General features: G+C 41.6%; 12 protein-coding genes and 1 long non-coding RNA gene across 19 annotated transcripts in view; 3 read left to right on the top strand and 10 right to left on the bottom strand.

The window, feature by feature from the left end:
* itga8 (integrin, alpha 8) overlaps positions 1–3,855 on the top strand; it is a 36,198-nt gene extending 32,343 nt beyond the window's left edge. Inside the window, exons 26-30 of the mRNA XM_068735996.1 lie at positions 1,431–1,547; positions 1,655–1,768; positions 2,076–2,177; positions 2,260–2,382; positions 2,463–3,855. Of these exons, the coding sequence (XP_068592097.1) occupies positions 1,431–1,547; positions 1,655–1,768; positions 2,076–2,177; positions 2,260–2,382; positions 2,463–2,552 (546 nt within the window). The 3' untranslated portion in view covers positions 2,553–3,855. The remainder of the gene's footprint in view (positions 1–1,430; positions 1,548–1,654; positions 1,769–2,075; positions 2,178–2,259; positions 2,383–2,462) is intronic.
* A 3,066-nt stretch (positions 3,856–6,921) lies between these two features.
* Positions 6,922–10,955, bottom strand: LOC137891215 (INO80 complex subunit C-like). The gene is made up of 5 exons (XM_068735718.1): positions 10,681–10,955; positions 8,529–8,645; positions 8,323–8,434; positions 8,070–8,137; positions 6,922–7,968 (listed from the first exon to the last, which is right to left on the bottom strand). Exons 1-5 carry the CDS (start codon positions 10,858–10,860, stop codon positions 7,837–7,839), a joined length of 609 nt encoding a protein of 202 aa, XP_068591819.1. The 5' UTR covers positions 10,861–10,955; the 3' UTR covers positions 6,922–7,836.
* A 4,006-nt stretch (positions 10,956–14,961) lies between these two features.
* On the bottom strand, positions 14,962–29,613 carry atxn1b (ataxin 1b). 3 transcript variants are annotated; one of them, XM_068735788.1, is made up of 4 exons: positions 26,448–26,877; positions 24,358–24,477; positions 20,721–22,774; positions 14,962–19,292 (listed from the first exon to the last, which is right to left on the bottom strand). In XM_068735788.1, exons 3-4 carry the CDS (start codon positions 22,512–22,514, stop codon positions 18,597–18,599), a joined length of 2,490 nt encoding a protein of 829 aa, XP_068591889.1. In that variant the 5' UTR covers positions 22,515–22,774; positions 24,358–24,477; positions 26,448–26,877; the 3' UTR covers positions 14,962–18,596. The 3 variants fall into 3 exon arrangements, with proteins under 3 accessions (XP_068591889.1, XP_068591890.1, XP_068591888.1); XM_068735789.1 differs by lacking the exons at positions 24,358–24,477; positions 26,448–26,877 and adding an exon at positions 29,542–29,613; XM_068735787.1 differs by lacking the exon at positions 24,358–24,477.
* A 6,771-nt stretch (positions 29,614–36,384) lies between these two features.
* On the bottom strand, positions 36,385–39,376 carry LOC137891657 (protein FAM8A1-like). Its single transcript, XM_068736384.1, has 5 exons — positions 38,890–39,376; positions 38,288–38,408; positions 38,066–38,189; positions 37,771–37,910; positions 36,385–37,674 (listed from the first exon to the last, which is right to left on the bottom strand). The coding sequence occupies exons 1-5, from the start codon at positions 39,335–39,337 to the stop codon at positions 37,530–37,532; spliced, it is 978 nt and encodes a 325-aa protein (XP_068592485.1). The 5' UTR covers positions 39,338–39,376; the 3' UTR covers positions 36,385–37,529.
* A 1,599-nt stretch (positions 39,377–40,975) lies between these two features.
* fabp4b (fatty acid binding protein 4b) lies at positions 40,976–42,040 on the bottom strand. The gene is made up of 4 exons (XM_068735355.1): positions 41,860–42,040; positions 41,491–41,666; positions 41,269–41,370; positions 40,976–41,121 (listed from the first exon to the last, which is right to left on the bottom strand). The coding sequence occupies exons 1-4, from the start codon at positions 41,930–41,932 to the stop codon at positions 41,068–41,070; spliced, it is 405 nt and encodes a 134-aa protein (XP_068591456.1). The 5' UTR covers positions 41,933–42,040; the 3' UTR covers positions 40,976–41,067.
* Positions 42,041–51,792: 9,752 nt separating this feature from the next.
* LOC137891235 (hairy/enhancer-of-split related with YRPW motif protein 1-like) lies at positions 51,793–53,889 on the top strand. Its single transcript, XM_068735754.1, has 5 exons — positions 51,793–51,975; positions 52,161–52,233; positions 52,352–52,435; positions 52,555–52,636; positions 52,760–53,889. Exons 1-5 carry the CDS (start codon positions 51,890–51,892, stop codon positions 53,365–53,367), a joined length of 933 nt encoding a protein of 310 aa, XP_068591855.1. The 5' UTR covers positions 51,793–51,889; the 3' UTR covers positions 53,368–53,889.
* A 1,238-nt stretch (positions 53,890–55,127) lies between these two features.
* On the bottom strand, positions 55,128–59,279 carry stmn2a (stathmin 2a). The gene is made up of 5 exons (XM_068735755.1): positions 59,127–59,279; positions 57,243–57,338; positions 56,893–57,065; positions 56,587–56,778; positions 55,128–56,408 (listed from the first exon to the last, which is right to left on the bottom strand). Exons 1-5 carry the CDS (start codon positions 59,143–59,145, stop codon positions 56,349–56,351), a joined length of 540 nt encoding a protein of 179 aa, XP_068591856.1. The 5' UTR covers positions 59,146–59,279; the 3' UTR covers positions 55,128–56,348.
* Positions 59,280–60,236: 957 nt separating this feature from the next.
* upp1 (uridine phosphorylase 1) lies at positions 60,237–64,479 on the bottom strand. Its single transcript, XM_068736224.1, has 8 exons — positions 64,383–64,479; positions 64,056–64,113; positions 63,418–63,529; positions 63,114–63,272; positions 62,882–62,996; positions 61,754–61,963; positions 61,505–61,651; positions 60,237–61,394 (listed from the first exon to the last, which is right to left on the bottom strand). Exons 2-8 carry the CDS (start codon positions 64,094–64,096, stop codon positions 61,246–61,248), a joined length of 933 nt encoding a protein of 310 aa, XP_068592325.1. The 5' UTR covers positions 64,097–64,113; positions 64,383–64,479; the 3' UTR covers positions 60,237–61,245.
* A 1,350-nt stretch (positions 64,480–65,829) lies between these two features.
* On the bottom strand, positions 65,830–67,401 carry LOC137891354 (uncharacterized). The gene is made up of 4 exons (XR_011105338.1): positions 67,371–67,401; positions 67,054–67,111; positions 66,137–66,208; positions 65,830–65,842 (listed from the first exon to the last, which is right to left on the bottom strand). It is a non-coding gene; the product is annotated as an uncharacterized lncRNA (long non-coding RNA).
* Positions 67,402–69,554: 2,153 nt separating this feature from the next.
* Positions 69,555–75,111, bottom strand: rbm12bb (RNA binding motif protein 12Bb). Its single transcript, XM_068735913.1, has 2 exons — positions 74,976–75,111; positions 69,555–71,853 (listed from the first exon to the last, which is right to left on the bottom strand). Exon 2 carries the CDS (start codon positions 71,829–71,831, stop codon positions 69,957–69,959), a length of 1,875 nt encoding a protein of 624 aa, XP_068592014.1. The 5' UTR covers positions 71,832–71,853; positions 74,976–75,111; the 3' UTR covers positions 69,555–69,956.
* Positions 75,112–75,777: 666 nt separating this feature from the next.
* On the top strand, positions 75,778–94,292 carry setd2 (SET domain containing 2, histone lysine methyltransferase). 2 transcript variants are annotated; one of them, XM_068735215.1, is made up of 23 exons: positions 75,778–75,846; positions 76,155–76,213; positions 77,577–77,698; positions 80,054–80,075; positions 80,164–84,203; positions 84,337–84,468; positions 84,859–84,987; positions 85,108–85,231; positions 85,333–85,410; positions 85,496–85,593; positions 85,686–85,818; positions 85,989–86,123; positions 86,214–86,342; positions 86,494–87,570; positions 87,690–87,738; positions 87,816–88,152; positions 88,274–89,072; positions 89,488–89,613; positions 90,173–90,309; positions 90,396–90,507; positions 91,585–91,659; positions 91,796–91,897; positions 92,542–94,292. In XM_068735215.1, the coding sequence occupies exons 3-23, from the start codon at positions 77,670–77,672 to the stop codon at positions 92,701–92,703; spliced, it is 8,025 nt and encodes a 2,674-aa protein (XP_068591316.1). In that variant the 5' UTR covers positions 75,778–75,846; positions 76,155–76,213; positions 77,577–77,669; the 3' UTR covers positions 92,704–94,292. The 2 variants fall into 2 exon arrangements, with proteins under 2 accessions (XP_068591316.1, XP_068591315.1); XM_068735214.1 differs by having other exon boundaries at positions 75,812–76,213.
* A 1,663-nt stretch (positions 94,293–95,955) lies between these two features.
* On the bottom strand, positions 95,956–105,121 carry nradd (neurotrophin receptor associated death domain). The gene is made up of 6 exons (XM_068736279.1): positions 104,755–105,121; positions 100,635–100,767; positions 100,099–100,452; positions 98,817–99,024; positions 98,545–98,687; positions 95,956–97,749 (listed from the first exon to the last, which is right to left on the bottom strand). Exons 1-6 carry the CDS (start codon positions 104,791–104,793, stop codon positions 97,436–97,438), a joined length of 1,191 nt encoding a protein of 396 aa, XP_068592380.1. The 5' UTR covers positions 104,794–105,121; the 3' UTR covers positions 95,956–97,435.
* A 3,787-nt stretch (positions 105,122–108,908) lies between these two features.
* nbeal2 (neurobeachin-like 2) lies at positions 108,909–140,602 on the bottom strand. Of its 4 annotated transcripts, none has more exons than XM_068735247.1 (55): positions 139,937–140,602; positions 132,960–133,048; positions 132,625–132,789; positions 132,133–132,214; positions 131,686–131,798; positions 131,348–131,430; positions 130,570–130,655; positions 130,168–130,471; positions 129,926–130,032; positions 129,553–129,639; positions 128,586–128,669; positions 128,283–128,381; positions 127,477–128,111; positions 127,248–127,380; positions 126,772–126,891; positions 126,329–126,659; positions 126,048–126,130; positions 125,836–125,928; positions 125,522–125,693; positions 124,983–125,116; positions 123,741–123,900; positions 123,319–123,421; positions 123,006–123,156; positions 122,592–122,747; positions 122,289–122,448; positions 121,810–121,898; positions 120,981–121,688; positions 120,681–120,865; positions 120,338–120,494; positions 119,025–119,168; positions 117,839–118,162; positions 116,634–116,783; positions 116,365–116,522; positions 116,094–116,218; positions 115,892–116,006; positions 115,592–115,749; positions 115,364–115,497; positions 115,170–115,277; positions 114,984–115,079; positions 114,726–114,850; positions 114,435–114,575; positions 114,222–114,352; positions 114,012–114,121; positions 113,807–113,924; positions 113,518–113,615; positions 113,308–113,421; positions 113,129–113,215; positions 112,899–113,008; positions 112,182–112,354; positions 111,992–112,086; positions 111,778–111,894; positions 110,834–110,995; positions 110,603–110,751; positions 110,375–110,510; positions 108,909–110,161 (listed from the first exon to the last, which is right to left on the bottom strand). In XM_068735247.1, exons 1-55 carry the CDS (start codon positions 140,009–140,011, stop codon positions 110,054–110,056), a joined length of 8,430 nt encoding a protein of 2,809 aa, XP_068591348.1. In that variant the 5' UTR covers positions 140,012–140,602; the 3' UTR covers positions 108,909–110,053. The 4 variants fall into 4 exon arrangements, with proteins under 4 accessions (XP_068591348.1, XP_068591349.1, XP_068591350.1 ...); XM_068735248.1 differs by having other exon boundaries at positions 120,681–120,862; XM_068735249.1 differs by lacking the exon at positions 139,937–140,602 and adding an exon at positions 134,039–134,352.
* Positions 140,603–140,810: the final 208 nt, after the last annotated feature.

Raw genomic sequence — 140,810 nt, 5'->3', positions numbered from 1 at the left:
AAAGCGCTACAAGCTTTAATCATATATGAAAACAAAATGAGCGTGTTCACAGAGTGTGGTTAAAGGTCAGATTGTTTTTTTTTCTTCTCCTGTTTTCTTCCTGATTTGGTCCTTTTCAATTTCCCATCATCTTCCAATCACCGTCTATCCCCGTGAAGACTAGACTGACTGATTCACATTGACAGTGAGGAGTGTTATTTCAAAAGTGTACATGCATGGCGCTTCATCCTATCTTCTCCAGACTCCTTCCACTGAACAGATGCCTCTTCAAAAGTGTTGATCAATCCATTGATTAATCAGTTTGAACTTTTTTGATAATTGCTGAAAAATGTGATAAAAGTTATATTATACTATGTCATTAAAAAGTCAAAGTATAGTATGTCAAAAAAAGTATAGTTTGTTGTGTCATTTCAAGTGATAATATGGTGTGTTATATAGTAAATCATAAAAAGGTTCTAGTACAGTAAATCATAAAAAGTCATAGTATGTCAAAAAAGTCATGAAAAGTCATAGAATATAGTGAGTCAAACAATACATAGTATAGTAAGTCATAAAAACATAGTATGGTAATTTATAAAGTCATAGGAGAGTATGTCACAGTCAAATAAGTCATAAAAAAGTCCTATTATAGTATGTCATAAAAAGGTTGTAGTATACTTTATCATAAAAAAAAATCATAGTATGGTATATTTCATTTTTTAAATATTACACATATTGTCAATACCAGTATATCGCGAGACCCACTACTTCTCTTCCAAAATGAGTAGAGGAATAACCAAGTTACAGTCTATTGTTATGTGCTACACATCGTGTTGGACCTTTGAATTATTTTTTGCTTTCACAGGCTGCTGTCCAAAGCCTGTGGAGAAACAATTCAAATATCTAGCTAATATCTGTGAGCTGTGACTCATGTCCCTTTGTCTCGTTGGTTGTTTGCTGTCTGTCTTCTGTTGCTGTCAGCTTCACTGTATGAGCTGCAATCAGGAAAAACATCTCTACAGTCCTTCTTTTAACAAAACACCTTTTGATCAGATCGCTAAATGTTACACAGGTTTCCACAGCTGGTGATTTTGTGGTTATTACCTCTCTTAAAACATCTTTCAAATCTTATTTTACACGCATTTTTTGTCTTCAGGTCAGCTGTCGAGCCTGCATCAGAGCCCATGTGCAACACAGACCACACTAAACCACCAATATGTGATAATCTGTGTATTCTAACTAATAAATGTCCTGTAAAAGGCCCAAACACATGCTGTAGAAGGTTTGCTAAAAAAGATAATACCGAGAATTGGGATCAGGGAAGCAATTAAGCATTTATTTTCCTTTGTTTTTTGCTTCATCATGTCCCATTTGCAAGAACGATCACTGAATTGCTGAAATGCAAAAAATAAAATAGTCAATGTTGACAACTCTTTCGTTTTCTTTCTCAGATTTCCTCTCTCCAGGACACACCTGAATTATTGGGATTCTTGAGGAACACCAGTGCTCCTCCTCATCGCCACAAACGATCCACCTCTGCTGCTGAAAGTAATAGCGGTAAAACCTTGGTGAGCCTCACATACGTGTACATTCTCTCAAGAAACTAAAGAAAATGTTCATTCGTAATTCACAAGGTGTGTCTGTCCTTCTCTGCTCTCCGTTTTGTTCTCCGCAGAATTGCACCAATATCTCTTGTCTGGACATCATATGTATCGTTGGCCGGTTGGATCGTGGTCAGAGCGCGGTGGTGAAGATCCGCTCGAGACTCTGGGCGCACACTTTCCTGCAGGTCAGTGTCTTCACCTGTCACCTTGAACATTTGTGTTGATTATTTGTTTGGTGTTTTACCTTTTAAAACAGCAGTTGAGGAGGCAATTTCACACTGAGGTCCATTTACTTGCAGTTCTGGAGCATTTGATTACATCACATGATCTTCATCAGCAGGCGGAGTCATGGAATTGTAGATGTTCAAATGATCATTGTATTGAGTACTTAAGGGACATCTCGTCCATGTTACATTAAAAGCAACATCATATTTCAAACATGTCATCACTCAAATTGCACCCTCAAATAATAATGTTATATTTGTCTTACAGCGGCGTAACGACCCCTACATCCTCAACTCTACTGTGTCCTTCATAGTCACAGCCCTGCCTTACCGCATCCGACCCTCCACCCTGCCTCAGCACACCACCTCGGTAAGATGCAGGCACAGAAAAGAAGAAAAAAGGACACGTATCAGCACTTACAAACACCTAACTATCTATCTGTGTCCTGTAGATGGGGACCCTGGTGTTATGGGGCACTCCTGATGTGTCGTTTGCTGTTCCACTCTGGGTCATCATCCTGGCCATACTGCTGGGGCTGCTGGTGCTGGCCATGTTAACATTAGTTATGTGGAAGGTACGGGCACATCATCCAGCATTCCTTGAGGTAATTTGTTTATCCAATATTACACTAATGGGCTAATGTTATTCCCTCAGTGTGGTTTCTTTGACCGGGCGCGGCCACCAGCTGACGATGACGTCTCCGACCAGGAGCAGCTGACGTCTGATCAAACAGGGGATGCCTAAGATGATAGCGACAGCTCCAGATTGGAGGACGGTGGTTTGAGAGGGACGTGCCCCTTCTGAGTAACTTAAATCAGATCTGAGATCTGTATTAGTCGGACCCTACATCTGGAGGTCTTCTACCACTATGGTAATGAAACTGACAGACTGAAGACTTCAGCGCCGCACAGACTGGGACTAAAGAACGAGGTTCAAACCAGCCGAAGTGGGACTGAAACACACTTAACAGGCTCAATCACACACACATGTTGTTTGTCCATTGTGATGAAGCCCCAAAATTGAAGACAGAATGGACTTTGTTTTCAAGACAATGCTTCAAATGTCTTGGAACATTTATGTGTGTCTGTGTAAGTGGGCACAAAGATACTTGAGATCTATGCACAAGTGCTTTTGTGAGTGAGTGAGTGAGTGAGTGAGTGAGTGAGTGAGTGTGTGTGTGTGTGTGTGTGTGTGTGTGTGTGTGTGTGTGTGTGTGTGTGTGTGTGAGTGTAGGTACTGTTCATGTGTGCGTCTATTAGGTGCCTCTCGTTTTATCCTTTCATTCAGTTATAAAATTATTTCCCACCTGATTTAATTTAACCTACAGTAGGTTTCTACGAACTGGGCTGCGTACAGATGTATTACACACACACACACACACACACGCACACACACACACACACAGATGCATAAACACAAAGGCACAAAGTTGATGTCTATATTTATGAATGTATGTGCAATATTTCAGCGTTGCGTGATACTGAAGCTTGTTTACACTGGCATTATTTTATTAGAGCTTAATGTTTTCATTGCTTATGAATTAATTGGTATTTCAGATATTAGTATTGCTTAACAACAAAAACGATTATTAAAAGCAATTAGGACTGGTTTACAGAAAAGCCCCACCACACTAGTTTTGAAAAATGAATGGACAAATAACTAACTTATTATTATCTCAATAGAATTACTTCAGAATTGTATTTTGGAGATAACAAACCATTTGTCTAAGTCCTGCCCTGCTACTTCAAGGTTTGTTTGTTTCTGTTATTTGGGATTTTTTCTAACATGACAGTTGACACGACTTCAAAAACTAGCTGGAAAGATAAACAGTCCATATAAAAAATGCACTGTAGACAGTCTGAGACTGCATGTGTTTAATGTTGTCATTTGCCTATCTATTATTGATGTATCGTGCACGGGCAGGCATTACAAAGCAGTCAGGGCATCAACTGCACCCTGAATTAACTTTAATGTGTCATTTTTTAGTCATATTTGTTTTTTATATCAAGACGGACGTTTTATCAAAATAAAGTGCTGTTTGATTATTCATTCTGATCCTTTGCTGTATATTAAGAAACTGGACTGTATGATATCTTCCTGTCCACTATGAAGTTAGAAAGTGAAATCATCAATGCATTTTTTTGTAATATGAAAAACAACTGTGTTAACAAATTATTTATGTTTTTATTAAGTTTAATATGCTCTATCAAACTGAAAATGATGTAATCAAAGTACATATAGATAGACATGTAGTTGTAATAGTATCAGAAGCCACCACTCTCCAAAATCTTGTGTAAATCTTGTGTAGATGTAAAACTCAGTTTCAAGGCTGATGCCTCCACCTTAGAGGAAGCACTCGTGCTCCCCCAACTGGTGCAGTGTAGAAATAAACCTGCATGAGTGTTTTGTGGATGAGCGGCACAGTAAAATGTTAGGCTGATGTGTGAGGCAGAACATGGACCTCTTGGGGCAATGACTTGAACAGGCGATCCCCTCTCTTTCCTCCCTTTCCTGACATTCCTACATGCAATCAAACAAAAATAAAGGGTCCCTTTGCTCACCTTGCTCAGACCATACCACCATGGAAGTTATGGAAGTTCATTTTGATGTCAACCACACACCTTTAAAGTTACTAATACTATACTTTTTTAAGATGTATTTTTCGACATACTGCTCTATGAATGTCATTTTTTGACACATTATTATATGACATACTCATCTGATTTTATGACATACAGTACTATGACTTTATTTAATGACATACTAAAATATAACTTTTCTAATTACATTTTTCGACATACATCAACATGACATTTCTCAGGATTTTTTTTGAGAAATGATACTATTACTTTTCTTTTACATTTTATGACATCAACTACTATGATTTTCCAAGACCTTTTTTGACACACTAAAATATGACTTATTTCATGACTGTTTTAGACATACTATATTATGACCTTTTTCAGGATTTTTTAAAACATACAATGTACTGTGACTTTTAAATGACATATATAATGTAATTTTTTCTTCAAAATATACAACAACTTTTTATGACAATTTTCGAAAAACCTCTATGACTCAAATGGCTTACAATACCTATACTTTTTATGACAACTTTCGACACACTATACTATGACATTTGTCATGACGTTTTTTGACATACTATACTATGACCTTTTTCCTGATATTTTTTGACTCACTCTATTTGACTTTTAAATGAAATACAATACGAGGACTTCATATTGTGACACTTCTTTTACGTACTATACTATGATATTTTCCTGACATTTTCCAAAATACTACTATCACAATTATTAAATGACATTTTTTTTACCTTCTTCAAACTACTATTCTATGATTTTTAAAAACAAAATTATGACTTTTTATGACAATTTTCGACATACTATACTATGATGTTGGTCATGAGATTTTTGACATAACATACTATGAATTTTTTGGGGACATTTTTTTGGACATTTTTTGACATATTTCATTATATGTTGTAAAAATATTTGAATCAATATACTATGACTTTTTAATTACTTTTCATGACATAATATAATGTAAAATTTTCATGACATTTTTTGATGTTATTATAACATTAGTGACATAATACAAGCTAACTTTTACATTACATTTTTCATCATAATATACGATGACATTTTATGACTTTCTTCATGATGTTTTACAACATTCTAAACTACATTTGTCATGATATTTTTTGACAATCTATACTATCATATTTTCAGAAATATTTATCTTTATATAATATATATCTTATATGTATGCTATGACTTTTAAATGACTAAATTGACTGTGGATTCATGTTGTGACATTTAAAATGTTCAACATACTACACTATGACTTTTTGTGATTTTTTTCGACATAGTAAACCACAAATGTATATGCCTTTTTAGACACAATATACTGTGACATTTTTGACATACTACACTATGAATTTTTGTGATTTCTTTTTAATATACTATATTATGGATTTTTTTCGACACACTACACTATGACTTTTTATTTACATACAATACTATGACTTTTTGAAAAAAAAACATACTACTTGTTTTCGACATAGTATTAAGTATACAACTTACTATACATTTTTAGTGACATTACTATACTATGACTTTTTTTCCACATACACTCAGCTAGGTTGAATGTCAGACCAAGCAGAGCTCTGGCGCGCCCTGGTGGTGACAAAGTATTCCTAAAAAGACAAGTGTACCTTCAGGATTTGGTGGCTGCGTAATGAGGGAAAAACAGCTCTCATACTGCATGTTAATCTGTATTTCCAGTTATTTTGGAGTTGATAGACTCAGTTAAGCAGATGTAAATATTCATAGACACACATACAGATTTATATCGCCACACTCTTGAGGACTTTTAATATTAACATTCATTCCATAAATCATAACCTGATCCTGACTTACTGATAATACCACTTTTTACTTTCTTGAATGGACAAACAGAAAAGATGCCCCAAAATGTAAAAGCGCACACACACACACACACACACACACACACACACACACACACACACACACACACACACACACACACACACATGCTTGGAGACACACACACACTAGCAGGTTGTGTGCTTGGGTAGCAGAAAGCACTGGCACTGTTCATTAATCACTATGTTGAGGTTTTGATGTCACAGCAGGAATGGACATGCTGGTCTCACTCTCATAGATATACTTTACTGCCTTCATCAGCTTCAACAAAGTCCAGAGCTGAGAAGTTTCAGGCATGAGTAAAGACTGGAATCAGGAGAAATATGAATATGTTTGTATATCTACAACATGGCATCCAGTGCAGCATTTATGTGTTTTTAATACTTTTTGGTCGACAATGGGATCTTATGGAACCATATTAATGTTTATTGGTAACACAGACAGCTGATTTATAGCAAACAAATACTGGGTGATTTGTATGCACAGGGTCAGTGTAAATAAAGCATCAAGAATTGCAAAAGCTGAAGAGAAATAATTTAGTTCAGCAAGTGTATCTCCCCACCTCAACAGGTAAGGACTCATACTCAGTGGCTACAGACAGTGCAGGTTTTTTTGTTTTTGTAATTTTCAAAAGATGATGATCTCAATGACTGTGCTGGTGCTTTTATTTTTAGTAAGGATCATTCACATGAGAAATACATTGGTTCTCATTCATCACGTTTGTGAAAAATAGCGTCAAATATACCATGGAAATGATCTTGGATGCCTGTTATGTGTGATTAATGACACACCCTCACTCTACCAGTCAGAGAACAAATCATACATCAAATGCAGCTGTGGAATTAGACCATGTGGAACCAATTCTACATTTACATTCAACGCATGTGAAATTAGGCCTGTTGGTGACTCTTGGCTTGTTAATAGGCAAGACTTGGTCCTGCTACATTTGCATACATGCAGGCTACTGAATTTAACAGAAGAGCCAAGAAACAGTGAAGCACAGCAGCAGCTGTGAATGTTTCTGTTGAGGCACAGAGGAGTGTTTTACATCAATGTTTAACAAATGTGATTAAAGGTTGTCATATAAAAACAATTGAGATGAAACTAATTTCAGCCACCTATTGTGTCTCTGTTTTCACCTGAGAAAATGTGTATTTATGCAAAGACACATATAGGAAAGCACAGATGAAAAAGAGAGACATTAAAAAGCTTTAATGAGCTCCTTGTAAAAAGTATCAATCTGAAATGTACAAACACCTTCAAACAGCTATGCAAATTTTTGTTGTCTACAACTTGTCTTTAACTCAACTGGACTGAATGTTCACCACTGGAGACAGATATTGTACCACAAGGGGGTGTACTGCATCCTTGCTCGTAATGATTGAGTAATTGAGAAACAACTGGACATGTATTTTGTCACACAGTGACGACTATGACTCCTTGTCCACACGTACACATGCAGCCTGTGCTCTCAGTCTGCTGGATGGACCAACAGCTTCCTACACTGACAGGAGTTCAGTTCTGGTTTGAACCTGTTTCAGGTTTCAAGTCTCGCTCGGCTGTCAGGGTACGATGCAGGTTTCCTTTCGAAGTGCAAGGTAGCCAGTAACAACATCTGTGGGGAGGAGGCGGATGTAGGAGAACTCCTCAGAGGATGTGAAGCGTAGCTTTGTCTGAGGGTCTGTGTAGTTTGCCTGAGGAAAGACAAGAGAGTGTTCAGTGGAAGCTTTGTCCAAGACTTAAAAGTCATTTTGTTTATTGTACAATAAGGGATTTCAGCAAAGTGATAACTCACAGGGAGTCCAGAGATGTCGGAGTATTTCTTAGATGGCTTCAAGGAGGGAGGGGCGTCAATGCTGTAGTCTGTGAACACAGCAAGGTCTTAAAATGAACCACTGATTAGACATTCACAAAATAAAGTCACTGAGATAGTAAAATGTACTTTTGCTTTAAAATAGTAAAACGTGTAATTGGGCTTTGGGTTTATTTATTTGAGATAAAAGGCGTAGAACATGTATTAGGTAGAAATAGTACAAATACAAACTCACAGTTGGGATCATTGAGCTTCCAGGGTAAAGTCCGCTCCAAAGCCAGGATCTGTTTGAGATTCTTCCAGGTCCTGTTCTTCTTACCAGCTGCTGCTCCACCGATCCCAGAATGCTGCAGAGATACAGAGAGGAAGAAACGGGGGAACAAATTGAGGGAGAAGCCACAGAAGCAGATAAAGCTAAAACCCAACTGGAAGCAGACTCACCATAAACGCGGGGTCTTTGAACGGTGGAGGCTTTGCTGTGGACTCTGTGATGGCAGCAGGACCACCGTCAACTGTTCCCACTGGCTTCACCTCAGGCACCAACTCCACTGCTGTAATCTGATGAAACACAAAGACAACATGAGACAAACAGGAATCACATTAGATCTTAAGCTCCTTGTTTTACACACGTCGTGAATGTTAAAGTCTATAGGTGGCTTAACACAGTGTAACATGAACCAGAGAGATACTACTTAATGGAAGTGTCCACATATGCAGCTGTTATGAGACTCATACAGTGCCCTCCAGAATCATTGGCACCCTTAGTAGATATGAGCAAAACAGGCTGTGAGAAAATGTCTTTGCTGTTTATCCTCTTGGTCTTTCACTCAAAATATTCACAAAAATCTTACCTTTTCATTGAAGTAAAATTATTGAAAGAAAAAAAATTTTTTGACATTAAATAAATATTTTTCTCCAAAACATGTGTGCCACAATTATTGGCACCCCTAGAAAATATCATGATTAAAATCTAACTGAAGTATAATTCCAGTCATATTTTACATTTGTAAGTTCACCTGTTTGATTAGGAAATCTTAAGTGGTCAACCATGACTTTCAGTTTCACTGGGGTATAAATATGAGATGATACAGACCAAATTCCCTTGGTCATTCATCACAATGGGAAAAACCCGAGAACACAGTGATGATGTGCGACGTTGTTGAGCTGCACAAATCAGAAAATGGATATAAGAAAATCTCTAAACAGTTGAAAATACCCATTTCCACTATCAGGGCAATAATTAAGAAGTTTAAAGCGACAGGAGATGTTAAAAATCAGCCTGGAAGAGGACGTATGTGTACATCGACCCCACAAACCGTGAGGAGGATGGTTCGACTGGCAAAAGAATCTCCAAGGATCACACCTGGAGAAGTGCAGAGGTTAGCTGAGTCTTGGGGTCAGAAAGTTTCCAAAACTACCATCAGACGCCACCTACATCACCACGAGTTGTTTGGGAGGGTTGCCAGAAAAAAGCCTCTGCTGTCAATCAACAACAAGCTAAAGCACCTACAGTTTGCCAAACGTTACTGGAACTTTCAATGGGACCAGGTTATATGGTCAGATGAGACCAAAATAGAGCTTTTTGGCAACAAACATCAAAGGTGGGTTTGGCGTAGACAGAAAGATAGCCATACAGAGAAGCGCCTCATACCCACTGTGAAGTATGGTGGTGGATCGTTGATGTTGTGGGGCTGTTTTTCTTCCAAAGGCCCTGGACATCTTGTTAGGATACATGGTATCATGGACTCCATCAAATACCAGCAGATATTAAATGAAAACCTAACAGCCTCTGCCAGGAAGCAAAAAAATGAGCCATGGTTGGACCTTGCAGCAGAATAATGCTCCGAAGCACACCTCAAAATCTACTCAAAAATGGTTCACCGACCACAGAATAAAGGTTTTGCCATGGCCATCACAGTCCCCTGACCTAAACCCCAAAGAAAATCTGTGGGATGAGCCAAAGAGGAGAGTCCACAAGTGTCAACCTCGGAATTTGAAGGATCTGGAGAGATTCTGCATGGAGGAATGGTCTCAGATCCAGAGCCATGTGTTCACCAACCTCATCACACAATACAGGAGAATACTCAGAGCTGTTATCTTGGTAAAGGGAGGCTGCACAAAATATTAAATGAAGGGGTGCCAATAATTGTGGCACATATATTTTTGAGAAAAATATTTGTTTCATGATAAAAATGTAATGTTTCTTTCAATTATGTTACTTCAATTAAAGGTTAGATTTTTGTGAATATTTTGAATGAAAGATCATGAGGATAAACAATAAAGACATTTTTTTTTGCATCCCGTTTTGCTGATTTTTACTAAAGGGTGCCAATAATTCTGGAGGGCACTGTACTTGTACTACACAGCACATTTGTAAATAACAGATAATTTGACATACTGCAGCTTTGTACACGGTGTATTGGTGATAAAGTTTATTAGTGCTTTTTGGCTGCCTTTAGATCTGAATCACGGTGTACATTTTGACATCAATAACGTTATTCAGAGTAATATTCAGTAATTGGGCTACATTACAGTTTGATGAGCTTCACCGTGCCAACAGAAACAGAGTAACCAACACATCACTGTTCAGTACCTGAGCCTGTGTGGCTGGTGTAGCTGTCAGCTGGACTTTCTTCTTCTTGATGCTGCAGCTCCCGGTGACCTGCTGAGCGGCACAAACCGCCGGACTAACGGGACGTTTCTTCCCGCGGACAGCGGCAGAGCTGGCGGCTGCCGGCTGAGCCCTGACGGTTATGGGGATCTGAGAGGCCATTTGTGGTGAGCAACGTGGTTGTAATATACGAAGTGAATGCAGATTTCTCTCTCGATACTTAGCATTAGCCGCACGACGTCGTCATTGTAAACATCGCTTCAACCGGATATGGAATAATTCCACTTCCGGTAAATTTGTAACGAACCAAATAAAATAACCATATAGTGATTATCTATAAATATGACTATTTATTAATTTAAAATGTTTCCCTCAAACAAGTACAAATAATTGTGTATTTATTTATTTAAATGTGAATGCAGCAAAACAAAACAGTTAATTTAAATTTAAATATTTGTATTGTTTTGTTTTTCAGATACTACATTTGTTTATCATATTATGAAACCATATATTCTGAAAATATAATACAAGCAAAATAAAGGCTATTAAAAGGGAAGCCTCAGCAAAAACAAGGCCACAAAAAAATGTCAATTCAATCAGTACATTACAGCCTAAGAGTTATGACCCAGTTAAATATAGGCTTTCCACCTGTGCATGAACTTAATAAAAAACTAACCTAACAAGCTGATAATATTGTTTTGGGACTGGATTGTTTGCACAACTAGAAACTAAAACTAAATGGAAATCATTTCCATGACTGGATTACATTTTCTTGAAAGGTGTTTCTCACATTTTGTCAAACACCATTAACATACAATGGACAATATTAATAGGAATTAATTAATTCATTAATTTCACCGAGAGCAAAATATGAAAAACAACCAGTAGTCAATGTGCAAGCTGCCAATTGAATGGTGATTTATGGGTTCATATATTTGTAAACCTGAGCGTTTCTAGGATTCAAAGAAAGGGGGGGCTTAGCCCCAAGGGGAGGGGCATGTTTGTGCGCACAGCGCGCGGCAATGTTTTTGGGGGCTGCGGATATCCATTGTTTCAGACAGTTCATAGATTGGTTCAATCAGAAAGAGTGTGATTTTGCTCTGTAGTTTTGCTTGCATTCAGTGTATGATAACACAAGAGACAAAATTTCAGGGTCATAGTGAAATTTGACAACGCAAATATGAACTTTTCTCTAAGAGAGAAATCATTTTCCTGCTTGTAAAGGAAAGACGGATAAACTAGCTTTCAAATCCGCGTCACTCACAAATCCTAATTGTTAAAGGGACCGCACACAATGGATGGAGAATGGACCTGACAGTGTCAACTTTTGAGTTGTTTACTTGTTTTATTATGAGCAGAAGGGAATACGATTTTGATCAACATTTACATCTATTTTGTTGTCCGTGTAGTTTTTACATACCAGTGATATTTTATGCTCATTTGGACACTATCACTGAGATAAAGATGAACTAGTTCAGTGTCAAATATGCCATTAACTGATTATAAACATTATAAACAACAACATTCTATAAGGACTGATATTATATATATATATATATATATATATATATATATATATATAGGCCCCTATATAGCCCCTAAAATAGGCCTAACGACGCCCCTGGTGCAGATACTGTACATGAATACCCGCATGACGGGATGCGGCGTCATTAACGAACAATGCATATAGTCAAAATCAATTCAGCTAAAACACACATTCCACCACACACTCAAGAGCATGAGCCATTCAACTATTATTCATATCAGAGGGAACAATATTACCCATATCATGAAAACTACACGATAGATAAATTGTATTGTATCGTGTATTTCCTGCAGGAAATACACAACACCTTAGTTGTTGTTACTGACGGATTTATTTGTCTGTCAACACCAAGAGGGAAAATGAGTCCACTTGAAAACACATGAATCTTTGAAGTAGATCACTTAAAAACTTAAACTTAACTTCAACAGTTTAACTTTAACACTTTGAGCGGAGTCTTCTTGTTGCTGTGCACCGGCTAAATGTGTCCCCAGCGCAACATAGGACGTAACAGTAGTTCCTATCATATATAAAACCAAACGAAAATCCATATTCATAAAAACAAGTTGTACAAATAATAATATATAAACAAGCATATTAAATAATGACATAAATAATATTTATGGCAGTTAAAGCTACTGCAGTTCACTTACCAAAGCTGCTGTTCACTATTTAAAGACAAAGTCCATCCTGCTTTCTTTGTTAATAAAGAGTTTAATCCCACGGTTGTCCAGTACATCCGTGCGTTTTAGTTCCAGTAAGAAGTCCTTCTCGATTCATGGACGCCAGTGATGACAGTCGGGCCTCCCTAGTTGTATTTCCTGAATACGTTTTAATGCATTTGAGGGCTGAAAATGTCTGCTCGACAGAGGCAGTAGATACTGGGATTGTCACTGCCCCACATGTCACAATAGCCCACTGACCAATCACGTATGGCTAGGCCAGCTAGAATGCTCTGGCATGTCAAAGAATACACCCAACATGTCAAACAAAAAATCTGATTGGTTGAAGACTATGACAATCAACATTATCGTCCCCATTTACTTAAACTGCAAAGGGATTCACTTGTAAGTCTGAAGGCCTCCAGGCAGATTTTTTTTACTTAAGAGACAACATAGAGGTGCAATCTGATTGGATAAGAGCTCTGCTTAAAACAAGCTGCACTGGAAACAGAGCTGCAGGCTGGAAGCAGAGCAACTGAGGAAGACAGTAGCTGTGCAATGAGAAAATAAGCTAATGGGAAAAATAATTAGAATACATGTAGTGTATCTTGAAACTTTTTTCATGAGGTGATGTAGATAAATAGAGATGAGACGCCTCTGCTTTTCAGGGTCATATTGACCCGCTCACTCAAAATCAAGCCAAATGAGTCATAAGGATTTTTATTGAAAGTAAACTTGATTTATGTTTATTTATAGTGTTAAGAAACAGACATTTACAAAAATGAACAAGAGATGAGCACAATGACCGAGGTGTGTGTGTGTGTGTGTGTGTGTGTGTGTGTGTGTGTGTGTGTGTGTGTGTGTGTGTGTGTGTTTGTCTGTGTATCTGTGTCAGCACACGAGTGACGTGTCGTCACGGTGTGCTTTGTTCAAATACATTTTGGCACTGTCTTTATAATATTTTCGGATCGACCTACATATGTGAGCAAACATTCTCTGTGATGGCGTTTAATTAATCCAGATCCAGATCCTCTGTCACTGACGATCAGCTGTCAGCTGTCCTTCACAGCTCATCTCACACATTCAGCCTGACTTCAGTTCATCGTTCACTGAACTGACAAACAGAAAATGAGGTCATTGGACTACAAACAACAGTAATAAAAGTACTAAGCTATCAGAAACATGATCCCTGTCAGTGTTTTACTATTATATATGGATATTACAAATGTATATTTGTTTGGATCATTATTCCTGCTGCAGATGTTTCAGGTGTAGCTTATTTTATATCTCTTTTATACTCTGTTCAGTTTGGGTAGTTAGGAAAGGTTTGAACAATTATAATGTGCAAAGTAACTAGTAACTAAAGCTGCCAGACAAATGTAGTGGAGTAAAAAGTACAAAGTTGAATAAAAGAGAAATACTCAAGTAAAGTACCTTGAATTTGTACATAAGTACAGTACTTTAGCAAATATACTTAGTTACATTCCACCACTGATCATAATTTTCACTCTTACCACTTGCAACTTATCAAAACCAGTGGCGGACGTGCATTTTATACCTGGGCCTTCACTCGTAAAAATGAAGCTCAACACCTACAAATACACTAACTGCAGAGTGTGCAGTCAGTGCCTCGCCAGCCGCGAACCTCACCGCACGTCACTAACTGTCTCTCCCACTACCAAATAAACCTGTTGTAGAATACAATACCTAAAGTTTGTGTCATTTGATGTGTCTAACTGTACATGCTAAAAATGCAAGTTGCATTCTATTAGCATTTTACTTAAAAAGGAAAATAAATATTTGTTAAACTCAAATTTAATTTGAGTTTATTAAGTGGCTACGTCCATATAAGGTGCAATATATATAATGTTTGATTTTAAAGTAATCCAAAAGATATTTTTTGTCATCAAAAACATTTATAATTTAATAACATTATAATAAGATTTCAAAGTAATATCACAAGCACACAGCTGACAAACCACATATTCACATACAAAGTGCTTCCAAAACACACCTTCTCTGTCTTAACCATTTTCACAAAAAAGAGACATAATGCAGTTATTCTTTAGACTTTTATTTCTTTGAATATATTTGATCAAATGTAAAATCAAACATTTGAAGTAAAGATTAAACAGTTTCTGACTAGCAAACCTCAACACCATCAAAATAAGGGAACATTATTGATACTTACGACATACTGTACGTAGGACATACTGCATCTTGGCTGAGATTTATCCAACAAACAGACCGATTTACAAAATCCTTTTTTAAAAAGTCTTTTACTCCCATAATTTCCTGTTTTTTGAGCTGGTGCGAAAGAAAATATCTTAGGTGACGCTATATCCTGTATTTCTTTCAAATAAATGATGTATTTTTTTTAATTAAACTTCACTTCAAAGGTCTGTACATCAGGATCAGTGTTTTTCCTCTCCACTGTCAGCAAGGTCATACCAACATTATAATGGAAGACTTTGGCTATTTACAAATCACTGAGATGCTGTACTGAGTACAGTTTCTCTCAGACATGCTGTACATTACTTCTGTGTATTAGTTAGACTAAACCCCACCCCCACCCCATATAACAAAGTGCAATTCCATAGATCACCACAAGGCGGTGCTTATACACCATATTCAACATAATTTAGAAAGGCTCTTACAAATTTTAAGTGGCCCAGTTTAAGCATATTTATGAGCAAACCATTTTGTGGGTGTGCAGGGCCTTTTAGGAACATATCAGTAATGCACTTATTTGCTTTCTTGCTGAAGAGTCACCGCACACTCAGCAAGAATACAAAGTGATTTTCGCAAAATGTGAAATTATTCCTTTAAGCATCGATTCTAAATGTCAAAGATTTGTCTGTGTCATGGTGTCATTTCAGGTCTGTAATTGAAAAATAAAAATGTCTTTTGAAAAAATTTACAAACACAGGCCAGGCTCACAAGAGAGGAAATGACTACATAGACAAACTGATGAAACAGTACCTCTACTTTGTAACAGTGAAGAATATAAGACCACATCATTTTGGTGAAGAACAGTCACTGGGCAGTGTTAAGCCTGAGCAGTCAAACACAAACAGAAGAGAACAGTCTGGTTACTGGGTTTACAATTAACACCTTTCTGGAGTTATAAAAGGTCAATGGCTATTATTATGAATCGCAGTTCACATACATGTTACAGTGTGCAAGTCAAATTCTATTCTGAGGAGGCCAAATGTATGTAGATGTTTCCAAAGAACTGTAGCACATTCATGAACATTAGATCAATACCTGAACTGACCGAAACGATAGCAGGACCACTTGATATTGGTGAGATAATGGAATGATTGAAGAAGGAGGCGCTGTGGCACATACAGTACATAGGCTACATAAGGGTTAGAATATCTATACACACACACACGCGCACACACACACACACACACACACACACACACACACACTGTACACTCTCTAGGATACAATTTACTGTACATGATCAACTCTCACTGGCTCTCTTTCTTTCTCTGTATAGTAGCTCTATCAGTCATCAAAAATAAAGTTGAGATAGTTTGCCCGATGTGTGTTTACATTCCCTGCCCTGGTATATAATGTTTTCTCTTAATGCTAAACCTGTGGGACGGATGAAAAACAGTCAGTTGATTATTTTCTTTCTATCTAACAGCTGAGGAACAGGGACACCACCACACTCCTGCTGGATGCTTGATCAAAGTGCTGCTGCTCAGGACACGCACACATACATACTGTGACTGACTGTGGACAAACACGTACTGTCTCAGACCAACACACACAAGCTCGCAACTCACGCTTACAGGTACACACTGTTCCTGAGTATGAACTGTAGGATATTAAGAAAGGCATGCCATCATTGAGGAAAATAGGTTTCAATGGTAAAATCCTAAACATGTGGTGCTGCGAACTAGGTATATACACATATATATAGGCCATAGTTTCTTTAAAGAAAGCAATTGGATAGGACAATAGAAATGTCATGCCATATTTATTTTTGTTTTATGGTGCGTTTGCATTTAAAATTGCTTTCATCAATATGTTTCTATTAACAGTTGGTATGATGGTGAAGTGTAACGTAAAGGGAGACTATTGTTACCAGACTCTGTCATTCCTCTCAGCTCTTCAAAGTTATTTAGCCTCCTTCAGCTCAATGTTTTGGTTTTTACGGCCTGCAACATTCGCTCACCAGAGTGGATTTGAGGCGCAGGAGGTAGTTGTTTTCAGTGAAAAGCTCTGATAAATCCATTCTACATTTCCTGCACAGCACCAAACGGCAAACAAACAAAGTTAGAAACTTGCTGGTGACCAGGATGGAGAATTTAGCAACTCAAGGGCCAGAGATTTCCTTCAGGAGCAGGTTGAGACCAAAACAGAGCAACAAGTAGGGTGAACTGGACTAATATTTATCAGACCGCCTGAACGATGACTCCAAACGAATGATGATCTGTGTTGCTGGATGTATAATTGGTCAATCGTTTTCTAAGTTTGCCATATCAAATCTAGAAGGTAATATATGTCAGTGTTGTGTTTAGTTTGCTGCGTTGCCCTCAAGTGGTCAAAAAAATGTATGTATGCAGTCAGGCAAGTTGGCCAACTAGAGTTTATATTGCAGTACAAGTCCATACTTAAATTGGCTACAATCTCATTTGTAGTATTACATAGAAATACTATGTTTACTCCCTATTTGTACAGATTTGAAATGCTGCACATAGCAGGGTTAAAAATGGACATTAACAAGGAACACATGCTGTCTTTGAAAGGAAGTATGAGACTTCTAAACTATTAAGATAAATTTGACTGAGGAACTTCATCAGAGAAATGCACCCATGTGCAACTGCTGTCACCCACACATTGTAAAGCAATGGTATCAAATAATATATTGATAGAGGACGTATTCAGTGACTTACATTCAGGCCTTTTCAGTCTTGATATTTGCAGGTTGTATTGACAACTGAGCTCACAGCTATGGCCACTTAAACACGCCTTCATTCTGTGCTCCATCTGACAGTCTCACAGAAAAACACAAACAGACCAACATACACACACCCTCACACACACACACTTGGAGAAAAGTTGCTCAAAGCCACCTGTGGCAGCACACAAGTCTGCAATGGTATGAAAATGAAAAAACAAATTAAATAAAACCTCAGAAACACAAGGCAGCAAAGACCACAGCCATGATGATCAAGCATTGTCATTAAAACACGGTCTCTCTTTGACTTCAACCACTTACAAACATCACTACAAACCAAATAAACAGAGAAACAAACAGGTTGATAATTAAAACATGGTTACCCACTTTGTACACGCTGACATCGGGGTCTGTGCTTGTTCATGTGATAAGAGGAATGGTCGACTGGTCTGCCACGTGACAAAGGAGAATCAGCTTATGATGTGTGACACGCAAGTCAAAAGTCTCTCAGGTGTCTGACTTCCATTCATGCTCAACATTCACGCTGCATTCATTTTTGCTTTAAGCAATGATTGCACTGATCTCGGGTTCGATACCACTTATGAAGGTGCTCTACTGTACTTCATTGTAGATATCAGACTTGTGTGAAGGAAAAGAAAACATGTAAATACTGTGTATGTAAATACATACTACTCAGCCTATATTACAGTAGTCTGGAAAGAGAGGGAATAAACACAAAGCAAACCACGGGTAATCAAAATTCCTTGAAGTTCTCTCAACAGTCTATTCTTTTATTCAAGCATCTTTCACTCCCAATACTGGAGTGGCCCTCTATGCTGATTTTAACCTCCTGAGGGATGAAGGAAGGTTTGGGCAGAGTCAGAGGAGGCTCCTCCTCAGCTCGTTCAGTCTGGTCACGTTCTGGAGCTGACCAGCGTCTCTTGCGGACAGTGGGTCTCTCTGGATCACTGCATTGTATTTTGGTAAGAGCGGGCATGTCTGTTTTCACTGATTCCCGTCTCACTTCTACAGTCCCAGAGACTGCCAGCATTGGTCCAGCACCATAGATCTCCTCCCCTGGTCCTGGAACTAGTCCCAATCCTGGTGGTAGCTCTAGTCCTTGTCCTGGTCCAGTAACCTGCTCCCTCTCCAGCCTGTCTGCACTGGAAGCCTTCATGAGGAGGCCACTATTTCTCCCTGCAGCATTTGGAGTGGCACTAGTTTTTACGGGGGCATCCATGTTGTGAAAAGAATCAGAGAAGTGAGCCGTCTTCAGCTTGGTCCCCAAAGCCTGGCTGTCTGTTACTGAAGTGGTCCTCAAGCCGCGGAGGGTCAGCGACACGCATACATCACCCACACACAGCTTAGCACAGGACAGCTCAAACAGCTGGGTGGTCCTGTCTGGGCAGCAGGATGACCAGCCCTGGCCAAATACAAAGAAGGGATACTCCACCAGCACCTCCACACACACCTGGAGATGAGCAAATGCACAACAGACACTGTTAGCTTTTAGCTGGATACAGACTGAAATATTTGTGGAGGATGTATAAAAGAAACACATCTGTTGAATGCCCCTATGTGCAAATTTCGGTGGCACATGAGACCAAAAATGCGACTAAACATTTTCATGTTTAGCCGGTTTTACGGAAACTATTTAATTTCTTTTGCTGTACAGAAATGCCAAACACATGTTTATAACATTTTAAATGAGGTCTCCATTTGTCTACAAGACTGGAATTGTCTTTAATAAAAGTCTTAAATAACCAAATGAAACAGATCCTTATCAAAAATGTTTGTTTGGATTATGTATTCATGTTAAAACATGTTTTTTACATTTAACTCTAAAATATCAATATTGATATCAGCCTTAAGAATCCAGTATCAGTCGAGCTCTGCAGTCTTTACTCTTTACAGATTTGCACTGCTACAGATATCGGATATTAGGCCGATACTGGCTCAAATAGCTAGATTATATACTGGAATTGTATATGAATACTGTCTTGTTTTTGACCAATTTGTTGCTGCAGTTAAAGAGGTTTACATTTGTGCTGGAATTCCTGTTGTATTGGGCACGCTGGTGCAGTGGTAAGCAATGTTGCCTCACTATGAATAGGGGCTTAAAACCTATGCCAAATCAAATATGCGGGTCATAAAATCTGACCCTGAAAGAAGAAGAAGAATTCACTAAATGTAAATCGATGCATCTGTTTTTTATATTTTGTTTCACAAAGTTATGAAACAATGTTTAAGTCAGGCCTGATGGTGCCTTACACATACAATAACGACCCCGGTCACCCAGTGAGGCATACAGTTTATTAATTAAACTGATATGGGATCAGTACTTGGTATCAGCCGATACCCAAAGCCCAGGTATCACATCTATATTGGGACTGAAAAAGTCGGTGCAACCATTTACAGAAATGGGGGATTTAACATTTCTGTCTGTTAAAGTAATGGCTTTTTGCCTTTCAAAAGCCTAGGTCTGCACAATTAAATGCTATACTTTGGCATCTGGTACACAAGAGGGAGCAGTGTTGGTACTGCTGGGGAACAACCGGTAGGTTGCAACATAATGATGTGAAAATAATTATGAGGAAGAGGATTGTTCTCAATTCTCTCAGTTCTGCAGAGATGAATTACATGGATTTTTAGTTTGCAGCTGAGGGCTTAATTGATGACCATAGTGAGCACAAGGGGAGCTCAATTGTGCTCATCACTAGTGGATCCCTTTTTACATTTTCTCATCGCAACCATTACATTTAGATAGAATACAGAACTCAGGTGACTATTTATCTATGTGTGTATTGCTATCTCCCACAATGGCTTTTTTATAGACTTTTTTTTATAAGACTGCTCCAAAGCTGTAGCACAGAAGGATGATGAATGTGGAGTAACTTACCTGGGCTTTGAGCTCTCCCACAGAAAACTGTATGACCACAGCATTAGGACTCTGTCCACTGTCAATACGCTCAACAGTGCTGGAATCAATCTTCAGCTCACTGCTAATCTCAGCACTCTGAATGAAGTCCTCCGTCTTCAGGTCCTCCACGCGCTTCAGCTCCCCATCGGCCAGCTGGATGATGGACCCTCGCATGAAGAACGGAGGAAGCGCCACAGGGGAAGAGGGAGAGGAGATGGAGTGGGAGGCTTGGATGGAAACAGGGGCGGGACAGGGGACAGGAGCAGGAGTTGGGGAGGGAGCCGCCACCACTGCAGGAGACGGGTTTGGGGGCAGGACTGGCATCGCTGGTGCCTGAGCGACAGCAGGGGGTGGTTGATTTCCATCTGGCCCAAGCGCCTCACACTTGGATAGGGCTGTCGCCAGATAGGCGTGCGGCATGGCGGTGGATATTTGAGGGGTAGTCGTAGCAGTCAGGGCGCTACAGACAGTGCGACTAACCTCGATTTCTGTGCCGTTATTGGTGCCACTGACTGGAATGAGGAGGGACTGGCCACTGGGGATGACCAGGTGCTGAGGCAGTGCCGCATGGTAGCTGACGGCATGCTGATTTGAACTAGTGATATAGCCAATTATGGGTGGCTGTGTGGAGGAATAGAGACTGGCTGGCAGCTCCTCGTGGGGTAGAGTGGTCTGGATGACTGTATGAGGAGCAGACTTAACCATATCTGAGGAAGAGAGGGAGGTGAAGGAGGATGATCTCGACACTGGTTTCCCCAAACAGATACCTCCTTTCTCAGTCTGGACAAAAGAGATCTTATTTGAGCCAGTTTCACGTTCGGCTCCATGGTTGGGCTGGGCCAACAGCACCAAGGAGGTCTGGAGTCCTGAAGGGTTTTGGCCGTAGTCTGCAGGCAGGAGGATATGTCTGGCCTCATAGCTCTGGACCTGCTGATGGTTCATTTGATGACACAGATTTTTAGACTGTTTGACCAACTCTAATTCCCCGTTCAGCACACCCTTAGCATGCCCCTCTGGTTTCTTCCCAAATGAACCATCTGCATACTGTACCAAAAGCTGTGAGGGAGCAAGGGTGAGCGTTTGAGGGAGGACGGCTGTGTGAGGGTGGAGCTGGAGGTGGGCCGTGGGTGAACTGAGGGCGTTTCCGAGAGGTGTTCTGCTGTCCAGATGAATGTACTGGCTGGTGACTTGGGGGGAGCTAGGAAGCGACACAGGAGTCAGTTCTGTGGGAGAGAGGCCTATGTGAAACTGCTGCTCCCCTTTGGTGTTAGGGGAGATGAGGGCAGTGGTGTAACCGTCCAGCTGGGGGCGCTGTGCTATGGTAGAGCTGTTATGTGCAGAGCCGGCATTGGCGGAGATGATGTGAGAGGAGATGTAGCCAGCATAGGGCCCAGAGCTGATGAACTGAACGTTGGGTCCCAGCTGAGCAAACTGGATAGTCCCGGCCTGCTGGGGAAGGGCCGTGGGGTAAACTGCAGGCAGAGAGGCCAGGGGCACCGCAGACAGAGGAGTGGCCGAGGAAGGGATAGAAGTGGAGGGAGAAGAAGAGGAAGTGGAGGAGATGGGACATCTTGGGCTCTCTGCGTCCCTGGATTTGCAGCGTTCACTGGCTACACTTGCCAGCCATGCTAGGTTCTCTGTGTGTGGACTATCAGTAACCACTGCAGCTGGAGGTGTCGCTGTGGCTACCACCACTGGCCTGTGCTCCAGAGCCAGGATCTCACGCTTCTTAGGAGGCAGACAACCATTACTTCGCTCCTGGTTGGATTTCATTGTGCCAGTGTGGTTTTAAAACTCCCAGTTGTTAATTTGAAGTTGTTCTGGGTGTTTCTTTGTCTCCCTCCTCCACTCTGTGGTTGTGTGAAGCGGTCTGCCTCTCTGTGTGGCTCTGGCTCTCTTTGTGTTCACTGGTAGACGGCTCCAGGTCTCAGGCCAGAGAAGATGGAGTCACTCCAGCTCACAAAATGAGCTCCATAGACTTCATGAGGAATCATCTCTGACCGATCCACCTCTTCCACAATGTCGGCAGGAATCTGATGGCAGAGAAAAGCTCAAATCAGATAAGCAGGTAACAGAAAATTAAATTGAGTCCAAATCTTATGTTGTTTAGATTTTGAAGTCCTTTAGACCAGCTTCTGATTTTTTGGCTATTTAGATAAAACAACCATATTCACAAACTGTTCCTAAGAAATGCTTTACTCTTAGAAATGTCACCACTTTCATGTTTGTGGAGGTGTTGTTCTTTGTATTGCCACTAGGTGGTACCTTGTAAAATGACTGCATCTGATTTGTGTTAGTCTAATGCTCTTGAACACAACATGTAAGCCATTCCGTGTACATATTTCTCCACGATGAACCTCTGAAGATGCCCCTTTGAGAATCTACATGGACTAATCTGGGAAAAACTCAACCAGCATTTCCATGAGTAATGATATATGGCTTACAGGAAAGTACAGGACAATGTTGTGTGTCATCATTTACATAACATGGAAAAGACTCTTTCATGTTTCCATAACCTAGCAGGAGTTTCCTGAACTGCGCTGTTAGTGTGTCTGGGGTGTGTGTACACGCTCATGTGTATAAACGTTGCTGTTGGCTGTTATCATGCTCCAGGCTCTAGGGTAAGAAAGCAGAGCAGAGTGGATAACAGCACAGAGTAACAGCCTCAAAGGAGCTTATGTTTTTGTCTTTGTTTTAACACTCCCTTGTCTCGTGTTGAGTCAGTGGGGCTACTGTAAATATAACATCCACCTCCAGACAGGAACTCTGGGTCACTGGGCTCATCAGAAAAATGAAGTGAAAACAACATGGCTTGAAATTTGATAATGGAACATTCTGCAAGAAGCGTAAATGGGTACTTCAAAAAATATTCTAACAATGGCTTTTCCGCTTTAGCCTGTTTGAGTGGTGTTTCAAAGTTCAAGGGAATACAAAGTGGACAACAAACAATGAATGAGAAGGTCCTTGAGTTTAGTTTAGTGAGAGACAGACGGAAGGGTGAGTTAAATAAGTACTGACAAAGGCTCTTTATTCTGAGCAAGAAATGTGAAGACTAGTGGAACTCATGACAGACAGACAGTGGGTTAGTGAAAGGTAACTAACTGTGTCAACAAGCCACAGCAGCAGCTAGCCATTACCAAAATACGAGTCTTGTAGACTCGACTGTAGATTCATATGTAGCCATGCTCACGTAGCTTGAACATGCACACACAAGAAAACACAAACAATGTGCAGTGCATACATTAATTCAACAACGGTTACATGCAGCATTTTGTTTGTCATGAGCTCATGCTTTTAAGGTTTTTTTCTTTAGCTGGACTGTTCTTTCCTGCAAGCTTATCTGTGGGTCAATGCACACGACTCTGAGTTGTTCATTAGCCAGAGGCCCCACAGAGATACAGTGTTTGACACAAACTCACACGTCCATCCATTCATTCATTTTTCTACCCCTGCATTGAGAGGTGCTAGACTATTTGACAGTGCTAAATTGTATTTTTATATATTACAGAGGAGGTTCACTACAGCAGGCAGCCACAGACATGTTACATAAAGACAGAGTGGGGAAAAAAACAACACAGAAGGCGACCTTGGTCAGTTTCTAGTTAGATGCAGTTACCTCTAATGCTGGCTTTGACAAGGTCACTGCATCCAAAAGCAGCAAAAACCTCTGTGTAATTCATCTAACCACACAGCCTGGTGGATCCACCAGATGTAACAAAGGGGGAGAGTGGCAGAGCTGGAGAGAAACAGAAACGGAAAGAGGAGAGTGAGGGGGAGGAGAGGGAGGAAGGCAACGTGAGATGACAGAACTGTGTAGATGGAAGGAAAGGGAGTAAGAGGGGGGGGTGGGAGAAGAAAGAAGATTAGGAACGATAAAGAGGGAGAGAGGATGGGGAATGGGGAGAAGACAGAGTGCTGCTTCTCCTGACCCACATTGAGCAGCGCCTGCAGCATCAGAGCGCCATAGCCCCCGCCACGCGGAGAGATTCCCGATCAGCAACACAGCCGCTGCTACAGCCTCAGCTACACTGTGCAGCATCGCTCAGTGGCAACAACCCCACCTCAGCAACACCGTGTCAACACTGTAATGACATCACATCTGAAGCACAAGTACCTCCTGTGATCAGAGCAGCATTTGGAAGACAAAGCCAGCATTATCTGATTTCCAAACGCCACAAAAAATTGCTGTCAACAAACCCAGATACAACAGGATGCTCTTAAAGACGGTGTCTTTCCTTTCCTCATATGACCTGCACACAGCACGCTCTGCACATAGTGACACACACACACACACAGCGCAGCAGCCAAAAGCCTCACTAGATTTTCCAGCAGCAGCCTATTATTAGAATATTGACACCAACTAACATACGGCCTATGTGATACTATGGAGAACAAAGGTGAGCTCGGCGTGTCGGTCCCCTGGCCCAGGACTGTCCCCTCTATGGAGGGATGGCAACAGAGACTGAGAGGGGACAGGACGCTCGCCGTTACGCTCATCACACTGACTCCCAGCTCAGACAGAGTGATTGAGCCAGCCTTGCATGTGATCCTCTTTCATACTCCCACATAAAAAAAGCTGCACAAACCAGAGAAATAGGTTTGTGCAGCGGCGTTTGTCTGCTGTCACTATGCAGGCCAGGAGAGCAGATGAGATGTTTTCAGTCAGCCTCCTCTGTGTTGTCTCCAGGTGAGAGCCCCCCCCCCCCCCCCTCCCCCCAGCAGCAGAGTTAAATCTCCCCTCTTACGCAGCAGTCGTCGGCTCCTCCGGTCCCCCCACCTTGACTCCTTCCGCCTGTGCAGCGAGTCTTCTTCTCTCACGCTCTCAGACCCACTATTTACTCATCGATTGATCCACACGGTTTCATAGCAATAACACTTCTCTGCAGCAGGATGATGCAGGGAGGCAATAGAAAGGCAAGAAAATAATTTAGTGGCAAAAGATGCTGAAGATTCATGCAAAAAGCTAATGCAATGACCCTGGTGTGATAAACCTGTTGTCAATACTGCTATAAATCATGTTTCACCTACTAGACCAGTCATAGAGACACAATGAATACCCCGTACAGCAAACGTCTATATATAGAAAACAAAAACATCATTATCAATCTGAGCTCTGGCTTGAAACAGAGGGGGAGGTACTGAGGAAGACAATATGAACGTGCATGTATGTGTGATTTGCTGCATATAAGTAGGACCTCCCCTCAACCCCCTTACAAACATAGCTGCTTTAACCACACAGCCGATGAATACAGTGTACGGCTTTTTCTAATACCCAAAAGAGCCATTTTACTGCCCTTCTTTGGACAACAGTGGTGCATGTGCCTTTAAGAGGCGGACCAACCGTGTGGCAGACTAAAGCAGACAGTAAGAACAGGCAGTGGTTCAGGCTGTTTGTCTTCACAATGACTCCAGAGTTCTGCATCACTGCCCGACACACACCAATCACACAGTATACGAGCAGAGCGGGCGTCCCTCTCAGCAAGCACAACTACAACCAAACAGGGTCAATGCTGTTGAATCCCAACATCTGTGACTCTGGACAAATGCTGTGACTGCAGCCTCTGGGGGCTTTACAATGACAGTTAGAGCGCATGAGTGTAGTAGTAGGGCAGAAAATACTACTATGCAACAAATCAAGAGGAAAAGACAACCCTCCCCCCCCATCCCTCCTCCCCTCCTCTGGTTAGAGTACTAAGAATAGCTCACCAGTTTCTCCACAGCCACTGCTTGCAGAGCATGTCCAATGATTCTTCCTGCCTCTCAGTGTGTGTGTGTGTGTGTGTGTGTGTGTGTGTGTGTGTGTGTGTGTGTGTGTGTCTGTCTGTGTGTGAGACGTGTTTCCTAGGAGTCCTCTTCCTGAATCTCTCCTTTGTGCCGCTCTCCCCTCCTGGAGCCTGTGCTGTAGCTGCTCCAGCTATGCCTTCCTCTCTCGACTCTCCGGTTTGGAGGCTGCGCTGCGCCTGCAATGAGCTGACGGTAAAGGAAGTTCCCCACTGCTGAAGCTAACACCAAGTCCTGCGTTCAAGGCTGCTCCAACGTGTGTTATGCAAGGCCACCAGACCGCCAGCTCCCTCTCTGCCTGGCTGCTTCTCTCTCTCTCTCTCTCTCTCTCTCTCTCTCTCTCTCTCTCTGTTTCTGCCTCTCTCCCTTTCCCTCTCTACCTCCCTCCCTCCCTCCTCTTTCTTTCTCTCTCTCAGTACTCCACTGATACAGCTCCTCCCCCAGCCAGCCTCATCAGCCGCATCAGGTATTCATTCAAAAAAACACACTCTACTTGGCTTAGTGCCCAGTCTACGCTCACACAGAGAAGGAAGGAGGGGGAGGGAGCAACAGACGGAGGGTGAGGGAGGGAGAGAGAGACAGAGAGAGAAAGAGAGAAAGAGAGAGAGAGAGAGAGAGAGAGAGAGAGAGAGAGAGAGATTCAGAAAGCGTTTCCTCAGACGGACATACTGCATGAATGTGAATAACTGGGGGATATTCACAATGGCATATAAATGCAGAAACATAACACATATGCACGCACACAAGCAGTCAAGAGGATTAAATTGTTCAGTGTGTCCAGACGTCAAAGCTGTTATAATGCACTGCTTCCTTCTTGTTCATTTTCATATGTATTTTCCCCGCAGAGACAAATCTCTTCCTAATCTGCCCTGTGAGCTGCTCTACAATTAAGAGTCTCAACCTCTGTTCAGCTGCAAAGTGACTCAAAGTAACCTACCATCCCCTCCCCAGGTCTCCCCAGCTCTCTGCCTTACCATCTCTTCCCTAGAGATATTTACCTCAGTGCAGGAAGGCAAGCGCTGATAAACACCCCCCCACAGCCTCTTGGCACTGGGGCCCTCGTCTCACGAAGGCCTCTTCTTTATCCTGTACAGCATACAGCAGAAAGAGCCAAGCTGCAGTGGCCTCACCCCCCAGGCCAGCCCGCTATCTGCTCTTCTGCAGGTGGGACAAGCAGGGTGTCCCCTCCACCTAGACTGCAGACTGGGGGAAACACAGAAAGAATGCAACAAGCCACACAATGCTGCTACTACAACAACAAGCCTAGTGAATAATATTACACCCACACAGGCTCTTGACTGGGGGGGTTCCTAAACTTTCTCATGGACGCATCCTACAATAACAGGTGTACTGTGCATAGCTGAAAGGAATTATGTGCAGTAGTGACTAAATTGCATGTCGAAATTACCCCTTGAATTATAAACAATCAAACCGCCTCATCAAAGTATAATTTGGAGAATTTCTTTATCCCGCAACCCACCTGGCCCAGTGCTGATTTTTCAACTACTGCGATGTCTCTCACACACACACACCGACACACACACACACCGACACACACACACACACACACACACACAAAAACACACAAACACACACACTGAATTACTTCAGTTTCCTCAGCTGTTGAAACTGAGAAAAAATAACCTGCTGCATGTCTTCCTCACCAAGGGGCTACCCTCATCTTACAACTGGGAAAAGAAAGCTGCCAGGTCAATGTAAACCTCAGGAGCAACACAATCCGAGAGGGCATCAACTAGAGAACTAGAGAACTCATTAACTTAAATTATCTTACTATACAATGAAGGTCAGAATTAGTGTCAGCCAAGTGAGCTGAAATAGGCTTTGAGGGAATTCACAAATTCAGCTGGAGTTGCATGAAGCAAAACTGTTCACTCACTGCATGACTGAATTTGAAAGTTACGAAATGACCCATAGCTCATTGTATCCTATTTTATTGTTGGTATTGTGCAGAGACTCTCAATACAGTTTTCAATGACTGTAGTGTTTGTGTCCTTTCACTGTCACACTGTGATCCTCTGATCATAACAGTAACACAGGGCATACAATCAATCATCTTCTACACCCGCCTTGGCTGTTAGATGGACACTCCCAATTTTCTGGTTGAGCTGTATTTACAGAGAAACCTCATCATTACTGTACTCCCAACAATGAACAGCAATGTCAATCCACATAAACCTGAACCACCTGTAGCCGCTTCAGTCCCTGTAAGTACAATGTTGTACCCCATGAGTAGGCCTACATTATAACAAAAGTAACCGTTTATAGGACCACAGAATGTTCCTGACAATACACTTAGTGGAAACTACCCCTTATTCCCTAACTTCACAATTTGTTCACTTGTACCTACATGCATGCATCAGTACGTACTGTACCGGTACACCGTCAGTCCAAAAACATTAAACTGTAAATTGGGGAGAGTTATCGTGAGCACTGTGGGCTGCAATCTTAAGCGTTACCGGAAAGTCTCCAACACAGATCAGGCTTTGTTGACAATTTTTCAGATACCACTGAACATTATTGGATGGTGATTATTGTGGTCCAACATAACAAGACTCTTACTCTGAGCCCACACAACTCAGTGTTACATTCTTCAGTATGGTGCACATATAATGAGAGGGAGTGCTCCAAACCATTAAGATCTATGTCATCTTACAAACATAAACTACTGAAAGCTGATGATCCCGAAGAGTCTAAATGGGGGTTGAGTATTTGCAGCAGCGGCACTACTCACGATCTCAGCAAATCAACATTCATTGTTATGCTTAAGCCTCCATTGCTTAATTTTTCAAACACATAGATGTCTCTAAGCACTGCTTCTCAGTGCTCTCTCTTACTCATAAACAGTAGCCTTCAGCGGAAAGCACTATGAAAAGTTGCTGCTTGTTACAACACTGCATGACCTTTACTGCGAAGCAACAGGCAAAGTTTTAATTTAAGTTCCGGGGTGAACTTTTTCAACCACAAGCTCCGCACAAATCTGAATAGATAGTCGCATTACCTTGAAACTGCTCAGTGTCCGGCAAACAATTATCCAAGCATCATTACCCACATTCTGCTCTGCGTATTCACCATAAACTCACTGGGGCCGAGTGAGCCTGCTCTAATGCAGCAGACATGTCCAGACATGCAACACTAATCCTCATGCGCTCAGCACAGGGAAGCATGTATGATGCACACAGTCACATTATGGGAAATGGAAGGCTGATCGTATGCCACTATTTGCATTAATGAACTTAATCAGCATGTTTCAAGAATATTTCCAGGAACATCTGTTTAAAGCAATCAGCAAAAATACTGCACATATATGGTTCAGACGCTAGCATGGTGATGGCTTTATACTTTAAAACAGTGGTGGAAGACGTACTCACTTCTTAAACTGACGGCAACGCTGCTAAATTCATCGGCGAGCTGACGTTAACGTTAAATACCAATAATAACTCATTGTGAAACACTGCTAGCAAGTTGTATTGACACGTTCTGATTGTTTTCTTTCTCACTCTCGCCTTTCTTCTCTATCTGAAAAAGCCTGATTGTATTCATGTTTTTAATTAACATAACGTTTATTGATTTGACGATGAACTACCGGTATATTTAAGTGGACTAAACCATGTGCACATTTTAGGGGGGGTCAAAACTAACTTTTTAACATCAGGCTAATTCAGGCATCAGGCATTCCCCATGTTGGGGCCACAGTTAATCCCACTATTCCAGTCACCCCAGGTATAGGTTTACCATAATTTACATTGATACCCACAAGAATAACATCGAAGCCTGCAGAAATATTATAAAGTTTGTCAGCAAAGTTCAGTATGTGATATTGCAGCCAGTGGGAAAATGCCATGCATTAGTAATAAAGAGAATGGAAAGTGAAGCGTGGGTGGTTGGATTAGGAGGGCATCTGGTATCAGAGCGGGAGGTAAATAAGCCTGGCTCGGTTCTGTCTGAGAGCAGACCTGCCTCTGCTGTGGCGCGCTCCAGTTTGGAGGGAGCAACGTGCACACTCCACGCGATGTGGGGAGAATGTGAAAGCACTTGCTGCCATGGCAACAAGGCAGCTCCACAGTCTCTCCAGTCCCCATTAAGAAAGATGGGTGGCGACGTGGCTGTAGCTCAATGGTGGTGTAGCATGACACGTTGAAAGAGCCTATTGAAAGCCAGTGAATTCAGCAGTTAATGAAAAGAGCAAAGGGGACAGCAAATCCAACAGGCCGGTGATACTGACCTCACCTCTCTGTTTGGGTGCACGCTAGATGTGAGACAGCTACTCAGCTTCATTGTTTTGATCAGTACACTTTAGGTGTGAAATTAAAAAAGAGATTGTCAGTGACAAAAGAGCAATTGTTGAGTGCTACCTGTGAGTCCAAATTACCTTGAAAAGAGTCCTTGATTAAATAACGTCTAAAGATGAAATGATTGAGGTAAGGGGCCGAAACTCTGAAAACAAGCAAATGCTGTCCTGGTTATTTAAATGAGAAGATAGTGTCCTATGTATGTTAAGGTTATTATAAGGTGCAGGAAATGGTTACCTACACACGCATATGAAAGATGGGCTGTGATGTAATCTGTTTCTAACTACTAACTAACCATCAGAAGTGCCAAGTTTGAAGATGAGTTTTTTTTTATTCAGGATCTTGTTTTCCTTTTTCAAAACAAGTGCAATGTGATTCATAGTTGAGGCAGCGCATAGTTTAGGAAGTGTTCAACCTGTATCACCAAAAATTATTACTATCAGGCTAATAATACCACTTTCTATACAGAAATCTCCCAAACATAAACATTTTTCTCTCATTAGAGTGATACATGTAGTATTGATGTTACTTAGGATAACATATTGATCCAGCAACACGAGACAGCAAATAGAACATCATGCTTCTCAGTAGATTGTGGTTTTACTGTAGGACATTATTAAACTGAGTTATTTAACTCTGTTGCACCATACTGTGCATGTGGTGAAAGCCAAATTCAGCAGAACAAAACAGATTTCTCTAAAAGAGTCCAAATGCCAAGACTCTTTTCATTCAGCTGAAAATAGCAAGCCGCTGCTTACGCACATCCCCAGAACATAGTTTAGGCAACTAAAGGATTGGGTGGGAGTGATTTGTGGAGGAGGAACTCGGCAGAGTTTGTTCAAACTATGAACCAAATCAATCAGAAAAACACCAAATGGTGTGACAAAAAAAACCAAACACTGAGCAAAACGTGCAGTCAGGGTGCAAAGTTTTAGCTGATTTTAAGTTTCCAAATATCTCCATTGTGTATTTGTTGGGTAGTTTAATGGAAAAAGAAATTAACCAAGACAACTCTGTTAATGATAATATCCAGTGCATTGTATAACATGTATGACAATATAAAGTACAAGTTAAAAATAATCAACTTGGGTCCATGCTGTTTCTTTCATAATTTAGATATTCATTTAGGAACCCAAGACCTCAGTGACCTCAGTGAAAGCCTCGTGCAGTGTGCAGGTTCAATACCAGGTTCACACAGCAGAGGGCAGTGTATGGTGTTCTTTACCTTCAGTTGAGACAATAAAATAAACGATATAGCCTACTCATTTATAACAATTGAGAAGAGAACATCAACATTAGTTCTCCTATAGCTTGGATTATGTGTTTTATTTCAATATTCAAACAAACATCGCCTTCGTATACAACACCATATACCTGTAAACGTCAGTATTTTATTTTGAAGATAGATAATATATCTCCAAATATCACATTTAAAGGAAAGTAAATATCGTGTTGCCTCAATTGTATTTCCTTTATATTCATATGTATGAAAAACAAGCACTGCCAGAGAGCCACATAATCATATCAGAGTGGCCAACAATACCTGCCAACAGTAGGCTTTGCATTACAAAGGCGGACAGCAACAAGAAACTGTGAAGTTGAGAAAAACAGGGTGTGGAGTTTAAAGCCAATTGTGTGACAAATGGGCTATATATGTTGGACAACCTTAATCTTATGCCATTTAGGTTGATTATTACTCATTGCCACAGACTTAAAATTAAAAAAAAAAAAAAAAAGATTTAGATACTGCACTCTCGATTGGACAATCTAAAGGGCACCAAAATAACACAGTATCTAAAGAAATACTACTCTGCTAAGCTAAGCTAGTCAAGTTAGCTTTTACCAGGACTAGTTTATCTGCTGATACTTTTTTACATTTAATTACTGCCTTATCTGTATAACAAACTCAGATACTATGATGTCATAGCAGTTTTATTAAATTACAGGTTACAGGGAAAAGCAGGTAAATTGGCTTTAGTTTGGATTATTTCACCAGCTAGCCTTATATAACTGGAGAACGGTCACTGTGCATTTTGTTTTTTATCTCTGTTTTCTAGCTCTTGCAAATTAGATTTTTTTTTCCCCCAAGAATTTTTATTCTATACCATAATACATTTTTGTATAACTAAAAGTCCAAAATATATTGGTTACTGTATTTTGACTTTGTGGGTAAGTACAGTCTGTATGACTAAAGCATTGATGATAAATATATATATATATATATATATATATATATATATATATATAATATATATATATATATATATATTGCTACATCAGGCATAATGTTGGGATCGCTTTTATTCCTTTGCTGCCTGTTTCTCATTTAAAGGTCTTGAGAGTGTCGTGTTGATTGTTTTGTAAATAATGCAGCTGGCAATTGCATTTAGCACCTCCTTGTGTAAATTGCATTTCTGAAGTGGAACTACGGCACAGTCTCTTCTGACATGAGGCAGACTGTCAAGAATTTGCCAAACAGCATTCAAGATGATACCAGGGGGAAAACGTCTTTTAGGGCAATTTCTACCCTTCAGTCTCTCTTCAAACATATCAATGCAGCAAATGCACATCAGATATACTGTGCTACCTTAAAAGCAAAAATGTTTGAGGAGGAGAGAAAAAGCTGAACGTCTCTGCAGTAACCAATGCAGCCTCCATGGTTGTCTTGACAACTCAAGCTTTTCTTCTCCTCTAATGCAGAAATCGACTGATCCAAAAAAACAAACACCCAAAAACCTAATGTTATGTCATAGAAAATGGTATGAATGCTATACCGCTCACACTCACAGTCACTCTTTTTACTTCTGCATCACTCATCTAGAATTTGTACTCACCTCATATTCACATCTATTTTTATACCAGGGAAAATGAACTCCAGCACAGGCAGCGTACTACTCTGGAAAAAAAGTGCATTTGTATTGCACTCAATTTTATTTATTCACTTTCCTAGAAATTAGTTCATTCATAATTTATCGGCAGTGTAAACGAGAGTACATCCCGAATAGTACAGTGCAGATGTGATGCCTACAAATTGGCTTGGGGACTTAGGGTCAATTAGGGTGAGGAGGGCAGCTGTACTTAATGATTTACTTTTTTTTAAAAGCGAGGCCCTCCCCAGCTTTGTTCAACTTTTCAGTGGACCCTCCCCTTGATTTAGATGAAAACAACACTCTCCTCCCTAATATCTAAAAATAACATAACAGTGTGACCCATCAATTAACTTATAATAGTGTCCTAATTTAACTTTAATATGTGAATGGGACAATACCTTTCACAATATTCATCACATTTCACATTAGAATAGTGCATCCCAACAGTTATTACCACGGTGGCAGCTCAAGTGAAGGCTAAAAGAAAATATAAATCTGGATTCCAAAAGAAATCTGACTATTTCCTCAGCAAAAATAAAAAACACACAACCCTCCCCCCTTTTTTTTACCCACTATCCCCCAAAATGCTTTTAGTATAGTCCCTTGTAAATAAAACAACTAACATTGTCAATGCATGTAAATGGCATTTAGTCCCAAAGGTCTGCATAAGCATAATAACAATTTAAAATGTGTACAAATGTGCGCATTTCTACATGCGTTTGTCCCCCATGAAATCTCTAGTGTTGAGCATGCGTTGGTATCCCTCCCCAGTCAACAGGTCTCCTCTTCATCAACATCCCTCTCCACTCAGGCAGAACCCAGACAGCCTGTAATTACTGACTCCACTTGAGAGGAATACCATCAGGCACAGACACACTGAAAGAAACAACAACGCTGTGCAGCTCACAGTTCACAGCACCTTTCCACGACTTCAATAAAAACCTGGAGCCTGCTGTGTGTGCGTGTGTCTGTGTGTCAGCTGCCATTTTAGTACTTATAATGATGAATAATGACTTTAAGGACGACAAATTGTATCATTCACAGAGAATATTTTGGTCCAGTTGAGTCCAGACTGTTTTCCTTACCCCTCTGCCCTACGTGGCCCTGTTCACACACAGACACATGGCTGTCAGAGAAAGCTGTGAGCCCTTCACGCTGCCTGTAGATGACTCCCTTGTTAAAAGAGCCAGAAAGGGTGGCAGCCAGGAACTCAGGCTGGACACCTCACCAACTCAATGCCGTATGGCACGCCATGTGGCAGCAAGGGACTGGAGCTGTCAGGCATGGCTTCAAACAACAGACAACAAAAATATGAGAATGGGGAATTAAAGAGAGTGTTTGAGTTGAATACACTCACCTCTTCTCACTCCTTTATGTCTGAGTTCACCTCCTTAGTCTAGGGTGTAAGCCATTTGATTAATAGACTGTACATTCATTATTACAGTCGATGGGAATAGAAGGAATCAATTGTCAGCACTGCCCTTATTAGAGCCACACAAGGATGATCTTACTGTGATTTAAATACATTATTATAGTGTTTTAATAATAACTGATTGCTATTTGTTAACTCACTACAAGGGTTGTGAGGTTTATTGCAACATTAGGTAGATTCACACAAAGGTCTGTCATAAATTGCTGTGATAATTGTTCCCTTGAGCTTTTCTAAAATCTTCCTCTTGCACATTCCCTTTGGACACGAGCCAGATCACATCGACACAAAAATAGATTATAAACATGCCTCAACTCCAAATAGTGCTACACTCACTCATCAGTTCACAGTGCAGTAATGGTGATGGGTAGTGTCTGCTCACACTTTTCTGTTCCTCGGTAAAGCCCTTTACAATACGAGTTATATTATTCCGTCGCCTGCAGTAATGGCATGGTGCATGACAGCAGCATGTGTGTGTGTGTGTGTGTGTGTGTGTGTGTGTGTGTGTGTGTGGGGGGGGGGGGGGGGGGGGGGGGGGGGTCACTCTGTAATCTGGGAGTACCATCTGTGGCTGTCAGCTGAAGCTGCCACTTAGTGGGCCTAACACAATCACCACGTCAACACATTGCCAACAGTCCTCTCCAAGTATAGGTGACATGCCAGAAAAGACAAATGTCTAAGTGTATTCAGGCTGTCCCTCAATGTAGTATAGAATGACTCGTTTTCATGGCACCTGGTTGACTGTAATTTACTTTGTGTGATGATAATTTAGGATCACAAAGACAGACTTTTTTTGTTTAAAATGTCGTATGCAGGCCACAGTGCTGTGGGTTTATTCGGCATGATGCATCAAACCAGAGTGGTGTCTGCATGACCATTAAACATACACTAGGTGGAGCCAAACTCCTGCAAGTAAGACGAAAGTGACGATTCAATTTCAGCTCGCAACAGAGCAAATAATCAATTAAAGATTGCTGTATTTATGGATTGCAATGATTATGTTACAAGGATATTTTTGATGATATATTTAACTAAAAAAAACATACATATCACACGATCTTTAAGAAATTGTAGTGGAATATATTCACAAGATTTTGCAGAAGAAGTAGAGTTTTGAACAAATTTACTGTGGAAAACATAGCGGGTGGTGAAGTAACTGAAGATCCATCATAGTCTCTTAAGCGGTTGCAGCCACAAGCTTCCATAGAAGCTTCAATACACCTTTGAATGAATTATACAATAACTCTGGTAAAGACTTTGAAAAAAATGTATTTGCTTCTTTGGTGTTTTGACAATGGTGGTGGAGCATTTTTCTCAAAAAGTCAGTCCAAAATCTCCCAAAGGTTTATGATTGAGATTTAGTGACATTCATCGAACTATTCAGCGACCCTTCACGCCCTGTAGGGAAGATTCTGCAGACACAGTATCAAGTTGCTTCATTTATCCACCCCTCTGTCTCTCTGACTAGCACACTTTTTATGGTATAAGAATTGTTTTCCTAATAAAGTGTTGACATACAAAGTAAAACCATAGTTCTAACATAAAGTGATGTATGCACCAATCACATGAGTCAATGCAGCCGAAGTTAAACATGAGGCCACTTAATCAAAACATTGAAAGAATTATCAAATAGCAGACAAATCGCTAAAAGACGGACACCTCAAACATGCAGCGAAATAGTGGTGGTTTCATTTAATCTTATTAAATGCAAAAAAAAAGTTAATCACATAAAATGTGTCATATATTAACTTTTACGTCACACACACATGCTGTCCGAGTAAAAGGAAGATCAATTGCGATCGGGTTAACATTTCCTTTTGATACATTTGCATTTCAGCATCTGAAAAAGCTGATCATGAGGCATGACTCCTGCAGTGATGACGGTCAACAACTCAAAATTCAAAAGTCTGAGTGTACAATACTTAAGACATTTTAATACAAAGAGATTCTGAAGGTATAATCTTATGAATACATGATCAGCAACTTCAATACGGAGTGATGCGGGACATTATCCTTAATCTGCAAGTTTAGTGTTTAAAAAGAGGCAAATGTTGTGTTAATGAAATGGTGGCATACACCATCATCATTCCTGTCTTCAAAGGAGGCATCAATTTGGCACAGAAACAGTTTCTGAAAGTAGCATGTAGGAATACATGCAGAAATACAGTATGTCGGAAACAAACCCAAACCAGGTTGTAGGAAACTGAAATTGTTCATACTGACGTGTATCAAACTGTCTGCAACCATCTCAACACTCCTCCGTGTTCTGACAATACCTCAAAAGGTTGATGTCTGAGTTCTGCAGGCATTCAAAAAAAAAAAAAAACACACACACACACACACACACAGTGCTTCCTTAGTATTGTTGTAGTAGTACTCTCATCTGGGTTCTTCTGCGTCATCTGATCCTGGAGCGCTTGACAACAATTGTACCAGCTACCATATCATACACAGTCCTGTTGTGCTGGAAGAACAGAAGGGTGATGAAGGCCGGGAAAAAGAAGGCGATTGAAAAGTTCTTGTTCAAGGCCCGGACAGTTGATCTACAAAAGGGAGAACAGAGACTGTGGTTACAATACATACAGGAGAGAGATACTGGGTCACGTTCTTTAAGACACTTCCGAAAATGAACTACTCACGCAGACAGAGAGACGTTAGTTGCTGGCACAACAAGCACCCTGTTAGGTTGAACCAGAACCGATGAGTCACATGTAACAACTCGGAGTCCAACGAGAAACTTCCCTGGAGTGGCTCCTCCTGCTCCCCAAATGCACACAATCTGAAGGGAGAATGGTGTAGGAGCTGTCACTTAACTGCAATGGGGGCCTTTCCAAAATTTACAAAGAAACAGTTGACAGTTAAGGTTGAGACCACTGTTTGTTGTCTCACCTTACCTGTATTAATATGTGGGAGAACCTCTATATGGATGCTCACCTCATAAATACACACTAATATCCGGTACACAAGTGCAACAAGCATCATTTTCTGTAGCTCCTCCATCGACGTGTCCTCATCTATTTCCTCCACTATGAAATGCATGGCAAACTTGGAAACATCCCTGAAAAGCAACGTAAAGTATTTTTTATAATATCAATCAAGAGAGTTTTTATTCAATTACAGTTACAGACCACCACTAAGAAAATGAAAGAAACTCACTTGATTCCACTCAGATGCATAATACTGATGATTATGGTTGCTTTGATGAAAAACAGTATGAAGAAATCCACCATCTCAGCCAGGAGTCTTTGGAGAGGTGAAGGGATGCTATACTCTCGGCCTGGAGAAGAGGAGGAAAGGAGCAAAAAAATGCAGCCAAGCAGGTACAACTATATTGCTAAACACCCCAATATTACACCTGTGTGTTATTGTTAAACATGCCATTGCAAACCCTTCCTATTCCTATATGTGCTGTCAGGTCAATAATGTGATCAAATCCAAAGCATCATTTTGTATGCTTATTCTCACGTTGATTGGTATGGTTTATGGTACAAGTATATGTAAATATGTAACTCATATGCATACACACCAGGGTGCACATTGTAACGTGTAGCCTACATAATAAATGCAGACCGGAAGTTGGAACCCACTGAGTCAACCTGTAGACGTGACGGCACAGACCTTCATCTACATTATAAAACTATACGTTAACAATAAGATGACTCTGGAGTCTTTGTAGCATTGTATCTTTGGTTGTCTGCAACATCACATTTGTGACAACCTGGAGAGCTATCGGTCAACGCACAGCCAGCAGCTTTTACCTGGTCTCTGTGCATTTCCATTCTCCTGCGGCTGCTGAGCGACCACTGCAGCCCCGCCTGCGGCTTCACCCGACCGGGAGGTGACCGCAGCTTGATAAGGCGACAACGGAAGCCCAAAGGGGCCGTTATACCAGTTCTGGGAGTGAATGTCGAGCGTTGTCGTCGACGTCCCACTGTCTGACTGTAAATAATACGGGTAGGACATGGCTGACGCCGCCATCCAGCTCTGCCAGTTGACATATCCAGTGTAGTACTGCCACATCCACCCCTGCAGCTTCTCGCAGTATTCCGTCGTGGAGCGGCTCTCACCGGCGTCTTTTTTGCCTTCGACATTATTCTGGTGGCCTATTCTTTGGGTAACCCCGTCAACGAGGGGCTTTACTGTGTTTGCAAAAGGTTTATTCTTTTCCTTATTCTTTTCCATGTTTGTGTTTTCTTCGTCAGCCATGTTTGATGATGGCGTCGCGTCATGTACGACGTCATTTCGGTCATTTCATCTGGACGAAGACAACTGGAAAGTTAACATTAAGATCAAGAAAATGTCATTAAGTATATTCATTAAAATCAAATTAAAAATAAATTTAATATTCCTAGACATTTAATTATTGTCCTATATTATCCATTTCACCGTTAAAAGGGGCTCTCCTCCCCCCAGTAAGAATATAATGGTACTGTCCATTCACTACCTGCTATTACAAGAAACAACCGCAGGGAGTCAGCCTGTCTGCGAGATGGACGCAGCCGTAAAATTAGGACGTTTGCGGTCTTCAAGCTCACATTATGTAATAATTCAAATGATTAAGTAATGCAGGAACGTTTCAGCCTTGTTCTTAAAACAATAGTACCTTAATGTAGACATTTGCTGGTTGCAGCTTCACATGCTGTTAGACTGAAGCAGTTTGAGACCACTTTGGTAAACTTCAGGCAATTTATTTTCATGTGTAAAATTGAATGACGAATTCTAACGGATTCAGTGTCATTGCCTTGATGCAGCCACTGGGCTATTTCAACAAAGCAGCCAAGTCAAACAAGAAAAAAAAAAGTAAATAAATCAGCTCACGCTGCGATTGTGTTTAAAGGGGTAAAACCATTTGAAAAGGTCTGCTTTTTAAAGCCTTCACCCACACACTACCCTGAGTAAACTTAATCCTAACAATAGGGTATTCAGAAATCTAAAGAGTAAGCCAGTTAGGGGGAACTGGACGTCCTCCACAAATTCTCTCAAGTATGTGAATTTCTACAAAACAAGTTTGATATATCGTGTTCCAAGACTTGTGCAAAATGCACTATAACAATGTGTGCGCGCATACAACAGCTTAGATCTTAAGCCGCTTTTCATTAGTTAGCACTCATTGTTGCCTGAGCACAACCCGGGGTCACAAGCGTTTACTAAAGCCTGGAAATCTTTTAGAGAATTTGGGCCTCAACCTACTGCCCCAAAGAAGCCTAATTAACACAAATTATGTGCACTTGCTTGAACTCCATGTCTGTGCATCCCAGACAAGAGGGGCCTGGCTCAAAGTAGAGGTCACTATACTTTAACCCCAAGCAGGGATTTGGCCTTCCCACCTCCCAGTCATCCACATCCTTGTCATGAGGACTGCCCTGATGTGACAGGTCGCTTTTCATTGTTTAAACAAAAAGCCTCTGTTAAGCACCCAGCCCATGTCTAAAAGCTTTAAAGATAAGACTGACTTAAGGGGGGGGGGGGTTCCTCCCTTTTGTTAGCTGGTCATTGTATCTGAATGTGGAACGACAACCCTAACATGCCTATTAAATACCAACATGCATTGGGGCTTAATTTATAAAAGAAAAAATGTGTACATGATTTGAAAATTAAAGTCAGTCTTATTTGAGACAAAAAGTTCTTGTAAATGTAAGACCTCAGATTAGTTAATGATTTAAAAAAAATATATAGTGTTAACAAAGCTATAGGGCAATTAGAGTAGTTCAGGAAAGCTTGACATTAGTTCCCCAGTAAATGTGTACGAGCAATTAATCTCATAAAGACCATGTGGTCCATTGAAGAGGACAAACTAAAAACACAACATTTTGCTCATCTAATCATGCACAACTCTTCCACAGATTGAAATGTCACAGTTCAGACTTTATTGTCAATAGCTTGGTGCATTTGGGGTCTGGCAATTAAACATTGGTCCAGTCTAAACAACTTGTTAATTAAGCGCCTTTCTCATAGGTCCTCACTGCAACCACGTCATCCATGACACATTTCTGTTGAGACAATGTGCCAATATTAGAAATCTTACATTATATTCCAAGGATAAGGTTCTTTTTTTTTTTAAATATGCAAACATCTTAACATTAGGAAAACACCATCCAAACTACATAAAAGCATTGTTGCTCCAATCAATTACTCACAGCTGTCATTTTTCCATCTTGAAGCTCTCGTTCTAGTGTCGTTGTCTTTCCATCCCATGTCTGTTGTTGCACAAGTTTGCCATTCTCAAGAGTGATGATTGTCTGGAAAGAAAAAAAAAAAAAAAAAAAAAAAAAAAAAAATTACGTGTGGCTGTCACATACATATATTTTATATTATAATTTAAGAGTGTATAAAATCAAATGAGGCCGACACGAACCCACCTTGGTCGTTCGGCCATCTGCGGTCGTCTCGTCGAATTCTTCGCTCAGCTTGAATTTGATCTCTGTGGTCTTGAACGTGGTTTCAGACTTCATTGAAATGAGCCCAGCATCGTCCACGCTGATCACCAGGTTAGGCTTCGCCATGTTGCCTATTTGCCGGGTGGCGAAGCCCACACCTTCAGCAAACGGAGGGTTAATAAGCAAGATACTGTTAGTTGTCTCGTGCTGTGCAAATTATGTTATGAATGAAAGTGATCTGCTTGGAAGATATCTAAACATGTTGCAGAGTCTCCCACCTTTGCCTTTAGACTTTAAACGCTTCACTAATCATCCTCAATTCACAATTAAAAGAGTGCACAGGCTACCTACCGATCGCCTTCATGTATTCATCAAAGTTCTCGCTGGCAGTTAGAGTCCAGGTCCCAACAAACTGATCAACCATGATGGCAAAGAAGAGTAATATCAGTCTGCTACAGAAACACGAGATGATTCGGGGCCTCTGGTTCCACCGGTAAAGCGCAGAGAGAGAGACTGGCGTCCAGGGCAAATTGCATATTTAATGCCTGGTTAAACACGTGCTTGATTCGGGGCAGACCAATCAAGCTCGGGCGCTGGGAAACGAGCGGATTAGGGGGCGTGTCTTTTAAATCAGATTTTCATGATGTGTTTGATAGGAGTGAAAAATGTGAGTTTAGCCTGAGTCTGCTGACTTCAGCATTAACTGAAGAGGCGTGCAAGTGGATTTGTTGTTGCGTGTCGCCCCTGCAGAAAGAAAGATGCAGACGAATTTATATGAACAGTGACAGCAAAAATGGAATCAAGTCAATGATGGGAAATTAAGATTGTATTAATTACTGAAATAAAAAAAGAATAAATAAATACATTAGAAAAATGCAAACATTCATTTATAATACGAAAACAATAGCTAACTTTTGGCATCTGAAATCTACCTATTAAGAGTAAGAGATTCACATTACAACACAAATTTAATGTGACATACATAAGTTGTTGTAGCATCTTCCCTCACAATTGTACGTTTTTATTCTAAAAAAATCGGTCTAAAATGTCACCTTGTGATTTCACTTTTTTTGATATGTTTGCACTGTATTTTGAGGGCAACAAAATGCTTGATTGTGTTCACATTTGACCATTAAAGCTGATCCTGATTATTACTGTGCCACCACACCGCAGTGTACAGCACCATTCCCTCTCCGTCTGAATGGTAATACTGGTTTTGACCAGTAGATGGCGCCTGTAAAAAGCAAATACAAATGGTTCTGTTCATAACTGATCTTTTCTAACACACTTTGTAAAATATGTTAGTGTTGGACTGGATCTCCAAAAAAGTGTATCTTTTGTCATTGTATCTATGTTCATTCCTCATGTGTATTTTCAGACTTTATTAGATTACAATGCATTTACAACTCAACTCAACGTAAGGTTACAACACTGTAGCAGAAAGCGATCCGATATCTGTGGATGTTTCTGAATGTCAAACCTTCATGTACTGCCTCCCAATGGTTTCAGTAATACCATTAGACCTTACATGTGGCCTTTTAAAAAATGCAACCCAATATACTTAACATACCAACAGGCAAGTGAGCTAAATTTGCATTTTAAAGAAACCAAAAACACAAAATCAAAAATGTATCAAGTTTATCTTCTCCTTCTGCTGTTTGAGTAGCTATTTAGCTTAAATCTTTTGTATATAGATGAACAAGATGTCAACAAATACAGACTCCTCTGTTGTATAATGTTTCATTTATTGATTATTTTATTAATTTAATCTAAATCATCTCTTAAAGCCAGTGCAATGCAAAATGCAGACTGCAAACACAAACAGTTTTCTTCATCAAACAAAGAAAAACAGCATGTAAATCCCTTTTTTCTTCATTTGTGTTGTCTGTTGAGTCCTGCTGACGTCTCAAAGAGATCAAAGTGAAAGAGTTTACAGATAGAAATGATTCAAGATGCTCAGAGCAAATCTGATTCAGATCAGATGAGTGCCCTGTGACACATCTCTTCAGTGGATTCAAATTAATTCAGCTGTTACATTCTGCTTTGATTTCCTTCCACCGTACAATACCTTCACATTTGGGTCTGTCAGACATTATTTTGGAGTAAAGAAGTTCTTTATAAAACCACTTGAAACTGATTTGTCACTGCTTGCAACTTGTGAAATGGTTGTTCAAGTTTTCCAGGAATTTGTTAGATGGTTTGCTGCTTTTGCATTGTCTGTTCATATAGAGATGTCGGCACACAGGACAGGAATCTTTTGCGAGCATGTAATTCTGCTCTGAGATTAAAAACTGTAAGCACTTTTTTTTATTCTATGATAAGCCGGTAATAGTTCAAAGAGAAATAGCAAAGCTCTTTCGGTTACATAATAAGTAAGCATAATAATAATGGAGCTGCTGACAGTGAGTGGGTGCAGTGAAATGTCCCCTGAGAGCCCTTTTTTGTTCTGTTCACTCTAAAAAGAAGAAGTTTTTTTGCACCCCTAAATGAGTTACTATGGCTCCAGGTTCAGCATGCCATCATAATTTAGTGCTATTGTTTCTAGCAGTTGATGAGATATGCTAATTCTTATTAATATTAATCAAACTGTCCAAGAGCATGGGTATAACATACATGACATCCCCTTTGAGGTGGATTCATCCTTTTATCATGGCAGATGCTTGATGTATAATGCAAAATGAGCCGTCAATATGAAACCAGAGAAACTGAAATCAATGCATGCCATATAGAAAGGCCGTAATGTGACTGTCACATGGCTGCAATATTTGATTTCATGGTCCAACTGCATTCATTATTCATTAACCTAATGACAGGCAGTAATGATGTGGCAGTCAAAAAGGGTGGGCTGTGATATATCATGGAATGTGGTTGATGCCGATTAGTTGTTGTTCTGTCACCAGGGGATTTTTCTGCATACATACAGGTGCCCTCCAGCAGGCGCAGGGCCCATCTAATGAACATGAACTCTTACTGGCAGCCACAGACAAGTCCTTCCCTCCATGGTTTTCATCAACACTTCAGCTCCTATTGATGGGAGAACAGTGGCCATGGACAAAAGCTGTATATACTGTACAAACACAGCTCTGAGCGGCAGCACACTGACTCATTCTTCAGTGTGTGTGAGAACGGAGGGGGACCCCTTTCAGCTCCTTTGTGTTGGTGTCTGTCAACAGTGTAGTTGGAGGCAGAGCCCATTGTGGCGGCCAGTGTTTCGTATTGACACAGGGCCTCGCTCAGCTTGTTCCCAGGGTCCAACCTGAGGACTCATGAATAATGGAGAGAGGATCCTCAGGGCCAAGGGGGAGTTCACAAGTCTGACCGGGCTCGTTATAAACCTAGTACAGCTTTATATGCCGGCAGGTAAAACTGCGGTCACAGCTGATCATGTTGATGGTGAACTTTGCTGCAGCTCTCTGCAGCCAATAATCTGACAGAGGAGTGATGCTTCAGAAAGTACAATAAATATAAAGAGCACAACATATTTAAACACCTATTTTCAGATTGTACAAGTCTTCCCTTCCAAGATAACCTTTCTATTCTGGGTAAGCCTTTGCCTAAGGTAGGGGATACATTTCCTCCATGTTGAGATCTATGAGAGCCTTTCAGCAGTGTCTTTCATGTAGGTCTGTAGTTGAGAAATCATCTATTTACTTTTTGAATCAAACCCCACCGATGATTTAATCATTTTTAGGAGATCTCCTGATGGCTTGTCCGGGAAGTCCCAAAAAGTGTTGCAATAACAAAAATGTGCATTCAAAATGCCAATAAAAAACAATGCAGTAGGCTAAATTACATTCACACTTGTACTTAAAAAAAGATATAAATGTAAAGTAAAAATGAATGATAGGAAGATCAAGTTTGATGAGTAAGAGGGATCAGTCACAATCGTGTGTGCGTCAGTTCAGGTCTGGTTCCCAGTAGGTCCCAACCATCTGCTGAGAGGCTCACACGACCTGAGCGACGTGCCCTCTCTTCTTTTCCTTTTTGCACGGCTGCTGGATGAGGGGGAACCAGAGGCCGATGTTCTGCATTGCCAGGATGAAGAGAAGAGTGTGTGTGTGGCGGAGGTCAGAGAGGTGCCTCTTGCTTGTGTGCTTTGAGCTGTTTCATGCTTCCTGCTTTGATCTTCTCTCTCATCCCTTCATCCCACACGCTCCCTGCGCCTCAGGCTTCTGGTTTGCAGCACACCGACGGTGGGGCTGCAAAGGCATGGGGGGGGGGGGGGGGACTGCCTCTTACAGAGACACTGCTTGTTCTGTTGATATGGGGAGACGGGCAGGGAAAGCAGCCCATGGGGAACAGCCACCGGGTGCGGAGGGCAGTGGGCGGAGGGTTCACCAGGAGCTATAGAGATGCATACTGTACAGTCCTCTGCTCCTCTTTTATGCTCTCTTAGATCCTCCATCAGTGGGCTGGAATTCTTGTGTGAAAAACAACTGCCACAGTGCTTAGAGGGCGGCCTCCTGACCTCTTACTACATGGGAAAGTGCACCCCTCAGCTGGTAGTTATATAAAGCCTTCCAGAGTCATGAGAATCCCTGATAAACCACTTGGCTTGAGACCTCTCATGTCTCTCTGCATCTCTCATGGAACAATTATTTTTTGTATGGGTCAATAAAATATGCTTTCCGCTAAAGCTTTAAATAGGCTGTGATCAAAGTGTTGTTGTGATCGTGGCAAGAAGTGATCGTCTTGGAACAGCATGACAGATGTGAATATGTGTCGGAAAACATAATTTTTATCCCTGTCCTGTTTCCACCCTGAGACCGATAATCCTCATATAACCCCGTACACACAAACACACACACACAGAGACCCCCCCCCCCCCCCATACCCCACCTGCTGAGCTGAGACTGGGAAACACAAAAGCAGAGGCACAGAGCAGCACCCCTAATTGAAGATTAATTGGAAGGGGGGAGCACTTACTTTTATTTAGACATGTGGTAAGTGTTAGGCTGTGACAATTAAGTCACCCATGCCAGCAGATGACTGCACTTAATATTTCATGACACACTTTGAGAGGGGGGGGGGGGGGGTTCAAGGGGGTTCTGCCATGCAGCTCTGCAGCCAAAAAAACAAGACTTTCATCCCTTTCAAAAGGATAGCAGATATCATAAATATCTGTGACATCTCCCTGGTAAACTGGCAAGTGCCCTCTAACCTTTCCTGTCAATTCAAATCATCTTTGAATCAAATGGACATATGACTTTGGACTAGAAAGCAGTAGATGTGTAACAAGTGCAATATGCCATTTGCAGGGACTTTATTAAGCTCAGTGATGCAGTTACATAGTTTATAAGCAATTTAACACATTTCAAAAGAAATATTTCCAGATGAATATAGAACATACTTTTATTGTTGTCAGCATTTAAAAGATTTTAATGTAAGTCTGTGACATAATCACCATGACATTATCAATTGATATGAACACATAATGAATTGAGAAAAAAAGGGTGAACATGGCTAAAAGATTGCACAAAGAATGTGGATTATATAAAAAAAAAAATGTATAGAGACAGATAGAAGCAGCGATGGAATTAACAGTAGTTGGTGGGTTACTGATGCATGTTTGTGTGAGTAGGAGAGAGAGAGAGAGAGAGAGAGAGAAAGAGTAAAGGGGCTGTGCTAACAGGCTTTCTGCAGATCACTGGCAGTTTGACTGCAGTGTAGAGTAATGGGGCTGGCAGGGCGGAATCAATTACTGGCCACAACAGATTTTCCCACAGGTCGGAGCTTGGGAAAGCAGTACTTTACTGCAGCGCAGACAGCTGGCACAGAGCATCCACTGGGAAAGGAGCCGATTAAAAAAAAAAAGACAGCTTTTTATTATTATTATAAACTTGTGACACACCATAAATTGACTCTTTTCTGTTTCTTGGTTCTGTCTAAAAATATCAGTTATTACAGTCACTGCTGCAGATTTTGATTCCAAATTGCATCAGGCAAATATGAAAACTGGACAAAAGCCCCCCAAAGAACCTCAGCCTGTACGAGGCAATATAAAGTACAAACTCATAACATGATAGTTGACCTTTTAGAGCCAGGCCTATTCTAAAACATAGTTGTGCCCTGGCAGTGACCAATCATGTCCTGTGCACTCACACACAAAGCAGAGGGAATTGTCTGCAGCTTGACTCAACTAATAATTCATATGGCCAGTGCCTGTTAGGTTCCCTTTGCGTGATGTAAACCTGGAGATACATTTCAATTAGAGCCCTAAACACCCCCCACCTTGCCTCACACACACACAAACACACACACACACACACACACACACACTCCATTGATATGCAAACAATGTTTTTCCTGTGGCAACACAATGTGTGGCCTTAAAAGTAGCTCGCTCCGTGACCCTCTTTTCTCTATGAGGACATCACGTGCTGTCTCCTGTTGCGCACATTTGGAAAGGCGGTCTTGTGATCTGCCTTCCTTCTATTGTGGACTTGCATAAGTTAACTGGTAATGGGCAGCATACTGGTAAACCATATGAACAATATAATTGTCAGGGGCCATTGTGAAGGAGTGTGCGCCATTGTGGTAAAAAACTAATGAAATAGATTTTTATTTATGACAGAGTGACTCAAGTCATTCACATTTATTTCAAGCCAGCACATAACGCGGCCCATATCAGAGTTCAAAGTTTTGTTTGAATCTTTTCGCTAAATACTGTTCATGCCCTGTAATTGACGCTAAGCCCTGTAATTGGCAGCCGTACTGAGATCCTGGTGTCAGTGTTATGACCTAAGGAGCTGTCCTCCTCAGAATAAAAAGCTCCTGCTAAACAAAGAAACAAGGAAGCCGACATATCCTCCCTGGCTTTACCTATCCAAAAGCACAGGGAGAATGGATGCCAACAAAGGCAGGAAAGTAAAGAATGAGAAGGCGGGTGTATTACAATCAAACAGTGGGAATGGGTCTCAGGCCTGGTCTGGTCCCTGCCCAATATAGCCGCCTGGGTGCTGACTGGAACCAGAGGGGACAGACAGGAAGCTGTGGCTCATAGGATAACATTGTTGTATGGAAGTTGTCTGGGAGACATTTCTCTCAGTCAGACAAGCTATTTAGGACCAGCATGGGTGGCATTTTCGCTGTCTTACATAAAATGTATGAATATGATATAATATAACATGTATATGCAGCACAGTTAATACCTTTTTACATGTAGGCCTATTTGAAAAAAGAAAGGAAAAGGCATGATCTCACACACACAGAAATATCCTCCAGATGCCCCCCTTAACACACACACACACACACACACACGCACACAAAGGCAAACTTCACTGCAGCAGTTGTTGAATGACAGGTATAAGATGTCAGGATGGTGTGCACACAGGATGCAGGCACGGCTGCGAGCGTCGCTGTTGCCAGCAGCCCCAACGGTTGACATAGTAAATCAATCCTGATGGGAGGGTTGGTAGGACGGAGGCGGAGGGGGGGTCCAAAGGGACTGAGCCGGCCTCTGTCAGACACACTCAGCCACTCAGCCAGCCAGAGAGAGACTGTCGACGGGTGGGAGAACACTCGCCGGGAAGCGCTCACACGGAGATTGAGTTACCACGGAATTAGATCAGGGCTGTGGGAAACAGCACCTCCTAAACACACTCGCACACTCTCGGTCACACACACATAAACACATGCAGACACACCAGCACACACTCTTGTGGCTGCACTCTTGCACACAAAGAGTCACCAAGGGAAACCTGAGGGAAGATTGAGGAAGGCAGCTGGGCACACGCCAGTTTCAAACAAATACTTGCTTATGCCTCTTGGCTTCCTGGCACTGGTTTGACAGTGGTTTCTTCAAATCGGTGCCGAGTTAGGCCCACGGTCAACATGCAGACTGGCATGTTCAAATTATTAGGTGTGGAATATTTATGGAAACATGGCATTCACAGACAAATGAGCTCAAACCAAACACACTTTTTCACATCATCGAAAGTCAAGAATAGTGGAGGCTGAGAAAATGTTGTGATTCCACAGTCGAAAAGTCAAGGAAAACTCATAATTGTGTTTAATGGATCACAGGAATGTCAGGGCTAATGTGAAGGACCTTGACAGTCAGGTGTGAGGAGAGTGGTTAGTGTCTGCTTAATGGAGACCACATGAATCGGCCTGTCCTGTAGAACTGGCCGCACTGTAGAGCCCTATTACCATAATAGCATCGTAAACAACACTGAAGTGATCCAAAAGCTGCCTATCAGCAGAGAGACATGGGAAGGCCATGGTTTAGTCTGGGGTAAAGGGCAAGGAGAGGGCTTGAACTTAAACTGGCTGAGGACTTGTATACAAATCTCTTCCATAACCACCACACTTTGTGAAGTGAAGAGCAAGATACAAGTCCATGAGAAACGTCGTCCAGTTAGGGACTGCGCAGGCCTCAGGAGTTTTTCACCACAGGATTATACACATTTTAAGGTCTATAAATCAACCAAATGGGAGTATGGGAGTGTAGAAATGCATGAAATGGGTGAAGGTAGGCATGATTATAGTGAAAGTGTCTGCTGACAGGGAGGGGAGGGCAGTGCTCGGGATAGTGTGAAGGCTCGTCCACTCTCAGAATGACTGAAGCTTGCACATTGTATCTGTCACCATTGAAACCCCTCTGACATTCTGGGAACAGCGTGTTGGCCTGCAGTTGCTCCCTGAAATCAAGCTCTCAGCCGCACTTGTCTAGCTCCCAACGCATCAAGTTAACAACTGACCTGATGGACAGAGCAGAGAAACAGCTGCTGCTCTACAAGGTACTGGAATGGAAGACAGCAGGGGGGGGTCACGCTCCCACTGATGGCCTTACCAGACACGTCAGACTCAGGATGCAGGAATTATACCAGCTTCTAGTGCATTCTTTTACCAGACCTGACATTTGGCTGATGTTTTTATATTTCATGGTATTTCATGTGTTTTATATGTCTACTCATATGATGGCATGTGTTATGTTAAAGTAGCAATACCATTCTATAAAAATTCCAAGTAAATGTCCTGCATTTATATTTTAACTTGAGGAAAAGTACATTATTCACAACAAAGTGAATGGGAATGAAATATCACTATGATATGGATCGTTATCATGCATCAAAATGTAAGCAGTACTTTGATTTAGTAAAATCGTACAAAAGTACAATACTTGAATAAATTTACAATTCTTACTTTCCACCACTGTATGATGGTTTTATTAGTATATACAACATAAAAATGAACTTAACAGTATTCATTAAAGCATGAGAAAAATGTGACTATGTGTTTTTTATTTTATTTTCACTTTAAACATTTGCCTTGTATTTATATATAAGTATATTTTTATTGAGGCATATGTATCTCTTTCTTCCTGATAAATACTAGACAAAAAGCCAGAGGGGATCATTTACACAGTGGAACATAAACATTAAAAGCTCCCATGTTTTATATAGTTTGCCCTCTGACCCGAGCGTATTAGAGGGGTCAACATTTTCACACCTTCTGCAGACAAACCCTGCTCCCCATCCAGAGTGAAGTACTTATGCTTTGCTGCTTATACCTTTGTATGTTTTTTTTAAATGTAGCTCACAAGCAAAACATTCATCTGAAGTTGCAGCTTGAGTTTATAAAAACATGTCTATTTCTCTTTCCCACTATACACAGCAGAGCGAGGTTCGCTGTTTTCACCCACAGCGGATGAATGATTCCCTGGGAAGGTCTGTCTGCGCCAGTCAGTTGACCTGTTTGCAGTGACTGGGGGAGGAGGTGGAGGCGGAGGGGGTTTCCTAGGAGAGCCTGGCAACGCTGACCGACTAATGTTGGGCCTCCCGGCTGATCAATGCTGTTGTGGAACCTCACAGCCGACAGCAGACAATGAACAACACACTCTGCTAATAGGCCGTGTGTCCTCCACAACACCAAAGAAGAAGAGAGCTCCCACTATAATGGGGCCTGTTGCTCATGAACCGGATTCTCAGCAGGGAGACTGTGGACCTGAGGCCAGGAGTCTACTGGTCAGCCTAAGCTGTCAGGCCTCAGACTCAATACTCTCTGTTAAAAGACATGCATTAAAAATCATGCTTTTAATACACTTTAAATATTGATTTAAATTATTCCAGAAATGAGTTTCAGTAGGCTACCTCTATTAGAGTTTTACTCTGAGACTTTCGGCATGTTCATTGATTATTTTTTTTCCTTTTGTGAAGCCTATGTAATATAAATGCCAGCTCGATTTTAACAGGCTCAAATATTTCCAAGTCCCGCCCACATCGCTCTGGGGATCCCGCCCCCCTCTCCGCGGTGTGAAAATGATCAGAGAGGAGGCAAGTCTGACGTTTAAACTGTTGCACAGACCCTCTGCTGTCAGAACACCAGCGGAGCTTTCTCTTGAAGGACTACTTTTGATCCTTGCATTCTTGGAAGCAAAATGAAGCGAAGCCAAAATTACAGCTCATCAGAAAGCGACCTGGACGACAATGTTGAGGTGGAGAAGGATAGTGGTGACGAAAATGGGTACGTTCAATATTTTAATAATCATTATTATATCATGTACTATGACAAATTTGGACGTTTCATCCCACTAACTGCAATATTTCAGCTAATATTGTAGCTAATTTACTATCTTGCAAATGTTGAAGAACTATATGTTGGGTTTTTTTCAATTAAAACAAATGTTTAATTGCTGTCTTACTTTGCAGTCAACTTGATTCTCACGGCTCGATGTCACCCTCCACAACCACCCAAGTTCAAGCCAGAAAGAGGCGCAGAGGGGTAAGTGAACTCATTATCTCCGGTTCCAAGTTGGGCACTGCTGTTTGATAGATACCACTGTTTTCCTCCCACCTATTATCTAAATTTGGCTAAGTTGTTTCTTTTACCATATTGCCAGATTATTGAGAAACGGAGACGTGACCGAATCAATAACAGCCTGTCAGAGTTGAGAAGATTGGTGCCAAGTGCTTTTGAGAAACAGGTAAAGGGCTTATGCTTTCATCCTTCCCGCATGGGCATGCCCATACATGCCTTCTCTACATGGACACCAGATAGGAAAAATCATTAAACGTGAAAATGTTCTTTTCAATTTCTTTGCAGGGATCTGCTAAATTGGAAAAAGCTGAAATTTTGCAAATGACAGTGGACCATTTGAAAATGCTTCATGCATCTGGTGGCAAAGGTAACATATCATTTATTTGGCTATTAATGATGAATACATAAATGGATGTTGTAATTCCCCACTCCAAAATGGTATGAATATACTGTGTCACGAGTCTAACCGCTCTGCTTTCGTTCCTGACAGGTTTCTTTGAGGCTCATGCTCTTGCTAAGGATTACCGCAGCCTGGGCTTCAGGGAGTGTCTGGCAGAGACAGCTCGCTACCTGAGCATCATAGAGGGTCGGGACGGTGCAGACCCCCTCCGTATACGTTTGGTGTCCCACCTCAGCAACTACGCCTCTCAGAGGGAGGTGCAGACGGGACTGGAACACTTAGCCTGGGGCTCTGCCTACGGGACTGGCCCTGCTCATCTCCCCCACCCCCTCCTCCTACAACACCCCCAGTGCAGGACACCTGCATCCAGAAGCAAAAGTAGCCCACCCTCCTCTTCCTCTTCTTCCTCCACATCTTCCTCCCCCTCCATTGAGGCATCTGGGACATCCAGACTCAGTGTCATGCCCCCCACAGAGACCCTCAGGGTGCCTCCCAACGGTTCGCTGGCCCTCAGTCTGTCTGTGCCAACATCCAAGCTTTCACCACCACTTCTGTCATCCCTCTCCTCGCTGTCGGCCTTCCCCCTCTCCTTCGGTGCTTTCCCTCTGGTGTCCCCGACGGCCCTCAGCACAGTGAGCCCCTCCTCCACCCTGTCAAAGCCTTACAGGCCGTGGGGCACAGAGATTGGGGCCTTCTGAATCTAACAACTAGACTGATGGCAACAGCTGAGCTGTGCCCAGCACCACAGACTAGGAAGGACAACTTGCCTCTTCTGTTTTTATAGCAATAAAACACAGAGGAACAAAGCAAACTGAGTATAAAGAATAGGTGGGAGAGGTCTTTTCTCAGTATGTCATTACTCTCAAGAAAAAAAATTCTGAATGATTTAATGTTATCCATTGACTAACTTAGTTAACATGCACTGTCTCCAGGCTGAAGACTGATATGGGTCATGAATAGATTTACTGTAAGCATAAGTATAGAGGTTATATTTTGTAGACCACATACTGAAACTTCTACATTTGTCAAGCATGGATGTCTGTATTTAACATAATGTAGAGTTCTTTAATTCGGTCTGTTTCTTTAGTGCTATCCCTAAAGGAACTCGTAAAGTGAATAAGCATTATTACATTTGCCATTTTTGGAAAAACTAACCACTTGAGAATAGGAAACTTGCATTCTTGTATCTATTTGTAATATTTTTGTACCAATAAATTGAGTTAAAAGTATAAAACATGGATTCAAACCAAAGTTTTTGTTTCTGTTGCATATGCTCCTTAACTCTCCAGATTTTTTTGCTTTTATAATAAATACTTTTTTTTTTTTTACCATGTTGCTACATAGTCCTTTGTATTAGCAGACTGACCTCCCTTCAAGTGATTAAGAACTTATCTTCCCAAATGACAAATATTCTGCAGGTGCATTCTTGTTACAATACTGTGGAAGTTAATCATGAGATAATAAGGTCCCGGTTATTGACTGAAAGGCAATGCCTTTGCTGTGTGCCAGGTAAGTAACCAAATCTGAGAGCATTGTTGCCCTTATGAATACCCAGGAAATCATTAAGAGCCAGAGGAAATCCTTTACAATGTTGCCCTGACCTCACCAGCTTGGGTTGGTCTGAAACGGAGACAATAGTGTGAACAGGATGGGGACTTTAGAGGAAGGTGGTTAAAAAGTAACAACAATACACAAGACAGCTGGACCAATAAATCACTGTTCAGCTCCTCTGTGTGGTTTCTGATACAATCTGAGTGACACAGAGTTTTAGGGGTTCACTGTTTTTTAATGACTGAGTTATATCCATCCATGCAGCACCTCAGGCTTGATAATATATTAAAACAAACCTTGCTCCCTCTAAATGAGGACACTATTTAAACTCCAAATCATGCTTCTAATGTGAAAAATTATGATTTTATGATCACAAATGATCTTTATTACTGTAGATTGTTTCTGTTTTTTTCAATATTTGCAATCAGCCCATTGAAGAAACATAAAAAACAAAACACTGAATCTACAATAATAAAATGAATTTATGTTTCTTCACTATTTGCATTCCGCATATTGTGAACTTTTCCCCTGCTTTTGAATCGGTATCATAGACTGGATTATTGATATTTGCTCCTGCATGGTTTCTTTGGCTTTAAGAAATCTGCCACTGCCACCTAGTGGAGGAACTTTATCTAGCAGGTGCCAGATGGAGGATCATGGATTCATTCTATTTGTTTATTATATGTTAGTCAAACTGTCAAGAAATAAGCCTGACCATATTTTGAATGATACCAAAAATTGTATACAATGTCGCTAAATAATTAACATTACACTGAAACATGAATGAAAAATCAACTAGGGGAAGATGGTGTATCATAGGAGGTGTAGATAACTGGTTCTTTTATTTGTCAGTTTACATTTTCCCTCCTCTTTTAGCACAGAAAAGTATTAGATGGTGCATGCCATGTTCACAGAACCTCAAACCTTTATTGAGCAAAGCTTTCACAGAGAAACACAAGCAGCAGAGGATGCAGGCAGATATCAGTGGTGCTGTATATTAAAAAGAGACTAGTTCAGTGGGCTGAATGTAAAGCGTCCTGCATCCATTCTCCATCTAATCCCCTAAAGGGAGCAGAGGCTAATGATGCCTTGTGGTAAATTTGCATTCACACACACCCACACAGTCATATGTTATGTTATGTTCACACTGTCAATATCAAGGTGGGACCAACAGCACATCCCACTGTCCAAAACAATATGCATGGTACCAGTACGGTGTCATAACATTCAAGAGCTTAATGCCAAAATACCGTGTATGAAACAGAGCTTTTGATTTCACTGAAGATGAATTCATTGAGAAATGCCATTGTAAGGGTAAATGGGAATCTGCAAGGGTATAAACAGTTTCTCCCATTGGGCAAAGACATTCTTAATAACAACGAAGCACCTATCAAGTTCATTATCAAGCTCATTTCAGAGGAGGTGGACACTTTATGGATCTGTGGAGTTTGGCATATTGTTAAATTCCAAGCGTGCGTGCGAGAATGAGTGGGTGTGCGTGAGAAAGATACAGATGGGATACGTTGATATCTCGAGGAGTCTGTGGTGTAGGTACACCGACTGTCATTCTTCACAAAGACACAGAAACATCATCATCATGACATCATCAGGAAACACTGCAAATGTCAGTCTACAGCCAACTCACAACACCGACAGCTTTCACAAGAAAATGGTTGGAGTCAAATTTCAAGAACTGAAACGTTAATCAATTACAAACAAAAAGTTGAAATTGTACAGTGCAGTACAATACAATCTTTGTATGTACTTCATCTACCATGATAGATAGATAGATAGATAGATAGATAGATAGATAGATAGATAGATAGACTTTAAGAAAAAAAATATTTACAAAGTAATAGCCATATTCTCACATTTGCTCTAAAAACAACAAATTAATTCAACTCTCAAGATGAGTGTTAATGATGTTTGTATCCACTGATTATACTGATAGTGGTGAGTACTGGGGGTGTGGTGTGTTGTGATGTGGTGGTGAGGTCCTCGAACCTCTCGGCCTTCAGGGTTGGGTGTCTGTTGGGTGTCTGAGGAGGGTCAGGGTGGGGCAGGGAAAGGGGAGGGGCTGGATGGGGGGGACGTTGATGGACCATGGAAGTCAGGACTTGTGCGAGGCTCATGCTGTCAGCTCTTCCCTCAGCTCTTTGTTCTTGCGCACCAGAGCTGCATGTCTCTCCTGAAAACAAAAGAACACAACACACACACACAGAGAGAGAGCAAGAGAGAGAGAGTGAGAGAGAGAGAGAGAGAGAGAGAGAGAATAGTAATCATCAGGCGCCATCCAAACATGGTTATACCCGGTCTAAAGGTGGATACAAAAAGAAAACACAAACTGAGATCTCTGCATTTCTTACCTTCTCCTGTAGACGCTCCATTATGGCTGCCAGATGGGCGTCACGGTTCTCCTTGATCTGCTCCATCTTCATCTGGAGCTTCTCCTCGGCCATCTTGCTGAAGTTGCTGTTCTCTTCCATGGCCTTTAGCAACACGTCCCTCTCATGGTCTCGTTTTTCTGCCAAAGCCCTCAGCACCTGGGCCTCCTGATACTAAAGACCCAGAGCAAAAAAATAAATATTAGAGCATCTGATTAATTTTGAATAGTTTAAAATACAATACAACTTTCGCTTTTTAACACACAAAGCCACAGGTAAAATACTCACCTTCCTCCGGTCTTCAGCAGCCTCAAGTTTCTTCTCAATGTCCTCCAAGGAGATATCCCTCTTTGGGGGTGAAGGGAGGTTGTGAGCCACATCTGACACTGGAGACAGAGGCTTGAGAATCACCTCAAAGGCCTGGCCAGAGGCTCGCTTGTTTATAGCTTTCACCTCCATGTCTGTAAATCAGACAATTATGATGATGATGCCAACAAAAATCAATGTCCAATAACACAATATAGCAGTCCAACAACATGTCACTATTACTACCGTCTGTATTTACAAGGCAAACCAAAACATCCATGGGGACAATTTGTTGGTTTCAAATGAAAATCAATGTTTGAGCTGATCCATACCTTCAAACTCACGCACAAGCTTGTTGCGTGCCTCTGGGTAGAAGCAGGAGCAGATGAGGGAGAAGACAGACAGCTCCTTCATCTTCTCTTTATAAGCTGTGGGAACATAAACATAGCATCCTAGTGAGTCTCTCCATGTTACTCATGAAAACAAAACCACAGAACACTGTACAACAATGTCATGAATTCATAAATATACTTGAGATATTTCCAAATTATGATATTTCCAAATTAGAAAAGAGAAATCAATTAGCATCACATGATCGATGCATCTGAAATGTATATAAATGCCCTGTTGTTTAACAATGAATTGGATAAATCAATAGTATTCTTTTCTCGGATCTTAAGACATTTGTGACTCATTTGAATCAAGAGTGCCTTTTCTAACATCCCCTTGTAATCTGTCTAAACTCAGAGAATAGACAGGCCAGTGCAAGATTTTCAATTTCCTGTTGTCTCAGCAAATTCTGCCATCATGCTCACAATACCAAGAAGCATGTCTATCTGTCTGATAAACCTACCTTATTGATGAGTGTTGTCGTCATAGCCGTCAAATGCAGCTGATAAATGATCTTGGCTTTTACACTAGATCTGGGGTAAGATGTGCTTTCATCAATTCCTCTCTGACTATTTTTAATCTCATCTGCAAATTCTGTCACTTTTTCCATGCCCTCTCCTGTATTTGTCAAAGTGCCCACGTGGCTGTTGAGAGAGGACTACAGATTGTCAGTGCTGCTAAGCCTTCTGCTGCAAAGGCCAGTGTGTGAAGCGGCCCCTTGCTGCAGGGCTGGCCTGCCTCCCACCCTGCCATACACCTGTCTCCTCCGCTACATCTCTGCCACCACACATACCATATTGAAGGCAGCCTGCACACCCTGCTGTATTTTACAGGGACCAAATGGGTTACTTATATTAAAGCACCGCTATGTGTACGGAGGCTAAACAAACGCATGAAAACAAATGTGCTAAAATGCGTGGCCTACAACAAAAACTGTCCATGAGGGGAGATGACTAATGCAGGCTATAGTCTTATCTGTTAATATAAGATTCCGTGTGCTAGCTCATACGCCTAATTTGCATTTGTGTAAAGGCCAATAGCGTATTTCTTTTTTTTTGCAAGATAATTAGCAGCATATTGTGCACAGCGGGTGGTGTCTCATTAGCAAGGAAGAAATAAGGAAAGTTATAGACACGAATTAAAGGAGCAATCCCAAATAAATGATCTGATGAAACAATCGCGTACAGGAGAGGTTTTAGGTACATAAACGCGTTTAAACATATATAAATAACCATAGCATTTACTATTGCAAAGTATTATGAAAGTCAGACGGATGAAGCCCTCTCAGCTTTGCTGTCGGACAAATGGTCGGCAGCACAGCATCTTGGGTGGGGTCCGTCTGCATTATGCTGCATGTTGGGGCCGCTGTAGCATGAACCGCAGGTGCGGCGTAGTAAATAAAGCTGTCATGGGCCAATCCGTGTTATCGAATTAAAAACCGTTACACAACATACGATCAAAGCAAATGAGGAGCAATACATTGACGTAGATGAGGATAATAAAGGAGACATTTCAGTAACCTGCACGGAAGATGCTGGGCTTTCAAGCCCACATTCTCGCTGTCATTAACAGAGTCTTGCGCTGAGACAATAGGCTCACAGTCGATAGAAAAAAAAATCAAGGGGATTCAATATATAGTTTTAATCATTCAAAATAGAACATTTCTGAGTGGAGCTTTTACAGAAACACGACTTTCACAGAAATACGACCACCTAGACAATACCGGGCCGACATGGGCTCTATACAGAAAGGGTCTGTCACAAGTCCATCCATCCATCCATCCATCCATGCATTGGTTTTATCAAGACCATTCTCAACACGCTTACCGGTTGCTGTTTTGGCCATGGCTGATGTATTTCTCCGCAGAGGATGCTGTAGCTCTGTTCAGGTGAACGGTGATGCTGCTTAAGGCACTGAGTCAGCGAATAGACCGGGGTAGGATCAGATGGCGAACAGGAGGTGGGCACGCACGGGAGCGCGCAGGCAGACCCTCCTCTATAGTCCTCTGACGCGCAGAGCGCTTTTCAGCATGCAATATGTGACCATGTAGCCTACTTAAAGCTGGCGATTAAAGCGCAGACACAGGAAGTCATAAATGTGTTCTTCAGATCGGATACTTGCGACTTGTTTCATTGGATCCACATTTATGAGAAAATAAGTCCGCAGCATCAATGTGTAATGTCATTCTAAGAATACACATGATTGATCTTAAGATAATACAACAGACTACTTTACTGTCTGCTGTGAATTGTGAGTATTTGTCTCAAATAATAGAAATGTTATTAGTCAGACCGTCCAGTTCAAACGTTGACGTCATCTCACATCAGTGTTGGCCTAAGTCAGTTATTTAACACATCATCTAAAAAACCTTGTGTATCTCAGATAGATATTTGCAGGAATTCAGGTTGAACCCAGTGAAACCAGTTGAATGTCATGACAGCATTGCTGTTCATTGTCATTAAAACTACACATAAGCAGTGTGATCTGAAGACAGGAGGCAAATGTTCTTGAGTGGGTGTAAGTTTAGGAGAAGGAATGACATCTGTGTCAGCCAAATGTATAGAACTCAATAGAGATCGTCTTCAGGAACTTCACTGTATTCAAAAGGTCAGTGGTCACGATGTTGGTGATACGGCAGCAAACCTCCTGTTTTACACATAGTGCTTCTTCCACCGAGAAAAAGCTGTAGGATGTTGCAAACCTGCTACTCATAATGAGTCATAAAACTGCATGAGAATTTATTAGTGTTAAGACATTCAGTGGACATTCTTCTCAAAAATGGATTGACATTTGTTGCAGTTTTTAGGTTCTGAAGGCAACATCTAGAAACATTACATTAGCCTAATTGTACATTGCAACATACATTTTGCATAAAAACACTCTGGATGATACCACAACCAACACCATCATAAGGGCACAAATTTATCAGCGTCATGTTTTTGTTTTCGTGAAACAATGCTTTAATGACAGTTTGAGGTCATTTTGTTACAATACCATTGTAAGCAGACTTACCAAAAGAAGTAATTCAGGTTTTATGGATAAAAAGCTTTACATTTTGTATAAAACAAAGGCAGCCTTAAATAAGACACATTTGATGACTATGCTGCTACATAACATGTAAGGTTCAATTTAAATTCTATTTAAGTTAAAAACAACAGAGAGATAGTGCCTTATAACTCTAAATTATGAGCATAGGTGTAGCCTTCAAAGAGATGCCGTTATTGGGTTTATCCCTGCGGGGCGAGGTGGGTGGGAGATGGTTGATAATTCTTTAAGGTCAGTAATGCACATTTTAAAAGAGGATCGCTACTTGTAAGTGACTAGGCTGTGCCTGCTATGTATGTGCAGTGTCAAGCCTCTGTTTTGTGAAGGGAATGTGTATTGTGAAGCTGAAAACTGCTCAGTAGGAGCATAAGCAGACTGAGAGGAAACTGCTCTTTAGTAGAAAAGTCGGTGACCCTAAAAAGGGCGGTTGGGTTTCTGTTGCTCAGCTGGAATGAGACACATGTTCCCCGTATCCTGCCATTGCCACTGATGCTATTGTTTATGGGGTGGCTGGACCCCACAATGCTGTGGAGCTGCATCGGGGCTCCTGGCCACAATGGGGACGGAGAAAAACCTGCACATGAGGGGTTCCGTATCCCTCATCATCATCCGCCTCCAGCGCTCCCAACTGGTAGGAGGGAGAGCATAGAAGAGAGGGAGCTGAGCCAGCAGACTCCTGTGCATGCATGCAGGGAAAACCCAATAGTGACAGCTCTTAGAGGGCAAAGCCTATACGATATAGAAATATAATGTATTAAGAGAGTGCCAAAGAATAAGTACAAGTCAGTACATAATTAAAAAATGCAGTGACTAAGGGAAGTATTAAAATGTATGGCTATTGATCAGTAGGAAAAAAATGTATGTATGCTTGCACAACAATGTAATAACTGTTGCACTCAACTACAAACTGATTTTTTTCTTCAACTGCTTCTTAATGTAGTAGCCAACCAGTATCTGGGGACGTTGTTGGTAACTGTGAAGAACTTCTTGAGCGACGTTCAGCTGATCCCCGTTCAGCCGATCCAGTAATGTCACACAAACCACAGCAGCTTTACACAACAAGAAAGAAATGTTAGACACTCAAAGAGGTGTGAAGACAACTCTGTGTTTCTAGACACTGAAAAAGTCCTCATATCATGCTGATATTGGATTTTCTTACCTCGTAGACCACTCAGCTTGCACATAGCAGCAAAAACGGATGACTCCATTTCAATATTGCAGACTCCTGCTTCACTGGCTTTTTTGAGGTAATCCTGTTTATCCTTTTCGGTGTAGGAGCAGAAGGCACCATCCAAACGGGCTTGGCCTAGGTGGTTGACCAGACAGACAGAAAACATAGCAAAAGCTGAACATTTACTGAAATACTGTGTAAAATGTGATTCACACATCAATGCATCAGAAGTCATACCTTCATAGAAATCAAGTGTACACATGGTGTTGCCAATCACTGTCTCAAACTGGTTCAGCTCCTTGCTGCACAGCAACAGCTCCGCAGCCAGGCTTTGGTCAAGATCAGTATTGCGCACCACCGTCTTCCCCAGGATCACCTGCTCAAACTTGGGCAGGAAGGTGGCATCCATAGACTGCTTGGTGACAACAACTGTGCCAGGTTCGAGCCCTGAACACCAAAAATGACAAATGGGATAAACAAATTGTAGTCGAGAAAGTTTCAACTAAAAAGTATTTTTCATATATGTTCAAACAACATACTGGGCTCATACAGCCTATATTAAGTAAAATAAGTACCATGTTCAAATGAAAACTATCCAAAGAAATTCGTAAACCTTTTATAATTGATTTCAGTTAACATATGTCTTAAGTTCAACTTGTAATTCAATGGTACAGTCTATTACAAAGTAGTCATAATTGCTAGAACGGCCCCTTACCCACATTCTACCACCCTACTTCGGTCGCCTTTGCTCCGACCACACCCATCATCAAACTCGGCCTTCGTTTTGATCTCAACTACACACCTGTAAGGTTTCGTGACGGCATCTTGCACGGTTGTGATGCTATCGCGTTGACAACATCGACAAACATACATATAAAAACCTGAGTACTCTACTCAAATCCCCTCCTGTGGTAGTTCCCGCGGTGTCTCCAGGACCACATTTTGCATGATGACACACACATTTACATAGATTAACAAAGTGAAAACAATACCAGCCACTCGCTGTCACGCAATCTTATTCTTAAAACTGGAAAAATAGCAACAATGCACAAAAAGTCATATTGAATGACACTGCTAAGGGACTTTGGGCTCTCTCTTGTGGTAAAACTAAGAACAGGGGACAATACCAAGTACTCAAATGTAATTTACTGTATGACCACACTAACCAATCTCATGGCAAGGACATCTGACTACACAGGCAGTCTAGGTCAAGTCAAGTAATTTCCTCTTACAGAAGTTTGTGTTTGTTTGTAGAATCACAAGGAAACTAGCACCCTTGCTAACCCAATACATGAATAATCAGATGTATTATCATCATTTGTCATTCAGGAAACAAAAAGAAATATTTTGAAACAATAAGCTTACCTATTCCACCTGATGTTCCAATGCGAAAAATTGTAACATCTGTGCAATGAGCGTGATGGAGGAGCTTTATTAGCTCATGCAACATTATGGCAATAGATGGGATTCCCATTCCATGCTACAAAATAAAGCACAGACGAGTCACACACTATCAACATATCGTTTTTAAATGGAAGTACACTACGCACACAGATTATTATGATTAATACTACTTGTATGTCATAATCTTACATACACTGACAGACAGTACAGGGCCAACTTTGTACATAGCATAGCGGTCCGTTCCAGCACAGATGTTTGGGTACTCTGATTTGGGGTCCTCCATTCTGAGCTCCGCAGCAATGTACTCAGTGAAGGATTTCATTCTCCAAGGACTGCCCCCGACACACACAAACTGAAAGAAAACACGCACACACAAAAAATAAATATATATATTTATATATACGTATGTGTATATATTGTTTAACATTGATTTTATAGTATTATACAATATGTATATTGTATTAATATAGATTTGTATATGTCATAAAAATGATTACTTTGACATCACCAAACATAGCTGGTAGGTTGTGGGTTCCGGTTCCAAAACCAAAGTGGTAGAGGATGTCATCTTTCATTTCTTCCAGGTGTGGGTTGTGCACAAAAACAGGGCTAAGGGGGATAACAGATTTTAAAGGTTTAGCCTGATAATCAGATGGAATTGCCATTTCAATTCACTCCATTCAATCATTAAAATGTTTTTGTTATTTACTTCACCCTCATAGAAATTATTCTAATGAATTAATACATTTGTTCATACTAATTTATTAATTAATTATATACATTTCTAGTTTTAGTTATAGGTGAACCCAAGCAACTGAGTGTAGATATACTCTATACATAAATCAGAGTGAGAAAATGTATTGAGTGAGTAAAAGTGATTTAGGTGAAATGACCCTTAAGGATAAGTGTCACTATCTGTCAACTATTAATTGTAAACGACGAAACTTGAAAATGGAGTACTGACATTTAAAATAGATATGTAATTGATTAACTTTTACAGGACCAACAGTTTCTATATGCTTAGTCATCGAAACTTAACCGTACAGCCTAATGAGCCTGTATGAGCTCGGTCAACATGTAGGCCTATACATTACAAACACTTGAACTAGGGGTTTAACAGAGTGTAACGTTTCACCTGCTGCATGATTCGGTCCTCTTGTCGTCCTTTGGATTCATCTTCCTGAAAGAAAAAGCTGTGTGCGGGCAAACGACTCAGTGATCGAGAACAAAACGTTACAATTACAAACTGTCAGTGTATGCTTAACCTTACATAAAGTGAGGAATTGGCTTAACCTTAAACTAAAGATGTCTTTTACAAAATATGAACAACGTATAGTATTAAACAGGCATCGCAGCACACAGCACTTTGTCGCTCACAGCCGGGAAACAGTTAAGCTCCACCTACGTGATAACGAAACCAACAGATCCAAAAGCTACAATAAAACACCGGATAGACAATTACCTTTGGTATGTTGCTGATCGACTGTCGGTTCCTTGGTTTCTGACAAATTAATTTCGCCCTTGACAAATGGTCGACAGCATAACGTGAGCTTTCAGCCTACAATGATGTAACGCCGATGACGTCACAAGCGTCCTAACCAGTCTATTCATTGGATGTGGATCACTATGGCTCAGCACAAAGGTGACTAATGAGCATACGTGCAGTTACTAAATCCACTGATGTCCGCAAAGACAGCCACAGCGTGTCGTGTACATTCAAACATATCGTCTGTTTGTTTATGTTTTGGTGCCAGTGCTGATGGCCTCCATCCTCAAACCCACCATTCGTGTTTCTGGAGTGAAGAATCAGACTTTCGTGCTTTTTTTTCTCTCTGGGGTCTGTACAAATCAACACTTGGCTGATACCAACTAAATAACTGAAAAGAGACTTTGAATAACATCAGTGTGCTTGATATTGAGCGCCTTCAATAGACTTAGATTTTAAAGTGGTCCCGCATGGCTTCATTTTGAAATACCTGTGGTGATGAGTATTTATCTCCTTCTCATTCGCTGCATAGAAGGTGAAAGAAAGGAACAGCTTGATCATGTGGAAATATTCATTTGTAGTGATGATGTATAATGTGAAAAATCAATATCTAAAGTAGAATACAAGGATTGATGCTGTACAATTAAATCTGTCTATTTACAATTAATATTCGCCTGATGGATTTAGAATATTCAGTCTCACTTCAGCTCTGTTTTGGTCTCTACTAATTCCTGTGGGGAATCTTCACGCGCTACTCACAAACTTTGCTGGCCCTGTGGTGCTGGTCAGGTAGAGTACAGTGACTTTAATAGAGCATTTTTCCTCAAAATGAGGATGAGAGCCGAGTTGTGGGCCAGAAAACTAAGCAACAATCAGCCGAAAGACGATAAAATAGTAACGACTACTGCAGAGTTGTGTTATCTTTCTATGTGTGTTTTTTTACTAAATCGTTCTCATTACACATAGTCATTTGATAAATTGTTCATATATTCATAATTGCAGTTTAAGTTTAAATTTCATGTAAGAAAGAAAATGTAGTCACACAAAACTGTTGAGCCAAACATTCCTTTATAAGAGAAGTTCACATGTTTAGTGAGACACGTTAATATGATGAGTCTGCATTAAATGGCAATCCCCCATCCCCAGTTTCTTTAAACGAAACATACCACAGCTGACGAACAGCCATTAATGTCTTATGTTTAAAACAAACTTTCTTTTCAAAATATAAACAGAAATGTAAGCGAAAAGCAATTAAGTAAATCAAATGGTGTTTAGTATTATGACTTTGTGCAACTCCACCTCAAACTGTTATGAGTCACATTCACAAATAAACATGCAAAATTTAAGCAATAAGCAAACAAACAACAACAAAGAACTCTTTTGAGTAGTGAACACCAGTTCAAATTTCTTAAGGTGAGTGAAGCTTTTCTGCTGCCCTAAAAAACAGAAAATAATAATGGCAAATAATGAATATACTGTAATCGTTATACATTTAATTTGATCAAGATACCACACTGAACCTAACACCAATAGTAAAGCATACAGTAAGACAATGATAGTCAGACAACCACTAATGAGTCAAGGCTAATATACATTTCAAAAAAGATATAGTTATATACTAATGTGAATTAGCCTTCAGATAGTAATGTGCATTCAATTCAAATCCTAATCTAGATTGTCTCATTTACTTAAGTGTGAAAAAGGTTTTGATGAAGACACGATGCACTTACATTATACCATCAAACTCACACGTCTTCTTTTCCCCCATTCCACCTCATTTCATGAAGGTGCCTAAGATCTCTCTGATAAGATAGTATACAAACACAATTCAATCCAAACAGCAGTTATTATTCATAGAGGATGTCACCATAAAATTGAATAGCAACATCCAACTTACTGCCGTCATTAGGACAATGGAGTGATCGGGCAAGAATTCCGGCTTCTTCCTGGCCTCAGGACAATTTGCCAGACCAATTAAAAAATCTCTTGTGTAAGATATTCTGCCTATGAAAATATAGATAGAGATATATATATATATATATATATATATATATATATATATATACACACACACATTAAAATCAACATTACAAGAGTTCAAATCAGGAAATTCAAAAGAAAGACTAAATGCATTTTGCACCTTTATCTTAGTGTGAACATAGTGAGGTTAAACTTATAAAAACAGGATGAAGCACTATGTGACCAGTGAACATGTCCTGTTACAGAACACGGCTAATTCAGTGTTTGATGCAATTTGCTGTTTTGTTTTATGCCTGTTGCATATTTCTTTTGTGTGAAATGTCTTGTGTTGTTTGCTTTAACTTTTTTTTTTTGCTGTTTTCTTTGAAGTCTGTTTGTTCTTTTATCTGAAACGTTGTATGCTGACATCTTGGCTAGGACTCCCTCAAAAAAGAGATTTTTGTCTCAATGGAATGGAATAAAAGGTAAAATAAAATGTACTTTATTTAAAATAATAGTATTCTGTCAATGCATGGGCCTTTTGCCAAACCAATATTGTAACCAACAATTTGAGAACAATAACCTCCCTGCTGAAAGTAAACACAGAAGCATTACAATAAAAGCCATCAGTTTCCAGATGAGCAGAAACATAGATTCCATGTGTCATTAAAAACACTTTGTGTCTTACCTTTTTTCTGTTTGTGGAAGTTGACAATCTTGTAGAACTCCTCTATCCCAATGGTTGTCTATCAAGTTCAACGTTAGAATAGTTTTAGAAAACCTAAATTTGTCTAAATCAACTGCTTATCAAGCAGATGAGCTGAAATGATTAGTTGGTCGACAGAAATAATCAATAATTTGGATAATCCATGATATTGTTTGTCATTTATCAATCACAAATGCCAAACACTGTCTGGTTTCAGGCCCCAAATATCATGATTTACTACTTTTATTTTTAGAGATGATTAACTGAAAATTATGCAACCCTAAAATATTGTATCTTACCTCTTGATTCTCTTCTTCAATCAGTGCCTGGGCACATGTAGCAGGATTTATTTTGGGCTCTAAATGAAGTGATACAATTCTCATATGAGCACGCCATTATATACGGACACAATACATTTAAAATCAAAACCTTTAATATTCTGATAAGTTTTAACCAACTGGTACAGACTGCTTACCAATGTCAAAAGGGATGCAGCGGCGCAGGGGTCTGGCAGGCTCCAGATGTTTCTGGAGGATTCTTCTCCTGGATACCTCCATCCTGGTGTCAGTGAGGTTCAAACGCGTCTTAAATCTACTACACTCTGCAAGGCGTGCAAGGGCTACACTGAGTAGTGCTGCGTGACTACAGGCAGACACTTCAATATTTTAGAAATCAGTGCTTTGAAAAGTGGGGTTTGCAGACCATTAGGGGTCCTGTGACGTTATGGTGTTAACTCTTTAATTAAAGTCTGAGAATGTATTAGGATTACTATTTAGATGACAGATTGCAATTGATCTGACCAAATTCACTAGAGAGGTATGAAATAAAGTTAAAAAAAACATTAAATAAATATAAATTAGCTAGTGCATAAGTATCTTACATAATTAGTGTGAGTATCCATGAGCTACGTTAATTAGAAACAGGCGTATAATACCAGGAGTGTCCCAGTCTGAGTGTAGCTTAACAGCTAACGTGACCAACTCAACAGAATCGCCATAATATCGGCAATTAACCTCGTTTAAATAAGGTTAATTGCAAATTAATTCAACATAAATTAATGAACACTGTGAACACACACTTCAAATATTCTTTTAAAAAACATTTTCTAATTGGGAATGAAAGAAGCAACTTGTGCAGGTGGAACATGCTCGTTGCCCACCACAGTAATCTGTGGGCTGAACGATAACAGCAGCCGGCTAACTGTTACCATAAACGGTTCTGTTAAACGTCTACGAGTCACCGTTTATTAAAAGGTCGGAACTAACGATTGTAGTAACATTAAGGCCACAAAATAAGACTTTTAAAAAGTTAACGTTGAGTGATGACAAACGCTCATGTCAATGCAGCAGAAGTTTTAACTCTGCGAAACCATCATTCTAGCCAGCAACATGGGCCAAACAACTCGTACCGGAAAGTCACGAGTTCTCGACGAAGTCACTGCACTTTAAATAGAGGAAATTTTAGGATAAATGATTCACCTGTAGCTCTAAACGGCTCCTTCGGTGTGGTGGCCGCCTGCAGTGATCATCTAACTGGTGACATCTAGTCAAGTTAAAACCATAGCTTCCGGTTAACATTTTTCAAAATAAAATTGTTTTTTCTTTAGTACGTGTAAACCTATTGTCAACATTGTCAGACATTAGAGGAACTACTTTGTGTATTAACCCCTATGAGCACACTGCACTTGTTTTTGATATTGCACATTGTAAATGGTTGTCTTGAGTTTTACCCAGACTGTATATAAGAAAGGTTTACCTCAAACGTTATTCAACATGTCAGTGTGTTTACAATGCTGCAGTAGGGAATATAAAACTATTGTAAAATTGCCAGAATATTCACCAACTGCAATTTATTACAATATACATGTGTTTATAGTTACCTTTTGGATATGATGCTGAGATTCTTGCTGGAGTGAATATGGCACCTGTTCTTTCCGAGACTGCTAAAAGGTTTGGAATGAAACTCACGTGTTGCATTATTAACTAACATAAAGGGTTATACACAAGTTAAATATATTGTTAGGTTTATGACATTTTCTTTGCTTTACACCCAAAGATAAATATGTATACATGCATAATGATACATGTGTGTTAAGTCCATCTAACAGGAAACACAAGAGGAAACAAATCTCGTTCAATCATGTTAATTTTCTCTTTTATTAGAGGGAAATATCAGTTAAATATTTGAAACACGCATTACAGATTATCGCCGTGATCCCTCATCGTAGTGATTATTGTATTTTACAAAGCTTGCTATTGGACTGATGAGTTTTTATAAAAAAGGAAAACACTGTATACCCCATCTTAATACTAATACAGAAAACCACTTAAGGGTATCCCATTAAACCAAATCTCAACAGCTATCAGTAACTCAAGGTCTTTAATTGGTGATTAACCAGAACGTTATATACATACAGTTAACATGGTAAGCAAAATGTGTTTGTATTGCATGTGATAGATCTGTGAAGAAAAATTGACAACTCAAAAGGTATGCATTTTTTATGAAAACACTTTTCACACCAGCCACATATAGTAAAATGCAATGCACATACAATATTTGCAACACTATGTTGGAAGTTAAATCAAACAAAAACATGAGAATGAGAAAAACTAAAATCTAGTGCTTCACTTTAGTATGAGCATAGAACACAACACCCATTGTCAAACTATATTACCTAATCACAATAAAAAAATAAATAAAAATGCAGTAAGAAAAAAATATATATATATAGCTAACTTCACATAAAGCCATGCTGTACAAAAAGTCAAAATGAAGATCATATCAAAAAGAAAGAAAGGCCCATTGCTTCCCTTAAATCAATATTGTGTATATGTCCAAACTACACTGCTAGGGCATGCAAGGTGCCATGAAAAGAGAAGTCTCTTTCACACAAGTAACAGCTGGATTTTTCTCGGACCTATGGGTCTTCCACTCAGTTCCTCAACTGCTGTTACCGCCTCCTGACGAGACTCAAATACTGCAGTCGCGGTGCCATTAGATTTTCCAGTCTGGTCATACTGGATTGTGACAGATCCAGGAATAATGCGAAATCCGTAGCAAAAGTCATAGATTTCTTCACTTCTGATTTGAAATGGTAAGTTAAGCAGCTTAACGCAGGCGGTACCGTCAAAATGTTGCACTGGGGGAGCGAAGCCTCCACGAACACCATTACCTCTGTTTTGTGTGGTGTAAGGGCCAACCGTATAGGGCTCATAACCACAGCCTCCATAGACGTGAGCCTGTGTATTAGTATTTGGTATATTACCATCCGGAGGAATCCTAAAGCCAGGATATTCTGTGTCACCGGGGCGGTAGGATGCCTCGCTTCCTCTGCCTGAGTATCGCTCTTCTCTTGGCGGCGGCTGTTGCACAACTGTCTCTTGCACCAGCGGCGGCTCAACACCCAACTGCCGCATCTGAGAACGTGAAATACATTTCAGTATGACTTCTGACCCAAGAAACCGGTGTCCATTGAGCGAGAGTGCACTCATAGCCTCCGCCTCGGACCCGAAGAGAACCAAAGCCTTCCCAACTCCAGCACCTTCATGGTCACGCAATACAAACACCTTGTCCTCTGTGACATTAAACCCAAGGAAGAAGTCCATGATCTCAACTTTCCGCACATCAAATGGTAGGTTCCGCACAAACAGACACATTTTCTCTGAGTCATACGACGGAGGCTGATCTTGACCCATTTCAGAGTTTCCAGGAGGTCCGACATCCACGCTCTGAGATTCCAGAAGGGTGATCATTTTTTCTCTCGAGATTGGCCGTGTGAGGATCTGCCGGTTCAAAAACGGCCTTTTTTCAGGAGATAAGGCATCACAATAGTCACGCAGATTCTTGAACAGCACAAATGTGGATCTAGTTCTTCTCCCATCGCTGCCAATTAAGTACAGGATCTGGTCATCCTCAAGCTTTGCATTATGAAAAAGCCTTTTTATGTCTTCTTTTTCAGCTGCATATGACAGATTTTCTACCACAACGCAGTACTCATCATCAGAAGCAGCAGCGCCAGGACTCTGGAAAGCTGATTGTGACCTCACAGGAAGAGGATTTCTTGGCTGGCGAACAGGTGATCGGTCCCTTTCTAAGCCATCTGTAACCCGGCGCCAGTCTTCTGCTGTTGTTGGGGTAATCTCCACATACCTCGAGCCAATATATCCCCGGTCCCTCTTCATGGCTTCATTTGCATCCTCTCTTGTTGCAAATTTGACCAGACCTCTCCCATTTTTATAACCATTTCCATTTTTCAATAAGACAATTTCATCAATAAGTAAACCAAGGAAAAAGTCATGGACTTCCTTTTCGGTCACAGTGAAAGGCATTCCTTTTAGGAACACGTGTACAAAGTCATTATTGTTTGAAGCCTTCTGGTGGTGGAGGGGAGAATAATCTGATCTGCTAGCTGATCTCCTGCCCACCTCGGGGTCCACAGATCTTCTACCGCGTCTTGCATTCTCCTCAAGTCGCATCTTTGGATCGAGCTCTACATTCGCTGTACTTTTTTCAAGCATGTTCTGCATCTCTGCTTTACTACTTAGTAGCAACGCAACAGGTGACCCTTTGATGCAACCTCCTGACCGCGTCATGGCTCTTCTTGCATCTTCATCCGAAGCAAAGATAATGAAAGCTTCTTCTCGCTCCCCACCAATTATATGCACCCCTCCATCTGGAATTTTGAGGCCAGTGAAGAACTTGCGAATATCCTCAGAACCTGCTGTGACCCTTAGTCCCTGTAAACGGATGACGACCGCCATGCTGAAGTACAAACAACAGCACCTGCAGACAGAGGGGTATAGAATAGCATTATTGCCAACAGAGCTTTTCTAGCTCAGCTTCCACTTCCTGGCATTCCAATATAACGCCACTGAACTGGAATAGCAATGTGAGACAAAAGACATCAGAGACAAGGGACACCTGTGCAATCAGAGTCCACAACACTCGCTTCTACAACTGAGAAGGAATTCAAATGTGTGAGGTTGACATAACAATCGTACATATACCGTAGCTCACGCTCCAGAGAGTTAAGTACCAACCCACAATACAAAGCAGAACATCTTCCCTTACTTTCTAACTCAAACCCAAATTGTATTCACTTCATATTCAATCAAATTCCACGCAAGACTCCAACGCTTCAACAATGGGACACCCTTCACCAGTACATTCAAAAATGCAGTCAATCATTTCCCTATTGTCCTAGATCAATCTTATCAGATCCTTCTATTACATAACACCATAAGTTAAATACTAAAATTCAACAAAAAGTCAAATTCAAGTTGATCCGAGAACCACTATTCGCTCAACAGGTTAACAAATATTAATCTCGCAAATGAAATATGATTATGACCATTTTTAATAAAACAACATAGCTGATAAAGTTGATGCCCGCGGAGGCTAATAGACTGAAAATGTGTCACCTCACAGAATGCGACAGTCCACAGAGGACTCACAATGGCCATAATCCAGGTTTTGTGCAACACAACTGTAGGTCTGAGATTTTCAAGTTTACCACCAAGTAGTTCCACTTATTCAACCAACAAAATGATCAACACCACCAGGTATTTTTCCAATGTATTTGGAGGGTGCTTCAGAATGGGACAGCCTTGTTGATCCATCATAAATTAGGTCTTGAATTGCAGACTTCAGAAAAGGCAGTTCTTCCAATTGGGACACAGCTACTACCCAGCAAGAAAAATATCACCGTTAATAGCAGAAACTACGATCCAACCGAAGCAGCTCCAAATCGGTCACTCAACAGAACCACAAGCCAAAAAACACCAAAATTGACAATTAAAACCATTAGTACATAATTTAATTTAGTAAATGTTACTATTACAGTGTGGCGAAGCCCGCTATCAGTAGTTTTGCATGGTCAAACTAAATATATACCATCTGCTTATAGACCCTTTAACAGCCAATGTCATCAAAAACATGCCCCAGCCATAGACGAGTTAGCAAGCTTTAAACATTGAATTAAAACTGTTGACAGCATCGAAATGTCTGCTTGTTGCATGTTGTGTTGTCAAAATGAAATGGTTAGGTGCTTCACTCGTCAAAACACGTCTGCCTTTGCAAATCACAGTAATTATGATTTTGCTGGTAAAACAATATTCTATCTTAGGTATAATTTACTTGGTAAACACACATTCCTTCTGGGCAGTTACTGAACAAAATATACCAGCTACAAGGGACGCACAAATCGCGTTTGTCGCTGAAATCGGGATGTCTTGTCACTCAAAAGGTTCGTCGACTGCATCGCAACCTTGCTCTAACAAAATATCCCATTCATGGCAGAACAAACAATGTTGTGGATTGCATTGTTTGGCAATCTACACCACTGCTGCAGTCTGTTCATTCCAGAGGCTGGCGTTCTGGTTAATCCAATAGCGGCAGTGTCCCCTCTTGTTGCCCTTCCCCTGTCATGCTCTGCTCGCCTCAGCAACATTTCCTCTTCTGTATACTCTGGCGCAAACAGATAAGAGTATAGTCTAGCAGTTGTTCCGTAGAAAGTGTAATCGTCTTCTCTTCAGAGCTCCTATTCATTACATTTGGGAGCGTTTTATGTGCCGTCACGTAGCCAAAACCGTCTTCCACCCAGAAGTGAATTTATGACATATGTTTACTACATTCGTGTTTCATAATCCTTGGTGTGCCCTGTGGAATTTCAAAAACTCATAACTTATAAAGGCAATGCTATGATTCACAAACCACTCCACAATTTTAACACTATAAAACTCAGTGTTTTACTATGATGCACTACCTGCGGGTAGATTTTGATAGTGCACTAAAATGAGCTGAAACCAATGTGCCCATGGACAGTTGGGAAAATGCATTTTTAAATTACAACTTGCATGAATAAATAACATCAAATTCATAGGAATTATTTTTAAAAAATCCTGGGATCTGTGGTACCGGGAGTGCAACGGATGCTCCACCCTATTAGAACACGAAAGACGCTGTGGAAGTTTCTCCTCCGATACAACCTGCCACAAGGAAAAAACGTTTCAGGTAATTAAATGAAGTTAAACGGTGGATAACAGAGCTGTCGGTTGGCTAGCTCTGCGTCCACTCCTTCTTTGAGGCAGTGAAGACCGTTAACCTTTCACCTGTAAGATGATGTGTAGTTCTTGTACATATAATCCTGCCAGCACCTCTGATACAGCAAGCTGCTCAGTTGCATACCTCTGAACCAAAGCACACAATAAATTAGGGCTGTAACTCATTCTAACTCTTAGCCATCAGATTCAACACCATAATGCACCAGAGAGAAACCAAGGAATATCACCTATTGTTGTCGCAATACGAACTTTTAATAAGCATCGAAACTTCCGGGTTACTAGCGTTAGCTCTCATCGGCTAACGTTAGCCTATTGGTAGATCATGTCACAAGTTAGCATTACTCGCTGAGAAAAACGAGCAATGGTCGGTTAGCAAATTAAGTGCGCGACATGTAGCCAGCTAAATTGGCCACCAGCGAAGTAAAATTCAATACGAGGGCATTAACTTTAAAAATGCACTGTAAAAAGTACCGCCCTAGTTTAACTAACCAGGTCAAACAGCAACGTTACGACACAACGTTAGCTAGCTTGACACCATTAATACCGCCTGCATTTCATCCCAGACGCGTTACGTAACTAAACATACATAATCTGAAACTACTGTAACGTTGTGTGTAATTACACGGAGCTAAATATGTTAGTTAGCAAGGAAGGTGGTGTTTACGCCTTTCCCGTTCAAACAAAGCTCAACAAAATGTCGATGTAGCTAACAATAGCTATTGAAGCTAGCTAGGCCTCTAGCTTTAGCGTTTACTTATTTGATGACCAACAACGAGCTGAGAATGCAATCTTTATAAATATTAAAAGAGAATAGCTTGCTACCTAACCAACGACACAACTTACACAATCGACAAGCACAGAGACTCGTGCAAAAGCGAGATCGCGATCAGTCAAGTTTGGCTTCGTGTTGCTCTCCTCTCAAGGTGCGAAATGTTCTTCTTCCTCGACTGCAGCCCTGAAACCCAACGTGAGAGATGGATGCCGCCACCTACTGTATCGGGGGAAGTAATATTATGACTTTATGAAGAATTTCTGTATAGGCTATTAAAGCATGGCTATATAAATATATATGTAAATATGTACACCTGCCTGCTTCAGTGTGTCTTTTTCTACATGAGGCTACTACCCATCAACATGTTTTCCACTGTTTCATTGCAGTAACAAGGCACACGCTCCTCACAATACATCGTGTTGCATTGGGTCCTGTTTGTCCTAGTCTAGTTAATCCTACATTTACCTATTTCTCCCTCTGACAGACGTTCAAGGGAGCAAGATTATATTTAGAGATCTACAGACAACCTTCTCATGAATAGCTGTAAGACAAAGTAAGAATGTCTCGAGTGTTGTGTGGGGAGCACAAAATAAATAAAGATAATTTCATCTTGTCAGACCATGGAATTTGCTATGTGGCAAATTGAGAGTTGTATGTGTTGTTTTATTAGGTCTAAATTCAGAATAAAGTTGTTTGCATTTCGTGAAATGTCTTTTGTGACACCTTACCTTACGTCTCTTCTCAAACAAGGTAGTGTGATGGTTTCAAATGTATATGTAGGCTATTTTTTTTTGTATTCTTTAAATCGCTATAGTTGTTGATGGCTCGGACCCGCAGTGCGCTCCAGGGTTCGCGCCAGCTACGTTCCCACATCATGTGATGTTGTTGAACACAGCAGCCACAGCAACAGACACTGTGAGGATCAGTGTGTGGAATAAAAAGGTATTTCAGAGATATGTTCATAATCCTTCAAGCAGATCGGGTTGTCACTCTGATTGTAATTAACCGATTGACCCAAAATTAAGACACATTCTGGGGGCTTAGTTTTCTTGGAGATTCGTGTTCTTGAGCTCTCCTCTCAACTCCTGGTTAACTATGTGAGCTTATGCTAGCTCGATTAGCTCGATAGTACCAGCATTCACCCAGGCTGAAGCTGGGGCGCAGCAGCGGAGCCTCTAGCCGACGATCGTTTCCGACAGCTCCGTATGGATTTGACGTCGGCATACATTGTTGCTTGATGTTTTTCAAAGGGTCGATTACCGGTGATTTCGAAGATGGGGGAACCTTGTGACCTTAAGCACTTCGTCAAGTAAGTACCTCGTGAACTGCTGTTTTTACTTATTATTAGGTTCATTGTGGTTTAGCATTGTTACTACACACAAGTCGGACAAAACAACACTAGCTAGCATGCTAGTAAAGCCGGGTGCAGAGACTCGAGGGTCCATCATATCCTTAAACGGAAACAAATAATCAAACCTTTCTTGCTTATTTATTCAATTAGAAACGTACCGAGCTCTCCACGAGACCTGTAGTACTTTGACTTTACACCTTCGCCACCGATCATCGATCGATAGTAAAAACACAAGTTAACAACTAACGTTAGCCTAGTGGCCGTTAGTACAGTAGGCTAACCTAGCTTGCATTAGCTGCTAATGCTAGTAGAGTTCCGTCTTCGTTTATAGAAACAGATTTGTTTACCTTTGCTGTGCAACCGAAACACCTGCCAAACGTCACACGGATTGCATTCCCAAGCATCTACTTGTTTGCTAGTCAGCGTTAACAACAGTAAGTATACTTTAAGCACAACACGAGCTAACGCTATCTTTAAAGATGGCACACTAGAGCTCTCTGTTAAAGTTAGCTCACACACGTTAGCTTAGCTTTATCTGGTTCTGATATTTATTCTAAATCAGCGTATCAGTGGAACAGCCAGCTTCATGCTATCTTACCTGCCAGATTACTACTTGTATATACGCATGATGTAGTATGACTAGTTAGCAAATCTTGATAGAATATTACACTGTATTGCTAGGTTTGCTATACATCCTCTAACGTTACTCGCTACCACTACATAGTGGGTAGAACTATCCTTTTTAAAGGCCATATTTAGGCTGGATCCAAGTCTCCCGCACAGGCCATGCTTTAGTTAGTTTCTTAATTAGCCTCGAAACAGTCACCGTTTGTTTTCACAAAAGAGTCGATGTAGTCCGACACAGAAGTCGTCTTTGTACACACAGCCGTTGTTTTGTGTAGGCCATTGGCTTGCGCTTGCTTTCACGTTAACGTTACATGTCTGATAATGATATGCGTGTTCTGATCTCACCCTGCATCCATGTTTTTCATCTTCGACCATGATAGTACTACTGAGCTTTACTTTTGTTGTGACTTTGTTGTAACCAAAGCGACATAAGAGGAGACTAGCAGCCCACCAAGCTGAGAAAAGGGGGATCCTTGTTCTATAGATTACATTATTTTAAACGGTGAAACTAGTAATGTTATCTCTGCCACATTGCAACGACAGATAACAGGAGACTCAGGGAGGGAAGCCTGTGTTTTGCACAAGCCACATTCACTACTAAAACCAAAATTACAAAAGTTCCTGACAGAGTAGCTGTAAAGTGTTGTGGACAAACCAGACTTGGTTCATTGAAACCCTATCTTTCTTTTGTCAGGTGTGGCGTCACTTTGGAGGGCTCATTTCTCTGATTTGGATTATTCTTGGCCAGCAGCCTCTTCAAGCCCACTAATCCTAGACGAGTTTCTCAATGGACACCCTTCTCAAATCAGAGATCAGGTATTAGACCGCACAAAATGCAACTCACAGTGTATGTCTTGTTTAGAGTAGTTTGATATGAAATCCAAACTGTATTTTGTTTTGGATGCAGTCTGTGCAGATACTTTTGGCATTTATTTACTATTAAAACATCTTCATATCCAGGTCATCCCAAGCCCAAGGCATTGTCATTATTTATGCACTGATAGTTATTTTACAATTAAAACTACAAGACTGTTCTCTGCTAAATGTCCGTTGTTTTCATATGCTTTTATCCATTCATCAGGGCCTGTGACAGTAGTATACAATGATACACCTCTGAATAACATGTGAAGATGTGTAAGTTATATTTCTTACATGAACAAAATTACATCATTAGTAGGAATGGAGACATTGTTTAGAGAAGTTATTCCAGGTCCTGTGATCAGGTATCAGTTTAAGTCACAATATATTAACTATGGATCACCGCAATGCTTGCTATTGAATGTTATGTTCAGTGCTGCTCACAGTTCATGTTTATTAGCTTGAAACATGAAACAGTTCTTCATTACAGTTGGAATAACATTATTAAATTTGGTGTAAAATACTGCGGCATCAAGCTAAAACGGACAGTTCTTGGTCTCGTAGGCTCAGTTCATTAATCATTTGACTGTAGTCTGCTTGTCACGGCCCTTTCTATACGACAGAATGTCACAGCAGACGTGTCTCATTTTGAAGGTCACAGAGAGAAAAGGAAAAAATAAAATCCCAAAAGATTAAATGACCCAATCGTTGCTCAGCGCCCACATTGAGCCTACCCTAAAGAAAACACACACACACACACACACACACACACACACACACACACACACACACACACACACACACACCTATAATAGGGCAGGTTTCTTACATGTTAAATACTGGCATCTCTGTTTTTGTGAATTATTGGCCTCTGCTGGTTTTTTTTTTTTTGGCTGCACCGGTTGCAAGCCCAGCAATGTAGACAATTTAAGCTATATAATATGAGTTGGAGGTTGTTTCCAGGCTTGTTTTAGGGACCCTCACATATATTCTACGTATAGCCTACTATATCTGTTGTTAACAGTTTTTGAGGGCTTTAGTTTGGTCTCCTTGAGGTCTGCTTACTTAGGTTCAGGCTTAGGAATAAACCTAAGACAGACTGTCCTGCCTGTCATACAAACTATTATTTCATATGGCCTTTTACTTTTTAAAATAAAATAATTGATTTCCATTCAGGTATTGCAGAACTCACTTAGGTTTTGGTCAAGGACACTTAGCCTAACCTTTGCTTTACCTTTGACAATAGTTGAACTGGTGCACCTAACTATTTCATTTAGTTGCAATAATGCATTTCCCTTTTTGTCAGTTCCCACACACCTTGCTAATCTCTCATCATATTATGTAAATTGAAAATGGCAGTTGTTTAATCGCATAGGCGAGCACTGGGGTGCATATTTTTTCTGCTACACCAAAGTCATGCTCCTGTTATTGATCAAGGCGTTGGCTTTAGAACCGGCGTTGGTTCTTCAATTCATATTTTACTTTAAACTGAGCTGTTTTATCATCCTGTCCCCAGAATAAGCAGTTTAGCACTTGGCCTCAAGTTTTGGTGGATTCAAGACCATCAACACCATAGAGTACCTATGTACAGTTGAGCAAGAAACCCCATAATATTGATACATTTTTATGGAGAATACTGTTCATACAACCTAAAACATTCATAATGAAAAAAGCACTGTTATTCTTCTGTTTACATAAATAACACATTTTAGATTTTATTTTTATTCAAGTTACAATGGCCACGTACTCCCCTTTTTCAGCTATTTCATTGGATTGTTCTCCGTGTGAAGTTTGGGATAATCCAGTATATTACTTATTTCCTGTCACTCTCCATCATTTATAAATGCCAAAAGTGGTTAAGATGAAGTTAAAAAAAGAATTCTATATATGTCTCTTTTCTTTTCTATGTGTGTATGTATGTATTCAAGATACAGAGAAACAAAGTAACAGGAGCAGGCGGTGGAAAGAGAAGACCTAACGCGGTTGTAGATTGGGCAGCAGATGTTGTGCTTCAAAGTCATTAACCGTTTGGAGCAAAGACAATATGTTCAAGGACATGTTCACATCTCTTTAGGCTACATTGAGAATTTTGGATTAGTATCCATCCTGATGTTCTAATTGCTAATTGTTGTTTTGTTTTTTTCTTCAGATGACAGTAGTTTATTCTTAGGGTCCTCCGGGACCTCAGTTGGTAGTTCTTATGTTTTAAATATGTTGGAAGGTTGGGGTTGTTGTGTTGCATGAACTGCGTAAATAGTTTTCTGTCTTTCCTCTCTCTTTTTATGTTCCCACGATGCTCTTGTGTAACTATAGAGAGGAGGGGAGTGGTGCCTCGGTAAGTTTAAACAAAATTGATGACCACGATGTCTAATTTCACGATTTTCAAAAAACTCAAGTTACAAGTGGTTTCCCTTTTATTGTAGGTGACGGTGGAGGGCCTATCCAAGGCAGCTCTAATCAAAAGCCTGTCTCCCAGAGTCATGCTATCCAACCATCTCTTGCCTAAAGGGACCAAGATGAAGGTCAACTTAGAAGATCAGGGTCGTCAGAAAGTGTCCTTCAGCTTCGCACCGACCAAGAAGCCACTGCAGAGCCCGTTCTTTATCCCTGCCAGTCCTGACAAGTCTGGCACTGAGCCTAACGCTGCCTCATCACAGTCAACCTCAGACAAAGAAGAGCAGGATACGGACAGCAAAACTGAGCAAAACCAGATACCCATGGTGCCAACAATAGCAGAGACACCTCCTGAAACACCAGTCTGCTCAGCCACCAAACTGAAAACGGACTTACCTAAAATGCATTTCAAGAAGCAAATTCTCAGTGTCTCTGTGACTGAGGAGAAACCAACATCTGTTGTGCCAGAAGAATCTCTCTCTCCACAATTGGAGGTTCTGCAGAAACCAACAAGTGTAACTGAATTTCCAGTACCCCAGCCTCAGAGTATCGTTAGTGTCTGCCCTGCTGAAAATTCTCACATTGAAGCCCCTGAGACAAGGGTAACTCCTAGCCTCAAGAAGCCACCTGCTTCCTCAGGAAAAGATGGAGAGAGTTCCAGCAGTGCTGAGCAGGATAGTAAGGTAGACAAAAGGAAAACCAGGTCCCAATCTGATAGTGCTCCCCCTGGCTCAGAATCTGATGAAGATTCAGGCCAGATGTCTTCTAGCCGCAAATCAGTTGACTCTAAAAGTAAAAGAAACTCTGACAGCAGAAGCAAGGAGGTAAAAAAGTCTTCCTCTGGTTCACATTTGGAGGAAAAGGAAAAAAGTTCCTCTAAGCGGTCAGAGAATTATGAAAGGTCTTCTAGTTACTCCAAATCAGACCGTGAGTCCAGACACACATCCTCACGTTCATCTCGATCAGACAAAGATCGCAGACGGTCCAGGTCTAGATCACGTTCTAGATCAAGAGGGTCGCGGACAAGTTCATCTCACTCTAGATCAGAGAGATCCCGAGGCGACCGAGGGTCACGCTCCGAAAGGTCATACTATCATGATTCTGATCGAAGATCTCACCGCAGTTCTCCACGTAGAGAGAGAAGACGTTCTCGCTCTCGCACTGACAGAACTCGGGACAGTTCCGACTCAGAGGATGACCATAGGAAGACACGGACAAGGACAAGTGACTCCAGTAGGTTGTCTGCCCATTCAAGCTCGCATAAAGAGTCTAAATCATCTTCCTACTCAAAATCTGAGAAAGCCTCTAAATCTGCAGATTCTCCTCACTCTTCAGAGTTGGATAAAAGAACACAATTGTCAAAGTCTGAAAGGACTTCAAAGCGACTATTAGACTCTGATTCCCAGCGCAAGTGCTCTCCTGATCTGGACTCCAGTTACCGTAAATCTAGCACCCATCACAAGTCAGAGACCAACAGTAAATCCTCTTCTTCCAGTCTGCATACCCACTCTCAAACATATGAAAAACGTCAAAAAAGCAGCTTTAGCGACACTGAGGCAGATCATAAGGGAAAATCACAGGCCTCTGACAAAAGCTCTGGCTTAGAGGAGAACTGTAAATCCTCACTGAAGAAAACCAGCAGGCCAGACTCGAAGCAGATGACCCCGTCTAGATCTTCTCAGAAAACCAGCGGGTATGATAGACAATCAAACGACATATTTCACAGCCCTGGTGAAGCACCGCCGTGTACAAACACCACAGAATCGTGTTCTCAGAGTGAAAAAGAAAAATCGGTTTCCCAACAAGTTGGAACTGAACATTTTAGTCAGGATGTTAAGGAGATTGTCTCATGTACTGATAAGAGTTTGCAAGAATCGTCATCCAAGAGATCAGAAGAAACTAAATCAGATCTTGAAGTTGAGACCTCAGCCATAACCTTAAGTGAAAGCCTAACGCATGTAAATGCAGCCCTGGAAAACTTGACCAATGTGAAGGATGGCCTCTCTTCTAATATTCAACCACATGTGAACTCAAAGGCAGCTGTCTTTAATCCATGCAGTAGTAATGATAGTATAATATGCAGCCAGGACAAGAAGGTGGTTGACTGTTCGCTCGGGCCAAAGTCTTTACTTGACACAGCTGATATACCTGTCACCCACGATGTCCAGCAGAACACTAAACCAGAGATTGTTGAAGTTTTGACAGTCGACAAGCCGCCTGGCACAAGCTTGCCACTCATATTTGATTCACCATGTCTTGAATCTGAGGGTCAGCTGACACTTGAACAACAAAATATGATTACTGTTAAAAAGAGCAGCAGTACTAATAAAAAGTCCCGATGGGATATTGTCGGGCAGGACACCTCAGAGAGTGATAATTCACAGAGGACACTTTGTGCGGAGACTAAGCCTAGTGTAAAAAAAGTGATCTCTGTCAAAAAAATAGAGTTTTCTAAAGACAATACCCAACAAGACTCTGACATTAAAGATACTACTCAGCAAGAAGCTGAAACACATTCCATACTGGTTAACCAGACTGAGATCTCAAAGCAGAAAGTTGGCTCAGACAGCACATCCATGACCGATAAATACAAAGACCAAAGTGAGCCTTCACAAGCGAGCACCAGCATTGACCACTGTGACTTAAAACTGAGTGTTCATCAAAAAGCAAACACAGACGAGCCTCCACACCTAAATGATGCATCACAGGTCGACAAAGCTGCGAAGATGCAGAGTTGGAATGGCGATGATCACGAAGACAGATCCAAGGGCAGCTCTCACAAGAACAAATTGAGTAAGAGAGCATTTCTTAATCAGCATGCATTAGGAGAACAGAGCGAGGTCAGTGATAGTGACAACTCGGAGTATGACTCCGATTGCGGCGAGGCTCTAAAACGATTGCACTCTGTGGTGGTGGTGCCAAAGAATTCTTCCCTAACAATGGATTCACGTGACACTGGAGCTTCCGCATGCAGTCTAATGAGAAGTTCAGAACTGCAGAATGTGAATATCAATGAAATCCCAAATCAAGGCAAACAGCAAATGCAGGGGAGTCCCTCCGCATTCATGGAGACCGGTGCTCCATGTGCTGGTGTAAACGAATTATCCCATAGCAGCATGTTGTGTCAATCCCAGAGTAATATGATCGATAGCACCAGTCACTCGGAGGGTTCCAGCTCCGTCAGTGTGCAGCCTTACGTGGCCAGTCTTATTGGTGCCCATGGCAGTGCCACAGATCACGCCCACAGCCTTGATAATTCCAGACAGTGTGAGCAAGGGCACAAACAGCATAATGTAAGCAGCAGAGGTGAAAGGATGTACTCCCATTACCAACATGATGATTTCTCCAATGCTGACAATATCAATGACAGGAACGGATTCAGCCTGGGTTGGGATTTTTCGCAAGCAGAGCAGCCCAGTAGTACATACCAGCAGCCCGATAGCAGTCATGGGCCACAGATACCAAACACTAAACTGACTGAAACCTCTCTTAAGGAACAGGAGCACAGGCAGAGTAATGCCACCTGGAACCACCAATCCCCAAACACACAGACTAGCAGACAACCCTACCTCCATGTGCATGAACATTATCAGGATCTTGCAGGTGAAATTCATCCTGACTCTCTAACTAATGACCACGATGACTACAGCGGGGATAAACTATCTGACCTCAGTAAAACAGCTGTTGAATGCAGTGGACCTCACGCTCCTGGGTCATCAAGCTTTGTACAAGGGCATGAAATAAGCAGCAATAGCAGGGGCTCTGCTGTGCCGGACCCCCCTAGAGAAGACAATTTTAGACCCCACAGAGGCCGGGGCCCTCCCAAGAAGAGGCGGCCAGAGATTGAGTCGGATTCGGACAATGAGGCGGAAGCTGGGCCGGCAGGCAAAAGGGAGCGTCATGGAGATGCTGATGTCACGAAGGAAAGTCATGTCAAAGCTGAGGTGCAGCGTCCAACACTCAATCTGCGAGACTTTCGAGACAGCAATAGATGGAAAGAGTATTCCAGGTCTAAGAAGATGCCGCCTTACTTTGACTTGATTGAGGAAAACATGTATCTGACTGAGAGGTAAGTTGTTGTCCAGCCCAATGAACAAAACTAATTATTTTGTTCGTACGAAGAATAACCTCATAAAAAAATATTCAAGTGCTTTCAGGCTGGAGTTTTGAAAGTTTTTTTTTTTTAAAATGATTTTTTGCAGAAAGAAGAGCAAATCTCATCGAGATATCAAGAGAATGCAATGTGAATGCCCGGTGCTGCCCAGAGAGGAGCGTTCAAGGGGAGTGTTGGCATGCGGTGAAGACTGTCTGAACCGGCTGCTAATGATTGAGTGGTAAGTAGATAATTACAGATAAACACAGCATCTAAGAATGCAATGTTTTTATATTTAACATTTTGCAGTGTTCCTAGGTTAGGAAATGGCCTGGAATTAATTAGTAGTAAAAGGATTGCACAATGAGTGGAGAAAGGTATAGACGAAACCTGTTCAAATACTTTTATCTGATTTTCAACTACCTGACAAATGTGTTGCTTTAGCAACAGTAAAACCTAGTGTACCTAATAAGAGCTGGATAGGAGTCAGTATAAATCATGCTGTTTAACATCCAAATTCAGCGAATTTAACAGAGTTAATCCTGTTCAAATATGGTGATTTGCAATCAAAACTTTGATCCTGTTAAAGTATATGTTTTGACCTAGGTTTTTTTGGGGGGGGGTTTTCCAGCTCCTCACGGTGCCTGAATGGAGCCTACTGCTCCAACCGACGCTTTCAGATGAAACAACATGCAGACTTCGAGGTTATTCTCACACAAGACAAGGGCTGGGGTCTACGGGCAGCTAGAGAATTGGTTCCGTAAGCCTTTTTAAAATGTTTTCCTTGCCTGTAACATTACAATATTCACAAAGATAGTAGTAATTGTGGAGCGACTTACTCCATTTTTATTGTTTTATTATATTTTTAATTCTGTTTCAGAAACACCTTTGTGCTGGAATACTGCGGGGAGGTATTGGACCACAAGGAGTTCAAAACAAGGGTGAAAGAATATGCTCGCAACAAGAACATCCACTACTACTTCATGTCTCTAAAGAATAATGAGGTAAGGGACGATGTGACACATTTAATGTTAATATTTAAACTGCAATCTGGCTTAATGATTCAGGCAGTAGAAATAGTTGACGTTGCATTATGTCCCTTCAGATCATTGATGCAACGCTGAAGGGAAATTGCTCTCGGTTTATGAACCATAGCTGCGAGCCCAACTGTGAGACCCAGAAGGTACAGTGGCAAAATATACAATACTCTTTCAGGTTAACTTACTGAAAGCTGACTTGCCTGATGATAATTTTTTTTCCCAATCCAGTGGACTGTGAATGGCCAGCTTAGAGTCGGGTTCTTCACCTCCAAGGCGGTGACTGCAGGAACTGAACTGACGTTTGACTACCAGTTTCAGAGATATGGGTACTGTTCCTCTGCAGTTATTTGTTTTCTCCACACTTGTATTTGGCCATGGTCATGGGAATTTCACCTTTTTGTTTGATCTTTTTCTACAGCAAAGAAGCACAGAAATGCTTCTGTGGAGCACCCAGCTGCAGAGGCTTCCTGGGTGGGGAGAACAGAGTCAGTGTCCGGGCAGCTGGAGGGAAGATGAAGAAAGACCGCAGTCGAAAGAATGCTCTCACCACGGTCAGTGCTTTCAGTCATATTTCATAGTGTGTCTTCTCATTGCTATACATCTGGCTGCCAGTAATGCTAAAGTGGTTGCAGGTTTTTCTCTTGTCTAAAATGTCTCTAAGACACTTTCTTCAAGTGAGATGTGTTATTTTTGATGATGACATCACTTTGTCCTTCCTCAGGTTGATGAGGAGCTTGAGGCATTATTGGAGAATGGAGAAGGCCTATATGATGAGAAACAGGTGGTGGCTCTCTGCAGGCTAATGGTCCGAGTGGAAACCATGGAGCAGAAACTCATCTGTTTCAAGCTCATACAAGTATGACATGAGTGGTTGATGCCTTTTTTATATTGTTGGTATTTGTTATTATCATTTGCATCAAGTAATATATATGTTTGTGTGGCATAGGATACTCAAAATCCATCATGCCTGAAGCAGTTCCTGGACCATCATGGATTGTCTTTGCTGTGGATCTTCATGGTGGAGCTTTCTGAAGCTAAAGGCAACAGTGCCAATAACATCAAACTGCAGTTAGAGGTGATATATGTCATAGAGTTTGCATTAAAACATTAATAATATTGTACATCTCACTGAAGTAACAAGGAATCTGAAAGTCCTCAGAGCCTGTATGGTCATATACACAGCTCTTTGCTGTTTGATCGCTAATAATATATAATTCTGCTTACAGATTATGAAGACCTTGGCTGTGCTGCCTATCTCTACTAAGAACATGTTGGAGGAGAGCAGAGTCCTTAGCTTCATCCAGCGATGGGCCCAGACAAAAACAACCCCTCACCCTGCTGAGATGGATGGCTACTCCAGCGAGAACACCTCCCGTGCTCAAACACCCCTCAACACTCCTGATGGGTCTTCCACCAAACTGGGACCAGAATTGGATGGTGACACCTCAAAACCTGCTGTGTACCGCCGCCTTAAAATCATCAGTGAAAACAGTCTGGACAGCGCACTCTCTGACGCCAGCAAAGCATCTGATGGGAAGGAGGAAGAGGAAGAGGACGAGGATGAGGAAGAAGATGAATCCTCACATTCTGGACTTCCTGATGGCAAACAGTTGAAGGCAGAGCCCGTTTGCGAAGATGCGGATCCAACGAAGGGAACGACAGAAGAGTCGGTGAAAGAGGAGGATCCGATCAAAGGGGAGAAAGAGGAAGAGACGGAGATGAGTTTAAGCAGTCAACAACAACCTCAAACTGAGGAGGTAAAAGAAAAAATTGAGCTGGATTTGGAGAAAGAGATTGAGATGAAGGCAGACATGAGTGAGGGTCATACGGGTGAACTTGAGGGGCCAAAAGAGCTGAGTGAAGAACAGGAGAGTGGGGAGGAGCAGACCAGTCAGCCAGTGACGGAAAAGGCTGAACTGGAAGGAGACCAAACCGCCGTTGAAGTTCTTGAGCCAGAGAGTCAGTCCATCCAAACAGAGGTTGCTGAGCTTCCACCTGAGCAGCCTTCAGAGAATATGGAGTTCCAGGCAGAGACGCAAGAAGCTGAAAAACCTCCAGGCAGCGAGGCGCAACCTGGTGAATCTGCCACTGATGCAGTTCCAAGCTCTGAGACCCCCGAGGCCAGTGTGCCCTCCGAGGTCATTGCGACCCCCGTGGACCCATCAGTGATAGGAACTCCTTCTCAGGATGAAGAGGAAGGTGTCTCAGATGTGGAGAGTGAGAGGAGTCAGGAGCCCCAACTCAGTGCATTGGACATTAGTGGCATGGCTGCCAGGCTTCTGGACAGCTGGAAGGATCTGAAGGTGAGCTCAAAGAGATTCACTTTTAAAGGAAGACACTGTGAAACATGCACGGTAATATTATCTCTTTGCATCCTATTGTTTTCTGAGGTTTGAAGTCAAAGTTGTGCTTGCCCTTTCAGGAGGTGTACAGAATACCAAAGAAGAGTCAGGTGGAAAAGGAAGCAAATGGTAAGTTGAATCTAATGCTAACTTTTGGCCTTGGTTTGTTTTCCATTTGGTTTTTGGCTAACTAGATTTTCTCACAGATCGCAGCCGAGATCGAGACGCAGCTTTGACGCCACGCACAACTTCCGGTAGCCGAGAACGTGAAAGGGAGCGAGAAAAGGAGCGGGAACGCGATAGAGACCGGGATTATGACAGAGACAGGGATCGAGACAGGGATCGAGACTGGGACAGGGAAAGGGACAGAGACAGAGATCGCGACCGAGAACGAGAACGAGAACGGGATCGTGATCGTGATCGTGATCGAGACCGTGATAGAGTCTCTGACAAAACTCCACAACGCAGCACAGAGAGACGGAGGAGACGCTCAGCTTCACCACCCTCATCCTACGAGAGGAGTAGCCGACGCACTGAAGAACGGTAAGAATTTTTGTGATTGGGGGAACGTTGTGGTGAGTGTGTTCAAAGCATACTGTAATCTTAGTCATGTCATAGTAAACATTTGACATTCAACTGTGTTCTTGTTCTCTGGATTTTTAAGGTTTGACACATCTAACAGCAGCAAGACACGGGGCAAAGAGCGCAACAAGCTATCCACAGAGGAGCGCAGAAAGCTGTTCGAGCAGGAGGTTGCTCAGCGGGAAGCCCAGAAACAGCAACAGCTTCAGCAGCAGCAGCAGCTTCAGCAGCAGCAGCTCCAGCAGCAACAGCTTCAGCAGCAACAGCTTCAGCAACAGCAACAGCTTCAGCAACAGCAGCTCCAGCTCCAAACTATGGCTTATGACCCTGCTCTGGCCTATGCCTCCAGCCCCGGCTTCATTACCTACCCTCCTGGATATCCCATCCAGACCTTTGTGGATCCTACCAACCCCAATGCAGGCAAAGTACTGCTTCCTACCCCTCCGGTTGATCCCACCCTGACCTATGAAGAGACACCTCCTCAGCGTCTTGTCTCAGACCTGGGGCTGTCCTCCCCATCCTCCACCTCCCAGGCCACTCCGGTCTCTAATCTCTCTCAGCACATCACCACCACCGACCTCACCACTGGCGACCCCCAACAGTATTCCCAGCCAACTGTAGCAACTCAGGACGCAGGCGTAGCTGTCCTCTCTGTACCCGCCCAGGTGGCCCCTCAGGTGCAGAGCCAGCAGAGCTACACCACTCTCTGGGATCCCACAACTCAGCAGGCAGTGACTGTGCAGACACAGCCTGCACAGCAGTACGCCACAGCTCCACCACCGCCTCAGACACAGACAGCCATCTATTACCAGGGTCAGCCATGCCAAACCATCTACAGCATCCCCACCGCCTACCCACAAGCCACCGCTCCCGTCATACAGGTAGAGTGCTCTTTGCTGGGGCTCATATCCTCTGGGGATTTTGCTGTACTTGGATTTTCTAATTGCTCTCTATAGTATACAGTGTTGAGATGTAGTTTAGCCATTGTGTAAAACTCTTTATATTAATTACATTAATGTTTGGGGTTGGTCTTGATATGTTACTTTGATAGTAACATAATTTGCCAAACTAATGGAGTGTTTTTCAGCAGTATGTTAAGCTTTAAACAGAAGCAAAGTAATCAAATATGGTTTGGAAAAGAAAGATGTCATCTCGGTACAACAATCGTATAACTCTATTGCTTGTGCATTGCTGCAAACTTTTAATCCATCATGTGTATGATAAATTGTTATCGAACGTGATTTCTGAATGTCCATAGTAACTGTGTGATCTGATTTGGATTTTGTGTTTCTGAAGGCGTACACTGAACCCACAGCCAGCTACCTGCATGGTCAGCCTGTGTATCCTGGCCATCAGCAGGGAGTGGTGGTGCAGCAGGGAGGCACAGTCACCACCATTGTCACATCCCAAACTGTCCAACAGGTAATTCATGCACACGGTGTCTAAAATTGTGTGTTTTACTTGAAACGGGACAATAGGGGCAAGACGTACCACCATTGACTGATAATTCACAACTGCAAACCAAATGGATATTTGTAAAGGAAAGATATATATTTATTTTTCTTGAGCAGTGAGAGGTCACATTATAGAGTCACTGTTTTGAGAGATGCTGTGCAACAGTTTATTATTGGGTCTCTGCTTTGGGATTTTTAGAAATCTGAATTATGCTGTATGTGATTCTAAGGAAACCTATTGTCTCAGTGTTGCCACAAGGGGGTAGTATATATCTAAATTAGATATCAACTCTTACTAGCTACAGATGTGGGTCCTGTCCATGTAATGATAAAGTGACTTTTAAGATGTGAGTAAAGATGGAACAAATAATGAAAATGACTCAATAGTCATATATGACTTTAAATTTAAACATGCAGCTAAAGTGAATCAGGTTCTTTCTCCTAGCAAAACCCAAAAGAGGTACTTCAAAGAGAAGCTCTGTGGATTTTGCTGCCGATACTTACTCTCCATTTCTTCTAATCTCCAGGAAATGATTGTACCCAACAATGTGATAGACCTGCCTCCCCCCTCTCCCCCCAAACCAAAAACCATCGTCCTACCTCCCAACTGGAAGGTGGCCCGCGATCCTGAGGGCAAGATCTACTACTACCATATTGCCACAAGGTAGGTATTGCTGTGAAGTGTGTTTATGCATCTAGAACCTCCCTGCATTGTTTTTCTATCTAACATTACTTCCCTCTGTGCATTAGACAAACACAGTGGGACCCTCCAACCTGGGACGGATGTAGTGACAACACTAGTGTGGACCATGAATCTGAGATGGACCTGGGAACACCCACCTATGACGAGAATCCTTCCAAGGTATGCTGTTTGCAGTGATCGTTTTCAAAGTGTGCTTCACTTTTTTGTTTGGTTCCCAGAAAGTATGTGCTTGGATGCAAAACATGATTATAGTGTTTGTTCCTTCAAGTCATTGAAGATGCTGCACAAGAGATTACTTGCAGCTGTGTTTAAAAGGGGGGAAAAAAACTCAGGACGACACCATATTCAGTGAGTGTTATGTGCTCGTTGATGACTTGCAAAATAACATCATCAGAATCTTCATGGAGACATTCACTCCACCCCCTGCTCAGCTGTCCCTTAGCCTCAAGGCCCTAAAGGGAGGGGTGGCTCCGCTCATCTATTCTTCCTCTGCCTCGTTTGTTTTCCACTCTTTTCCTATCCTGACTTTGAGGATAATAGAAGCCATCTGGAAGAGCTAGCTTTCATTTATTTGCGGTTTCTTATTTAATAGTTTAACCACGTGAGTGTCCCTTTTGTCTTTTTAAAAAAAGATGTAACAGCATTGGGGGGAAAAAAAGCTTTAAAAAAGCTAAAATTGAGAGATCCGTGTTTTTCATGCAACATTTCCCGCCAAGAACAGCGACATGGTCATGGACCATTTCCCAGCAGCATGTGTTTAGACCGTGGCGGTGTTCACATCCAGAACTACGGCACATGCTCCGCACTTGTAAGGCGTCCCAGATTTAACCGTTGTCTGGATTCCTCGCCCTAGCACTGTGTTAGTGTAAATCCTTGGTGCTTGCTTTTGATCCTCAGCACTTTGTTGTTGGTATAGGCAGTCAGCTGTTGCCTGCTCGCCTTTGTTGTTGAAGGCTGGGGCCGGAGAGGCCGTGTCCTGGCAGGATATCCCTGCTTTGTGTCAAGTAGCTGGTGAGCAGGTGCTGTTTGATGCCCCACTGGCCTTGATAGCTACTGTTTCGCAGCCAGTTGTCATGTTTGATTGAGCTGATGCACAGGTGTGGCCTCACTTGTGATTTTAATTAGAGAACATGACTCTGCAAGGTTATGTCACTTTAATATGGTTTTACTATCTTCCACTATAGCTAAGAAAGTGTTTTAATCATCTCATCCATCTCTTCTATGATGTCGTTACAGTTTTCCACAAAGACAGCTGAAGCAGACACTTCCAGTGAGCTGGCTAAAAAGAGTAAAGAGACATTTCGCAAAGAGGTAAGCCAGAGTCTTTGTAAACATGATTGTTTTAAAATTCCAAACCTCTTCTAGCCACCCATGCATTTTGTCATTTGTTTGGACATATTCTTCTATTTTTAACATGCTTTTTTGTGTGTGTGTGTATGTTACTCAGATGTCCCAGTTCATAGTGCAATGTCTAAATCCTTTTCGGAAACCAGACTGCAAACTTGGACGCATCAGCAACACAGAAGATTTCAAACACCTGGCTAGAAAGGTAAAGTTGAATATTAAGGTGTTTACACGTCTTGTTAGAACTTCCATTAATGCAGAGAAGTGGTAAACCTTTCCTTGGCCTCTACGTAGTCGGAGTACAATGAAAGTATTGGTCAGCGTTTAACTTTAAAGGCAATGTTTCCCTCAAACCAGAACTAAATTGTTAAACTCCCACGAATTCTTTTACCAGCCAAATGTTTTTGTATTGTGCTTCTGGAGGAGGCCAAGAACACATTGTAAATGTAAACTATTACCTCCTCTCTTTTGTTTTACTCATTCCTTTCTAAAAGCTCTTTTCAACCAGTGTTTCTTCAAAGGGCAGCATTCTTTTCTTTCTTTTTTTCCATGGTTCCTGGTGGGTCCATGGATTCTGTATGTAGGGAGTGGTTTGCACAGAGTGCCACTCGGACATACAGTACCACGACTCTGAGGACATGGGCACAATAAACAGAAGGACGAGTTGGGCTTTGCTCATTTAGAGATTGCATTTTATGGTCTACAATTATAAAGGACAAAGTCTCTAAAAGAGAATTAACCAACCAACTGCTCTACTACAACTCATATACATTGTAATTATATAATTTACTGTAGTCTTGTTACAAGAAACATGTCTAACTCTTTCCTCGCCTCTCACCATTCCTCTAGCTAACTCACGGAGTTATGAATAAGGAGTTGAAAGCTTGCAATAATCCCGAGGACCTCGAGTGTAACGAGAACGTGAAGCACAAGACCAAGGAGTACATCAAGAAGTACATGCAGCGGTTTGGCACCGTGTACAGGCCCAAAGAGGACACGGAGGTGTACTAGCCTCAGAAGCCTCAGATGTTACACTTGTCCTGCTCTAACACAGGAGAAGCACAGATTTGCCTTTCCATTCACTCCTTCATGTATGTACTGGCCAGCCTGAGCCGTGAAGTAGTTTCTTACGCATATTTTTGACTAAGAATTGCACTGCTGCCCAAGAAGCTCTCCGGGCCCCGTGGATCACGAAGGAGCCCTTTTCTCAAGACTGACAGAGACTCGAAAACTCCAGGTGCAGTGTTCTCAAAGGATGACACTGCGGGGTGCTACAGAGACTAATGTTTTCACTGACTGTTTGATTTTAAGCATTTTTTTTTTTTCATTTGTGGCTCTTAAATGTTCCCGAGATGATCACCTCAATTCCACTTTTTAAACTCTTCTAGCCCTGAATGAGGATAGCTCAATGGAATCTGCTTTGGTATCATAGTTATCAGAGTCTCTTTGTTACTTTTCACTGTTAAAAATGGATCAATGACAGAACAGTCGAGTGCTTCTCCCCTCCCGCTTCCTTTTTCTTGTGCACGCTTCAACCCCCTGACACTGACTCTATCTGGTGCTGCTTTTAACTGGGCTGTGGAGATCCAAGCTTCCGCTCCTCAAACCCTGCCTTCTTAACCACAAGACTTTGGAGCCTCTGTTGTTTTATGAATGCATGATGTAGGCTGAGGTTTGAGTGGTATCCTTGTGGACATTCTTACATTTTTCATGTCTCCTGCTTTGTGTAATATGCCCTCCCTGAGATTAGCTTTTACTCACAACACACTTAGGGATCAGCCAATAACCAGCAGGTTGGCAAGGTGATCAGTATGTCTTTTATGAATTTATGTATTATAACGGGTGCAGGGTTTAAATGCCATGTTTGATGTGCTGTTTCCAGTCCATCCCCTCTCCCATCTTGTTCTGCCCAGTTTCGTCTTCTTAGAGGAATTATTCTGAAAACGAAGGTTGTAGCATTGCAGTTTTAACAGTTTCTAAACATCTTGTGTGTTCTGGTTCTTTTTTATCACAGTTATTCTTAGTTAGGCAGCACTTAGGCCGGCCTTGCTCCACAAACTCACTCATTAATTTCCAAGATTTTTACGGTTGTGAATGTAGTTTCATTAGCATTAGGTCACCGATTTGTTGCAGACTATTAAATTGCATTAAGCAAAGTTTCAACATATGTATATTGCTTTATATGTGAATATATTGAATAATAGATTTGGGAATGTTTAAATAAACAGACACTTTGTAAGAGGACTACCATTCATGATTGAAAGTGTAAATATTGTGTAAAATTACAAAAGCTGTATGCAGGAAAGTAGGGTCGGGGAGCACAGGGAGCCCACCCACTCATCCTCACCAGCTCAGCCCTCCTGATGCAGCTCCCACATCAGTCTGTCAAACTTAAGACCCCACTCACTCACAGCCCGCTATTTTATTTCTGTGGTGGGGGAGATTTTCAAGTGTTTCCTTTTTTTTGTTGTTTTTTTGTTATTATTTTTCTATGTACAAAGGAAGTTTCACCCTACTCAACTGTAAGTATTGTGTAAGCACATTGTCATACCGAGTGTACAAACATTTTAAAAGATAATAAAACATTTTGTAAAATGATATCCATTTCCCAGCTGTGCAATTGAATTGAGTTCACGTGGGTGTTGGTTGGAGAGACTCAAACAGATCCGAGCAAATGTGAGTGAGATCTCTGATACATGATTAACTGCTGAGTGCACACCCAATCCTTTTTTAGATTGGCCACCTCCTCTAATAAGGGGTGCACATGGCATGAATGGCACTACAGCGCACACGCAGTGTTGAGCCAGATGTTTTTTAAAGGGAATCCAAGTGATCGGCCGCCTTCATTAGAGACGTTCAGTGTGCTCTAAATACGGAGACCCGTGACGAGTGAAGAGAGGCGCTGCTGTGCTTCCCCTCTCTCTTTGGTCCCAACCCCCCTCCCAGCATATGCACATTCCGCAGCCCCATGCCTGTGTGCTCCAGACCGCAGTTAAGCAGTCCCGTCTGGAGTGTGTGACGGCATCTAACACTGCCCTAGGCCATGCAAGATGCCTGCTCCCACTTAGAACTGAATGCAAAAAGATCATAAACAGATTTGAGTTAGCAGAGGGGAGCAGGGATCAGATTGTGCCTCTGAGAAAAAGGGGAAACTTTCCTCCTGAACATTTTGGATGAAGCTATCATTTTCATTTCACCCTCAAATTACCAAATACCTCCTAACTGATTTACCTCAGGGTTTTGGATAGGAAATGTTCTTAAACACTAAATCCCTTGATAAGGGGTAGTATATTCCAAATATGTCCAAACTTCCTCTCTGTGTAATTCATCAAGTGGGTTTTATATTTTACTGTAAGTGACAGAAATGTCTTCAGGACTGTGGTTGTGGTCCAGTCATTTTCATATATGTTAAAGGTTGTTGCCATTTGGTGGAAAAATAATGTTTCTGTTGCTTTGAACACAAAGGCATATAATATCCAAATTACATGAGCAATGCCTGATTTTATGCTAAACTGCTAATTGTTTAGGGCCCTTGGGAGTTATGACACAGATATCTAAAAGTAAAACTATCTAAGTATCAAACTAATGTTATAGTAAGCTATTTTAAACCTATATATTAATTTTATTTTAGCTGCTACTTCAACTATTGAGCTATCCTGCTTTTAGCTAAGGATAACTATTGGCTAGCTGTCTAGTTTAGCCGTTTATTACTTAAACCTGTTTTACCATTTAGCCTTATCCATTGTGTTTAGCTAACGTGAACTATTTCAACTGTTTGTCCATTACTTTTGGCTAACGTGTATTTTAACCACTTATCCAATAGTTTGTACCATCACCATGTATCTACTAATTTAGCAAGCTCACCACATTAGTTTAAACTAATTATTTCAACTGTAGTTATAGATATTATAATTGTTTATCCATTACTTTTAGTTATTACATTTAACCATTAATTTGAGGTAGTTCAGTATCGAGCCAATATCCAACTCTGTCAACTGTTTATACTTTAAGGTAACTATTTGAACAGTTGATCCATTAGTTTTAGCTATTGTAATCATTATTACTCAGCCATCACTTTCGATTTCTCTGCTTGCTTGCTAACCAGTAGACCTATTCAGACACGTGTCTTTCTTTTTCTAGCCAACGTTACTCTACAGTCTACAATCACACCACAAGCAAAGCACAAGTACGCATGGGGAGAATCACTCATCTACAGCATAATGAAGTATAATCTAGGGTCCTTCTGTTACAACAAAAGAGCACTGACTTATCAAAGTTATTTATTATATGAATAAAACTCATACAAAAACACATTGAGGCATACAGAATGGAAATATATACACAAAACCATACATGGCTGTCATAAAAAAAATATCAAACCATCTGAGGCCATCACATAGTGTAACTAGCACACTGCAGATGTCCAGGTTCTCATAGACTTTAATTAAGTTTTATTCTTAAAATAGTGATGAAATAAATACAACAGCAAGATAACTTAGGACACAAGCATTGATGTTAACGGTGTCTTTGGATTTCTTTTTGTGTGTGTGTCTAATATGAAAAAACAAGGTGACAAAAATGGAGCTGTGTAATATAAATGCAAAGAGAATAGATTGTCTATTCCTTTCATTCAGTCTTCGCAGCCATTACTTATCAAAACAATCAATATTTAAGATATTTACAATCAAAGATGATTATTAGGAAGAGCTAAGATTGGTGTTTTTATATTTCACAGAATGCTTCATTTTTGTGTATTCTAATGAGATTTGAAACATCAATGGTGCAGAATATATCCTCAGTGTAAATAACTACCAAGGCTACGTAGTGACTGCAGCAGAAAAAGAAGGAAAAAACAACAACAGTACAAGGTAACAAACATGAACAATCAAATGAGTAGTTCCCATCTACACATTAGAAAAAGTCTTCTTAGCAACTGAAAGCATCGTCAGGAAGATTGATTTATCAACTTAATTTGGTTTCTTGGGTTTTCTTCTCTTTTTAGGCGTGCACTTTGCATGGAAATGATCCCAAATGAGGACAGTCACCTCATGTCAGAAAGCAGTGTTGTTGGACTGTCTCATTCTGGCAAAAATCATCTGCCATACCAAAGAGATTGCTGATGTTGTAATTCATAAAACAAGGCAAAAAACGTGATGATCTGAGTCGTATTTGTTTACAATAGCACGAGGAAGGCTGGTATTTTTTAGAGGCAGTGAAGGATAAATCCGATTTCTGTCCAAATAACATGTAAACAGTGTTTTTTAGAATAATCACACTTGTGCAACACATGTAAACACATCATTCTGTTTCTTGTCAATACGAATCCCAACAGTCATTGTAGTTCTAATCCAATATGACCAAGTTTCTGCAGTGTCCATTGAGCAAAGCATAAGGCTTGACCAGAATTGAAAACGTTGTTCTCTCAGTAGTGGCAATGAGAGGTCGTAACATACTGTATTGAGAGTTTTCATTGCCACTGGTATCCCAGGAGTTACTTTCATGCAGTTGGATCAATGTAAAATCAAATGGTGACATAAACTGGGGCAAAGGAAAGTGATACAAGAATAGGTTTTGCTCTCTTAGTAAAAAAACTAAATCACAAGTGTCCAACAAAGCAATCATGAACCATTAGTGACATCCTCCAACAGTGACAGAGGTGTTAATATCAGAGTGCCTTCCTTGTCATTTCAATGAAAGTTCTTCACTTGAGTCTGTTAGTGTCATACGTGTGTTTGAGGAGCCTTCAGACCAAAGAAACGCCCTGCGTGGGGCAGTTAAGAGCTGTGACCACATCGGGCCTCTCAATGCGGGCCAGTGCAGAACACAGCAGTCCCAGAGTGGAACCTTCTTTCTGGGCCCAGTTAGAGAGGAGTGTGTGAGCAGGAGCCTCTCCATGCCCAAACAGGTCCAGCTGTTCAGGCTCATAGCCCAGCGCTGCGCCCAGCTGCCTCCACCCCCGGCCCCCTCCCTCCTGCAGCAGGCGCTCCACCTCTTCCTGTCTGTGGGGGGGTAGGTTGATGTACAAACGGTTGTCCTGTTTGCTGTCCCTCTTAGTACCTGTGGAAAGACACAAAAAACTATTGTGCTTGTACTTAAAAACGATAGAAACTACTTTTCAATAATAATAATAATAGTATTCATATAATTAATGGATATGATACTCCAAATGACATGGCAAATTAAAAACATAGGTCTAACGATACTTTAGATTTCTAAATTGCATAGGTGTGAATAGAAAGCTTCTGTGTCATTATCCTTGTGGGGAACATTGGCAAAATAAAGGTGCCCTGTGGAGTTTTCTTGTAAATAAACAAACTTATATTTACATTCAGTGTGTCTTTCCCAAACCCTTGGTGTGTATCCTTGAGGTCTAACAAAGTTACTTCCTCATAAATAATTTCCAAAGCCAATTTTTTTTATTTAAAAAATGTAAAACAACTTAAGTTTATTTCATTTTGAAACCTGCATTGTTTACATCCATGTTCACTAACATGCAGACTTCCTCTTTTATGCTTTTTATTGGCACATTGCTACATTTCTTGGTACATTACTGCCACTGACTGTTGATCTTTGCTGGGATAGCCTGAAGCTGGTACCAGGCAAGCACATACATAGGCGTTTTTGTGGGTTTTCATACGATACAAGAAACAAATGGGTGACCCACTCACAAACACACTGCTCAATAGCACTGCTAGTGGGCAAATACTCCACAGGGTGCCTTTAAAAGAAAGTGGAGGAGAATAGTGCTCTGTCTGGAACTGAATTTTTCTTTTTCTAATAGGCTACAAATCCTTTTTATTAGAAAGTACCAGTCATTTGAAGTTTATTAGACATGGGCTGTGTCTGCCTCACCTTTGCTGGGCTGGTTGTCCTGTAGGCTTTGAGAGTCCAGAAATACGCCACTGTCACTTTGGAGCTTTTCTCCCTCCGGAGATGCTCCCAACTCAGCTGCACGGGCCTTAGAAAGAGCCCTCTTCTGTTTACAGGATCTCCAGCTGACAAGGGCCAAAAAAACTAATGTCAGTAAAGCTACACAGAGTGAGCTTTTTTTCATCGCAGGGCCAATCTTGTTATCTTCATTACATCCATTTAAGGATCAGGACCCATGCCTAGTGAAAACTCACCATTTATAAGCCACATAGAGAAGCAGACCCAGCACCACGGCAGCCAGAACAGAAACGTAGGCCAGAATGTTGTTGCTGCCTCCCTCATCCTGCGGTGTAAACTTGTCCGTTCCCGGGGCCGGACTGGTCTCCCCCTCCTCAACACCTGGCCAGCGAGGAGCATCAGACCCACCCAGAGGAGGACGAGACAGAATGTGCAGCTTCTTATCTATTGAGAATGAGAAAGGGAGAGACATGTCAGGGACAGTGTCATTGCATCTGCACACCAGAAACACATTTGGGCTGCAGAAATTAGGGCCTGAAATAATTCCATAGAAGCCTGTATGCCTGATGTAATGATAGCCTCAGTCATCCTGGTCCCCTGGGGTTTTGAAACCTTTCATTGTCCCTGTTTTCAGCCTCATTCTCCCTCCTGCGGTCTGACTATTTTAGGATCAAACACTACACGGTACTGTGCTGACCTCTCGGGGGTCAAAGGGTCGTGACATATGGACCCAGAGTGTGTACAGACGACCTTACTCCTGGAGAGCGAGTGTAGCCATTTGGGAGGAGGCGGACTAGTTGTCAGGGTCAACAGCCTCCCTTGGCCTTCAGGTTCTTGGGGGCAGTTAACCTAAAGACCTGTCAAGCTCATACCAATTGGATTACAGCACTTAAGTGGGCTCTTTTTTCACTGCTCATGTTTCTCAGCTCAGAGAGTTCAGATGAGGAGTGGATGCAGGTGTTGACCACATGTCCTTGTATTCTCAGAGACCCTCCCACTCCCTGTCCCCCTCCCTTTGGCTCATTCTTTTATCTTTTTATCTTTAACTATTGCTGATTTTCCATGCATAAGATCTGTAAGGGATGAGCCTGGCACTTCTACTGGAAAATTCCATTAAAAAAAACCAAACCAACAATGCCTTAGTCCGTCCAGTAATTTACTCAAACAGCAGTTTTTAGAAAACATTACTCAAACAGGATAAAATTGTTTGTTGGAGACAATTTTCAGCTGCATATTTGGTGCGCTGGTAAGAATTTACAGCAGCAGGACAATGACTGTAGAATTGATTCAAATTAACTACAGTGCCCGTGTAGTTTTTGGACAACATTGGAACAATGTTATGGCACAAAGGCATGAACTATATCAGGCTTTGGCTACACAGAGAATACTTGTGTGTTTGTAGGATCAATGTATTATTGATGTTTTGTGTGTTTTCACTGGATTTGTTGACACAATAAGACAAAAATAAAACATAACCAGACTTGGATTTACAAATTCAATGTATTCATTACAACTCACCCATGCACAGTGAGTCAGAGTTGGGCATGCAGTGTCGGATTTCCACTTCACTGTCGGAGCACTGGGTGCAGGTCTGGCAGGGTTTGGTGCTAATACGCTCCTCAGAAAATGTTCCCGGGCCACAGATCTGGCACTTCGTGTCTCCCTGGGGACCACACTCCCGGATAACACCCTCACCACGAGTGCATTTGGAGCAAGGCGCGCACAGGCCGTGGTTGCTCAAAAAGAAGAAGCCGTTGTCACATTCACATTGTGTGTCTTGAGTGGCAAAGCAAGAGGCCACCATGGGAACACTGAGTGGGCACTTCGCACAGGGAAGGCAAGGACCGAGACCTTCGGATGAGGAAAATGTCCCTGGGAAACAGATAACAAGATCAGTGTCAGTCTGGAGTCTTTCTCTCACAAATATCAGTTGCAATGATGATACGTGGTGCCATTTAAATCTTCCAGCCTCTTGAACAGATGACAGAGATAATGATAAGGCAGGTAAAACATATTCCACATTGGTGCAGTAACATTAGATTTTAATAGCTTACCCTGTGGGCATGGTGTGCACTTGGTATCCTCTTTCCAACAACCTGCCTTCGATCCAAAGCCAGCAGGACACAGACTGCAACACTGCCCTGATTCAGTGAACTGGCCACTGGCACAGGCATCTCCAAGAGCAATCTACAGTAAATAAACGACGGTTAGAAAAAAACACCACCACTGTGTAGCTCAAAAAATACTATTTCACTTCTCAGGCCAGTAAGAATCATCAGTTACAGGGTTCAGGTTCAGGTTGTTTTTTTCTTTGCCAAGAAATTTTGTTGCTTAAACAACATGCAGAAAATAAAAAAACACATCCCATCCATGTGCAATTGAGGAAGTACAGGGAACTGGGCGAACTGAAAATTGCCTTTTTTTTAATCTCTCTATAGGCCTCAGTTTTCACCATTAAAGTGCTCCGAGTCCTTATCTGCAAGTGGGTAATGGAGAGCCCAGCTTGAGTTATGACATGAGGGATAGATCAGACATTCCTAACGGCCTGTGCAGCGGGGCTGGTGCCTGTCAGGAGTGGGCTGGCTTTAATCAGATGGCTTTAGACCAGTGGAAAGAAAAAGACATGAAGGGGTGAAGAAAAACACTCAGAAAAGGAGGAAGGAAGAAGTAAAAAGAGCTTCCGCCCTCCCACTCATTCCAAATCATCGTGAGTGACATTGTGTAACTGCGTGTGTGCATACAGTGTATGTGTGTGTTTATTTCTTGACATCAGAAAACGGGGGGGGGGGGGGGGGGGGGTGTAGTGCAATATAAAGGAGACGGTTCCAGCCCCAGGCAAGGGTGTCAGTTAACCAAGGCTGCCCAGCATGCAAATGTCTGTATGGGTGAGATGGGTCCTTTGAAGTTGCAGGTGTGTCTTTACGAAGGTCAGTATTTCGCTAACTCACTCTGCACAGCGGCATCTAAAACATGCACACATTTAAGGGAGATTGCCCTACTCGGCCTGAGGGCCAACAAGGGCAAACAGATGTCTAACAACTAACCTCCTGCAAAGGGGAAAAGTAACAGCTAAACAACCCACTGATGTCTCTCTTTGTCTCTGAAGTCTGCCAACAAACACAGGCAACGTGTGTGAACCTGTAGAGCCTCCAACAAAAAGCCCACCAGAAACACACACACACACACACACACACACACACACACACACACACACACACCATGCCCCCGGTACAGAAAACACTGAAATGTTCCGTGCTGATACTACAGGAGAAACAGCTTTGAAACGGAGCTTGATCACCTCGTTCCAAAAACAACAGCCAGATTTACTGCAGCACTTAGAGGAGTCTGATGATATCTACGCAGCAGCCACAGAACCAGATCAGAGGTATTAGGGTGTCAGGGTGGTAGGATCCAGCAGGCAGGACCAGCAGGATGTTTGGACTTAGTAGACTGTGACCGAGTCTGGACTTGTAGCACGAAGGCTCCCCGGTAACTGGTTGGTCCACTCCATGTGAAAGATGGAGCTCCTCTGCTAACACTAGCTAACCTTTCAGCCCTCAATCTATGCTTTGATAAATATTTGGTGACAGTGGCTCTGTTTTATTTTTACCTACAGCTTGGATTTCTGTCATCTCACAGAGCCTGGTGTGAGTCAGGGTAGCTCTGTAAGCCTGCCTGGAGGGCAGGAACTGCCAAATGCTTGGCACTTCAGCCACTGGTGCCCGGTGTGCAATAAAATATTTAGTCCGTGCCCCACTAGAGACGAGTGGGAACAGTGATCTACTCAGTAGAGGTATGACTAAGTCATTATCTACTATATACAGTATACAAAATAGTACTTTGGATACCACTTAATGTTTGTTGGTATGAGAAAATATGTCAGTGTGCAATTAATATCTAAAACACTTAATACCGTAATGAATCAATACAGTTTGCACTGTCTGATTTCAAACTAAATTATCATTAGACATAATTACCAATAAATCTGCCTCATAAGAAAACTCCTTACTTTTATGCTTTTTTTTAGACTTTGTAGCACCAGTAGACAAAATCAAACTTTACTTGTACATAAATCAACAATATCCTACTTTGCTGTTGTATCCAATTTTCAAGCAAAGATTTATTTACCTAAGAGTATTCAGTCTTCAGAGAGTCTCAAGGGGAGGGGGCTGCAGTTGCTTTTTCCATTTAGGTAAGAAGTTGCAATCTGAAGGGATTCCCCAGTGAGAACAGACGGACCACCGAGCAGCACTGCTCAGTGCTTTCAATGTGGCTCTCAACTCCACGGCTGCCGGAGTCACTCAGTCGTCGCGGATCACACACACACACACACACACACACACACACACACACACACACACACACACACACACACACACACACACACACACACACACACACACACACACACACACACTTCATTTCAGCCTGAAACATTTTCTGTGCCCTTTTGAAGTGGGACCACTTTGGAAGCGCGTAGGCTGAAGTTTCCACAGTTAATCTAATCTGCATGAAAATAAACACACAAAGGGATGCTCTCTCTCCCTGAGAAGACAGCGACCCCATGAGCCTTCATGATCTGGCTGTGACGACAACAGGCCTTTCAGCAGACAGCCTGAGCTGAGGGAAAGTTGTCAAAGCTGCACCCCATCTGCACTGATTACTGTCATTAGTATACAGGGAGCATAAGGGACAAATTAAAGGACATGGGTGACAGAAAGACAGAAAGCTCACCCAAAACTATGATTCTGAATCAAACAAGACAGCACACAGTGATATGTTAACCTTTAATCTACTGATTTTTCAACACACACCACAGAGTTAAGAGGCAGTTTAAATTCCTAAATTATCATGAAGTCTGGCCCCCATAGAGATCTGCCTAACTAGTCTATGGAAATTCAAATGACTGTGGTAATAAACTAAACTACCCCCCCCCCCCCCCCCCCCCCCCCCCCCCCCCACACACACACACACACACACACACACACACACACACACACACACACACACACCACAAACTGGGAGAAAATTGTGATAATTGCTTTGCTCCGGATATCCAAACTCTAGCTATACTGAAAGCGAGGCCAGATTTTTGCCAGGAATTGTCGTAAGCAACAAACATGGCAACATGTAAAGTAAAGTACAGGCAATATGAGCCTAGTAGACATTCATGAAGACTGTGCTCACATATTGTAGGATACAATCGACTTCTTCACTAGATCATCCAGGGAATAATAAGATAATCATTTGCCAGCATAAATACTTTTCAGTGGGCTACAGAAACAAACTTTAACTCACTGTGTTAGTTTGAGAAACAGCATCTTAGATTTCAAAAGGACACCTTTTTGATATCACACCCTTATAATGAGAGAGAGAGAGAGATACATATCTTTTTAAGAGCTAAGTTTTATCTAAGTACTTTGATCTAACTAAAGTGTTTGACTCTGAGGAGCGTGCCCAGACAGGACTACAAGCCCCATGGGCTTTTTGAGGTAGATGAGTGTCAAATTATTGTCTGCAACTGTAGAGGCAGGAGCCTTCTTCTCACACGGATCCTGGCTTAATAATATGCTATCAAACGCCACTGAAACTATAATCTGTTGATAAAATACCTCATTTATCACTGTGTGGGTGCATAATCGTGGTTAATCGTGTGCTACTGTGTTTTGTTCTCTCTGCGATTCTAAATGGTTTGGCTCATTCTCGCCTATAGTCTGCACGTACTTCCAGGATGTTTTGTGAAAGTCTTCATCAGCCAGATGTGCAGCGGGTAGGCCACAGTCCAAGGCAAGCAGCATTAAAGCAACAATAAGCAGTAGTTTGACTTCACTCTTGTTAAGTCATGAGAGACTTTAAAAGAAAGACAGGATGAGATGTAATCTGATTTGTTCTCTCACTCTTTCCACTGATATTTGCCAACTATAGAATGGCAACAAACATAGTCACCAACAGGGGCCGTGTGACACAGCCTTAATGAAATATGGCTCGGTGGTGTAAAACACATTTCCTTTGGGAACAATGGTGCAAGACTGAACTCGGTGGTTGAAGCTTACAGTGGCTGCTAGTATGATGCTATGATGATGAGAGTGAGAAATACGACTCGACAGATTGTGAAGGCTGTTGAGTAGTAGAGGTGTGTGTGTGTTAGTAAAGCAGTAATTAACAATTGCTTACTTTTAAGAGCACAAGCGCGCAGATGACAAACGCTCTCATGTCGGCAGTCTCCAAAATCCTCCTCGATCTAAAGCGAACAGTTTGGTTCGTGTCTTTCAGTCTGCAACCTTCAACAATCGCAGAAAAAGTGTCATCGAAACGTCCACTTCTTTAAATCTGAAACGCGTTGGTTCCGCAGACGGGAAAAGTTTGCTCATAGTCCAGTGATAAGATGTTTTTACGCACGAGAAAGCGGCTTCAAAACGCAGGCTGTGTAATCCGTAGATTCTCCCATTTGTTTTTTTCAATGCATTCCCTGCTGATACCGTGTGAGTTAACACAAAGTTTCCTCTGTTTCAGCAGGCAGGATGCACGGTCTGCCACCTCTCCCGCAGCTCTGAAACAGATGAGACAGGAAAAAAGCTCCTGCAAGCTCTCCTGGGCCTTTTCTCCTCCCATCTCCTCATCTTTCAACGTGGCTTCGTGATTGGCTGCATCCCTGCGACGCGCTGCTTGCTTTAGCAATGTAATGTAAGAACTGCGATCAAGTCTTACATTATTATTGCATGTGTGTGTGTGTGTGTGTGTGTGTGTGTGTGTGTGTGTGTGTGTGATTATGTTGTCATATGACTGTTATACACTCATACCTGCTAGTGGAATCAAACAAATATGTGAACATATTACCAAGCAGGAAGAATACATTCAACACTGAATGAATAAACGGGACATAATGACGTAAAAACAAATACAAGAATAAACACAGACAAAATATCAGTGGTGGAATGTAAGTACATTTACAAGTACAAGATACTAGTCTAGGTACTTTACTTGAGTATTACTATTTGATACCACTTTTGTTCTTTTTATACATTAATTTGTATAGTTACTTTACATACAAAACGTTATTATACAAGTATATTGCATTGTAATGTATTATTATTAAACTATCTAACCGTGTATACAATAGTTAAACTACTACTTAAACACTAACATTGACCATTTTACTGCAATACTATTACTTTTGATACATGTTGCAAGTATACAAGTATTGCACTTAAGTAAAATATGTAGGTACTTATACTTTACTTTACATGTTATGCTACTTCTCTACTCCACTATATGTGGAGGCAATATTGTTCTTTTCACTCCACTACATTTATCTGACAGGTTACTTTCCAGATTCAGAATATTAATACAAAATATAATAAATTAATTACAATGTATTTTTTATGGATTAAACTACCAAACATTACATAAAGTACTTCATAATAATGTAAGTTACATTATTCTGAAATGGACCATTCTGCATAATGATTACTTTTAATTTTGGTACTTTAAGTATATTTTAGTGCTAATACTTAAGTATATTTTAGTGCTAATACTTTTACTCAAGTAGCTTTTAGAATGCATGGTTTGTATGTGTAACAAAGTATTTCTACACTGTGACATTGAGTATTTCTTCCGCCACAGATTGCTGAGACCTCTAGGTTTCCTGTTGGAGGATCCACGAGTTCAGATGTATAATAAAGAATTGGAATGATTTTATAATATATGTGTTCATATTAACAAAACCCTCATTAAATTGAGCTCTGTGACACGACACCATTTTACAATCCAACAGGGATAGTTACATGGAGCTGTGATCAGTTGTTATCAGAAACAAAAGAGAGCATGTGAATCAAACAAGACGCTCTGAAGAAGAAGCATATGTTTGATCTCAGCAATTCAAAAGATTAGAAAACCAACGCAGGGTAAATTACACACCTTGTAAATTCTAGTGAATGCATCACAGCAGGGGCTGGAGACTTCAGAGGAAAACAAATGGAGAGATCTCTCAGACACAATACTACTTGCACTTCAAAGCCTGCTGAGGGATGAGAGGAGACAGACAGGATGTTCCTGTTCTGATTAAACGCCAAGCCTTATTTCAGTCACATGGAATTCTCTTTTCTCTCATTCATACACACAGACAGGCAAAAAACATAATATTGTCAGTTTATACTCCCTTAATAGTAAGTATGCATGGCTTAAGTGCCATCCTGACACTTGCCAAGTGTCGTAAGAAGTCTTATTTTGATGAAAGCAAGTGAGAGAAAAACTGTTACTGTTTTAATTTGATGTATTTATTTGATCATTTATTAGATGTTTTCACCAATGAACTGTAAAAATGTCCATCTTGCCAAGTAGTTTTAGTCCATTATTGGGTTTTGAAATGTTTTATTTTGACACGTTTCCAATGCAAATCAACTTCAACTTTCAAGATTTTTTTTTTTAATCAAGTGTATATATTTTGTATTCTAGTGCAGCAATCTGCCTTCATCTGGTTTGCTTCAAAATATTGGTAGTTTTATTTTAAAGGCAACATGTTGAATTAATCGTATGACACTGGTTCATTTTTCACTTGTTTTAAGAGAAAAAGCAATCAGACAACTAAACAGTTCCCCTCCCTTCTTTATTCTTTGCTTGGCTACATCATCTCTCTGTGGGGCCCAGCCTCTTTATCTGAGGCCCGAGTTCCTCTGTGGTCATACATGGGTGGAAACGATAAGGCAGCTACAAAAAAAAAACATGATTTTGCTGTCCAGAGGCAGAGGAGAAATCAACCAGAGGGGGAGAGGGGGGAGGGTTGAGGTCGTTGACGGAGGCCTGTATGAGGGTTGCTGCAGTTCTTGGCAGGAACAACTTGAACAACACCAAAATTGCAGCATTCATTTCACGACATCCATCCCCTCAGTCTGCTCTCGGGTCTGCAGAGGTCAGAGGGAGATACTGCCAATAAGCAAGAGCAAGGTGTCAACCCCTCCCACCATTGTCAATGGAGACACATCAGAGTGACTGCCTCCCTCTTCACCCTCCCACTCCACTTCCCTTATTCACTATTCTGTGGTTTGTATTTGACTGGGGGTCTTCAGGTCGGTTTTATCACCCGCCTCACCCCTCCCCACCCCTCTGAATTGTATCCCTGGAGGTGTTTATGGGGAGGCTGACAGGATGTTCGGCCCACCAGGAGATCAAAGTCTCCTCTTCAAGTAAATGTGCTGTTGCTCACCGTGACCTTTTCAACTCTAATAGAGTTAACATCACAGACACATGTGAGACTGGGATTACAGTAGAGGAGCTGGATGATCTACGTTGCAGCAGCAGATCAGTTTCCTTCCTGCTGTGGTTCACAAACAAGAATCAGGGCTCATTTTTCAGTAATGGGCGACCATCCTCAGGATATGGGCAGCGGTTCATAGAAAAGAGGATTCCTGAATTTAAGTGTGCAGTCCCAATTATTGGTAATATTCGGATAATTTCAAGAAGGAGCATTAAGACTCAGACAGACGCACAAACAGTCACGATTCCCACTGTTATGTTTAAGGCACAGACTGCTTGATTTTTAAAAAGCAAAGTGTATTTTCGACATCTTTAGAGAACACAAAAGCTAAATTATAATCCAAATTCAAGGCAGTGCTGACCTCCAACAGCCTTTTTTCTAGAATCAATTTAAAACTAAATCTAAATAAAAAAATATTACCAAAAACATCACAACTTCAACTTATTGTTTTGATAGAGGACTGTGATTGTATTTAAGACCCAATGCTTAATTTATTAAAATAAAGACTGTTACTGCATAATCAAGTGATATATTACATTAATAACAACTAGTGTAAACTGGAGCAGCGTTATGAATCAATATCATTATGCACAATAGCAAATTATCAAATGTGTGCTTGAACTGCTTATGCAAACAATCCTTTAGATTCACAGACAGTATCTCATCTTACAGTTGTACAATTGGAATAAAATGTGATTTTAGACAGCCTCAATGTCCTGACTTTGTGTATTTCCAGAGTGGAAAGCAGATGAATTGATAAGTAAACAACATTTAAAATATAGTCTCCTCTTGCTTACACTTAAGGGTATTTTGAGCATCACTTACAAAGACTAGGTAATTTGTATGTGTGCGCCTTGTTATGGGTATTGCATTCTCCCAAATAGTTCCCTTTGTCTCTGTCCCGTCATGACACTGCATAACAACCAATTTGTTCCAACCACAGCAAAAGAAGCTGGCAGGAAGCGAATTCCTCTGAAACTCACTCATAGACTTACGCTCACATGTTTCAGAGTCATCATTGTCTTCAGATGTTTCAGCGCTTCATAAAACAGTACAATACCAGTACAGACAAGTATGTGCTTCCAGCCAACAGTTTATGTGTTCAATAACAGCATCTTATCCACATCTGAGTCATATAGAGTAGTACGGTGTGTTTAAATCAAATCAGCAGGGGTACAGTCTGACATAGTGATCGCACATAGAAATAGATGATCGGAATTCAGTGTTTATAAATGGCTCAAGACACAAGCTAAAAAAGGCACTTTCAGATGAATTAAAATAAGGATAGTCATGTCATGAACAGGATAATAACAAAACTCTTACAAACGCATATGTAAAGATCTTCACTCCGTTGTGTATAAGGAAACAGAAGGCACTCCTTATGAGTTTCATTGCATCCAAACTCCACAGTTATGATAAAAAAGTGAATATGTTTCACATACTTGACCATTAAAGCCGTTATTGCTTTAATTGTAACAGTTTTACATTGCGCAGAGCCTGAAGGAATGCAGGATTACACACTGTGGTATTGCGGTGCACTTCTGCTGCATGGATCAGCAAATCTTTACCACGACCGCTGAAGATCACAACACAGCATTGGTTCACTTCAGTGACCAGTAACTCCCCCCCCGTATCTTTCTTTTACAAAGTCAACCCCCATGTGGTATATAACAGTATTGCAATGTGGAAATCTTGAGCAACACCTACAGCAGTTTCAAGTTTCCAGGAGTTTTGTAAAAAAGGTGCCATTTGCCAAGACAATGGGTTTGGGACAACCAACAGTACAGGGATCACAGCTGTTCCTCTGACAAGAAAGAAGCCAAAGAACATGGAGCCTGGAGAGTTCACAGCGTTGCTTCTCTCTGTGTCTGATGCTGCATGTGCATCAGCATGAGTCACATCCCTGAAATGTGACTCACTGTTCAACAGCGGTTCACAACCTCAAACACTGAGCTTTTCTCCATCCACAAAAACAAGGCCACTCTTTGGAAATATGCTGATTAAAAACAGTACACAACAGTAAATGAAATACACAATAAAATATAAAACCATTTAAGAATAAAAAAAAGTGCACAGTGTATAGTTGTTCTCTCAGAGAAATCAGTGGCTGAGGAGGATAGTTTCCCAGCTTGTAAAGGGAACGAAGGCCTTGTTGAGTCTGGCGAGCGTCTTGGTGGTGCACTTATCTGCAGCCTACAAAGTCCTCCATCGTTGCTCATCTCATTTACCAGCATTCCCAGTGGGATTATACTCCGTTTCACCCGCCGACACCTGAGAGATGCGGCGTGTTGAGCCCCAAATGCGTCGGGTGAGTTGTCCTGAGCGAACCTGAGAACAGAAGTGGAAGCATGTTAATCTTCACTTGAGGGCTAAAACGGAGATGTTAGACTAAAGATGCTCAATTATCATTTGAAAAACCTGGTTTTCAACAAGCACTTAGCATATGATTACCACCCCCTTCTCCTCACACACTCACACATACAAACATACACTGCCACCCAATTGCCGCATCTCACAATCACTTGAAGTCTTGCTTCTCACCTCCTCTGGCTTCCCTGCCCCCACCACAATTAACTTCCCGTCCTCTAGTCCCACTAGGATGTGGCTGCACTCTTTGGTGACAGACACACTCCTCACAGGAACTTTCAAGGCCAGGGGCGTTACCGGAGCGTCCAGACTGTGAATCAGAGAAGAGTTAGAATGAGGAACTTTAGATTTAAAGTTGCTATACATGCTGCATATATGCAGCTATGTTCTCAATGTCTTTACCTGCATAACTCTCGTATGTGGAGGCTGCCCTCCACGGTACCCAGGATGATGTGTTCAGACACCAGGTGGAGAGCGGTCACCTTCTCCTCCATGGTGAGGGAGGACAGCAGACAGCAGTTTACTGAGTAAACATGAATGGAGTACTTGCCCTGTAGGAATAAGCATTATTTTGTTGAGAAACTTGTTTGCGTGTGCGTTTGTCCATACACTGTATCGTGCGCATTAAAGTACCTTTCTATGAGAGCGTTCCTCCAGCGAGGTTTGTACCACAATGTGGCCCTCCATGCCCACCTGGAGCTCAGAGATTATGGCAGGTACACAGCTATCACCAGGAGGCCGCAGCGTTCGCAGGAACTGGCCTCGTCGAACAGTGTGCACTATCACAGTCCCATCCTGGCACACAGTGAACAGCAAGGGAGGGTCAGTGAAGGCGCCATGTAAACCGTTCTCTCCTTTTTGTGCTTTTTTTGTGTATGTTTCTTTTTAGTTTCCCAATGCGAACCAAAGCCACATGGACCACAAGTAGCTAGTTTATTGGAGTCTCGGCAGCCCGTCAACTTTTGGCAACAGAGTCTTTAATAGATCAATGTAAAGCCCCTAAAACTACAGCTAGGCATAATGGACTTATATGTTCCAAGTCTCTTCTCTAATTTAACTGGTTTAACCAGTTAGGAACACATGAAAAAAAAGCTCAAAATGACAGTCAGCTGAGAGTTTGCCCTTGCTTAATTTAGTTACACCACACTTTTCAGGTTCGAACAACCGCTGGCTATAGGATGACAACATCCATCTCAGCTGGTAGAGATTACAGTCTCACTTCTAATGAGCAACATCACAGTTTGCTTGGAGAACATCCAAGTAGTGTTTTCAACCATTTTGAAATTATTTACATTTATTTCACACCTGCACAACCCTGCAGACCTCAAGCAATATGAGAGAGAATGTTTTAAAAACACTTCTTATATAATAGTTTACTACAGAGCGGAGAAGGTTAGTAGAATTAAAGAATGATACAATTATAGAATAATAGATATTAGCCTTTTATTGTTATATTTATAACATAAACTGATTAATGAATAATGAAAATAATCATCAGTTGACATTATTACTTTTTGTGCATTTTCTGTGTATTTGTATCAAGCTTATAACTGTTCATAGTATGTGATTGCGCTGACCTTTGACCCTGAGACAGCCATGTCCAGTTCAGTGCTGATGGCCACACAGGTGACCTCCTGGTCATGGCCACAGAGGATCTGCACTGGCCGAGGAGACAGACCGCTGGAGAAGCCGCCCTGAAAGACAAAAAAAGCAGAATCCATATGTGAAGCCACAGCTTTGAGCGCAGCCTCTAATCACGCACATGTGTGCAAGTGATTTGAAGATGTGTACCTGCTGTAGAACCTGCCACACTATACAGGATGTGTCCCTTGAACCAGAGATGAGGTAGATGCCACAAAGATCCAGAGCCAAGCAGGTAACAACATCTTTGTGGAACACATACAAATTTAAATAAATATGTGACATGGAAACAAAGAATATACAGTATATACAAGTCAAACATATGTAATTGAGAACTCACCAATGTGCCGGCAGATCCTGCCCACCAGCTTGCCCTTCCCCAGCTGGGTGACACGGAGACTGCAGTCCCAGTGTCCTCCACTGAACAGCAGGCGGCCATCATTGGACACCACCAGCACCTGAGCGCTGATCTCCACCCCGGGAGAGAAAGGGCCGCTCAAGAATCGCTGCGTTCTGCACCACAAAGCGGGGTTGGAAAGATCAAAGTTAGAAACAATAAATGAGAGTGAGCTGTGGCCTAAATGTGGAGGAGATTTATAATCGGCACATTAAACTGTCATGACATCTGCAAATTACAACCTACGTGAGTGTTCAAATCCCTCTTATCCTGATTTATGTTGCCTTTATGGGATCCACGTTCAAGGTCAGTTTAGAATAAGAACCCAATTTAAATTAATTAAAACAGTCTTTGAAGCTTCACAGACAATGAGGGATCGTGCTTCCACCCAGCGGTCAGGAAAGTTTTATGGATCTTTTGATATGATGTGAGGTAAGCAAGTTATCCCTGACTCAGTTGAGGAATTCTGAGTAAAAAATAACATCCATCAGAAAAGTACTGATAAAGTTGTTACTGTTGTTTTAGAGACAGCTTATGACATTCCTAGGAGATTTTGGTAAAAAAAAAAAAAAATTGAACACACTGTCATTTTAGATATCATAAACCAGAAAAACTTAAATATGGGCTTCACATCGGCGTATGTTTTCTGAGGACGCTCACTTGGGATTAGTCATGGTGGGGTCCTTAGTGAAGGTGAAGTAGTTGACGATGTTTTTGTCATAAGGCAGCCAGCTGTGTGTCCCTATCAACCCGTTTGAACTGACAGTCACCTGGAGAGAAAAAGTGGCATCAAACAAAACCTCAACTATTTAAATCCAATGTTTTACAGTTGTAATGATTGTGTTGAGTTTTACATGTGGCCCTTGTGAAAGTGTTTAACTGAACAGTACCAGCATATCTGAGCCCTGGATGATGAAGGAGCGATTCTGGCTCTTTGGTACCACTGCCTGGACCAGAGGAAGGCCATCGCTTACCACCTGAGACAAACACACGAGTTAACACATACATACAAGTCAACACAATAGGAGTTATTTATTTAGAGGAATAATAAGATCATGATAGAACCCACCTCCACAAATGGCCGGAGTTTGTCGAGCTGCTCAAAGATATTCGGAGGCATAGTGTCCAGGCGGGCCAGCCGCCTAGATGCGTTCTGAGCTGACATCCGAGGAGGATGAGGCTCCTGGTTCAAGATAGGAATGTGGTATAAAATTGCTACTTTTTAAACAGAACGTAACAGCATTTTTTCGATAGTCAAGAATTAGTCTGGGAGTTGTACCTTAAGGAGCTGACAGGGAGTCTGTCCAAAGTTGCTGATGATGCCTTCCAGGGCCTTGCGCTCAGTCTCATTGGCAATTGCATCCAAATCTACTGCACCTACAGGAGCGCCAAACAAGAAGCAAGAGGGAGTCTCATATAAGAACACAAAAAAACACTGTTCATGTGTAAAGACGGAAGTGAAATATGGGACATCAGCAGCTGAAGACAATACTGTTGAAAATAAATCTTCACAAGATTAGCAGGTTCCATCCATCACGAGTTAGAAAGAGTATTCACTTCTGCCTTACCCTCATAAGTGCAGTAGTAGAAGACATTGAGGGCGTTCACTGCCTCATCGCCTCTCTGCTTGTAACCAAAGATCAGGTCAATCCACTCATGGAGGTGGCTGGACACATGCTCGCACTCCTAGAGTTTAACATACAAGTTGTTGGAAAACAAGTGCACGATTGACAAGCAAAGTTTGAAGACTGTACAATGTATGTGCAGACTCACCAGGGCCTTCCTGTGTTGCTTGATGAAGTCTTCTCTTGATGACGCCCAGCGAGGTAGCAGAACATCCGCCACTGGGTCCTGAGATATCTGCAAACGTCCCAGGTCAAAGCCTAAACAAAAACGCTGCATTAGGTTCTTTCATAAAAAAATATTTGGAAGTCGACGCTGCTTTCAAGCTGTCAATTTGCCCAAAGACTCAGTCTTCCTCACCGTTTATGTTCTGCAGGAATTCTGGGTAGTAGAAGAACTCCGGGATGAGCTCTTTGACGTCAGCTGGACTCTCCATGCGAGCCTGCCAGGCTGCTGCCACCGAGTGGAACTGTCTGTCTGCGCAGTCAAACCTAAACAACGGCGACGAAACGTACCAACATGAGACCGCAGTGTAAATTTTATGAAATATAATGCACGAGCCAGCGTCCCCACCTGCCACTCTGCAGCTGGATATGCAGAGTTGTGAACGGCTCCATGCGGATCATGTAGTGCATGACTCCTGCTGCATTAGAGTAGTGTGTGCCATAGTGGAATTTGTCAATGGTGCCTGTTGAGTCCTCAAAGCTCTCATATCTAGTGACAGACAGAGATAATAAATTTAAGAAGGATACGGAGGGTTTAGCATTACTACCTCCTCATCTATAAAATGATGCAACCTCGGTTGGCTACACATCTGCAACCCTTTTAGTACAACCAAAATCCCACTGTCATATAACCGCTTACTTTTCTCTGACATTCTGTGCATGGCGGGGGTTGACCACACCTACGGGTTTGGACAAGTCTCTGAAAACTGACGGGTCCTCCAGATCCAGAATGGCAGAGGTATAGTCACACAAGATCCAGGGGAACTAAAGAGAAAAAACACAATTACAACATAATGCCTGTTATTTTGAATCCGTTTGTAATAAAATGATAAGAAAGTAAATATATATACATAAATATAAGTAGTGCACACTGTCAGGGGAGCTGGAGTGTACTTACCACAGGATACTGAGACAAGTCGTTGTAAGTGCGTCCAGAAATGGTGTTCAGTTGCATCAAGTACTCAAAATTGGAGATTTCTCTGCATACCCATTTCTGTTCAACACATCAACATCAGATTGGTCCAACACAATCAGCAACATTCAGATCATAACACTTCATAGAGGAACTGAATTTAATAACTACCTGTGTAAGTCCAGATGCCTTCAGTAGCTCTTGAGGGGAGCGAGAGCCAAAGTAAAACAGGTTGGGGGGCCGCAGTCCCAAGATCCTAGAGTACACTTTGTTTCGTACCTGTGAGGGCACATGTTAAGAATTTAAAAACATCTATTTGATTCTAATTATAGTGCAGAAGGAGTTAAATTTGATCTGAGCATCACCTTCTTCTTGAAGTTAATGAAGTAATGAGACTGGTCGATGAAGAACAGCTCCAGGGCAGATCGTCGCAGGTTGTAGCGCCTCAAATGTACTTCTCTGAGCTGAGACAGAGGTCTCTTGAAATCAAACCCGATTCCTAATGACACAGGCATTATTCACTTCCGTAAGAACCTTTTGAAGAACAGTAAAAAAAAGTTAGGTGTGATGTTCACAAGAGCATATTTTCTTACCTTCCTCTGTCTCTTCTTTCTCACTGCTGCCATCATAGAAGTACAGATGGTGGGTGGTAACCTCCAGACGACCCGGAACAACTGCCACGATAGTGATGAGCTCACAGTCTTCAGACAGAACCAGTTTTTCTTTCTGGCTCTCGTCTTCTCCCTCCACCCTGACAGCATGGGAGAAAGGTTAAACCGTTACATATTCAAGGACTGTTTGGAGAAATACTTTTTTTCCTTTGTGTTTATGGCCCACAGACATGCTGTAAGCTGTTGACACCGGCATAAAAGTTAGGCAAATTAAAGTCTCACTTGTTATCCAAAAAGACGAGGTCTTCTTCTCCTAACTGATCATCCTCCATGTCGCTTACTTTTGCTTCCTTTGCAACAGCCAATGGGAGGGGTTCAGAGCGAGGGCTATCAGCTCCTGAAGATCACAAAAAAAACATCTTTGGTGCATTTTGCTTAGATTTAAAAAAGAGCGGAGACAATATGTTTCTAACCAGTGACATACCCATGTTGTCCCTCAGGGCACTGGCCTCACTGTGAGGATCATAGTTGTAGTTGGGCACAAGTTTGAGACGCATCTTTGAATAAGTCTCTGCATTGGACAATTTCAGCTTCACCTCTGGTTGAACTCTGGCAAAAGAAAAACTAGAATTCAGCACATTCTGGACAGCTATGAAATGCAAAAGGACATTATGTTTTCAGATAAATGTTTTCCTCTCATAACGAATTACATCGTGGTCAGAGAGATTGTTTTTGAAAGTCAGATGTTGTCTTACTTGTAGGCCCATGCTCCTCTCTCACTAGTCAAAAGCCTGCGGAGAGCTCTCCAGTGCTGCCACACCACCCCCTGCTGACTGGAGCTCTGCTTCTGCCAACTATGGTACCTGTTGTTCTCAATTCTGACTCGCTTCAGGTAGGGGTCCATGATCACTTCCTGCTTTCACACAAACACACAGAAATGTGAGATCAGGAGAGTGAAAGGTTTAACTCTGCATTCTTAGCAAGCAGTTGAATGATGGCTGTTGAGGCGTGAAAGTTTTATAACCTGAAACTTGGACTTGCTGTCTGATCTTTCTTTGTCCCGTCTAATGGCTGTACTCATCAGGTCATCGAAGCATGAATTCCAGAAATTGGACATGATGTCATGGCTCCTCCCAAACGTGTCCAGCTCATACTGCTCCATGGTGGGCTGAACCTAGAGGTGGGCAGAAGTGGACAACTCAAGAAAGTCAAAAACCTTCATGCAAGAATCAGGCAAAAAAAAACAAACAAACTCATTTAATGTAGAAAAAAAAAGTACCAAGTAAAAACAAATAAAACTAAAAATGACTAAATATAACTAACATAATATGCCAAAATAACAAACTTACATTTCTGTTACGTTTCCCATAAGCCATGATTTGACATTTACATTTTTGTGATTAATGATAACTTATACAATTCCTAAAGTAAAAATACTGCATGTTAGATGCATAAAATGGGATAATTCTCGTTGTATAAATGAGAGACAGGACTGGAAACACACTTCCCCATTTCTTTAACAGTTTCCCCTTATCTATTCATTATATTAGGAGATATTTTCTACAACTACTGCACTGGTTAAAGTCACCTGTTATTTTTTCCTTCCTCCTACTGCTGTACCACTTCATGCTAAAACCATGAAGTTGTATGAACATACAAAAACCTATAGAACTACCCCAAACATTAAAACAAATAGCGTAAACTGCATACACATACACACTTAGACATGCATGCTTGAGAAATCAGCCTGGGCCAAGTTTCAAAACGGTCATGGCAGCCAAAGTTATGCCACACTGACTAATGTATTGCAGGATCTGTATACAAAAGCAATCTAAACAAAACAGATTTATGAAGGTGCACTGTCACACAGAGCAATGAAAAATCCACCTCTCAGCTGGATATGAGTCTGGCATCAGTTTCAAGTCTGAGCATAAACTGGTCTCTGCTTAAAATACATTGAGGGGGCAGCTAGAAAGCAATTTAGGGAGTTTAAGGTTGTTTTTTTCTACTTTCTAAAGTTGTAATAGCAGTTTTAAAAATTTGGATTAGATTTCTCAGCCAGCCACCATAAGACTAGGAGGCAAGATTGCGTAAATCCTGAATGTACACTAATGTGACAAGGAACAGAGCCAGCAGTATCTCAGAGAGTCATACAAAAGACTCTACAGACTCCCTAAACCAAAAAAAATAAATTACATCTATTTTTAAATGCACAGCCAAAACACTGACCTGCTGCTGGTAAAACCCTTGCCACTCCAGTGTGTGACAGTAGGCCTTCAGGTCCTGGGCGAAGGTGGTGCTGCCGTTAGTGACGGGCAGGTTGGGAAGTAGGTTTTGAAGAGTGACCGGGTCGGCATGCTGGTCGAGCAGTGTGCGCACAACGGGCACAAGCTGAGAGAAAGTCTCTTCCTGTCCAGAGCTGGTGCTGTCCACTACACCTCCTGGCCACAGGGGGGCGCCCAGCTGCCCCAACAGGAAGCACACCTCCTCCCAGCTCAGACACAGCACCGTCTGGAGGAGGCTGTGGAGCTTCACGTAGGCCATCACGCACACCTGAAGAGGGGAAAGAGGCAAATCACTTGCTATGCTTCTAACTCAGTGTATACAGTTTATAAAGAAATATGTTGAAAACACATTTATATACAATTGTGTTTTACTCAGATTTCTAGATCTACACCCCTCATGAGAGAACGTCTTTATCAAGCAGGACTTAATCAGCAGGACCCTTACTTCGGTAAAAGTAGAAAAATTGCATTGTAAAAATACATAACTACAAGTAAAAGTTATACTTAAGTAAAAATAAATCATAGATCAGAAGTAAAAAGTACTCATGCAAAAGAAAGTTATCGGTGCAGGAAAAGAAGATGTATAAACAGGTGCTCCACAGGGAGCAGTTAGAGAGCAACGAGAGTATGTTAAGAAAAAAAGTCTTTTAATTCACTCATCTGGTATTCCTGACCCCTGTGACAGTTATATTACATTATTTTATTGAATTTAATACTTAATCTACTAGCAGTACAGTACTGTACAACTTTGGAGATGAACTCAACCAGCAGTATGTAATGGAATGCCTTATGGTCAGTTCATTTAAGACTGCTCTCTCTATCTCACAATCCTACAGAGAGAGCAACAGCAGCCATAACTCTGAGAGGAGCTGCCCTTTCATACAGAACACTCCCTAATATGAATGACTGCAATGTCTTTGAAAAGAAACCCATAGAAGGAATGGTATTTTTAAACTGGCTTTATCTGAGTTCTCTTATCAAGTTAAATAAACACTGTACACCCATTTTTTTATTTATTTCCAGCAAAGTTCAATCACACAGGTGTTTGGGTTGTGAGAGACATGTACAGTGAGAAACAGTTATGGTTGGTGTACTGGCTCGGTGATGGACAGGTTGAATGTGCAGCTGACCTGTGAGTGCTGCTGTTTGATATATCCAGTGATGATACGCAGGCCAATCTGGGCCATTTCCTTCAATTCGGTGTTCCCAGGGCTACCAGGGGTGCTATGCCAGGCCTTCAACTTGTCCAGCAGGTTCACCACCCCTTCAAATATCTGCAATACAACAAAAAGCGTCAACAAAGGATTCAACAAAAAGGCTAGACCTGTTTCCACACCTTGCAGCATCTACGACAACCTAAACCCATTCAGGGCATCATATAGAGCTTAACCCACATTTAAAAAGATGATTCAGAGTCATGGTTGGATGCTACCCAACCATGACTCCCCACCCTTCAGTAAGACATGACTGGAACATCTTCCCTGACATTAAACATAGTAACTAACAACAACAACCACACCCAGATGTCCCAGATGTCCATGTTTAATGTTTGACATACGTCTCTGATGTCTTTAATATCAAGTGTTAATATTACCTTTACTTATCCAATGTAACCAACAAAATTCTATCATCACATCCTGACAATGTAGTCCGACATTCAAAGATTAATTTTGTATCATAATCATTTTATTTCGTAGCCCAAGCACAAATTATTACGGCTTCTTTAAATACTAAAGTCGATTGACACCATTACTTTAAAGACAACACCCTTGATTGTTCTGCACACAGTGTGTGCCATCAGCAGGAACCTGGTGCATTGCTTTTTTTGGCAGGAGGAGATCAAACTGTTGCTCTGACTGGACTGAACACTTATAATTCATCAGCAATCTAAATTCCACAGGTGTTGAATAGGTCTATTTATAGAAAGCAAACATGCAGCCTGCCTTGCACTGGAACATAGTAAGCTCCTACTACCAGTACTGCACTGACAGAGAAGTCTCACGACTGCTTCTCTCTCACTACTGTACGTCATTTTCAAAGCCTAATGCCCAGCATGGTGGAAGTTTGTGATCAGTTACTTGCTGCACTGTATGTGGACAACATAAGGTTAAAAGCTGGAGGCATGGATGAGGAAGTAAATTCAAGTGAAATCTTATATTTTAGGATTTCATTTGGGCTACAACTTGGTAGGTGTTAAGTCCATGCTGCTGGAATATCATCAAATAGTTTGGGTTCTGTTTGGTTTATTAACAATGTTCTTATATAGTTGTAAGATATAATATCAGGCTTTGTCAGGGATAAAGGGCTTATTTACTCCATTGTCCCTTGTGAATTCAAAGTCGACCAACCTTTTTCAAGATGGAGCAGTTCCATAATCATAAAATTACCCAAACAGAATATGTCAGTGGTCCATATGTTTTCGATGGGATAATATGTGATATACCTTTTCACTCCACAGCGTTTGGTTGTCTGTACCCTCAGCAAACAGGAAGTCCTGCAGCAGCCTGAGGAGCCGAACCAAACTGGGACAGAAAGGCAGAGACACTCCCTGGGCGTCCCTCAGGTCTGACAGAGACGACTCCAGCATCATCTCCAACAGACTGGCACACAGAGTGGCAAACAGACTATGAATACATTGCCCCAGTGTGACACAATAACATATTTGGATGTTCACACAGAAACATGACACAGCTGTAGGTGTGGCTCAATTTGTTTTTCCATTGCCAGACGGCTTCAATGTCAATTCAATGTGCTGGTTAGGTGAGGGCAAGTCAATTTGAAATCACCTGCGTTTGATGTCATCGGGAGGGCGAACAAGTTGACAGGAGGAGCCCTGTTTGGTGAGAACAGAAAAGACCTGTCCTCTCTCTCGCCACACCACGTCCTCCGTCGCCTCCGCCCCGCCGCGGCTCCACAGCACGGAGAAGACAATGTTGGTTAGCAGGTTGCACAGCTCTTCCTCAGGGGTCTGCTGTAAAGCAAACAAGACTCAGTCCCACATCCCAGAAAAAAAAATCTTAGACATTATACTCTTAAATAAGGGGCTTGATTGACAGTTATTGTCTAAGCTGAGGAAGCAGTCATACCTGTGGGTTGGACGTATTGGAGATTGTGTCTCCAGTTGGAGGGTCTGTCCCATAGCTGGTATCATCCAGCACGTTGGACAGACTGGAGCTCTTCCTGGGTCTGGCAGGTGGAAAGGGTTTGCAGTGCTCAAGAGGAGATGGTGTGTTTGTTAGACTACCTGCAGGAGTGTGTGTGCCAGTGTCTCCCATTCCCCCTAGCTCCAAATCAAACGGGTTACTAAAGGGAGATTGGGGCTGGTAGTCTTTCCCCTCCTCGCCTGGGCCAGATGTGGGGATATCAACCACGTTGGAGGTGGAGGACGAGTGACTCCCTTGGTCCAACGAATCAAAAGACTTAAAATGGAGGGAGCCGGTGAAGGTTTTAAGTGGACCTCCGCCTCCACTTGGAGGTGACTGGGATAAATCAGAGAATCCCTCAGAGATGTCCCGCCGGCCAACTTCATCCTCCTCCTCATCCTCGATGTCCTGCGAGGTGTGGTAGCTCAGGAAGATGTCAGAGTGCACGTCCTCTATAACCAGAGCCTGATCCCTGCGCAGCGGTGGCCGGTAGTTTGGCTCAAAGGAGCTGTGGGTGCTGGAGCCTGCGATGCTGGCAGCGTGGGACTCGTAAAACTCTTTCACATAGAGCTTGGTCAAAACATCCTGCCAGCCGGGCTGCCTTGCAAGCTGCTTCACATAATCTTCGTTGGAGTAGATCAGATGAAAGAGCTGGGGAAATATCAGAGAGGATCAGAGGAAGAGGTTGTTTTCATTACAAGGCTGTAACTTCACACTCAAAAGTTGACTATGGTTGTTCTGGCAGAAATGTCAATAAGGTAAGCTGACTGACCTTGCGGCAGACGTCCAAGCGGACAGTGAGCTCAGCTCGATGGGATAGACAGACCACAGCCAGGAGATCTCGGAAGTTTGGGGTCGCATCTGTGGGATAGCAGCAAATTTGATTTATATTTTAAAGTCCTTTGGAGCCTATCTCTTAATCAGCTTTCTGCTATAGATTATGGGTCCTTTATAAACTCAAGAACTATGTAATATAAATAATAACAAAAGTAAACTCAAAACAAAGTTACGAGTCTCTTATTCTTATCAGTTTAGTTGTTGTGTTTATAAGCAGCTGTTGATTCTTTTTGATTTTTTTGTTGCCAGAGAATTATCCTGATGAAGCAGATGAGTTTTCAACATTAAAACTGCTAACTTGACTTCTGACTTTTGCTTATTTAATGTTATTGAGAAACACTTAAGATTTGATGGCAACTTTTTAGGTGCCGTCAATTTCAATATTTCAAGCTCACTAGACCCGAGAGACATTACCTGTAGCAAGGACCTGCTCGTACAGACATCGCACAGTGGTCATGGTTACCGGAATTTCATCAAGGAGACAAACCAAGCCAAGATATCCGAAATCCTTCAGTTTGATGCGCTGCTTGTTGCGCTCAGAAACACGCTCACTTTTGAGGATTTTGTATAAAACCTGCAACATTGAAGGGGAATTATGTAAACGTTTTTTTTTTTCTGTTTTGACAATACATAAATTGGAGTTTGCGGTGAAAAGCAAAAATGTGTCAAGTGATAAGCTGAAGCATTTTAAGAAGAGGTCAAGTCTTTTGCTCTCACCCTGAAGACCCTCTCTCTGGCCTCGTCTCCGAAACTTGGAGTGAGCAGCAAGCAGTACAGCTGCTCCACGCCCCAGTCCAGCAGCACGGCCTGCACCTGCTCACGAGGAGGGCTGGTCTTCAAGAGTTCATAGAGCACATCCAAGGCTCTGACAGCCTGATAAAGAGAGGAGAAGTCATGAGGAACGAGGAGAGAAGTGAATGAGGACGATGAAATACCATGAAATATGGATTTAGGGAGGGTTTAAGTTTTAAGAGGTCACAGGAGTTTGAAAGTACGGAGATGCCAAAACATGAGTAAAAAAGGTAGATCAGGGTTCATTTGGCGATGGAAGTAAAATATCATGCTAAAAAGGTCAAATGATAACAAAATTAAACTCCCTAAAGGAAGATAGATGAACCATATGAGCACTACCTGCTTCTCCTCTCCGACAGTCAGAATGTAGGCGAGGACACTGTGAAGGTCTTCTGGTGTAGGAGACTTGAGAAAGTCTTTCAGCAAGGCGAACAGAGCATTTTGAATAGTCTGCTTCTCTTCAGACAGACTCCTGCCACCTTTCTCCACACTATGGCCAAAGACATTAGTAAAGAAATAAATCAATTATCTTCTTGTGAACAGTGAAAATCATGGTTTAAAATAGATAGCGTTAAGTATGTTTGGACTAACTCTTAATATATGTATATCTGTGTCTTATTTTGCAACCACATTATGAATGTCAAAGGTTCACCTGTAGAATGTGCGAATGGTATCCAGAACATACTGGACCCCGTACTTCCTCTTAATGCTCTGCTTGCCTTTGTTTATCACAGATGCCAGGTACTGCACGTGGGCTTTGGAAGAAAGAAAAACACTTTTGTCATCTCTCTCCCGTTTTTAGAAATGTCAAACCAATATTCGAAGTTGCACCAAAGAAGTGCATTCATTTACAAAACAGGGTATCAAAGTGTAGCTTGAGGCACAGATCCTCTTTTAATCTTTGCCACTGCCTGAACTCAAAACATTAATGTATTCTATCTCTGCTCTCTCTGCTTTCAGCCTCCTCTTGCTCCTTTCAGTCATACATATAAAAAGGGACACAAACAGCTTCGGCAGACATGAAAAGGTACACAGGTGCAATACTCCACAACACTAGGGCCGCTTGTGCCTTACCCAGACAAACAGCAAAATGGCTTTTAGTCCAGATGCGGAAATCAAATAGAAGGTGGTGGTAGAGTTGCTGTAGAAGTGTGCTGTTGCCCTCGTTGAAAACCTGCTCCAGCAGCAGCTGACAGGCCATTAAAACGTTCATGTCCATCATACTGTCAGGAACCTGCAGGAGATGAAGAAGGAGGAGTGTTTAAGTTTGTTTTCATTTATTTGGATTTATCTGTGCACACGGGTTTGTGTAGCATTCTATTTTTAGTAACACTTGAGGCTGAAGAAGTGTTGCAGTCAGTTGAGCATATTCAGTACAAGTGTTTGTCTTCAGTGTATGCCTATGTGTGTTTCTGTCTTTGCCGCTCTCAAACATGGAAACCTCGTGTGACTATTGTGACATAGTTTCCTTACAGGATGCTCCACCTTAACGTCATGTATTTCAAAATATCCTGTCAGACTAAAAGCACGTCTGTGCTGCACCAGCGTAACATCCGATTGGCTGCTACCATCAGAGATTCACATTAACACTGTGTGACAATGTAAACCACTGAACTCAAACACATGTCATCAGTTTTGAAGAAATCATTGCTATCATATTGAACTAGGCCTACTGCACCTTTAGAGGGCTCAGCCAATCAGAAAAACTGTGTTGCCCATTACAAAGCAATGGAGGTTTGTCTATGACGTGGCTCAGCATCAAACACAGCTAACATTGTACTGCCATCACTGTGTCTACTATATATACAGCTTTCTCCTAAATTCCCAACATTACTATTGCTACTATATAAGCCGCAAAAAGCTAACAAGATGGCTCGTTATGCCTGTGTGAGACCCACTAAGCAGTTTGACATTTATCAGCAAAATATTACACCAAGAACTGAGAACAGGAGTAACACTAGTGTATCACAATTCATTGTGAATTCCATGTCTGTCATTTTTCAATTTTGTTTTAATTTCCATATCATTTTCCTAGATTTTAAATTTCAGGCAACCGATTTTAAAGCTGATATTCTTTGTTCGCAGTAAGCACGAGCAAGCTGGGCAAACTCTGCATAAATTTCCCCACACAAGCATGTGATACTGTCATTTTTAAAGAGGCACAGCTATTTCAACAACACCATACCCACTCATTACACTGCAATTACACAGCAGAACTACAATGGAAAAGGTCAAATATTCACTCTCATATGCTAATCCTTTCTTCTCGCAATTAGTTCCCACTTGCTAGAGCGAAACGACGTGCAGGGAGCTTACTTTGCTGAGCATGGCTCCTATTGTGCTCGGCCCATGGCAGTGCAGCAGGCTCTCTTGATTGACAGGGTGATGACGAATCAGGTTCTTCACCATCAACAGGAAGGCTGCGATGCTGTTTCTCTCTAGTCTTACCTCTGAAAAAAAAAAAAAAAAGTGCAAAACAACTTTTAAGATTTCCTGTGTAACCCACAGACGTATTTATGCATTACCAAGCATTTTACTGAGATTATCATATCTCAAGATGAGCCATTGCAAAGGTATTTGTCTCACTTTCGTTATGCCGTTTGTTCCATTTATCTCATTTTGTTCATTTATCTCATTAGACGTGTGACTGTCTAGCACACCCTGTTTGTCCTTGCATCATGCATTGTGTGTAAACTCTGACTCGCTACCCTTCATAACATCTTCTGACTCTGAACTGCACTGAAAAAAATATTTAGCATTTAGCACTGCAAAAATAAACAGGAACAACAACACAGAAGAGATAATGGATTTATGATACTTGAATTTTGATATACCAAAATTACAAAAAAGCTGACCTGCAGACTTGTCCAGTGGCAGCAGCATAGCAGCAGGGCTTCTGGGGGAGGTGAGGTCTGGTCCCAGCAGATCTGAGATCTCCTGACTGCCATTGCAAACCTGCTCAGTCTCACATACCTGCTCAAGCAGGGGCAGCAAAACCCCGATACCTCCCACCACATTCACAACATCCTGCAGGAGAAAAAAAACTACCATATTATTCCTATTTAGATCAGAAATAGAGTCAACGACAAGCACCTGACCAAAAAGGAAGCAGCATGACAGCATACAACATGACTGATGTTAGACTGATCTGACACTTGTCATATCTAACCTTGATGTCCCAGTTCACTACCCTGTGTCCTGTAAACCTGCCATCATATTGGTGATTGGGCGACAGGTCCAGACATATTTGGCCCTTGAAGGCCTGTAGAAAACATATGCACAAATGTAAACAACAAATATTTTGCTGGTGTTGTTGGTTATTCACATAATGAAAGCAGTGTAATAAAATGTGCAAGTTTTTCTGTGTTTCAGTGGGGTCACCTGTGGAGTGTAGTAGAGCAGAAGCTTGCTGTTAAGATCAGACAACTCTCCCTCTGCTTTGAATAAGGACACGTGATTGGGGCCTGTGATGGAGAGCAGAAAATATTGTCGGCCATTATGCAAACATTACTTGGTTTACATGAAAAAAACAATACTCTAAGGAGTATTCTGTGTTTTTGTTTACTACCGGTTCCTTTACATTTGATTGTTGGGTGAACTCTGCAAAAACTGGGTAATGTGTAGAATAAACAACATTTGCTTTGTAGCAGAGTGTGACTTACCTGCAGCATGCAGAGCTCTTGTCTGTGTCTGCTGCAGAGCCTCATGACAGATGAAGGCTGTGCCCAGGAGCCCATCCAGAGACGTGGGTGTTCCCCACTCTGTGTCTTGCAGTCCTGCTGGGATGGTGTGCACTGGGGAGTCTCCCAAAGCCCCCCAGCGGCCTCCGGCAAAGGTGGCTGGGAAGGACTGGGAACGCATGAGGGAAGGGCCATAGGAAGGGAAGGCAAACTCAGGCGATGGGTTGGAGTATGAGGACGTGAGCAGGTTGGGGGAGGTGGTGGTGGTAGTGGTCCGATGGCCTGCAGATCCAATGCAGCAAGAGGTAAAAGGCTTCAGGAGTCAGGTTCAGGCGGGGAGAAAGAGGAAGTTGGATTAATAAAGGGGAACTACTCAGCTAGAATACGACCATGGCCAGGACACATAAGATACAAGCTTCAGTTACCTCACTGAAAGATGGAAAGCGAAGCTGAGCAGTTTTAAACGGCTCTCCGTCGATGTAGATGGTGACCAGGTTCTGACCAAATGGACGACGGCCTGGGATGTGGACTATAGCCACCGAGTGCTGTGATGAGTGAAGACATGAAAGAGCACACAAAACTGAAAAAAGCAAATTTGGTGCTCGACGTTTGGTGCTTACAAAGATACATCTTTGTATTGAGGAACTAGAGCAACACAGTCTAACAGTTGACAGCTTTAATTTAACCTATATTGGTTGACCTCTAGCTACTTATCTCTTTAAGAGGTACACTCTACAATTTCTTACAGTAAATATGTTCCAAGGTTACATGCCCAGACAGCGCCCCTCAGTAAATTGATGTGTGATTTTATCCTTGATCGAATCTATTTTTATTTGGGACAGGCTAAACAAGGACAAATGTTGGCCAAACTTCTAGCTGTACTATGCATGTCCACACTCACCCAGCATGAGTCAGCTAGTGGGTGCTTTGGCAGCGCGACAGCCATGTAGTCTTTCTTAGTACAAACAGCCACCACCAGCACTCCCTCCATGGTGAAGAAAGCCTCCAAACCAGTTCCACTTGCTGTGAAGAAACTTCACAAAAAAAAACAACACATTCTGTCACAAAAAAAGTGTACAATGCAGCCATATACATATGAAAGCTTGTGCCTTCACTTCTCGCAAATGTACCTGTAGAGCTGCTTCCTGCGTGGTCCCTTTCCCATTTCATGCTGAGCCCCTGTACTAGAGGTGGCAGAGGGTTTACGGTTGTTGGAGAACTCCATGTTGAGGCAGAGCCAGGCGTGAAAGGCAAAACTGCTGCCTGGCCAGCGTTGGACCGTGGGAACCATAATACCAGCCATGGGGGGCGTAAGATCAAAGTACTGCAAGGCACTGTTCTGGCCTTCTCTGGCCGCCATGGCCGAGAGTACTTGAATGACGCGAGCGCAGTAAGGGTGCACCTTCCCCACCACTGCGCCATTGTCCTGATCCACCCTGAGCAGTCTGAGCAGGCTCTTCAGCTCCTCTGGTCTCAGACACAGGGAACCCAGGTCTTGCAGGAGGCCCAGCAGGGTGTCTGCACACTGCCTGTCAAGATTCTGGGGCTGTGAGAGCACCTGCAGCAGAGCCCCCACCATGTCCGCCTCCACAGCCACTGTGCGACAGGATAAAGAGCCACCACAGACCGTAGCCAGCCATTGGGCCACCAGCAGCTGAAGGTCCCTCTGACCCGACAGGTCAGGCAGCCACTGCAGGAGCAGCAGCAAAGGCTGCTCGTTACTAATGCCAAGGTGATGGGCATGGGCATGCTCACCCTCCACTGCCTGGAGACAGAGAGGAATAAAAACAGTGAGAACAGAAAATAAGGTTAAGACGTGGCCACATGGTCAATAACTTGCACCACAATTCAAATAGGAACAAGGTCATCAATAAGTGCTAATTGACTTCTACTATCTCCGCACTCAGTGGGGATAATAAGGAAATGAGTGTTTCACCATGTTCATCAGCTCCTGCAGAAGCCTTTTGGTGGGTTGACCTTGACTCTTCAGCACATCAAACAGCTGGGAGTAGCCAATCCTCTCCTTGAAAACCTCCTGAGGGGGAAGGAGACAGAAATAGGCTGAAGAGTGGCTCCACAGGGGATAACTAGTTGGCACACTTCCATAGAATTACAATTCAATTTCCTAAATTAATTTTTGCTGGTGTTGTAGTCATCATAACATGATATGCTTTATAATACATGTACAGAAGAATGAAGGATGTATGATTTAACCATAGTGGATCACAAAGGGCCTTACCTTAGCAGAGGGTGAGTTACTCATTATAGCTGTGAGGACTCCTAGCGCATGAACTGTAATACTGTCTGATCCTTTCACCAAAACCTACATCAAAATAATGATTGTGTTAAAATAATGTAACCAAAGCCCCAAAAAGTTGAACATTCTAACTGCAAATGACCAAAAATGAAAACAAATCAATTCTGAGGAAATCTCTCACCAAGTGAATGAACGATTACTCCACACCGCAATTATTATAGCACACTGGGTCGAAGTAAGTGCACTGCTGGATCAGTCACTAAACAATCGCCTCTTTGTTAATTACTGATAGATCCCAGCATGCAAAAACCAAAGCCAACCACCAAGAAAAAAAAAAAAGGCAGAGGTAATCCCCAACTATTGCTGGAAATTAGGAAACATCAAAACCCCAGGACACGAGCCAGGTCTTTCACACAAGCACAACCAGTCACACGACAGAGCAGCCAAAATACCAGGAAAAGAAGGAAAGACATGCATTTCAAAAACAACCATTTCATGCACTATGAAAAACACAACATGCTCTTCTTGCCGTGTGTTGTCAACAGGGAATTCAGCCTCTAATTACAAATGTGATATAAATCAACACTCCCACACAAGCAAAGATTAATCCTCTCGCTGATAATTTGAATCTTAACTTTTCAACGTGCACAAAGCTAGCACGAGCTTTCTTTTATTTCAAGTCGGATTCAAGTCGCCCAAAATAACAGTAAATCACATACAACACAGGCTGTAAGTGGATACTTCAGATGGTCAGATGCAACAGATTAAAAACGGAACACCAGACTACAATTATCACATATAGCCACACTACCTGCTTTATTTACAAATGAGTGTAAGTCAGACTTCCTGCCCAAAGCTTCCTGTTTAAATAGCTCAGAGCAGCTAACGAGTAGAGAGAAGGCTGAGTTTCCTGCTGACAGACCAATATCAACACCGAGTGGGGAAGTACCTGGTCCACTTCGACCTCTGACAGTAAACATGTAGTGGGGTCAGAAACAACCTCACGCTCCGGTCTACGCATGTTGCTCTGAAAGAGCTGCAGAACATACACACACAGGCACATACACATACACACAACACAAAAAGACAGACAATTAGACAAAAAAAAGTAATCTGTCAGGTGACAGGTTTGATCCTGGTCTGTCAATAGCCGCAACATATGTTGTAGCCATGTGGGGAAAACATAAGCATACATTTTTTGTGATATTTCACATTGAACAGCAGATGTGGCATCCAGGCAAATAAAAGGAGAAATAGAAATGACAGAAATAAAAACAGGTGACAGAGCAGACAGACACATTTTAAATGGACAGGGGTCTGACCTTGCTGTTCTGAACAAGCCTGAGTATGTGTTCAAAGCAGTTGTTGTTGAGGAACACAGCCTGCAGGACTGGCCTGTCAGAGCACTGCAGGATCTCAGGAACAGCAGCTAAAATTGACAACAAGGAGGATGTTGACATGCCGGGAAAATCGATAATTTGGCCTTCATACTGATTGAGAGAGATAAATAAAATAGAATGCTGAATGCTAAGCTAGATTTGAGACCTAGTGGACATGCTCTTACTTAGCATTTGTCTCTGGAGGGAGATCAGGCTGTCCTCCCAGCTCTGCCTCTCTAGCTGCTCACTGATTAGTGGACGGTTCCAGTTGAGGAGCTGGAAGTAGCTCTCTAGGATCGTCTTGATCTCCACCTGCCGCTCCGCAGGGCTGCTGGAGTGCAGGAGATGGATCATCGCGGTCAAGCACTGCAGGGTCAGCTGTGAGAGCCCTGTGCTCTTGGGTTCAGGGGAGGTCCGGTTGCACCAAGCTCGCAGAACAGAGAACAGGTCATCAACAGAGTGAGGGGTGATGGAAAGAAGGCCATTCTTCTGGAAAAACAATATGGACACAGTCACCTCACTGTAATTAGTTCTAATCTGCATTTGTAGTGTTTTCACAATAATTAATGACAAAGAGGACAGCAGACCTTTCCTCCACTGATGACAGCACCCTGGAGAAGAACGAATCTGAGTGTGAGGAGCTCTGGGATCTGCTCGCTTTCCTGGAGACTTTCTGTGAACATGTATTCAAGCACAAGGAACAATGTCATGCAAAACCAGCTTTCACTTAACCACAATACAGAAAACAGTAACACAGTGCTATCAAAATATAATGTTGGTGTGTTAAAATTAAGAAAAATAAGAATAAATGTAAAATGTTCATTGTATAATGGCTGAGCAAAAGCTTCCCTTGCAAGCCACGTCTATCATTGAGTTACGTGAAAAAAGAATAGCCAACGCCTTGCTAATTGGCTAGGTATTACACAATTAGCTCTTAACATTTCTAATTAAAGCATGCTATTACAGTTTAATCCTCCTAAAATTTGGACATACTGAAACTTGCCCAGGCTGTGATTTCCCATATGGCTTATAGATTAGTGCTCGCTAATCAAATGGGCTTCTATAATTAGAATAGCTTGAACTCTGGTGATTGAAACCTGATAATTAGATGCTGAACAATTTAAGTTTTTAGCCAAAACCTAAAACTCTTACTGACCGGACTGACCAGTTATTTTCCATGATAAGCAACATGGAAAAGTATGATTAACTAGGAGATTTGGAGAAAATAAAAAGGTCCGGGTATTTCATGTCAAAGATGACAGAACTAAGCTGTGTTTAGGCAATGGAGGGAACAGTGTGATTCTTGTGGTATGTGAGGTCTGACAGGGATCACAGTGAAAGAGCAGACGAAAGGGAGCGTCTCACCATGAAAAAGAGCAGGCAGCTCCTCTGGCAAGGCCAGCGGGGAGAACTTATACTTGTTCCTCTCCAGCAAGCTCACCACCTCCCTGCAACACACAAAGCCTCGAGTTACCGCACTGACTCACATCACGCCTAGTCAGTCAATGACTGCCACGAATACTGCCGGCACTAATGAGGTTTGACTTTAAGGCTTGGAGGCAACAAGCAAGGTGGGTTACACATCACACAACGGTTGGGCAAGATGTTAAATGCACACGATAGTGTAAGGGTATTGTGACTGAATCCCACATCCCACACATTCACACAGTGAATCTCCAGGGTGAAGCAGCACACACACTCACCCTGCCAGGCGTCTCCTCCATGTCTGATAAGGGTCAAACAGGCTTTCACACAGCACGAGTCCATACTGCACAACCGTCTGCAGAGAAGACTGCTCCCCTTGTCCCTTCTTAAGCTGTCCAAAATAAAACGTTTGGACCCCCAGTCACACATGTGTAACGCATGACCAGCACAGATACACCTGTCTTTGACATTCCTCATACAACAAATGCAACACATTCCAGTACATTGAATAGAAGGTGACACACACCCATGTCTCTTTTCAGTGTAAACTAGTTTTGTTACTTCTGTGTGAGGGTGTTACTGTTCACTGTCTCTCTGCTGTTTGGCTTTAAGAGCACTAAATAATCTTTGCATGCTTGATATACTGAGCATGCAGTGGAGCCAAGCCCTGATATAAATCATTGAAATCTGTGTCCTGTTTGAGCTAACGTTTGTAATGGCCTTACCTGGTCCAAACAGAAATTCAAAAGCTTGATGGCTTCGAAAACAAAATCAGGGGTCTTCTCTGGGTCGATGTTCTCCATATTCCTAGAAGTAGAGAGAAACTTGTGCAATTGAGTGTTAAGAAAATGTACCCAATATGACCATTTTAGGCACAAAAAAAACCCAAATACAAATACACAGAATGTACATGTGAGGGACAACTTATTGTGATGGAGTTGCAGCCCATTTGGACAACCTGTATTGCAATTTAATTAATGGAATTCAAACTGTAGTTCATCTGGTTCCCTTTTCTACCATTGTTTCTTTTGTTATAAGTAAAGATTTAGTTTTAAATAAAAGAAATTGATACCTAATTTTGTACATTACCTCAAGTCAGGTGCATTTTTATTTACTTAAAAAACAGTAGTCCCATTGGTCTCTAGTAACTGCCTGAATATAGTTTTACTATAAATAGTACTACCACGAGGCATATACACAGCAGGCTGGGCCCTCACCTGCAGATAATGATGAAGAACTTGATGAGGAGCAGGGGGTGAGGGGTGGTGCTGTTGGGCTCAGCGTCGTCGGAGAGGTGCTCTGCACTCTGCCATAGCTGGGTGCCGAGAAACACCAGGACCTCCCTGGGGAGCAAGGGCACCTCGGAGCTGCACTCCTCCGGCCTGGAAGATGGCAGTAGCATAGAGGCAAAGAGCGTTGTAACAGGGGCTGCGTTTACACATAACATAAACATGTCAAAGCGGTATCTCTACAGAAGGTCAGAGTTCATCTTGCTTTGGGGAATAAAAACCGGTGGGAGCTTCTGGCAGTGTAGTTTGTTACTACTACTCACCTCCGAGGCTCCAGTGAATGCACATCAATGAGCCTCTCAAAGGACGCCACGAACGCCTCCAACCACTGCTGCAGATAGTCCACGTCTTTCTGCAGAAGGGAGGAGAGAAGACATGAGCAAAGAAAGGGGCCTTCATGCCTCCAGGCACATTATATGCAGCATGCAGTGTTAGTAAATAATAGTGTGTGTGAAACATGTGCACGGTTTCACAATAAATACCAATGGAATATGTTCTTTGCTTACTCTGAAAAGGTTGAGCGTTTAACTGTGACACACTGTGGCTGAAAACATGGCACTGACTAAAGCTTATGACCTGTTTTTGTAACAGGATGTTGCAAAGAGATGTAATTCACAGAGAGGAACACATGAGCCAATGCTTTCCTTTTTCAAAACAGGGAGGTTAAAATTTCAGTCATAAGTTCCAAACACTCAGTACATACAATAACAACTTCTCCCTGTACGCATGTCATTGTCATAAACATTCCTGCATTATTGCGTCCTTATAGTATAATAGAAGATGGTTTCAATTATACGGGTATGTTTACATACAAACAGTCATTATCACAGCTTTAATCAGCCTCTGCAGTGCAACATATCCTGTCACTCTTCTCTCCTTACATCACGCAACACAAATGTCACACGGGTCAACTTTAAACTTAGACTTTTTTTTTTTTTACTTTTTATATAAAGCCAGATTAAAAATTCCTGGCGATTCAGACAAGCGGTGCTACTCATGGGAACCCAGTGTTTCAAATCAAATTACAAAAATCAGAGACACCTCAAAATGTTCCTTGATGTACCGTGTGATGGAACCACCGGAACATTTTGATTCGCTGAGTATGCACAAAGTCACAGTTACTTGTATTTGAGGCAGCCTTTGTAGAACAGGCAGCATGATGGAAGACATGAGTTGTCTCAGACTGACTGACTCATTGTACACAAATAGCATACAGAACAACAAAAAGCACAACAATAAATCTGGTACTTCCCCTAAGCCAACTATAAGTCATAAATGGAAATCTAATGCAGTTGACCCTGAACTAGTTTCTAATGCTGCATTAATGTCAAATGTACATTACCAACTGGCACTGAGTTATGAGCGAGTCCATCTCTCATTGTATGTGGCTGAGCAGGGTGCCAGGTTCTTGTGAACCCAGTCTCAGATGAGCCTTCAGTGTCGTCTCCAGCCAGCAGCTCAGAAGCTGAACACCGCTCCGTCAGACTCGCTCTTTTCTGGTCTTCCAAACGTCAAACGAGCAACCAGGAAATGACATGCCACTCTAACCGTAGCTTATTTCCTTCATTCGCAGCCTCCTCATCAAACCCCTTCCTCTTTTGCTTTTACTATAGTTGTGAGCAGATATGAAGGAGGCCCCTATTAAAAAAAAAAAAAAAAAAACTTCCCACAGCAACAACTATGCACTTGAACTGCGTTTACGCTTTCTAAATTTAACACAGAAAATATATGTTGCAGGAGAAACACTGAAATTCAGCTCTCTCAGTTGGAATAGTTGTCACTGACTGAGCCACTGAAATGTGACAAGTTGAGGCAGTGAATGTCATAATTTACAGAATACTGTATTTCTAGTTGGAGAAAAATCTGTCCAATTGCCTTTACCACGTCATCAAACGCTTTAGATTAAAAATCTGATTAGCCAGCTATTGAAAAAATAACAAAATGACATAAAACATAGCATCTACAGGAAACCTAACTGAACAACCTATTATTTTCTGCCTTCAACATCTGGACAATCAGGTATGGGAGACATGACTAGGAGAGGCAAGGACATATTTGCAACACTCCTTCAGCTTTGTTTTACTTTACAATACAAGATTCAGTAGCTGAATGACTGAATCCTCCCTAACATTACTCACCATGCATTAACTAGTATTGTTTTTATGACTCTTAATCATCCAGTGCTGTTGATGATATGTCATTAATTCTAATTCTGCCTACTGGAAATCACAATGTACAAGGACACACAATAATAAGGGTCAATTAAGTGACGCAATTTGTAATTCATGAGGTCACAAACTGTATGATATGACGACAGCCTTCCTTAGCCGTATCTGCGTGAGACAGTAATTGTTTTCACGTTGTGATTCTGTGCGTATGTGTCATTCTGACAAAATGTGGTCCTGGAGACACCTGCTTGGCGAGAACTAAACAGTTTTAAGTACTTTTACAGGTGTTTATTGTCACAAAATGGCTCTGGGAATATGGGGTTATACTTAAAACCAAACATAATTTATTAAACTAAGGTTAACTCACATGAACAACGGAGCGTGTAGATCAGCAATGTTAGCAAATGAAAGCAGTGCATGGATGGGTGGCATATGCTGTGGCAGTGTTGAAGGTGTAGCTATAGAAAGGGAAAGAGACCGCTTTTACAGCCTAGAAAGCCCAGGTGAGCTTAATCAAGCTAACGATCCTGCCAACCGCCTGCTGAGGGTGGCCAGGACAGCCTCTGACAGATGGGAGATGTTCCCTAAGTTTTTACACTTAGTATAAATAAATGTAGCAAGTTAGATTTGCTTTCTAGTTTCACGTAAAAAGGAAGTATCATTTTTTCTGTTCCCTGGCGATAAAAGTAGCTTTTTCTTTGTTGAGGTACACTCAAGCTGCATGGTGTGACTGGCACCGCTGGATTTTAAACGTATAGTAAAAAATGATTAGATCACAGATAGGAAGTGAATCTGGTTCGCTAATGAGAAGTAAAACCAGTTAGAGCCCTTCTTCATGTCCGCGCCCTTGATCTATAAATCCTCCCTTACAAAATTGATCAACGCCTCAGAAGAAATACACACCCTTTGCTCTCGGTTGTATTAACTTCTTTCCCTAAACATTTCCAAGAGCAATTAGCTCAAGGATTTGTTCAATAAAGATGCTATTAGAACTGATGTCACAAACCAACCATGAGGTACCGACCCTATAAACTGTGCCATTTATCTCTGTTTTCTCTGCACATGGCCAAGCAGCTGTGCCGCTCTCTGCTGCTTGGCATTCTGCTTCGCTCCTGCTTCCTGCACAAGGGAAAGCAAAGAGCACTTTGATTTTCCTGGTTGGTCCTTCTGTTGGTAAACAGGGGAGATCGCGGCACACAAGGGAATTCAATTACAAGGCTCACAGGATGGTCAAAGGGAGCTGCAGGGGTGGCTGTTGTTGTTGCATCTCTCGTATGGATGTGACTCATATGTGATCAATAAACAGCAAGGTGACTGACAGCATGACGACAAAAGCAAGGAAATGTGACTTCTCTTCATAGCGAGCAGAGGAGCTGATTTCACAGCTGTGTGGATGGGGGAGAGTCTGGTTGTTACTGTGGTCCATCTCTACCGCTACAGGCTTCAATTAGTCCCTCTAACAGTCTCTCAAGCTAATAATCACAGGATAATCACACACTATTTCTGTACCAGCCGTACATCTTACTGCATCAACACAAACATGCTGCTTCATTTCTCACTTTCATCCAGAATAATGCTGTCTAGAGGGTCTGTAGTTTACCTCAGTGTGTCTTGGGTCACTTATCTCTAGCCGGAGCTTATTAAACATAAAGGCTGTCTCACTGCATCACCGAGTCATATATCCTGCTTACTTAAAAATTGTGAAAAATTTCCAAACAGCCCAAGTTAACTTAACTTTCACAAATTAAAAGCTGCAACGTGGGATTGTTTTGATTCTTTGCTGAAAAATTACTAAAACAATTGATACATTTTCTGTAAAACAACTAATTTATTAATCAGCAAATTGTTTCAGCTCTTCCTAAATGTTGCATGTTGACACATGATTCTCTAACACATGAAACCTTCCACCAGCTTTTTCAAGAAATGAGACTTCATTTAAATGCAGTCTCCCGCAACCATCGACAGCTGAGTTGATTCGTTGATTCAACTAGTTGAACAATTTGTCATTCATTCAGGTAAAATACAAAGTTTGTTTTTCTCAGTTATTTATAAATGTAAATTGAATACAATTGGATATTTTAGCAGTTTTGGGACAAAATAAACAACATGAAGACATAACTTTGGGCTCTTATAACCTACCATGTCATTAAATTGTTCACAGGTTTAAATTAAATAAACTATTAAATGAATTGCTTAAGTCCTCCACAAAGTTGTCAAAGTACAGTCTAACAGTATTATTGTCTTTATCCAAAAACAATACCCTCTGGTTGTCTTCAGACACGATCTGACAAGTTAAGTTACTCCCTCAGAGATTATCACACTCTTCTGGGTATGTCCATACCTGTAACCAGGAACGAGCATTTATGATGGTCTGAGTAGAATTCTCAGATATGAGATTATGAGATATGGAGCTCTGAAATTGTGCCGGTAAGGTGGTTTGTAACTAATTGTATGAGAGTCTTGATGTGCACTGAGCATCGCTCTCACCACACTTAAAACTGCAAAAACCTGATAACTAAGATTAATTTAATGAGTTAACATTGTATATTTACATTGTCAATAAAAAAATGTTTTTAATAGATTTAGGTCTAAGATAAATGATGTCTACGGTGATATAATGTATCCATACAGTGTTGTCTCAATTATAGCAAATAATCAACTCTGATCAATAACAGAAGCTCTTATCCATAAAACTATAAATATATCTATCATTGCCTGCCTGTTTGTTTGGTATTTTTTGCAAAATATGTTAGGAATACTTAAGTAAAAAGATGCTTCTATATCACAATGACTTTTCACTCCTAAATCTCAGCTGTTCTAAAGATCTTGCAAGGGGTGTGTGATTTCTTGCACAATTGGAGGAAGCAGAGCTCCTTTATCACCGACAAGCCTGAGCACGTTTTGTCTTTCTTATTGCAAATACAGAAGATGGCTGAGATACTGAATGTACTCAAACACGTTGGAATTAACTGTTAGGATTCATTGCAGCTTTATCATATTCTGTAACTCCCATCATCTAATTTTCTAATGAGTTTACTACTTGAATGAAGATGCTGCCAGGATACAGAGGCTGATGAATGCAGGAAAAAACTTGAAAAAAGTCTGAAACCAATATATGAAGACATCTGAGGAAAACCTGTTATCAACAGAGACGTACAACACTGAGATATTTACAGCTGCCAGGGTGTGTCTGTTGTCCCTCAAACAGTGTCAGGCCATTGCAAATAAGAAAAGGCTTGTTTGCAACACTAACAAAAAGCCTATTAAATAGAGTGAAGATCTCTTGACCACTTTGGCTCATTTGCAAAGGTCAAAACTTTCCTTGACGTGTGAGATGGGATGTGTTCAGTTAAAAGAAGATATGTCTGTGCCAACTTGACAAACAGGCCAACAACAAAAACATCATGTAGATTTCTATAGGAGAGGCAAGTGATTGTTCTCTGAAGTGGTTCTGCTGCCTTTCTGCAGCCTATTGTGTTCCTCTGAGTCACATAAGGTGGTGGCGTTGAATACTACCAGGCTCAGTTAAATCCCTAGCCGCCACCATCTTTCATTGCAGTTTGTCAATAAGGGCAGGTCATTTGCACACATGCAAAATCTACAAGAACGCTTGCATGGTTGTGCCATTCACTGGTGGGAAATGTGGAAAGAAAATATTGTAAACTTTGTTCCTTTAGCCTTCAGGACAACTAATGAGAACTAATTGAGAGCCAAGAAGCAGCTAGTAAATGAGGAAGTGGTCTTGCAAATAGAGATGCCAGACAGCTGTCACAGTCAGATTCAAAAGGCACACATACACACACCGATGACTCTCTCTCTCTCTCTCTCTCTCTCTCTCTCTCTCTCATGGTTTATGTGTGACAGTTTTTTTTTAACTTGCTTTTGTTTCCAGAGAAGTAACAGGGCAAATCACAAACACACCAAATTACCTCTTTAATAGTAGATGCTGCAAGAGGTGTGTCACAGATGCATTTAGAGCAATTTGTAGTTATTCCAGCTTTGACTTCTGTCCTGTTGACAGCATTTAATTTTACTAGATTGAAATCAAGCCTTAATTAAAGCAACATCCAATAGAGATGTGTAAGGAAAAAGATCCTAGTCTAGGACTAGACATTATTCTTAGATCCTTAGATCCACTGTGATAACAAGAGATCAGTCTTTATGCCCCACAGTGAAGAAACAGTGCATGCAATCTTGGAAATAATCTTGTTTTCTCTGTCCTCAGGCATGGGAGCAGATTGCAAACACATTAAATAGTGATCCTTAAATGTATTCACTGCCAAACTGACTTTCTCCTTCAAGAGGACAGATGACATGAAAGCATGAGCAATATACTTTAACTATGAATTTGTTTCATAGTTATTACTTAGATGTTGCACAGCCAATGGAATGAGGTGCAGTCACATCCACAGAGGGCAACATCTGAGACCTAAATATAACACAAAATAATTTGACACTCCTTTTCGGATATTGCCAAAATAGTTTTCACATCAATTTTGTTTTTGTTATGTATATTAGATATGTATTTAATATTGATAGGCCTATAGAGTAATAGGCATTGTGCTGCTGGCACCAAGTCAAAACCATATGTTTCAGTTGTTTCCTGAACAATAAAACAGGATCTATAACAACATTATTGCCATTATGGTTTACATGTGACATGCTTAACTCAGGAACAGGAAGTAGCCTCAGTGACACCTGCATCGCAGGTAGGCTGCAGAATTAAACACACTTCATGAATTGGGCTAATATGCTTCAAATAGCCTACCATTACTGCTTGTGTTACTGATTTCAATAATTTAAATGACTAAGTGGCACTGGTGATAAGCTACAATGGCTCTAGTAGCCCAACCACTCGGTAAAATAGCAGCTGCTGTACAAACAGAAGCGACTTCCTCGTGTAACCGTTTACAACAAACGACAGAGACATGGCTTAAGTAACGTTACACACACACACACAGACACACACAGACACACACTACGGTCGTGTGTTTTATCGGGTCATGTTACAAACTTTAGGCAGAGGACCTGCTGGCTGCAACAGGTGTCACCGTCAGGTCTTCCACACTCACCTTTGTGTAATATAACATCCACAGCTCATACAGCCTTTCCTTCGATGCCATCCCGCCGCTCTTGTGGTTGCTCATATCTCCCTTTTGTTTTTGTTAAATCATGAAACGGGTGAGCTTGGTCAAAGCTGGGGCTGTTTGAAGTTGTTTCCTAAATGCAGGAGGACGCGCGGCACGCTCCTGGGAACCATTCCTGCAAAATTCAGGCGCAATAATCCACGCAAAAGTGCTTTCTGTCACGCAAAGTTATCAGAGTGGCATAAAAAAGCAACACATGACGGTGTGAGTGTTGCCCACGGTGCGATCGCTGTCGAAATGATCAAACCAGGAACAAAATTGCGTGGAAATGCATGTCTGGAGGAACACCCATGTCCGCATTTACAGCGAGCTTGTTGCTAAATGATTCCTATTGGAGAGAGTTTCCCACGGAAGCGACCGATGCCATCAGCTCAAGACCAAGAGATGACTGTGTTGCCCATGTGGATTCAGTCAGCAGAGATGAACAGTCCCGTGGGATGAGCAGCAGCTCATTATCGTCAACTAGTGTCTCTGTAACAAGACATACAGGGAAGAGTTGACTGTAGATCATGCTCACAGGTAGGCTGGTATTCTTAAAGACACACACACACGTAAACACACTGACAGCCTCCTGCAGGACTCCTCTAACGAACTGACTAAAGCGAAGTTTAAAAAAAAAAAACCATTCTGTCAAGCAACATTGAGTACTGATAACATTTAAAAAACACTGAGAGGCCTACATTGGTACAGTTGATCGATTATGAAAGTAACATATAGGATCATAATCAAACTATACAGTAAAATTGTTAAATTATGTGCAGTATAAATGTACACAAGTGTTAAAATAATTAAAAGTCCT

Source organism: Cebidichthys violaceus, unplaced genomic scaffold (genome assembly GCF_023349555.1).
Source record: "Cebidichthys violaceus isolate CVI_PGR_0920_01 unplaced genomic scaffold, fCebVio1.0.p SCAF_7, whole genome shotgun sequence".
Taxonomy (NCBI): Eukaryota; Metazoa; Chordata; class Actinopteri; order Perciformes; family Stichaeidae; genus Cebidichthys; species Cebidichthys violaceus.
The sequence above is the reverse complement of the archived record's forward strand: the minus strand, read 5'-3'. Positions and strand labels throughout refer to the sequence as shown.

Bases quoted from the DNA above. Each gene is read 5' to 3' on its own strand.
- LOC137891215 (XM_068735718.1), bottom strand. From the start codon at position 10,860: ATGGCCTCTCAGATCCCCATAACCGTCAGGGCTCAGCCGGCAGCCGCC. The intron at 8,435-8,528 runs GTGAGTCTGCTT...GTATCTCTGCAG, and splicing joins TCAAAGACCCCGCGTTTATG to CATTCTGGGATCGGTGGAGC. The intron at 7,969-8,069 runs GTGAGTTATCAC...GTCTTTCCTCAG, and splicing joins CCGACATCTCTGGACTCCCT to GCAAACTACACAGACCCTCA.
- atxn1b (XM_068735789.1), bottom strand. From the start codon at position 22,514: ATGAAATCCAACCAGGAGCGAAGTAATGGTTGTCTGCCTCCTAAGAAG. The intron at 19,293-20,720 runs GTAAGTTACTCC...GCTCATCTCCAG, and splicing joins TGGGAGAGCTCAAAGCCCAG to GTGTGTGTGGAGGTGCTGGT.
- LOC137891657 (XM_068736384.1), bottom strand. From the start codon at position 39,337: ATGGCTGACGAAGAAAACACAAACATGGAAAAGAATAAGGAAAAGAAT. The intron at 38,190-38,287 runs GTGAGTTTCTTT...GTTGCTTTTCAG, and splicing joins ATGCATCTGAGTGGAATCAA to GGATGTTTCCAAGTTTGCCA. The intron at 37,675-37,770 runs GTGAGTAGTTCA...TCCCTTTTGTAG, and splicing joins ACTAACGTCTCTCTGTCTGC to ATCAACTGTCCGGGCCTTGA.
- fabp4b (XM_068735355.1), bottom strand. From the start codon at position 41,932: ATGGTTGATCAGTTTGTTGGGACCTGGACTCTAACTGCCAGCGAGAAC. The intron at 41,667-41,859 runs GTAGGTAGCCTG...CGTTTGCTGAAG, and splicing joins TGAATACATGAAGGCGATCG to GTGTGGGCTTCGCCACCCGG. The intron at 41,122-41,268 runs GTGAGTAATTGA...TTGTCTCAACAG, and splicing joins AAGATGGAAAAATGACAGCT to AAATGTGTCATGGATGACGT.
- LOC137891235 (XM_068735754.1), top strand. From the start codon at position 51,890: ATGAAGCGAAGCCAAAATTACAGCTCATCAGAAAGCGACCTGGACGAC. The intron at 52,234-52,351 runs GTAAGTGAACTC...CCATATTGCCAG, and splicing joins CCAGAAAGAGGCGCAGAGGG to ATTATTGAGAAACGGAGACG. The intron at 52,637-52,759 runs GTAACATATCAT...CGTTCCTGACAG, and splicing joins TCATGCATCTGGTGGCAAAG to GTTTCTTTGAGGCTCATGCT.
- stmn2a (XM_068735755.1), bottom strand. The intron at 57,066-57,242 runs GTATGGATCAGC...TCTGATTTACAG, and splicing joins GCTTGTGCGTGAGTTTGAAG to ACATGGAGGTGAAAGCTATA. The intron at 56,779-56,892 runs GTGAGTATTTTA...CTGGGTCTTTAG, and splicing joins CTGCTGAAGACCGGAGGAAG to TATCAGGAGGCCCAGGTGCT.
- upp1 (XM_068736224.1), bottom strand. From the start codon at position 64,096: ATGAATCCAAAGGACGACAAGAGGACCGAATCATGCAGCAG. The intron at 63,530-64,055 runs GTGAAACGTTAC...TATCCCCCTTAG, and splicing joins AGGACCGAATCATGCAGCAG to CCCTGTTTTTGTGCACAACC. The intron at 62,997-63,113 runs GTATGTAAGATT...TTTATTTTGTAG, and splicing joins GCCCTGTACTGTCTGTCAGT to CATGGAATGGGAATCCCATC.
- rbm12bb (XM_068735913.1), bottom strand. From the start codon at position 71,831: ATGGCGGTCGTCATCCGTTTACAGGGACTAAGGGTCACAGCAGGTTCT.
- setd2 (XM_068735215.1), top strand. From the start codon at position 77,670: ATGGACACCCTTCTCAAATCAGAGATCAG. The intron at 84,204-84,336 runs GTAAGTTGTTGT...GATTTTTTGCAG, and splicing joins AACATGTATCTGACTGAGAG to AAAGAAGAGCAAATCTCATC. The intron at 89,614-90,172 runs GTAATTCATGCA...TCTAATCTCCAG, and splicing joins CATCCCAAACTGTCCAACAG to GAAATGATTGTACCCAACAA.
- nradd (XM_068736279.1), bottom strand. From the start codon at position 104,793: ATGAGAGCGTTTGTCATCTGCGCGCTTGTGCTCTTAAAA. The intron at 100,768-104,754 runs GTAAGCAATTGT...TATTTACTGTAG, and splicing joins GCGCGCTTGTGCTCTTAAAA to ATTGCTCTTGGAGATGCCTG. The intron at 97,750-98,544 runs GTGAGGCAGACA...GTCTTTCCACAG, and splicing joins GGACAACCAGCCCAGCAAAG to GTACTAAGAGGGACAGCAAA.
- nbeal2 (XM_068735247.1), bottom strand. From the start codon at position 140,011: ATGAGCAACCACAAGAGCGGCGGGATGGCATCGAAGGAAAGGCTGTAT. The intron at 132,215-132,624 runs GTGAGGGCCCAG...CTCTACTTCTAG, and splicing joins TTCTTCATCATTATCTGCAG to GAATATGGAGAACATCGACC. The intron at 115,080-115,169 runs GTAGTTATTAAA...TGTGTTGAACAG, and splicing joins AGGCATCTGGACTTACACAG to AAATGGGTATGCAGAGAAAT.